The sequence below is a fragment of the Thermobia domestica genome, chromosome 6 (genome assembly GCF_964235325.1).
Source record: "Thermobia domestica chromosome 6, izTheDome1.hap1.1, whole genome shotgun sequence".
NCBI lineage: Eukaryota > Metazoa > Arthropoda > Insecta > Zygentoma > Lepismatidae > Thermobia > Thermobia domestica.
In genome coordinates, this window is record NC_137459.1 from 117044689 (window position 1) to 117188106 (window position 143418).

At 35.1% G+C, this 143418-nt stretch overlaps 1 protein-coding gene across 7 annotated transcripts; it reads left to right on the forward strand.

The window, feature by feature from the left end:
* The first annotated feature begins 21523 nt into the window (after positions 1-21523).
* On the forward strand, positions 21524-75063 carry LOC145688164 (ATP synthase subunit gamma, mitochondrial-like). Of its 7 annotated transcripts, none has more exons than XM_081761997.1 (6): positions 21524-21599; positions 32464-32632; positions 45843-46039; positions 51656-51799; positions 59993-60213; positions 74461-75058. In XM_081761997.1, exons 2-6 carry the CDS (start codon positions 32483-32485, stop codon positions 74565-74567), a joined length of 819 nt encoding a protein of 272 aa, XP_081618123.1. In that variant the 5' UTR covers positions 21524-21599; positions 32464-32482; the 3' UTR covers positions 74568-75058. The 7 variants fall into 7 exon arrangements, with proteins under 7 accessions (XP_081618123.1, XP_081618128.1, XP_081618121.1 ...); XM_081762002.1 differs by lacking the exon at positions 21524-21599 and adding an exon at positions 21606-21869 and having other exon boundaries at positions 60035-60213; positions 74461-75063; XM_081761995.1 differs by lacking the exon at positions 21524-21599 and adding an exon at positions 21606-21869.
* The last annotated feature ends 68355 nt before the right edge of the window (positions 75064-143418 follow it).

Below are 143418 nucleotides of genomic sequence, written 5' to 3' on the forward strand. Positions count from 1 at the left end.
TGCGGAGATTAAAAAAATAAAAATGGAAATAGATGTTGATGCTTTAATAAATTGTGTTTTTGATCAAGTTCCATTGTGGAACCAAACTCATCAAGATTACCACAACCCACACGTCGTGAACAAATTATGGGCAGATTCTAAGCAAGGAATTTGGAGTAGAAGGTATGTATATTTTTCTTTGTTTTGTCTTGAAAAGTCGGAAAATATATTCACGAATCGCAACTTTTTACTCAATTTGGTTTTCCTTTTTGTTCCTCAAATAATGGTTTTAGGAATACATGTAATTATTGACAAATATGTTTGAAATTATATATATAAGTTTCTTTACAAATAAGTTTCTTTACTCATGGAGAAAATATTCTTGGAAATTAGGTTGATTCTGTAACCTCTAATTTATTTTAAAGTGAAAATAGTAGCGATTACACGGAAGCATAGTAATAACGGCACACAAACGAAATTAATAGATATTATTATTATTTAAGCTCTCAAGACTACAAGGTACGAATTTTCAATCAAAAATATTTCAAATTGAAGCTTTGAAAGAAACATTACAACTTGATTCGCATTCGCAATCACTAGGTGTCAAGGGAATACGGCTGTTTCGGTGTGGGATGTTTTGGTGTAGGACGTTTTGCTGCAGAGCGTTTCGGTGTACGGATGTCTCAGTGTAAGGACGTAAACTGTGAGGCTGGTTCGGTGTAGAAGTTCCAATGTTTACACCGAAACGTCCACTTTTCAAAATGAGAATTATTCATTAGGAAGAAGTAAATTCAGGAAGTAGAAAATATAAATTAATAAATAAAATAAAAATTAAATGCTGCTGTAATTTCCAGGGGTTACTTATTTATAGTGTGTCCCCTCGCTTCACTCTATGTCAGAACTTCTTATATCCTCAAATCTTATAATTATGAATTGATTGGGAAAACGTTTTACGGTAATGATACATAGTGAAAAGTGTCTGATGCATAAACATTGTGTACACCACAGACACCTTAATATGACAATAATTGTGCACAAATCGCAAATTCTGCACAACCTTTGAAAGGATATTTTCAAACACATGTGGTTTTTCTTCCAAATAGCCGCTTTTGTATCATGCATACCCAATAAAATTAGCAAATCTAGGAGAAGAAAACTGATTATGAGTCAGTGATGGAATCTTAATTATATTATTACGGAGATGTAAATTCATGTTATATTTGTAGAGAAGGACAGTGTCAGAAAAATGTCTCAAGAAATTTTTTAACGGCCTAAAGAACACAACAAGAGGCAGAATCCTACTAGTTGTTCCTGCAGAAATGATTTCTATTATGAGTTACTCTTTTGTTCTTAAAATAGGTTCAAAGTTGAATTGTGACCACTCCATGAAGCTATTAACAAAATGGACTTTGCATTAGACGCTTGAAGAAAAATCTCTTGGAACTTTGATCGCACAAGTCTTGATGTTAATTTTTCCTGATTTGATGCTTTCACAAGGATATTTTCAAATTTAAAGAGGTTGTGTTGGACTATAAGACCAAATGTCCCATTGTTTTCCTACAAAACAATTAACGATGGTGATAACAATACACTATTTGCAGAAATTAAAGGCTGTATGATGTAGCTACGGGTCATAGAATTTACTGACTGTGCCACACTTTCTACTGTTTGTGTCCCTGTAAACACTAGAGTACGTCTGGTCTGCATTTCCAAATTAAACCGTATTGATCAGAATTAAAAATATTTTGTTTTCCAATAACATGTGTTGCTTTACATTCGCGACAAATGCATTGGCACTGGCTTCTAACTTTTTTTGGCTATAGATTTAATCAAACGTCCTGTTAGAATAAGTACAAAAAGAGGTTTCAAATCAGTCTTTACATTCTCTCAGTAGCCCCTGCCAATTATAATTGTTCTTGGCTAACTGCAGAACATTTCAAACCAGAAGACTATTTGTAATTGTAATCATCATATTGGGTCCGCCAATTTGAATTTGTAATTTTAATGTCAGGTCCTGAATCACCTGTCCTAACCCCCCCCCTTTCTTGGCAGCAAGCTGGCCGTATCATTTAATCTTCTATTTTAATGATTATTTTCTGTTTATGCTTGGAGTCCACCTCAGTAGTGATATTCCAATATCAGACCTAATGTTAAATCATAGCATAAGAAGGGGAGAGACCAGACAATAGGGTAGACAGTATTCGTTATATAGAAGAATAACAGAGTGGTGATGCTGTTAGGGGAAGTGTACAATAACATCCGGTAATATAATGTAAGTTGAGGTGAAAAACAACTCCAGCTGGACTAAATTCAATTGAATGGTTGAATTGAAGAGGAGATGAGGGAGGTGGGGTATTGAAAATTGACAATAACATGAGAGAGAAAGAACAGGTGATGTGGTAAGAGAGAGAGAGAGAGAGGTAGAGAGAGAGAACCTTCATACTTTGTGTGAATGGTAATTGCTGTCTAGTGATGCAAGATGTTTTGGCTCTAAGAGAGTTCCAATTATATTGTTATTTTTCAAGCCATAGAAAGATGTAATGATGCAAGAAAAGAGAGCTCGTGTTTACAAGACCCAAGAGAATATATATATATATATGTGTGTGTGTGTGTGTGTGTGTTGAAAAATCATGAGAAAAAAACAGACAACCGCTGCATCCTGTTTACATGAATGAGAAGGCAAATGTGAATGAACTATTATGTGTATCCGTTCAAAGAATGAGAATCCCTCTATTATGTTGAAAAGCCCTATTGATTCTGTATATATATATATATATATATATATATATATATATATATATATATATATATATATATATATATAATATATGTGTGTGTGTGTGTGTGTGTGTGTGTTGAAAAATCATGAGAAAAAAACAGACTACCCGTGTTTACGTGAATGAGAAGGCAAATGTGAATGAATGCATGCTATATTTTTTTCTACTTTTAGAAGAGGTAATTCTTTTTTTCTTTTCTGCTTTCTTAATATGTTGTTGTTATTTTAAAAGTTTGGTAAGTTGACCATGAGAACCGATTTGTTGTATCAGCTGTGGATCACCCCGCCCACAGTGCTTTAACTTGAAAAAAAAAGTACGAGGGAAGAAGATTGATGGAACCTCCGTGTTTAAAAACGCGATGTAGATTATATATGTATCTTATTATCTGATTAGGTGTGTGTGTGTGTGTGTTGCGTAGTTGGTGATTGTTCTGTGAATAAATTTATTTCTTCTACAATTAAAAGGTAAGAATTCTTATACGTTTTATTGATATGATTTGTGAACATAACGAGGGGAGGCGTTTTCCCTTAACATACTTTTCTTGTATTAGCGCAAATGGAATTTGATTGAGTGAGAGACCGAGCTTGTTTTATGCGTCTATGCTAATCAGGACTGATCATTTGAAAGTAACAACATGAAATATACATTTTCTTTAAAATTCGCTAGGTACCAACGGATAGAAGTATTTCAGTTTAACGTCCCACGCTTTTGCCCGGTAGTCTAAGGAAGACTGATGATTAAGACAAGTGGATGATGATGGAATAATCGGCGCAATGAAAAAGTGGGAGAAAACGAAATCTTGAGTTTTACGTCCCACGATTATGTTGGCTAGGGTAAAGGAGAGACGTTGCTCTCATGAAATGGTGGAATGAAGAAAGTGGGAGGAAACGTGATAACACTGAGGAAGCTCACGTACATATTGATTGGTGGGGGGCTGGGATCGAACCCGGGACCCCAAACAGTAAAACTACAATGAAATCTTGAGTTTTACGTCCCACGATTATGTTGGTTAGGGTAAAGGAGAGACGTTGCTCTCATGAAATGGTGGAATGAAGAAAGTGGGAGGAAACGTGATAACACTGAGGAAGCTTACGCACATGTTGATTGGTGGGGGGGGCGGGATCGAATCCGGGACCTGAAACAGTAAAACGACAATTAAATCTTGAGTTTTACGTCCCACGATTATGCTGGCTAGGCTAAATGAGAGACGTTGCTCTCATGAAATGAAGAAAAGGGAGAACACCACAATGTTTTGTTTATTACAATTTATAAAATAATTCAAACATACGATTTGTCATGAAATATTTGGTTGAGGTGTAGGAATAGAAATGAACGGTTTACCACTGAGCCTGCCTGCCTTATCAATAATTTATTGATGTTCCATGTGTATGTATGTATATTTGTATGTGTGAGAGAGGGGTGGGAAAAAAGCGTGAATGTGCATACTTGCTATCCATGCTTGAAGCGATCTTTAATGGACGCTGAATGGGATGGAATTTAAGACAATCCAAAGGACTTGAGAACAGTGGCGAATACGAAATATGATTATACGGGTGGATTATTGAGAATAAATTGAGATTGTAAGTGAATATGTAAATGCTTTTGAGTGATTATTTTTTTTAGCAATTTAGCGTTATTTTAAAGATATGTGTACCATTTGAAGGGGTAAAAATTAGGTTTTGAGTATGAGATATGCTTATGTAAAGCTATTGGAAAGCACATGCAAATTATATAAATTTTAAAATGTTCATACATACCTAACACAAAACGCCGTCCTCTTCCATGTTTGAAGCACATACGAAAACTGTATACGAACAACTAAAATATGGCGGAAAAAACACGGGAAATGACAAAATTTTTTTGTCGGTAAACGTATGAGGCATTGCCGTTTCTACAAATAACAGTAGACCGAAAAGTTTTGATGTTAAGCACAGAAAACATGCACAGTACTGAAAATCATGGTTATATAGGTGACGCTGATGAAAAAGACTAAGATTTTTTCCGTATAATAACTTTAAATATTCATAAATCGCAAACTATTGATTGTAGAACAAAACGGACTACAGAAATGGATTTGACAGGTCAAAATCTATATAGAAAGACACCCTGCACGATAAACTTGAACATTTTTTATTTTGTTCGAATTCTTACAAGGGAAGGGCGGAGTGACATTACGTTTTACGGTAAACTACTGGTCGTAGAAACAAAAGAAAAGTATTTTCTTGAAGAATAGGACCTAAGGAACACTACAATATCTGTTAGAACAATGTAACATTAAAATAATTTTAAATGGGCGTAACTCCTAAACTATTGATCGTAGGACAAAATGGACTACAGAAATGGATTTGTCAGGTCAAATGCTATATAGTAAGACACCTTACGTGATAAACTTGAACAATTTTTTGGGGGGCTAACAGTGGCGGCTCGCTATGTAAGGGTTGTCCCATTACATTTTTTGCTTTTTACGCCAAACTATTGGTCGTAGAAACAAAAGAAAGGTATTTTCTTGAAGGATAGGACCTAAGGAACAATATGATATCAGTTAAAACAATATAACTTGAAAATAATTTTAAATGATCATATCTCGTAAACTATTGATCGTAGGACAAAATGGACTACAGAAATCGATTTATCAGGTCAAAATTTATATAGAAAGACACCCTACATGATAAACTTGAACAATTTTATTTTTTCGAATTTATACAAGAATTGATCAAAAAGTACATTTTTTATTTTTGGCTTTTTACGGCAAACTATTAATCGTAGAAAGTAAAGAAAGGTATTTTCTTGAAAGTTAGGACCTACCGAACTCTACTATTTAAGTTAGGACATTGTAAATTGAAAATAAAAATTTAATGAATTTGCATAAACAATATGGCGTCGATTTTTTTGAAACTTTGGAAATGTGCTTATTACAGTATATATTTTTATATCAATAGATAAAATAAATGATATTACTAAAATAAATACCATTTTCGCGCCTTTTTACCGCTACCGGTGCGCGCCGCGTGGTTTTTGCGCCCGGAAAAAGGTTTTTGCGACAGGGGATGCGTAAAATATTGCCACCCGGAAACTCCGCGGGGTACTACCGGACAAACAACACTCGGTAACTTGGTATGGTACATGTACACACACACACACTCTTATACACACTAATGTCAATGTTATGTGTACAGATGGCGTTGTTTAAAAAAACAAACATGGCGGATGGATTTTAATGTGTTTTCATTGCATTAATGATATGCGGTATATGTAATAAGGTTTATAATATAATATTAATTGGAATGTTTAAAGTTGAAATATTTACAATTAAACTAGTAAAAGTTATTTTTAAAATATTGTATTATCTTATTATAAAACACCAATAATTGGAAATTTGAACAAGTTAACACGCAGATTTCCGAACGTTTCCGAAGTTTTACGAACATTGCCGAACAAACATAAGCGTTTATACACAATTCCTATACATGTTGGTAATTGTACCACACGAATGGTTCCGAAAATTACCGAACTTAACCGAACTTCCCGAAGTTTTACAAACTTTACCAAAGTTTTAATAACTTAACCGAACATAAGCATGAGAATGTATTAACTATTTTTGTACACGTTTATTAAAGGTAACTTCCAAAAAACTTGTAACTTAGAAAGATATATTTGAAAAGTTTATTAGTAGATATATGTGTAGTTGGGAATAATTGTAATTTTATAACGAAATTAATTATAATATCAACACAGAGTATAACACTACTACCTGTATAGGATGTAACACGGTTTGTGGCGTGAAATATAATCTCGTACCCAAATGCATTTAGTTTTGTAATCTCATACCCAAAACCATTAATTTTATAGTCTCGTACGCAGGTGGTTTAACATATTTTATATTAGTAACAGTAATATTACATAACGTGATGTAATTTGTAATTGTGGTATTATTTTTTATTAATTTGCTTGCGGTGCAAACTCCTTATTTATTTAACCTTTTGTAATAAATTACACGAACATTTCGTGTGAGCATACCAAAGATGATCCGAAAATATTAATTATTTATATTCTCCTAATAAATTACTCGCAAGAGCAAATTTCATTTGTGAACTTGTGTTACCGGTTTAAAAATTCCTTTCTTAGTAATGCTAGGAATTTCTTTTGTTTATTTTTCTGTGCATTGTGACCAGTATAGTATATATAACGCATGAATGAAGAAACGTTATCAAATGTTTGCTGGTAACCATACCTTCAACACGATATTTACTTACTGAATAAATTTATAGAAACATATATTTAAAGAAATACTAAAATATTATATTCAGAGAAGAGTATTAATATTAACTGTATTGTTACAGTTGTTGAAATTGAAAACAAGATAAGAAGAAAACAAAAGAAGTAAGGAAGGAAGGAAGGAAGGAATCCTGATTTAAACCAAGTTTAGGATACATACATAGCAGATTTACTTAGATCATTGTAAGTATATTTATATATATTATACATATTTGAATGATAATGATTTTATACTTTGATTAAATATAGGTATATAAAGTATTATTTTTAAATTGTAAACTGATAAATATTTACAATAATATCCCATTTTAAAACAAACGAAATTTGTTTTACCAATGCATAAAACATGTTTTAATAGAATCACACTTTATTTTAACAATAAAGTTTTTGCAGAATTTAAATATGATCACACTCTATTTTAACAACGAAGTTCTTGCAGAATTTAAATATGAACACACTGTATTTTAACAACGAAGTTCTTGCAGAATTTAAATATGATCACACTGTATTTTAACAACGAAGTTCTTGCAGAATTTAAATATGATCACACTGTGAGTGTTCTATTAACAGAAAAATAAGTAGCGCTGCGTAGAAGTAAAGTAAATAATAATGTTAACTATATAACACTGTATTTTTATATATTGTTGTATTTATTTTATTGTAAACTAATTTTTGTTTTTATTTTACAGATGGAATTTCTTGGTGCATCTATGGTTGAAGATTTCAATGAAGTTGATGAAATTTACTTGGCGGCAGTGATTGAAGGACTCAATACAAAGGAACGCGTGTTGGAGACCTGGTGGAAAATTATGGACAAACAACGCCAGGGATTCCGTGGCAGTGAAAGGTATGGTACCTTGCTATCTGCTCTTTTTAATTTTTATTATGATAATCAAGCACTTATATTGCAATACACGATGTCTAGTGCTGACATCATTGACTTGTTCACACACGGATTTTTCCGTGAACAAGTCATGTACCAGTGGGCCCATGACAAACTCGTACATTTTAATTATTTTAATTGCGCACAAGGTGATAGGATAAATGCAGCAGAGGTAGCCGAATTTTGTAATTATGGATCGCGTTTTATTTTGGTTCATAATAATGCGATGCCATCTGTTGAAAATTCCGTGACCTCGGTCCACCAAGAAAATGTAACCTTGGAAAACATACTTCAAGAAGAAGATTTCAATTTAATTGATGAAATTATTAATGAACAAATAGAAAATGAAGCAACAGATGGTACACAAACAATTCAAAATTCCGCAGTTTTAGTAAATTCCGATGAGTATGGATCATCTGATTATGTGGAGGCTTTATTAAACGAGTTATGTGAAAATGGACAAAATCCTGTGGATGTTGTAAATAATGAAGTACATGTATCAAGTGTACAATGTTCACGGAATACTCGTGGTTACGGAAAGGGGTCTCCACAGCCTAGTACCTCCGGTTACGTTCCGCCAAGTGAACGTAGCGGACATACAGATGTTCAAAATACAGGGGAAGGTAATTTCGAAGTAGTACACGAAAGCAGAAAAAGTTTCACTAAGTTTAACTTGGTGGGACATGAAATTGTGGTAAGGCCAATGTGAAATGAAGAAATTAGAAATCCTGCGGCCTATATTGAAAATATAATGAACTTCGCATTGGATAATGTACTAAACAATGCGAGACCTAACGATTTTGTTGGAATGTACATTGATTCCTCCAATAGTAAGGATAAGAAAGCAGTGTATGTTCCATGGGGACGCCGCAAAGATATTTCTGCTAAGTCCGTTTTAGCTTCCATTACTAGAGTGTTAAATAGTAATGAAGACTTCCTTTTAGGTAATAATATCCTATTTCGTTTCCATATAGTAAATTCGATGTATGGTGCTGGAAGAACACGTGATAATAATTCAACACTAAACAAATATTTATCGTTAAATGAATTTTTAGTACAACATTTGGTTGAGCTCCCGGGAACCGATAATGAGAAACTTTGTTTGCCTAAAAGTATTGCATGGGGTATAGCAAAGCATACTGATTCACAACGAAATTTGAGTCATTTAACAGATCCAACTAAAGATACATTAAAAGGTAGAGCTATTGCTCTCTGTACACGTGCAGGTGTTAGCTTTAAAGGAAAAAATGGAATGGATTTTAATGATGTTGAACTATTTCAGAAACATTTAAGTCCAAATTACCAAATTATTATTTATGAAAAAGTGCCCCAAAACATACGTGAATTTAGAGTACGTTTTCCGGAAACAGAAGTACAAAGACCAGAGTTGCAGGATGCAAAACCGATCTATATTTATTACGATCAAAGGGGAAGTATTGGGCATTTCCGTCCTATTCGTACAATAACATCATTTTTAAGAAAGAGAAAGTATTGCTTACATTGTTTAAATGGATTTAATGGTGACAATCGATTTCATAAGTGTGAGTTAATGTGTTCATCTTGTGAACATATGCACAAACTAGATGTTACAATGTGTAAAATGAAATGCAATACATGCAATAGATATTTTACTAGGGGTGGTTGTTTTGACAATCACTTAAAAGGTAATAAAATTGGCAAGAATGTTTGTGAATATGTTAAAGTTTGCATCAACTGTAATGCACTCTATGATTTAAGAACACGAAAATCCGATCATACATGTGGTGAATACTTTTGCAGTACGTGTCTTGAACATGTACAGGAAGGTCACTCATGTTATGTGAAGAAAGTAAAACCTACTCATATCAAGAGGTTTCTTTACATTGTCTTTGACGTAGAAACCATGCTTAAACAGGAAAATGAGCGTGGGAGAGGGAACACGTTGTTTGCTTGGTGTGCGTTAGACACGTATGCCACAAATGTATAAACAAAGGCATTGATGAAGCCTGTAGTACATGTGGTGGAGAAAACGGTAACCGCTCGTTTTCTTTTAAAACCATTGACGAATTTATTACACATATTTTATTACATAGACCCATATTTAGTAAAGTATGTGTCATAAGTCACAATGGAAGTCGTTTTGATAACATTTTCTGTTTGAGATCTCTCATTGAGTCCCAGCATATTCTTCCAAAAACTTTAATTCAGGGTCAAAAGATTTTTATTATTTCTATTCATAATAAAATAATTTTTAGAGATAGTTTTTTGTTTGTTGGTGTAAAATTATCAAAATTACCTAAAACGTTAGGCCTTTCAGAAAATTTAAAGAAGGGAGATTTCCCATAACTGTTTAATACAGTAGAGAACCAAAATTATGTAGGACCATATCCGGGAATAGAGTACTATGATCCTGAATCGCGATCTGCTGAAGAAAGAAAGCGGTTGGAGGGTTGGCACCAAGAACGGGTGCAATTGGGAGAGCAATTTAATTTGCAAAAGGAAATGCTGGAGTATTGTGAAAATGATGTGAGAATTCTCACAGAAGCTGTTATTAAATTTAGTAATATTATAGAAGAGAAAACGGGTGGATTACAAATGTTTTCTAGTATCGTCTACGATTGCAAGTTTAGCCATGCAAACATATCGTACATCATATCTTCCAGAAGAAAGTATTTCTGTTATACCACCTTTGGGGTACCATTATAAAACGAAAACCACTGAAAAAGCAATGAAATGGCTAAAGTATATGGAACACCAATTGGGTATAGAAGTCCAACATGCTGGACGAAACGGAGAACAATCTCTTGGAAGGTATAATGTTGACGGATACAATGCAGAGCTCAATGCTGTCTTTGAATTTATGGGCTGTTACTGGCATGGCTGTAAAATGTGTTTCCCGAATAACCGTAACGCCATAATAGATAACGCGCATGGTCCGTACAACACATTTGAAAAAAGGTATGAACACACGGAAATCCGTCGAAAATATTTCACAGAAATTCTCAAAATGAATTTGTATGAGATATGGGAGTGCTCTTGGGATTATAAAGTACGCACAGATGTAAACTTGCAAAAGTTCCTTAAAGAACATTGCAGTACTACCGCAGACTTTCTTATTCCTAAGAGTTGCTACAACGGCGGACGAGCAGAAGTTTTCCGTTCATATGTGAATTCTGCGGACGATGAAGAAATAAAATATTTTGATATTACATCGTTATACCCCTACGTAATGGCAAGGAAACCTCTTCCGGTGGGGGCGCTTAAGGTACATAAGGGGCAGGTCTTCCCAGATGTGGGAAAAATTCATGAAATTGTAAAATGTACTGTATAGGCTCCTAAACAACTCTTTTTTCCCATCTTACCGTATGTAGCGCAAAGCCGATTAATATTTGGACTTTGTAGGCTATGTATGGAAGGATAAACTATTGATAATTGTACACATAGTGATACTGAACGTGCATTAACTGGAACTTTTTGTACACCAGAGCTTCACCGTGCTCTTGAAAACGGTTATAAAATCGTCAAAATTTATGATATATGGGAATTTGAACTCATGGGTTCTGAAGATCGGAATTCACCTAGTTTATTCCGGGACTATGTGAATACGGTTCTTCAGATGAAGCAGGAAGCATCAGGCTATCCTGCTTGGTGTAAAACTGAAGAAAACAAAGATAAATATATTGACGATTACTATGCTCACGAAGGCATAAAATTAAATAAAGATAATATTAGGTCGAACCCTGGACTTAGACAATGCGCAAAGTTGTACCTCAATTCCTTATACGGAAAATGGGGTCAACGTACAGATATGACACAGTGTGTAATTATTGATAGTGGGGCAGAGTTTCGTAGGTACCTTGCGACACCGAGATATGAGGTTCATAGTGTTATTCCAGTTGGTGATGAACATCTTATTCTAACATATAAAGACTTGGAGACTGAAAATGTACCTCTGGAATTTTCCAATGTCGTGCTTGCTGGTTTTATTACTTCATGGGCCAGGCTACAATTATTTGACTTACTTGTGACTGTAGGACCTGAAGACGTAATTTATTGTGACACAGACAGTATTATGTTTACGTGTAAAAAGATAGGGAATCTCCGTTGAAGCTTGGAAGCTATTTGGGTGATCTCACTGATGAAATTGAAGAAGGGTGGGAGTTTGTAACGTTTATAGGCTTAGGGCCAAAAAATTATAGTATGCGGCTTAAAAATGCCGCAGGAGAATTTCGGAATATTTTCAAAATTCGGGGAATTACACTAAATGATAGGACCTCTCAAAGAATAAACTGAGAGTTTCTATGGATTAGTGACAGGAAATATTAATTGTACAACTATAGAGAATCCAAATAGCATTGTGCGGAAACAGGGCTTCACTATCTTTTCACGTAAAGAGACAAAAACACAACAAGAGGTAAACAAAAAACGTAAACGTATTGACGATATACAAAGTAACGAACCAGTACCAAAGACAAGAAGTTTACCTCATGGATACGTACAATAATAATTTTAGATTGGCTTATAAGTGATTGATTTTATTTATTTATTTATTTTTAACAGAACATTAGTAGAGTATCACTATTTATTTATTTATTTCATCGTTTGCTGTGCAAACTCATAAATTGTAGACCAAAGTATACTCATAACAACAGCTAAGCTGTGATTCTAGTCATTTCAAGTTTTAATATTTATTTTTTAACTTATTCTTAATTTATTTTTAATTTATTTTGTTAATTGTGTGAGTGAATGTGTAAATGATTGTATATAAAGTAAAGTATCCTTTGTATGCATTCAGTTTAATACAAGATGTTAAAGTTTCAACATCCATCAACCATTTTAATTGCAGGTCCTTCACGTGCAGGCAAAACATGTTTTGTAAATCGATTATTAAATGAACGTGATCAAATGTTTACTATGAAATTTAATGAAATTGTATGGTGTTACGGTGCAGTCATACCAAATTTAGATGCAAGTTCAGAAATTCGTTTTATAGAAGGTATTCCAGATATGAATAATTTTGAAATACAAGAAAAATCACTATTAATATTAGATGACTTAATGTCTGACACAAATGGTGATGTTGCAAACTTATTTACAAAATATGCACATCATAAAAAATTAACAGTAATATTTATTGTTCAAAATTTATTTCCAAAAGGAAAACATGCTCGTGATATAAGTTTAAATGCACATTATATTATAGTATTTAAAAATCCTCGTGATAAATTACAAATACAATATTTAGCAAGGCAAATTATGCCATGATATAGTAAACAAGTTGTGAATGTGTTCGAAGATGTAACACGTGAACCTCACACTTATTTGTTATTTGACTTAACTCAAAAAAACAAATGATGCATTACGATTACGTACAAATATTTTTCCTAATGAAACATTGCTTGTATATGCAAATGTAAAAGACAGTAATTCATTCGTTTACGTTTAGTTTAGTTCAAGATGTTGAAGGTGAAACAACACATTGATACTCTCCGTGCTTTGTGCAAATGCAAAAGCGCAAAGCGAAAACAAATTATACGACATGCATCTGGTGATTTAATACGTACTATTTCACAAGTTGCTAAAAACACAATAAAAGCAAATATTCCATTGAATTCGCGTCAGAAGCAACGTTTACGTAGACATAAAAAGATCTTGCGTGCTTTATCTGCACAACGTACAGCACTTAATAAGAAAAAGAAAATTTTATTACAAAAAGGTGGTGCGTTTTTTCCATTAATCTTAGGACCATTAGTTGGTGCAGTAGCAAGTAGTTTGTTTGGAAGATAAGTATGTCAGAATTTCGTAAAATGATATTAGTTCCTGAAAATGCAATGCAGCAAATGCATGCAAATATGAAATCAATAGATTCACATCAATCACGTTTAGATGAAGAAATGAATAATATTTTACAACGTCGTAACCTTAGTATTGATGAAAAATGGAAATTGTATCAGCAGGCATTACAACAGTATTTAAATTATACTTCATCTGTTTCACAAAATCCTATCACATTACCTATTATTGAAAAAGATGTTGGTGAAACATCATCAGTTGAAGAAAAAAATTATTCTATTTTACCCATTGTATCGGACATTTTACATTCAGTACCGAAAACACAACGAAGGAAAACAGATCTATTATTAAAACAGTTAACAAGTTCTGATAAAATTCATTGGGATCAAACGGGAACAGTACGTATTCAAGGAAAAATAATACCAGGATCTAATATTATCGATTTAGTAAGTCATGTTGTTCGTACACGTAAATATTCTAGAAATCCCATACGTATTCATGAATTTAAAAGTTTATTAGATGATATTAATGTGCCACGGGAATTTATTTCCACACCTATAGTTAAATCACATACCAAAGTTAAAAAATTAAAAAGTCCATCAATCGTAGCAAATATATATAAAAATTGGAAAGATTATAAAATGTAAAATATGGTAAAATTGTCAAAATTATATTATGATTATACGAATCCTGCTTCCTTATCAAGAATTAAAACACTACAAAGAAAAACAAATTTATCGAAAAAGAAAATTAAAGATTGGTTAGCATCTCAAGATGCGTATACATTACATGCACCAGCACGTAAAGCGTTTGAACGTGAACAATATTATGTTAGTGCACCAAATGAAACATTACAAATGGATTTAGCAGATATGCAAAATATTGCAAAGTATAACAAAAATTATAAGTATATATTATGTTGTATAGATATTTTTTCTCGGTACGCGTATTGTGTTCCCTTAAAAACAAAAACAGGTCCTGAAATGGCAAAAGCAATCAGAAAAATTTTTAAAAATTTTAAACTTCCTGTGTTTAATGTACAAACTGATTTACGTACAGAATTTTATAATCGTTATGTAAAACGAATATTTAAATATGAAATTAATCATTATAGTGTACATTCAGAAATTAAATGTGCATTAGCAGAACGATTTATAAGAACACTAAAAGAAAAATTGTATCGTTATTTTACTGCTAAGAATACATATCGTTATATAGATGTGTTAGAGCAAATTGTAAAAAATTATAATCATACGTATCATAGTAGTATTAAAATGGCACCTGCAGATGTAATTCATTCTAATGTTGATCAAGTTTGGAATACATTGTACGCTGATAAAATGAATAAAAAGAAAATAACATGTAAATTTCACCCGGGTGATTATGTACGTGTTAGTAAATATAAACATAAGTTAGAAAAGGGATATTTACCAAAATGGTCTCAAGAAATTTTTATCGTTGATAAATGTATTCCGACAAATCCTATTACATATAAATTAAAAGATTGGAATGATGAAGAAATTAAAGGTATATTTTATACACAAGAATTACAAAAAATAAATGTGAATTCAAACAAGACATATTTAATCGAAAAAGTATTAAAACGAAAGAAAGGTATGATGTATGTAAAATGGTTAGGATATCCGTCAAGTATGAATTCATGTATTAAGACAATTTCTGTTCAGTCTTCAAAATGAGTTCAATGATAAAACATGATTTCTATGTTACACTTCCTTCAAATGCTAGTACTGAAATTTTTAGTAATAATACAACTTCTTCATTTATAGTAAAGCTAGCACAACCTATTCACTTAAGTGAGGGAGAATGGTATGTTGCATTAACACACCTTAATGTACTTTTTAGTTTTTATAATGTTCGTCAAAGTGAAAAAATTGAAATAGAAGCCGTCATTAATGATGAACTTGAAATTGCAAACATTAATATTACACCAGGATACTATACTTCTATTACATCCATTTTAGATATGATTCCTGAACACTTGCGCTTGTTAAAATATTATAAAAATAAAAATCAAGTTGGAATTAAACATTCTTTAAAATTAAAAGATTTTTTGTCATTCGAATGACACAGGGATTACAACATTTACTTGGATATATAAATGAAAATACAACCGTGTTTACAGATATTGTTTTTCTAAAACCTGCTAATGTAGAAGTACCACAAATAACACGTGCAAACTTTTTATGCAATTTAGATTACAATATACCAAACATTCTTAATGTTTGTGTTGATATTGTAATGCAACAAGAAGATATTGGACCATTACTTCGTAAAGTTAGTGCATATAATATTGAGCATGGAAATGTAAAATGTTTTCTATTTCACACACCACAATACGCTAAAGTTGTAAAATCTTATTTTAACACAATTGAAGTAAACTTAAAAGATGAGCACGGTTTAAAATTGCCATTTGAATTTGGAACTTCAAACTTGACACTTCACTTTAAACGAAAATGATTTCTGAAAGTATAGATGATAGTTTTTACATTACACTTGTATCAAACGCTAGTACTGATGTATATCCTACAAATAGTCCAACACACTTTATAAATCAACTAAAAAATAATATTCAATTATCAGAAACCGATTGGTATGTAGGATTAAGTGAATTGCATGTTCCTTTAACATGCTATAATGTTAACGATGGGAAAAATGTCATATGGTATAAAATAAAAAATGAAGAAGCACAAAAAGTAAAATCGTCAGTGGATATTACCACTCCGCACATCACATCGTTGATGAATTAAATAAAATAACAAAAGACATAAAATTTTCTGTATCAAATATTGTACAAGTAGATTGTACTAATCGTGTTGAAGGAGCATTATTATCACCAACATTAGCATTACAATTAGGACTTCGTAAACATAAAGATCTTGTTATCTATAGACGTGGAATTAAACAATCGTATATTGATATTGGTTACCTACATAAAATATTTATTTACACTGATATCATACAATATCAGTTTTTAGGTGATACAAAAGCTCCTTTATTACGTATTGCAACAATATCAGATGTTAAATATGGTAAAGTGGAAACAATAACATTTCAAGATATTCATTATCTACCACTTGCAAAGTTTTCATTTAACAGTATTGAAATACTATTAAAAGATCATGCAGGACGAAATTTGCCATTTCGTTCTGGGACACTAAGTGTTACACTTCATTTTAAGCGCTCTCCTAATAAAAATTAATTAATTAATTAATTTTATTCAGAATGAAATTTAGAAGACATTACGGACATGGTATCCCATACTTTTCAGGACCTGTATATCAACGGGGACATGGTATAGGTAGTTTCTTCCAAGGATTATTTCGTTTTGCATTACCATTTCTTAAACAGGGTGCAAAAACTTTAGGTCGACAGGCATTACAAACGGGAATACAAGTAGCGGGTGATGTATTAGAAGATAAACCATTTAAAGAATCTGTTCGTGCACGTGTAAAAGAAGCTGGTGAAACATTAAAGACAAAAGCTGTTAACAAAGTTGGTCAGTTATTAACTGGAAGTGGTAAGAGACGGCCACGCAAGCGTAAAGCTCCGGTAATCGTTCGTTTTGGGCCTCCAACTAAACGTAAGCGTACTAACAAAAGCAAAAGAAAAAGAAAAATAAGTCGTGTTACAGATATATTTTCATAATGTCACTACTTAATTCAAGCAGTGTTGAATGCTGTACCAACGATTTCGATTTATTTAGTACTCCAATGACGCAAACTGCAATTGAATCTTGCTTTAATGCTGAATACCGTCCAATATCAACATTAAGTTCTGATGGACCTATTGAATTTTTTATTCCCGGTGAAACAGGAGAATTTATTCATATTGCATATCTTTATCAGCGTACGTTGTAAAATTACAAAACCTGATGACACAACATTAGCTGACACCGATGTTGTAGCACCAACAAATAATTTCCTACATTCATTATTTAGTCAAATTGACATTTCATTAAATGATAAATTAATTACTTCTTCATCAGGATTTTATCCTTATCGTGCATACCTTGAAACATTATTAAATTATTCCCGTGATGCTTCTGATACACATTTGAAATTAGGTATGTGGTATAAAGATACCGCTAAACAATTTGATACCATTGGTAATGCTAATGTAGGTTTTCAACAACGTGCTAATTATATTAAAAATAGTAAATCGTTTGAAATGTATGGGCGTCTGTATACAGATATTGCTGGATTACCAAGAGCACTTGTAAATAAAGTAGGTCTTCGTATAAAATTACATCGCAGTAAGGATGCTTTTTGTTTATTATCTCCTGCAAATACTTCTTATAAAGTAAAACTTGAAGATGTTACTCTGCATATACGTCGCATTGATGTTGCACCTCATTTGGCAATGGAAATCAATACTAATATGAATCATGAAACAACAAAATATCCCCTTACAAGAGTTCAAACAAGATCGTATACTATTCCTGCAAACGTTAATTCATACAATCTTGATAATATTTTTCTGGGTAACGTACCTAAAGTGTTGTTATCGGTTTTGTTTCCAATTCGGCATTTAATGGAAAATCTGAACTAAATCCATTTCATTTCAACACTTTAACGTTAAGAAACTGCAACTACAGGTTGGATCGAAATCTTTTCCTCCCAGCCCTCTCACCCCGGATTTTAAAAACAATTTGTACCTTCTAAATTACCATTCTCTGTTTTCCGGTACTGGTTTATATTATAAAGATGATGCACATACTATTACTCCTGAAGAATATCAACACGGCTATACTCTTTATGCATTTATTCTATCACCTATAGCAACATTAGATGATTGTACGTAGGACCTTGTGCGTGATGCACCTGTAAATGTTAAGGGTTCCTTTTCTGAAAATTTAACTGAACCTATAACATGTATTGTATACGCCCAGTTTGATTCTTTAATTCAAATTGATAAAGATAGAAATATATATACTGATAATACTTTTTAAAAGTATCATTTTAATAAAAGAAGTATAGGAGGTCACTTCTAAGCATATGAATTACATGTTCCCTTCTGGTACAAAGTGTGTTAAACATTGTATATTGTAATACTTTTTGCTTGATTATTCAAAGAGTTCCAAGGTATCATACTATGAAGTTTCTCAAAAGTATATTTTATGCGTTAGCACCATTTATCGTTATTGGAAAGGTTATTGGAAAGGTTATGAAAAAATCTCTCAATAATATTATGGGCATGTTATTACGTTTTATGAGAATATTCCGTATTCCCCACTAGGTCTTCCAACATATACGCGTATAAAGTGATGTAAAGTGAAGTGAAGTGATGTGAATTTAAAAACAAAAGTTATGTACACAGATGATTTAATAAAGGTGTTACTTCGTGATAAACTTACTGGTGCAAATGTGCATGACATTTATCCTATTGATAGAATACCAAAAACTGTACAACCACCGGCTGGACTTATTATAAATTTAAGCAATTCATCTTCAGGTGGCACGCATTGGGTGTGTGTATTCATTGATGAAAATCAAAGAGGGTACTATTTCGATAGCCTAGCTTTACCATTTCCAAAAGAAATAAAAACTTTTTTAAATAAAAATTGTAAAATATATTTTACAAATAGTTCCGCATATCAAGATGATAATTCAATCTTGTGTGGGCAATTTGTGTTGTACTTTCTGCATCATATTGTACGAAAGAAAAGCTTTCAAGAATATTTAAATTTATTCAGAAAAAATAATCTTAAACAAAATGATAAAATTGTATTCAATCATACCAACCAATATAATGAAAAAGAAAAACAAGTAGAATAGCTTAATAAAATTTTTATTTACAATTTAAAATCTTGTATTTTTATTTACAAGAACATATCATTTCCTTTTTACAACTTTGCAAATGCATTAGCTAATGTTATGGTACGTTGAAGCTTCCACCAATAACATAATTGTTGTGCATTACGAAATGCACATCCTAATTTTTTTGTCAAGTTTAATATTTTGTTCATGAAAAGTACAATAATCATTAAATACGTTTGCATGCAATGTGTTTAACGGTGGACACTGTTTACTTTCCAAGTCAATAACATTAGCTAGTGCAAAAATATTTTTAATCCAAAGTGTTTTTTCTGCACCTTTACAATAAAAGGTTGCATCTTGTTTACAAAGTTGATATATAAGGTTACGTATATGTGATACAGTATAACAGCATTTATCATTCCAAGTTAATCCGTGTAAGTTTAATGTTAACCATTCAATTTGTTTTTGACAACCTAACGGAAGTACATTGTATTCTACTGGCGATTTTATTAAACAATGCAAATTTACTGTATCATCACACGCAGTTAAACAAAATTCACGTATAATAAATTCATGATTTGAAATCTTAAAACCTTGTATGTCAATAATGTATTCATTAACACATGGTGAAATTTTATGACGTCACATGGTGAATGACGTCACGTGTCCAGACACGCGGGTGTTTTCCGGTCGCGCACGCCTCCGCGCATCTTCCCGCGCCCACACCGCGCCGCGTTTCCGCCACCGGTTTAAAAAGTCTTTTCTTTTTTCTTTATAACAATCCATTATTGTTCATCACCTAAATTATTATTCTTTTGCATAAACATCCCAACTGGAAAACCATCGTATACATATTATCTTCCCACGCTATCAACATCTGGTACTATTCTTTCTTTCTTGTTTACAATTCGTCTTTCGCAACAAACCTTTTCCCACACCCACCAATTATTCTTTTTAAAAACATACACTTGCATAGCGTTGTATGCTTGATTTCTTTTTATCCTCTATTAACCTTTTGTTTTGTTTTGTATTTCTTTAAACATATAGCTGTATAACGTTGTATGCTTCATTTCTCTTTTATCCTTCTCAACAATTATTCTTTTTAAAAAACATACAGCTGCATAGCGCTGTATATACAATTTCTCTTTTATCCTCTATTAACCTTTTGTTTTGTTTTGTATTTCTTTAAACATACAGCTGCATAGCGTTTTATGCTTCATTTCTCTTTTATCCTTTTGTTTACATGCCGTCAAAGAATTCTATACACATTCTCATCACCCCACCTCCAAACCATGTTTTTTCTATCGTCTCATATTGTATCCCCTTCCCCTACTACCACCATTCTCTTTTGTTCTCTTTTGTGTACGTTCTATTGTCTGGTCCCTCCCCTTCTTATGCTATGATTTAACATTAGGTCTGATTTTTGCATATACCTACTCACCTCTAACGTTCAAAGGGTGGTTTTACCCTTAAACCCGAACCATTGCCAAAAAAAGTGACGATTTTTTTTGATATTGTACAAATATGCAAAGTTTCATTCAAATCAGTAAATTACACTTCCGTAAGTCTCCTTGTTAGTGCTGTTCAAATGGAACAAATAAGTTAATTGGCGGATATGAAGTCAGAACAAAGAAAAAATACGCCGATATTACGAAGAGACTGAGCAACGTTTGTGAAAATTACAAATTTGATGATGTAACTACAGTCTTAAAAGGAATTGAGTACAATTTTAGATTCTGAGTTGAGTGATTAAAAGTAATTTTAATCTTTTCAACAAAATTCCTTTGAGGTATTATTCAGTTTGTACATATATTATTACAGTCTCAGGAACTTTGTGCATTATATTTATTTCTATTTAGAAATGATGCTGAATACTTTGCAGTAAATTTAATTTTGGGATTAGGTTTGATTATTATTCTATAAAACTCGCCTATGGACACCTCTGAATAGAAATTATTGTTACGAATGAATTGGTGTTGTATTATCATCCTGTCTCAATAACAATGATTTTCTAGCGACTTTATGAGCTAATTTAGCGACATTTTACCAGTAAGTGTTAGCAACAGTGAGTGTGGGGATATTTTAAGATTAGGTTCTTTTATCAGCGAGAACCTGGCAACACTACGTAAAAGGAAGGTAAATCATGGCGAAAAGTTTGAAATATGTTTAACAATGTTTTCATTTTCGTTTCTTTGTCTGTCTTGATTTCATAATATAAAAGCAATAAGTATATATATTGTTATTTTGTATCTATTCTGGGAAGAAAAATACATATTTATTTATGTCATGTAGATTTACGAACCCCCAATAACTGTGTTATGATGGAATTAGTGGATACCATTGTAATAGGACTGCGGACAGCAGAAACGAACATTAAAACTGTAGGGTACTTACACGTAAATAAATGTATGTACTTTACTTCCGTGTCATAAAGGAATAAAGATACGTTTTTTTTTGTTTTTTTTTTTTTTTTGATGCTACAAAACAGTACTAACAATATATACGAACTTGTGAACATAAAATCATTAAATGTAAATTAGTGCGTCATCTGTTACACAATATTTGTATACTTCATCTGTTGGTGAGATCTTTGTCGACACAGGTCTAGTCTGTGAAAGAACTAAAGGTATAGAGAAACAAAGTTGTACAAATTCTGAATACTTAAGCTTAAGATTTATAATTTATGGGTAAAATATATTCACACGTCTTAAAGAACAGATGCAGGTGAACGTGTAAATGAAGTAACAATGCAAGGGAAATGTTTCAGAATGCTGGCTCGCACGCATACAGGCAGGCGGGTTAGTAACTAGGTTGGGAGTATGTTTAGTACAAAGGGTCCAGAAGCACGTAAAAACACAAAATTTACAGTAGTAATGAATGATGCAAGTACTTAGACGTAATATAACGTAATCAAATCTAACCTAAATTAACCTGAACCAACCTAAACTAACCTAACATTAGTAGAAATAAGCGAAATTGTATCATTATTTGGAAAATAATGCGGGACCCTTACACTAATGTAACATAAACTAAACTAAACTAACCTAACCTACACTAAACTAAGCGAATGTGAACAGAAATTACCAAAATTGTAAGATTTTTTAGAGAAAAGACCTGGACCCCTTCTTTTAAACATAGGCCCTAGGTTGTATTCTTTTCTTATCAAAGCTCAAGGGTGAACTTTACAATGTTCACCCTTGAGGTTTGATACCTACAATGTTCACCTACTTCAGTATCATTACGCAGACACAAGAAATTACACTATTAACTTTAACGTAATGTGTCCATACTTCATTAACCGTAAGTTAACCCAATCGTATCTTATTTATTCATACCCTACTCTGTTGTACTATACCCTTTTGAAGCGATTCATTTAGCAATGCGCAGCTGGAGCGTGTATTGTAAAGTTTACCCAAGCTGGATATACTTAATTCACATAGTAATGCTGTGCGAGTGAAGGTGGGTTAGTAGCCAGATTGATTTCTTACAACTTGATGGGGATGCGTGCTAGTGTTCTAAATCCCTGGCTAGTAAAAGCGCAACTACCACGTAGTCCCCATAAGGTAAGCACTTCACACATATACAGACTTTCCAAAATATTTTAAATTTAAATGACTTCAAATAGAGCATTCATCTGGACCTTGGCAATGTATCTCTTTTGCATAATTAGCTGCCTACTCTCAGACCTCTACAATTTCCAAATTAAACTAACTATTTGTTGTATTCATACGTAATGAAATGGAAATATGCTAATGAATTACCGGTATTTAAATTATTACGAGATGAATTTTGGAAAGGTTATGGAAAAAAAAATACTTCAAAATATGAGCAGAAATTTCACCAGCGTATAAAATATGCTCAGGTTAGTTTCTGTTTACCATGAAATAAATAATCGCGGCTGAGCTTGGAATTTAACCTTGGATATTTCCGATGTACACGAGAAAGGGATTTCTCCGTACAGAGAGAATATGTGGACCACTTTATGCAATTAATTTACATCATTTTTCTCCTAGTAATACCGTAATACACATTAGAATTTAATTTTATTTGTGCACGCCCAAATTATTGGATACAAATTGATGATAAGCCTCCAAATTGATACACTATTAAAACTATTATTGATGATAATAGCACACACGGACCTACGCTAGATTTTCATATAGACAAGAACTGTATTTATTCCAGATCAGGGCATGGCGAAGGTAGAGGGAGTGTCCGTAGCGAGCAGGCGTGTTGGCGAAGTTGAATATGCGTGTAAACGGATATTTTTTTAGAAATTAGAGTCTTTACTCATATTAGTAGTTACGAAAGTTAGTTTGTGAAACGTAGTCGTTTGAGCAGAGCCAAGAAGTAAATCTTGTTAGTGTTTATTACAACTTTAGTTACTCGAATGCATGGAAGTAAATTTTGCATAATATAAAATAGCGCGAAGAAAATCATTTATGATTAGATTTCATTTTCATTTCAGTTATAAATGAAGTTATAAATTTATCTTACCGTATTTATGCAGTATTAAGGAAAAATGATTACTCACTTTGCACGATACTCGTAAAAGGTTTTGTGTTGAGTTGCCAACACTAATTTCAGTAACACGCTTGATATAAATCTTAATGCTTCGAAGCTATGCGAGAAGTAATTACAAAATGTGTACGCATATTGTAATGCTATTTGCAATTATGATCTATAAGTCACCATGGAAAACCGAAAGAAAAAAATATAATTCGCATAACGTGTGATACGACTTAAAAAAAAAAAAAAAAAAAAAAAAAACTGCAGTGCTGCTTTTTGCTAGTGTCTAAACTTCTTTGGAGTGCTATCACTTCTTTCTGTTCCGCTAGCCATAACATCAGAAGATATATCTAACGATTTCAGTCGAACTCATCCGTTGATCGGAATCAAATTTTGTATAGTGTAGACCTTAACCTGTTATATGAGTGTGTGAAATATTGTTTTGTGCAGGATTTGGGTTCCCGAGTTCGGGCGGCCAAATTTTATGTTATGCATTAGAATCCAAAAACCCATACATCTAACTCGTCCGATTGGAATCAAGCTTGGCACAGTGGTAGAACTCCACCTATTATAAAAGAGTGAAGTACTATGTTGTGCAGTCTTACGATTCCCGAGCTATTGTCTGTCAAATTTTGCGTCATATTGTGATTTAGGATTAGGAATTAGATTTCTAGTCTTTCTGCATATGTGGTCATGTAAGTCGCCATGTATGAAGGATGACGTCCCTCGCAATCATACTACCCGCGGAAATTGGGAGGAAGGAAGGGGCCGTCCTGGGACCATTTAATTAGGTACCATCTCGGCATATGCCTGATAGGTAAACCTCATCCAGGATGGCTAGCCTGTGAAAGCTTCTACACTTTTTCGACCGAGTGTCCCCTCTTAGAATCGAACGTGGAACCGGTCACATCAAACGCAAGAGCGTTAGCGACTACGCTACGCGGGTAATTTTTCCTCATATTTTCGAAAGCAGGAACTCATATATATGCAAATGATCTGATCGGGATCAAATTTAGCATTGTGGTAGACATTGACTTGTTATATAGCATATGAAATGTGTTGTGCAGGCTTATGGTTCCGAATTATGGGTGGTCGAGTCTTGTATCATATTTTTGAAAGCAAAAGCTTATCCAATCGGGATCATACTTGGTATGGTGGTACACCTTGACTTGCAATATAAGCATCTGATATATCACGTTCAGACGGCTTTTTGTTCCCGAGTTATGCACAATCGAATTTCTCAATCGTTGGACAAAATAGAAACATAATAAACACAGTTTAAATAGCAATTAAAAGTCAGTCCTGTCCTGGAAAAATAGAAGCCTAATGAAGATCGATTTTTTACGACTATGTGTATTTCACTTGTAACACTAAGTATTTTTCTGACGGAGCACAAACGCATGGTCCGTTTTGTCCAAAGGCCATGGCGGAACTGACCGGATTGAACTTTGGGCAATCACTCATTTGATAGGCAAGGTATCACAGTATACACTCATGCATCTGACCGACTCATCTTCGCGCGCTCGCTCTTCACCAATAGCAAAATTAATCCGGTTTTTTTCTAACCGCATTTCATATATGTATAAGTGGTACAAAACCAGAGTGAACTCAAATGATTCGTATCTTTGTTTACTTTTTTTTTTGTATTGATATGCAAATTAAATTAAGTCACTGTATTTCTGACTCAGTGAACTAACTTGGACTAAAGTAGATCTTCTGTACTTTGTAGTCTTTTAAAATTGTCCATTTATTTTAATAATGTGTATAACTCTGTACAGTGATTTAACTTGTGCAGTTTTATATCTTTTTGCCCTTCCGAAGTGACTCCTAAAATATTCACAAGTGAGTAAGATCACTGCAGCGTATTTCTATCAGGTGTCCTCCGAAGATGAGTCGGTAAATTCGTTTCTTTGTAATCCAGAGATCTCAGGTTTGAGTCCATGTGGAAGCCAATTTCTCTCTGCTGCAAACCAAGTAATTGTTAAATTCCCACTTTAAGCTGTACGTCCTGTCCTTCAGAATCCCGCTGTTGTGTAATCACGTTAATGCCAAACGTATTTTTATCCATACGTCAAAAAAAGTTTAAACCAAAAAAAAACCTTAATTTTAACATTGTTTTTGCTATGCCTGGTAAAGGGTCGACTTCAAGAGGGTCTACAATGGAAAAGACAGCATCTCAAAAGCGGCACACTCGTATATGTGCTCGGAGACACTCTCGAAGCACAATTAATACGGTGCATTGCGAGCTCTGATAGCTGGATGTTCCCAAAATCTTGGCAATTTTCTCCATTCTGTTTGCTTTTCGAAGATCATATAAGATTCGTGTATTTGACAACAGGAAGTTACATGTGTCCGATGGGTTACAGCATTTCGAGTTTGATCGATTCTCATGTAGGGTACAAGAAAAGAGAGCTTCAATGGGGCTTTTCTAGAAGATCGCCATCATCAGCTTCGAAGTTCCATATCATTCTCTGTGGGAATCATTTTCGACTAATGGGGCGGGTTTCACTCTACAAAATAACAATGCTTTCTGAGAGTGAATATCTGGCTGGGCATCTAGTTGGAGGATGAACTGGCCTCTTATGGGAGAAATTGGGTTTTCTATAAGGCGAGTAATTCCCTATCGCAAACATCCACCACGAAATTTTCAGTCCTTCAAAATCAGTGGCGGCTCGTTTTACTTACACTTAGGAGGGCTGCATAAAATAAAAAAAAACACCTTATTTAAAAATTAATTCCATACGATGGTCATTCCTTATAGTAAACTTTTCGATAATTCTATCATTGAAGTTAGGGATCTTTTCAAACATTTCTTTTTCTATTGATAGCATTGCAAGTGCCGTTAACCATTCTTCTTTCATTGTATTTCTTAGAAAAGTTTTCACTCTTTTAAGGGTAGAAGAGCATCATTCAGGTTCACTTCTAGTTAGGGGCAGCGTTATGAATATTTTCAAAAGTTTTAGCTCTTCAGAAAAAGTGGAAGCAAGACTGTTGCTTATAATTAGTGTTTCTTCCAGACATGTTTTTAGGGTGGCACTGCCCCCTGGAGCTCTGAGAGTGCCCCCCCCCCCCGGAGGAGACCAAAATATTACGTCTATAAGATAATAATAAATAGAATAGTACCAGCAGTGTCCCCCGGAATACGAAGTGTGCCCCCACGGAACATAGTTTCTGAAAGAAACACTGCTGATAATATACTGAAGGAAATTCACAACACCACCAAGTTTCCTGATCTCTTCTCTTGCACAAACTACACTAAGTTCAGTTCACAGAGTTTGAAATGAAATGAAATGAAATCTTTGAGTTTTACGTCCCGCGGTTATGCCGGTTAGGCTAAAGGAGACGGTGATGATGAGTAATGAATGAAATGGTGGAATGAAGAAAGTGGGATGAAACGGGAGAACCCCGAGAAAACCCACGCACACGGTGTTTGTCCACCACAAAGTTCACTTGGCGGAGGCTGGGATCGAACCCGGGACCCCTAGCACTTCACAGAGTTTATCAAAAGCAGGAAAGAGCTCTGTACATTTATTGAAGATTTTTTTTCGGAAAACGAAACTCTAAATTGAACGAAATTAGATTTCTGCAGAAGTGAAGATATAGATTAATGGTCTGTATAGTGGAAGCGCAGGTTTACTTGGTTTAAAATAACGTCACATTTCTTTGGGTGCGTCTGCTCTTGACTGTATATTTGAAACAATTATCTTTTGTTTTTGATTTTACGTTTCGGTATCAACTAGTCCTATTGATTCCCTGATTTTATTAATTTCAGTAGTGAAGGCAGATAAGTATGACTGAACTTTTGCTGCATCTATATGATGACTATGTGATGGTTATATAGAATATCTAGATGTTGCGTAACTAAGAAAAAAATCTTCATTCAATAAGCGTTAGGGTATATCTCTCTCACTACAAGGCAGACGCTTCATTTATTGTTGTAGTGCTTGAGGTCTCGGATTCTGAGAAAATTTGGAAACATTCTTTTAGTTCTTCCTGCTTTTTATATACCACATTAACAGTCCTAGATTTAAAATTTCATCTGGGTATCCGCTTTGTAAAACAAGAATCTAAAACTGCTGTTCTGTTATGAGAGCGAGAAGAAAACCGGGATAGCAGAACGATTAGAAAAAAGTATTCTGGCTTTAGTGTTTTGTCTGGTAGCTCTCTCCATTACAAAATTTAATTGATGATCAAAACAGTGCACAAAATAAGCATTAGGATACACCTCTTTCACTGTTGCTTCGACTTCATTTATAGCCCCACTCACTACAGGTGCGCCATCATGGCTTTGGCTAATAACAAGGCCACTTATAAGAACGAAACACACCACTCTAAAAGAACTTTAAAAATAAAAATATATAATTCTATAGTTTCATATCTCATAGATTTTTTTCACTTGTATTTTGGAAACACTGATACAGAAGATAAAAATCACACGTAACACCAGATTACTCGCACAACACCATGCAAATACTGAAAGAATTAAAGAATTAAATATAATCGCATTTTCAAAGAATTAAATATAATCGAATATTGCACATAATAAATCAGCTGCCTACTAGAAACATCCCGCCAGCAGACAAACAAACAAACCCCAAACAACATAAGTATACTCAACGTTGCTAACCAAAGAAGCTAAAGTCAGAAACTAAAGTTTTTGGATGGAATTCGCCAGAGGATATTTCCCTGGAGTTGGCAAGCCTGAATATACGTACTCATCGTTGATCAGAGCAGACGAACACAAAATGAGAAGGGCGCGCTTGCGCAAACTGTTAAGCACTCGAAAGGACTGCATGTAAAGCAGTCCACACGTTACCAGTAAAGACATGCTAAAAAGAGGAGGAAGTGGAATCATAGCATCGTAAGAAAGGCCAAGCGAGATTGTACTGGCAGTCCCAGGGAGTGAAGCGGAACAACAAATTTGCTTCTAAGAGGTGAAAAATTGAACAACAAAACGCGCGTAAAAAGTGCAATATATAAAGATTGATTATTAAGTCACGAATCGGAAGTATGGAATTACGTTGGGGGGGCTGCAGTCCTGCAGCCTTCCCCCACGGGCCGCCACTGTTCAAAATGCTATTTAGGAATGGGACAGTTTGCTTCAGGAGATAATCGGTATTTTAGTATTTCCACGTTCAAGAATATCTTAGAGTTTATGGATCTAAATCATCTTGTCTCTTCTTGTGTCGGAAGCTGTATTTATTTTCTACTATTCTAAGCGAACAGATTTGTTTTTTCCATTGTGATTTATTTAACGACACACTTCTCCGATAGTAACATTCGTCATTTTTCTTTTCGTGTAAAGTAAAATGTTATCAATATATGCTTTCTTTGTTATTATGCGTTTATAATGCACTATTATGTTACGTGTAAGATCAGTTAAAAGTGTCTAGAGTATGTAAGACTTTTTTGAGCACTATATTAAAATTTAGAGAACAAAGGGACTTAGAGCATAAGAAGTAATAGGGAATACTGATGTGTGTTCTAGGCTTGTTGTTTTAACTTGGATATATCACATGATTGCCGTATGATGTTACTTGTTTGCCATGTATTTCTCAGCTAAAAATAGTATGTACAAAATTCATAGCACTCTATTTCATTCTGCTTTTTATGATCTATGCTGCTTTATAGTTTTAAGAATATGAAATCGTTGAGTTTTACGTCCCATGGTTATGCCGGTTAGGCTAAAGGAGACGGTGAGATGAGTAATGAATGAAATGGTGGAATGAAGAAAGTGGGAGGAAACGGGAGAACCCCGAGGAAACCCACGAACACGGTGTTTGTCCACCACAAAGTATAGTCTTAAGAGTAGGGTAAAAAAGAAAGAAAAGAGAACGAAATGACTCACCTTTACTTGGATTGGCTCCTAACTTGTTTCCTATGTGGTAAAACAACATATCATTGGCAGTTAAATTCAAAAGGAGAAAGCATGACCATTAATTCAATTTGCATCGGAGACAGAATTCATGTGATGTATTGAATCTCGTGTGTCATATTGCTACTTCCCTTTTAGATAGCTTCTGCAGCCACTGTTCACAGCAAGTTAACTATGTATAAAATATTTAACGTCCTTTTGTTTGCAGTTATAATTCTTCGTAAGTCTCGTTGTTAGTAATTTCTAGCTATTCATTCTAGTTATTAGAACATTTTTGATACATTCGGTGTAATATACTATCTCTGAATGTCATTTCCCGCACTTTCTTCAACCCCTTCATACCTGATTTTATTTTAATTGTTAAATGGAATATTTCTGTATTTCGGAAAATCAAAGAGGAAATCGTCAGATGACAAGTTTATCCAATTCATTATCCATCCATCTATCCAGTCCAGTATCCATCTAAGGTACTAAATATTCTCAACTAAAAGATTCCATTATTAAAAAAAAAAAAAAAAAAAAAAAAAAAGGAAGAAAACGATAAAGTAAATGTAAAATATATTTGGTCTAGGAATTAATTCGTGCGGGTGGACAAGAGATGGCGCAACGAACGGAGCGTCCCACAGTTCCGTGTATCCACACATGTGTTGCAAACCCCTGTCATCGCGTATCGTTCGTAGTATAGGGCAGTGGATTAAAGCGTCAACAACACCAGTTTGTAGTTAAGTGAACATGGCGCAATTTGTGCCTGATAAAGTGTTTTTGCGGGGTGTCCTGCTGCATTACTTTAACATGCAGAAAAGTGCGACTGAAAGTCATTGTATTTTGGTGGAAGTGTATGGTGACCATGCTCTAGCTGAGCGAACGTGTCAGAAGTGGTTTGCACGGTTTAGAAGTGGTGATTTCGGCTTGGCAGACCAAGAGCGAGCTGGACAGCCAAAAAATTTCAAGACGAAGAATTGACAGCATTGCTCGAGCAGGATTCGTGTCAAACGCAGGAACAACTTGCAGCAGCATTAGGCGTTGATCAAACAACAGTCTCCAAACGCTTGAAAGCCATGGGAATGATTCAAAAGATGTCACATTGGGTTCCACATGAATTGAAAGACAGAGACGTTGAAAGACGAAAAACCATTTGCGAATTGCTGCTTCAACGACAGAGCAGAAAGGGGTTTCTGCATCGAATTATTATGGGTGATGAGAAGTGGATCCATTACGAGAACCATAAACGAAAAAAGGCCTGGGTGAAACCAGGTGAACCAGGTCCATCACAACCAAAACGAGATATTCACTGTGCAAAGGTTATGCTGTGCATATGGTGGGATATGAAAGGTGTGGTGTACTATGAGCTGCTGCAACCGGGTGAAACTATGAATGGAGAACGTTATCGACGACAATTAATGCGTTTGAAGCAAGCTCTGGCCAGAACACGACCAGAATGGGAGAACAGACATGATAAACTTATTGTTCAACATGATAACGCTCGCCCACATGTCGCAAAACCGGTCAAAACCTATTTAGAAAATGTCGGATGGGAAGTTTTACCCCACCCGCCGTATTCACCAGACGTTGCTCCTTCGGACTACTACTTGTTCGATTGCATGAACAACGATTTGATTGGACAGCGCTTTACTTCTTCAGAAGATATCGAAACATGGGTCTCTGACTGGATCGCTTCCAAGGATGAGGACTTCTTTCGCCACGGAATCCGTACATTGCCTGACAGATGGGCGAAAGTGGTGGCTAGCGATGGACAATATTTTTCTTAAGGTATTTATGTATTTTGTGTTTGTACTACAGCTTCAATGTGTGCGTACCAACCGCACGAATTAATTCCTAGACCAAATACATTGTGTATTATTTCAAAATTATGAAACGGGCGGAGCTGAATTTAAATTACGTATACTTGGTCTATTCCGTGAAGGTAGTTTTATTTCAATAAGCTTGTCTAACGGAACTTGGTTCATCATGAATATGCGGGGAAAAAAAATTCTTTAATTTACAGAGTATCTTATTAATTTGTCTTTCTTTTTAAGCGTCACACACTGAGAATGAACTGCTTTAAGGTTGAAATCACAGGTTAGATTACTTATTATTTATTTATTTATTGTGTGTGCATTAAAATGACATCAATATAGCTTATAAAACAAATTGTGAATAGACAACCAAATCATTAGTAAATACCCGTAAGAAACACACGTTCATTTTTTAAATCTTACCTCGTTGTTCTCTGAATCCAGAATTTGTGTGTGTTGTCTTCTGCTATATTTCGTAAGAAAGCTTTCCCTTTCCCTGGGCAGCGCTGGTTACAAATTAACATACTCCTATTTACTTATCGACCGTACGAAACACACAGTAATATTTCAAATCACTCAACTGATGAGTTGCTTGAAGTATACTCCTATTTTTTATATACTAGTATTACATCTCCCCTTTTTCTTTTGTAATAGACCTACAACGTAAAAAGAAGCAGGAGAATGTAAATTTGGACTTTCTGAAAACGGAACACTTTTACCCCAATATATTGCAGAAAATAGTAATACTAATACATTTTGTTCTAGGGAACAAAGAGGTAAGATTTCAAATTAAATTATCATTAACTTTTCTTATTTCTAGAAGTCAGCAATAGTAGAACATGGCTACATTAAAGTCCATCTCATTGCGCCTAAAATCGGTCAAAAATATACAGAAGATTACGAAGTCCATGAAAATGGTGTCAGCTGCAAAATACTCCCACGCTCAGAAGGAACTAAGAATGGTTCGTCTATATGGAGAAGCAGCACAGGTTTGTACTTGTAATGACTATACATAACTTCAGTTTACATTGCTATAGTGAGGTTTCATGACCGCTTACTCCCTGAAATATCTGTAGCTGGTTTTAAGTACTCCAAGTTACGTGTAATTTACACTATTTTGGTTAAAATCAATTAGTTTCTTAACATCTTGGTAGTTATCATGGATTTGGCATGTATGGGCCAAAGTTCATCTCTGATTGATCTATAGCGGGGAACGTTACTTCTAAGGACACGGGATAAGTTGTCCGATCTTGAAATACCAAAAGCTGATCACCACATTATATCGGGAATGTTTTGAGGCCCGCCTGAGGAAACCGGCTCGGGATCCTAATCCACCGCCTGTTATGGGGTAACGTGTGTAATCCCGACTACACAGAGTAGAACACCGAAAGAGTAGAAGAGGTGGAGGGATAATTTAAAATTCCAAACACTGAAGTGGTAGAGTGATTGAATACTCCTTATATAAGTACGGAACTATGCTAGTAATTAGCTGTGAGGCAAACCAATTGCCTATGTAAAAGCATAAAAATTGGTGTACGTGTTGATATTTATACTAGGTGTCAAAGATTCATAGGTCATCATAAATGCTGTCAATTCGCAGCAGATATATACCTGAGAATATTTAGGAAAACGACGTTTATCTATTAACTGAATTTTTTTACTCAGTAACTCGAACAGTGATTTTCAATATAATAATAATATAAAATATTTAACAAAATAATAAAATAATAGACAAAGGAAGAATAAAATTACAACGTGTTTAATGGAATTAACATATTTTTAGTTTTGTACTGGTTCCAGTTAGGCCGACTTCGTTCTAGTTCTCTCGTACTGATCAATGCTAGTGGACAAGATGTTATTGACATAGCTTAGAAGTATTTTATAATTTATACAGATCTTTATCGATTAATCAAATTGTCTTAAGAATTCAAGCGTTTATCAACCGATTTAAATTGTATTAAGTTTCCGTTGATTTGTAGAGAATATATATTTTGTTAACAATTATAGTCTTGAGTTTACATGATGATTTGGAACTTCCGATAATTTTATTAAAATTTCGAGGGTTGATATGCTTTTAATCTAATTTAAAGAATAATAGTTCAGTTAAATAATAATTTGTAATAGATAATAAACAATGGATCCACCAAACTATAAGGAATTTCATAAAAGTGTTCTTAAAATGAAACTTATTCATACATCAGTTAAGTTGGTTTAGAGTTAATTAGGTTCTATAAACTTGAAAATATCTAAAATACTTCTTTAAAAGGAACTAGCATATATTACCGCTTCGATGAGTTGAAATAACTTATTTAAATACACATCTTTGTATCTCATGTATTCTATTGCCATTAATTTTTTAGTGGTGACATTATTTTTAAACCTTACTAAATGATATCTCAAGATATATTAGGACACAACACTCTTTAGTCTGTATATGAAGATGAAGAGAGATATTATTCCCGTAGTGTACTTGAAATGAACACTTCATTATTATCTATGTTTTCCATTCTCATCAAATTAAGCAATTATGTATGCTTATTTATTACATGTTAACATAAGTTTGAAAATTAACGTCAAAGATATTGGTTCAATATTCTTCTTTATAATATTTCTTCTTCAGTATAATTTTGTCAGTCGTTAGTAGAATTCTTTTGTTTATCTATTTCGTTTCGAAAAACTTTTTCAATTCTATGTTTATATCGTAAGATGCTTCCCATACGGCTCACCACCATCTTTCAGATTTCATTTAATGGTACGGTTCAGATGTAGTTTAGCGTAGTTTAATGTATTTCTTTATAGTTGAGTTTTACCTAGAAATCAACTTTTAAATATATAACTAAGTTATTCGCTTATATACCTGTATCGTTTCCGAAAAACTTTTTTTACTTTTTTATATTTATGTCTTATGATACGAAGCATGTAGCTTATCACCAAGTTCCGAAGATCATATAGTACGATGTTGTAGATTGATAATACGAGGGCTATCCAGAAAGTAGATTACGTTTTGGAATAAAAAATCAACAAAGTATAGGAAACAAATTTTATTATATACAGATGAAAGCCACACACAAATACTACTTTTCGACATAGTCACCATTCAAATTAAGGCATTTATCGTAGCGATGTACGAGCTTGGAAATTCCTTCGTCGAAAAATTCGGCCGCCTGCGACTTCAACCACTTCGTTACCTCTTCTTGCAGCTGTTCGTCGTCATCAAAACGCTGCATAGCCAGCCACTTCTTCATTGCTGGGAATAGGTGGAAGTCGCTCGGTGCCAGGTCGGGACTGTACGGCGGATGAGGAAACAACTCCCACTGAAAAGATTCAAGAACTTCACGCGTGATATTTGCCGTGTGGGCCCGGGCGTTGTCGTGAATCAACAAGATCTTAGAGCTCAACATTCCTCTGCGCTTGTTTTGAATTTCTCTTCTGAGGTTTTGCAGAGTTTGGCAATACCTTTGAGCGTTTATTGTAGTGCCTCTTTCCAGGAAGTCCACCAAAATCACACCTTTTCTGTCCCAAAAAACAGTCGCCATCATCTTCCTTGCCGACATTGTTTGCATGCATTTCTTGGGTTTTTGGGGAGAACCTGTGTGCCCCCACTGCATTGATTGCAATTTCGTTTCACAGTTCACGTGTTTCACCCATGTTTCGTCACCAGTAACGATGCGATCGAGTAAAGAGTCACCATCCTTATTGTAGGCGTCCAAAAAGTGCAACGCTGCAGCCATTCGCTGATTTTTGTGGTCCTCTGTCAAGATTTTTGGAATCCATCTTGCACAAAACTTGTGGTAACCAAGCTTTTCGCTGATGATTTCGTGCAACAAACTTCGCGAAATTTGTGGAAAACTCAAAGAAAGTTCCGTTATTGTGAACTTTCGATTTTCACGGACTTTAACATCGACTTTTTCGACAAGTTCGGCAGTCACTTTGCTGGGTCTCCCACTTCGATCTTCGTCGTGAACATTGGTTCGGCCATTTTTAAATCTTATGACCCACTGTCGCACTCCACCTTCAGTGATAATGTTGTCCCCATACACTTCACACAGCTGCCGATAGATTTCTATCGGTTTACAGTTTTTTGCTGTCAGAAACCTTATTACTGCACGCACCTCGCAGCTCGCGGGATTTTCAATTAACGCAGACATTTCAAACCGTCACAGTATCTTAACGGAGCACAGCACGAACCTCTCACTAGCACGGCTAGATGCCGACTGAGCTGCGCAACGCTCTGACCCCAAGATGGCCGCGCTAGCCCCGCCCCTAGCGGACACAGACGAAAACGTAATCTACTTTCTGGATAGCCCTCGTAACTTACATTTTATGCTGAAGTATGATGTCGCCCTTCACCATTCCCCCAAGTTGTATGGCTGAATTTGGATCTTTGCTGCATCACAAGTATCAGTGTTCATCTTAGTGACCCCGAAAATAATGGATTCAACACTGATATTGCTCATTTTCGATCATTTTAATGTATGTCACCCCTCCTCATTCCCCAAGTGTCGGGGCTGAAAATGGATTTAAACCAGGGTTGTTTTGTTTAAAACAAATGATTAAAACTTGTTTTAAACAATTGATTTTCTTTAAAACAAATTTTATATACTTTTTAAACATTTTGTTTTAAACACGTGTATTTTTTTAAGGCTTGTTTAAAACATACGTTTATTTTTATTTTATTTAATTTTTGTAAACAAATCTGCCAGAGAAAGAAAATTACCAAAAAGCGATCCCTTTCAGAAGGCTATTTTCTTCCCGTACAGTGTTGCCACTCTTGGTACAATTACCAAATTCAGCCCTTTTTGTCATTCCTTGGCCCGTTGGTACTATGCTGGCATTTCAGCCCCTTTTGTGAAAAAAGTTGGTACAATTCTATCCAATTCAGCACCATTTAACAGATACTTGTCACATTTTCAAAAGTGTCAGTAAGACTTTTCCTACATCTCATGATTGATTGATTTGTTCCTCGTTTTATATATTTTTTTAATGTATAGCCATAATACCGTTTTGGTTTATTGATCACTTCGAAATAGAGGCGCGTTTGATTTCCTTACAACTGTTTTCACTTTTAATTTGTGGCCTCTGTTATACTTCCTACGTGCGAGAAAAGTTTCATCTACTTCCATAATTGTTTGGGGTCTTCCTATTTGGAAGTAATTTTTAAAAAGAGCAATTTCTTTATTTGGACTCTTGGAAAAAGGAGGCGGAGTGTCCTAGAACTTTACTTCTTTTAGTTTCGTGTTATAGAGCCATGTGTTACACTATGATAAAATAATGAATTCAGCCCTTTTTGTTTTAAGTTGGTACTATTTTTCAGCCCATTCCAGAGCTAGGACTGTGGCAGCACTGTTCCCGTGTGAATGTTTTAATTACTCGTGGTTACGGCAGGTTATTTTATATACCTTGGGTCGATGTGGTGGTTCACAATTTATTTCGTCTCTTTTTTTCCTTTGTTTCTTTATCGTCTATTGTATTGTTTAAACGCTTATCAGTTAACTTGCGAGAAAGTGTTGTAGTCGAAGGTTGGACTACTTGTAGAAATAATATTAAACAATAAATAAATATATATATATATATATATATATATATATCATTGAAACACGTTTTTGTGTTGTATTTAGAAAACAAAGGACTTTTTACTCTTGTGGTCCTGAAATTAAAATATCGCAGGCATTCTTTAATACATACAGTACATGTTGGTTCTCAGTCTTCGTACAACTTGGAATCGTTTAACATGAGTTTTACACGAAGAAAAAAGGACATAATTTCAAGTAAACCGAAGAAACTAATTTTATACGTTTCGAACAAACTTGGGTTGCAGGATAAATTTGGCTCCAACTTAGGTTTTCTTAAAAAAAATATTTTTAGATATGGGTCGTTCAGAGCACAAGGATCCAAGTCCATTTTCAAAAAGGTTCATTTTTGCTCAGCAAACGTAGTATCTTCTTAGCGAAGAGTTCGAAATAAATGAACCAAAAACCGCGTAAATAGGTGTAGTGTGGGCTAGAGTTTCATAGGACAACCGCTAGACAAGGACGTTTCTAGAACGGAGAAACAGGAGGGCTAATTTCCCCCTCGCTGCTCATAAATTTAAGATATTGTGTACGCTACAGCCTAATAAAGATTAACAAGTCAAGCTCCAAATGTCATAGTCAATGATGCATAATTACATTAAATAAATGCAGGATGTGTCAAAAAGAATACACCGACGGAAAACATCATATATTCGCAACCACGAATCCGAAAAGAAAGAAAGAATAAACTACGTGACAAGGTGCAATCTAGAGTTTTATAAGATTACCGCTAGAGAGGGGCATCCGTTTAGAGGTCATCCGCCCTTCTAACGCCTACCCTGAATTTCAAATTTTGGGACAGTAATGCAGATTTAGAAACCTTTTCCTGAGCAAAGTCCAACAGAAAAAAATTGAAGTCCTTACACCGAATAAATACGGAGTTTGATCAGTTAAAATCCATTTCCATTGGCTGCAAGGAGCTATAGACTTATATTGCTCTTGTGTATTTTTTTCTCTTTCTTTTTGACCCAAGGATTCCAAAGGTGGCTCTAACTTCGGGCCTGCTTAAAATTCTGAAAATGGTGCCTAAGCAATTTCCAATTTCGATCATCTATATTTCTTCCGCATTTATTTGGTGTAAGGACTTCAAACTTGTTCTGTTGGACTTTCCTTATCAAAAGTTTCTAAATCTGCCTTACTGGCCCCAAAATCGGAAATTCAGAGTGGGGGTGGGCGCGGCTGCCCTCCTGCCCGCACTGACGCCCCTGTCTAACGGCTGTCTTATGAAACTAGCCCACGCCCTTTCACATGGTTTTAGTTTCATTTATTTCGTACTCTTGACTGCGAAGATATTACGTTTTGAAATAGCATTCATTTGCTGAGCAAAACTGAACATTATTGAAAATGGACTTGGATCCATTGTGCTCTGAATGTCCCAAATAATGTTTTTCTTCAGTACAATAATTGGTTAAACAACAACCAATACACAGGCTTGCAGAAAATATTCTGAAGTTAGCACAACATGAAATGTGCTTGAAACATCACTTTTCGAAAATTTGTTATAAAATAATTTTGTTGCATCAGTATTCCAAAATAGCAATCAAATTTCTGCAACTAAAATTTCACCCACCTTCAGGTGATCAATTGAGTAAAAATTATGTACATGTGTGTACAATTCCAATAACAATACAATTATTTGAGCCAAATACCGTAAAAATGTCATATTAAATCCAATGGTCATTCGAAAGTCATTTCGCAAACCACTGGTGTTACACAAATTAAATTAGGTATTAAAAAAAAAAAAAAAAAAAGCGTTAGCAGTGACAGCTTACGGAAATACAAAGTTAGCATTTTGAATCCGATACGGACACTCAAAAGTCATTTCCAAATCTGCTGGTGCTACAAAAACGAAATTTGATATATTAAGGTGTATTATCACCAATGTACTACGAAAATATTTAATCTTTTTTCGAAAATCATCTTGAACAACAAGTGGCCAATAAAAATTCATTAAAAAAACTATATAAAAGTAATTTTTAGTCAAACGATTTTATTTCTGTTATCAATGTTGCACTAATCAGTATGTATAGGATGAATCTGTCATACTGGTTGCAAGTAGAGAGTAAAAAGTCTGTAACAAATGAGTTATTACAAGATTTTGAAATATGTTTTAAACTATTCAAAATGCTTAAAACATGTTTTTTTTTTCGTTCGTGTTCTAAAACATGTTTAAAACATTTTGAACATATTTTTCGTGTTTTAAACACATGTTTTGTTCTTTTTTAAAAAAAACAAAAAAAAAACTGTTTTTTCCAACCCTGATTTAAACAGCATCAAAAGTGTCACTGTTTAGTTCGGCGACTGCAAGAACTATAGATTCAACTAATATCGGTCATTTTTGACCATTTGTATGTATACATATATATATTTCTCCCTCCCTCATATTGCGGGTCATGGCATCGAAAGTGTCACCGTACACCTTAGCGACGCCCAAAAATTTGGATTCACCACTAATATATGTCATTTTCGATGATTTTTAAATATCTCTTCCTCCCCCTCCCCCAAGTGGCGGGGCTGATTTTGGCTTTAAACCGGATCGGAAATGTCACTGTTCATCTGAATGACCCCAAAAACTGTGGGTTAGACAATAATATTGGTCATTTTTGATCATTGTTATATATAGCTCCCCCTCCTCCGTTCTGCGGCACACGGTATCAGAATTGTCACTGTTAATCTCGGCTACTCCTAAAACTGTGGATTCGACACTAATATTAGTCATTTTCGATGATTTTTAAATGTTTATCCCCCTCCTCTACATTGTACCCTCCCCTCCTCAACTATCAGGGCTGAACTTGGATTGAAACAGCATAGGAAGTGTCACTGTTTCTCTCATCGACTCCGAAAACTATTCATTCAACACTAATATGGGTTATTTTTGAACATTTGGAATTTCCCTCCCCCTCCCCTACGTTGCATCGTCAATGTGAGTAGCCTAAAGTAATCCCTGCCCCTAAACTCACGTATGTAGAAAATTTGATTGAGATCGATCGGGTGGTTCAAGAGTGATGAAGTCACAAAGACAGTCATTTTTATTTTATTATTTTTTTACATATATCTCTCCCCTCCCCTACGTTGGCTTGTCAAACTGAAACGATAAAAAACACCTGAGGCCTGACCCTCATATATGTTGAAAGTTTGATCGAGATTGGTCGGTTTTATTAGTTTTTATTTATACGTCCCCTCCCCTCCCACTTCCTTAGGATCTACCGTTAAAGTGAAATTACATTTGTTTCCAGGCCCGAACCTCATGTATCTTGAAAATTTGATTGAGATCGGTCGGACAGTTCAAGAGTTATTAACTTACAAAAATAGTCACTTTCAGTCTTATATAAATAAATTTTTATGTATATCCCCCTCCTTCTCCCATACGTTGCTCTGTCAAATTAAAATCATAAAAACGATTCCGGGCCTGAACCTCATGTAGAAAATTTGATCAAGATCGATCTAGTGGTTCAGGTGTTATTAAGTTTTATTTATTATTTTTTATCCCCCTCCTTCAACGCTCAGATCTACCATCAAAGTGAATAGCCTAAAACCAGCCCACCCTCGAAATTCATCCACGTTACAAATTTGATCGAGATCGGTTTGGCGGTTCAGGAGATTTAGAGTCACAAACATAGTGATTTTCAATTTTTTATATATAGACTAGCTGAACCTGCGCTGTTTACACAGCACACCGTTCTAATATGAATGTGAATCTCTTTCCAGCTTCTCACTATATCTGTGAAAGTTCCTTTACTAACACAAGTAAAGGACAGGAAGACTCTCAAAGAGGGTGAATTGCTATAGACAAACATATAAATGTAGTATTTTAATATATAGAATGTTGGGGGAGTAAGTGATAGACAGTACCAAATGCAAATATTTTTCTTCTTATAATTTCATATCCGAGTACGCCTCATTGTGAGTCCACAAGCCTTCGAAGTTGCCAGCTTGCAATAGGTTTTGTCATTCAGATTAAAACAAGGCGCCTGAAATGTCCATCAATCCTCTGTATGTAGCTTTTGTACTGGTTGCCTTTCACAAGAGTATCAACGTGCTAGTAGCAATATTAAACTAATAGGGTCAAAACGACGCCTAAATATGGAATAGGAAAAAAAAAAAAAAAAAACAACAACAAAGAAGTCTGAAAGTTTGAGTTAGAACTGGCAAATCTACACAAAATTTGGAATCGACCAGCGAAAACGGCACGTTTCTTGCACTTCTGGGTCGAAAGGATTGTCCAGAAACATATAAACCTAGCATTTTAATATACTGTACTAGCTGAACCTGCGCTCTACACAGCGCATCATTCGCATATGAGCATATATCTCCTTCTCATTCCTCACAACATCTGTACATGTCCCTTTACAGACACAAGTGAAAGACGTCTTGAGAAAAAAATCGGCAAGGAATATCACAAAGGGGAGATTTTTTTGATTATTTTTTCTCAATATCTTTCACCGTTTGCAAAATTTAAGCCTACTTCCTGTTGGAGTTTCTAAGTCATGTATGACCAGTGTTTTCTTTCTTCTTGCATGAAGTATGTAATAAGCAAATACGTTACATACATAATTAATTATAATGTCAGTTATATATGGTGTTCATTGGGCAAAACACTCCAAAAATAAAGATTCATCTTAGACTGGAGAAATGGTTATCCTTCCTATTTCAGTATTATTTGGCCATGGATCAAACGCCTGAGAGGATTGCAACCCCCATTATACTATTATGTGGTGTTGGAATGTATAATGCGTAAGATATGATGCTTTAGGGTTTTTTTTTTTTTTTTTAATTTCAACACTTCGAGTGTACTCGTAAAAATGTAATAAAGAAATAATGGCCATGTTTTTTAAATATTCAATTAGAAGTGGACAATCTATGCAAAATTTGCAATCGATCAGTGAAAACGTGATCTTTCTAAAGCCTGTAGTTTCCGAGATCTCATTGTCAAAAGGATTGGCCACAAACATAAACATCCACAAACATATTGTTTAAAAGGACTCCAAAGATGGCAGCACAATTTATTTGCATTGATTTTGGAGAAGGCTTATTAAAATACAAAGGCTTTGAACATTAGCTTTAAAACATAAACTTTATAGAAAAAGATGCATTTAAATAATAATTTATTTAAAGTACACCTACTTCAAAATATTGTCTTTGTTAAACGTGAAATCACAAATAACCGTAGGTTTGAAATCCAAAGTTAGAGGTTGGAAATCAGGCGCTTTTGTAGCTTTTGTAGCATTTTAATAGATAGATAATTATTTGAAAAGTGCTAATGAAAAGCAAGGAGCAAAATATTTTACTATAAGGAATAATAACACAGTAAAGATTAAGTTTTTCTTAAATTTAATCGTTCAGGATTTATTATAAATGTCAACGTTTAAATTAAGTTTCAAATAAATGAACTAAAACTTTGAAGAATAGCATTAATAATTTCAGGTATCAAGTATTTATGAGGAGTGACTGAAAGATTTTGAACCTTCAGGGAACTGCAACAGGTACATATGTGATAATGCCTTCATTTGTGGAACATAATTCTCTTGTATAACACACTTGCTCCAGCAGTGCTGAAGTGCCCTTATCCCAGTAAAAATAAATCTTGAGGTTGTGACCATAAGGACTCCATGGCTGTAACATCAGTATCACTTGCGAAACGTCGTCGAACTAGAGTCTTTGTTAGATTCAGGTACAAATGGAAACCTGAGGGAACAAATATGGTGGATGAGGAACAAATTCAAATCTTTATTGATGAATAGTTGCCATGGTAACTTGTGAGGTGTGTCCTGCAGCATTGTCATGGTGGTAGAAAATTCCTGTGATCAGCATTTGTGGCCTTTTTTCTAAGATTTGAGCTCTAATTTTTTCCACAAGGTCAGCATAATATTGTCCTGTAATGGTGTGACTCCTTTCAAGATAATCAATCAATCAGTTCGACACCTCTGGAATCTCCCTCCTCCCCCCAAAAGAAAAGAAAAACGTACGCCATTTCCTTGCCAGCGGATAGGGTGACCTTTGTTTTCTTTGGGTTGGGGGATGAAGGATGCTTCCACTGCTTGGATTGTTGTTTGTTTTCGAGTTGATATTGATGAACCTTACTAGCATTCGTCCCTAGTGATGAATGTCGTCAGAAAACTGTTCACATCATATGTTCATTCACGTGGTATGTCGAATGCACTTTTCTTCAAAAGATGTGGAACCCTATCGAGTTGAAACTTTAGATAAACCAAGTTCGTTTTCTAGAATGTGATGGGTGTCCTGCTTTTCTGCTATCTGACAAGTTGACAATCGCTAATCTTGCAAGATCACATCAAGTAAGAGGGCAATGTTTTCCTTGATGGTAGAACTTGGTGCTCTCCGTGAACGGTTTATTTTTAACACGCTTCCTGCCATGTTTGAATTATTTAACTTATCTTTTGATGATGACATGTGAAGGAACTGATAGTACACGTTAGTTATGAGGTTTAAACCGACGTAACCTCCAGAAAATGAGAGTTATAACACTGTTTTTCGATTTTTTGTTAAAAATTGACTAAAAGATAGAAAGATAATTCTATTTTAACAGTAATATTTGATTCTTCTACACATCGTATGTCTAGTTTACATAACATTCAAACACTAGAAAAATTGTAGAGGTTTTCAGGTTTTTGAATTTTAAAGAATATATAATAATAATAATAATAATAAAAAAAAAACTTCTGGTTGATAAATATCCAAAACTAACGTTTGTGTGTCGCAGCATAGCTTTATTTTGTTAAAGAATACTTGAAAATACATATTTATGCATGACAAGTTAATAATAATAACGTATATGAATGAATTTTTATGTGAATAAAAGCTGAAACTTACAATGCACAATAATGTGTTCGAATGCAGTAAGAATTTTTCTTTCAAAAACAAATATTTTTTTTCTAAAACATCTACTAAAATCATTACGTTTGACTAGTATCAGTATTCTTTTCAATAATCAAAACACTAATTTAAATATAAAATATATGAATACCTTCTGGGAGAGAGAGTGTAATTACTTTTTGAAACATACCTCACAGAAATCATCTGTTTGAAACGCATGATATAATATAAAATCATTATACGAAAATACAAAATTACTACAAAAACTGTTATAAAAATAATGAAAAGTAATAAATGAATAACCTAATACAATGTATTTATGACAATTGCAAAATGTGTATGTGCCTAAAAACTACACATGGGCTGTGTTTCCTTTTCACTAATCCTATGATGCATGGGTATGATAATTTCGAAGCACTTAGACACACACACCAATATTACATGCTACATTTCCATCCTGTCATCTTTCGTTTTTTTTTCTTTCTTTTTTTTCTGATTGTTTGTCCCGCTTAGTGCAAACATGGCACTTTCTGTAAGCATTCGTGTTTGTTTTGAAAAGACTGTATATGGGAAATTCCTTCCATACAGCCGGCCATTGAAGGAGGTTGAAGTAGCTGTTTGTTTTGTATGATCAGACATTTCATAATATAACAAACACAACAGTTAGCTACATAGACATGCAGACAGACGTCTATCATGCATTGACGGAGAGCACAGAGACAAATGAAGACAGTGGTAGAGAAAGCGAATAACATAAACCCAGTTCGTGAAACAGCGTGCCAAACAGACGGATATAGAGACCCAGACACTTACAGATGAAGTAAATAAATTTATATGAAAAGAAAGAGATGCAAAGGGACACGAATTGGTGAAAAATGAAGAAACACAAACCAAAAATACCTTTTCTTTGAGATTCGATAAATTATTCTTCAAAATTCATATCTCCTGGTTTAAATTTCAACCCGAAATCTTATGAAAGAAAACTTAGTATTTCCTCTTCGTCTATAATCTCATTCTTAATTATTTGCGTCCGTAAATAGCTACATGAAGTTGCATGCGTATGAGTAACACGTAAAAAGAAAACAAAAATGTTGATAACAGAATAGGTGCACATATCACTTCAGAGGGTCATTTTGTTCTCGCAACTACACACTTACGACTCAGTATTAACAACTGCTATTTTAAAAAAATAAATTTTGAATCTTTATCGTTAATATGGTAGGTACGGTTGTCATGTATGGTTCTTGGCGGTGTATTTAAATTTTAAATCCCAATTAGTGTTAAGATGCCGTCATGTCAGTTGCGTTGCCGCGCCCGGCTATCCAGACCTTTGACAACCGTAGCAAATGTTTTAAAGCCTTGATCATATCCTGGTGGATATAAGATGCTGACATTCTTTTCAACTGCAGGTACTTTTTGACAGCTCTGTATCCGTGTTTCGTTATTCAAATCATATCGGAAATCCGTATATAAATCTCAATACCGAAAATCGCGTAGCACATAAAATAATGCATTTGGTAAACTACTGATAAGAGTTCATATCACTTCACTATTTGGAATGAAAAAAATTCTTTTGATGACTTCTATGAATCACAGCATTCATCTTCATTCAATAATTTTCTGTGCCAATTGGTACATGTGTGTGTTAAAATAACAAAAATATATATATATATTTGAAGCTTGTTATGTAGTATTTTACAAAAATCAGCTAAAATTTTAATTATACGTGTTTGATCGAGCTTGTAATAAATAATAACTTGTGATATTATAAGAGGAAATTTTGATTCTTTTGTAGCTCTTCTATGAGAAGGTTGAAGTTGATGATCCAGAAGATGTATCCAAAAAATTGGTGATCGCTCTGACCTCAGACAGAGGATTGTCTGGAGCTGTTCATGCGCAGGTTGCTAAAAAAATTAAGCAGGATGTCGAAATAGATGATGTAAATACAAAGATTGTGTGTGTGGGTGACAAAGGAAGGAACCTCCTTCAGAAGTATGTTAATAACACTGATCAACAAGAAATTGTTTATCTTAATGTTTTTACATTTACCGAATTATTTTGACGTGCTAATTACGAATCTGGTATTAGTTTTCCTCAAATGTCGATTGTTTGGAAGGAATTTTACAAAATCGTCTTTGTTTAAGAACGCCATTTTAGAGGAAGAATTTCAGCCTTTACTTCGGCTGTCCATAGATGGCAACACAGAACAAACTCTTGTGGATTAATTAGCAAGTTTCGTTTCGTAACATATGTGTTCTATGATTACAAATTTTGAATACAGCATTTGTTTTGAATGAAAATAACTGTCGAAAAATAGAATTTCTTATTTTCCCCCTTACTTTTACAAAAATATTAACTTTTAGTTAAGTAATGTCAGTAAATTTCTATATGCCTCCACTTGGATAACCAGCTGCATACAGTATTGAGTAACTATATTATATCAGTGGTATTTGATTTAATTTCACTAGGTGCTGTGTGGAAGATAAAATGTCTACAAGTAGGCGTTGTAAAATGTCAGCAGACTCATTTTGTTATGTTTGTGGACAACTTAAACATAATATTGTGCTTGGAACAAAGTTCTGTGTTGCATATGAAGCTTACTTTCGAGTGCCCGTAGGTGATCAAGACAAACATTGAGCCCCGCATGAGTGTTGCGGTAGTTGCCGCTCTACATTAGAAGGTTGGTTACGGGGAACCAGAAAGTATATGCCATTTGCTATTCCTCGAATTTGGAGAGAGCCTACTAATCACCATAATGACTGCTACTTCTGTTCAGTTGACGTGACACACTATAAAAACAGAAAGAATAGGAGAAAAATAGAATACCCCAGTTTACCTTCATTCATTGCTCCAGTTCCACACATTGACGAACTTCCTGTACCCAAACCACCAGAGATATTATCGGAAGGAGAGCCAGAGGAATCTTCCGATCTTGATATTAGTTTTTCGCATGAAACCAGGAAAAAGGAACCACATTTTCTTAATCAGCAAGAACTTGATTGCTTGATAAGAGATTTAGATCTTCCCAAATCAACTTCTTGCTTCACGTTTAAATGAGTGGAATTTTCTCCTTCAACATGTAAAATATCAAAATATAGGAAAAGGCGGGGTGGAAAAAAATCATGATTTTTTTCAAAAAAATCATTTTTGTTGATTTTTTTGATTTAAATCAAATATTTTTCTTCGTATAATACGAGTCGTGGACTGAAGAAAAAACATTAGGAATTAGTATTAAATGTTAATTATGTCATTTAAGTGAAAGTATTGGGTTTTAATTTTGAATTAATTCCCAATTGTTCACCTATTTCAATCCCAAACAATGTTTCTTAAGCATTAAGGAAAAAGTACAGCAATGTATATCAACATGACACTTTTCTTTTCACGAAAGTTACTGATATTTGGCAGGGGCATATTTTTAAACAATTGGAACTAGCTAGCGGCACGAAATACATATAAAGTACATTTCGCCTAAAATTAACTAACTAACTCTATGGCCTATGGAACACGGAGGTCCAATGCCATGTTCACAAAAGCTCTCCTGGTTTCTATCCTTAGTCAACTGAATCCAATTTCTATTTTGTATTCTTATTTCTGCGAGATCCATCTTAATATTGTCCTCCCATCTGCGCCTAGGCCTTCCTAATGGTTGTTTTCCGATTGGACTTCCAGTTAAAACTTTGAAAGCGTTCCTACTTTCTTCCATTCTCGCTACATGTCCTGTCCACCTGAGCCTCCAAGATTTAATGACCCTAACAATGTTTGGTGAACGGTATAAATTATGCAGTTCCTCATCATGAAGTTTTCGCCATTCCACATTTCCGTTCCTTTTGACTCCGAATATTCGTTTCAGGATTGTATTCTCAAATACTTTCAGTCTGCGTTCTTCCCTCAGTGTAAGCGACCATGTTTCACAACCATACAGCAGAACAGGCATAATTATCGTTTTATATATTTTAAAGCTTCAAATTCCTCGACAGAATTCGCGACGATAAGAGATTTTTGAACTGAATAATAACACGAATTCTCTGCTTTTAGTCGATATTTAATTTCTCCGTGAATATCGTTTTCTGATCCTATATATTAGCCGATGGCAGAACTTTCTTTGTCTTTATGCGATGAGCTTATGTAAGTCACAAATTTTCTGCAGGAATTCCAAAATAAAATAAATCCGGAGGTTTTGTGTTTAGGAAATCACTATTAGCCATAATAACTCTCTCATCACTGCTAGACTATTAACTAGGTCCTTTAAACTATTCTTTTAAGCTGAGGAATAGGAAAAAGGTTTGAAGATACTAAATCTGGTGATGAAATATTTCATTTCTTCGAGTTTGTTGTTATACTTGTAGCCTTTCTGTTGTCTTGGTGCATCATAACGATTTCAGATAGCTTTCCACGCGTAATATCACACTCTGATCCTCGTAGGACCTTTTGCTTCAGAGTCCATCACAAGAGTGCCCTCATAGTTCCGTACAACACTGGTGATCACCTTACCTCGAACAGCCCCACATGAAGTATTTTGGGAGTAGGGATGAGGTATTACCACTGCCTTGAAACCAGTGTTCTCTCCCGTTCAGCGCGGTGAATGAAAATTATATCCTAAGAAACGAATCTTATTATACCAGCTTGTATTTTCTTTATGAAGGTGAATGATGTGTTCACAAGCGAACACTCACACACGTTTTTCTAGAAAATTTTTCTCCGGAGGCGAATTAGAATGTATTGGGGGTGCAGTGAGACACTATTTGCTTAAAGGCGCATTGCATACAAAAATGACGTGTAATTGCAATTTGATGTATCTTAGTTCTCGCGGAGGGCATGCCGGCTATATTCAGCATCCCGAACTTAGGGAATTCCTCTATTTTCCTCATGCTCAATACTTCGTCAAAGTATGTTGTAACCTCTTAAACGGAATATAAATAGTCTCTATAATACATCAAAGGGCTACTCTTCGATTCTCCAATCCATGTCATGAATGACATCAATGTTTCCTGGGTCAGCATTGTTGAAGATACACCGCTGTAAAGTTCATCTTCAATGAACGTCTCATACTTTCGCAAATCTAGAACAGGAGCATCAGAAGGTGCAAAGTTTCTCAAGACTGCCACATATCACGATGGATTCTTTAGGGGCCATTCTATTCTTGTAAAGGTAGTCGATAAGTGCTCGGTTTCTTGCCGACTGTTCCTTGGTCATGTGTATTCACAGGACCGTTCTGTCGATTTGCAGGCCCTGGCGCAAAAGTAAATTGTGGGGGCAATGATGTAGTTTAGAATTTCATATCGATCATGAATCATTTTGTGCTAACTTTGACTATCCGTATCAATGATAGCTGATATTCAACTAAATACTTACAACAAGGGGACAGTAATAATAATAATAATAATAATAATAATAATAATAATAATAATAATATAGTAAAATTTTGCAAGTATAATAATAATAATAATAACATTCACTACATAATAATACAATACAGTGCTTGGTATTTGTCAAACAACATTTGCTACCCTCCATATGGCGTCAAATCTATATTAATTAAAACAAAACGCATTGTCAGTTATCCCCTATAATATATTTATAATGCAAAAAATAAAAAGACATTTGTAAAAACAAGCTTTCCTTAAAAAGTAAAACAAGTCGTAATAAAAAGTAAAAAAAAAATATTTTTGTCAAAAAAAAATTACTTATAAAAAAAATTTATGCAGGACTAAAAAGAATGGGATGGGGAGTGCTCTCATGTTTTTAAAAATGTCATTTTACTTTATTCTTTACTTTTTTGTCAATTAAATATATTTTCTTTTATTGTAGAATTTTGTTTGTTTCTTTTCTTTCATGCTTGCTTAGCCTAGGCTCTATCTGAAGAAAATATTTAAAAATTATACTTTTTTGTGCTTTAAAATGAAGGATTGGGACTAAAAGTAGAAAAGCATTGCGTGTTCTAAGTGGTTCGCTATAATGAATTATAATCAGTTGCGCCCAATGCTTTTATAGTCTTAAACCCATTTCTTCACTTTACCCACAAAAAATGCATTTTTTATGAAAGCATTATTTTTTTATTTTTATGTTATAATTTCACATTCAATATTTCACAATGATAGATTAGTCAGGAATATGCGCCACTGAATTCTTTGACATGAGTTTACGTGGTACAGGCAAGTACTATTGAAAATGTTTGTTTCCGATAAATTTAATTTGAAAAAATTTGCAATTCGCAATATCCATTTTTTCTCTTTCGAATAATGAGCATGCTTACCAAAGAGAAGTTTAATATCCCTATTTGTTGATAAGAAATACGATATTACGTGCTGTCTCGAAGGAAACTTAGGCCTGAATATCCTAACCTCTTTTACAAAAGCTATTAAAAATAAGTCCCTTGGATGTGAGGGAATATTTACAGTAAATATCCAATAAATTAAACGTCTTGTTTTCGTTGCACCTTAAATATCCAGCTATGTTGCTCATTACATTAAAATATGTAAATTGACTATTATTATTAATTGAACTAAATAAAATTTGAAACAACTTCCATATCTCCACAAATATTGTGTTGTTGGTGACAAGTCACTTGATTGAAATTGAGTTTCCATGCACTACAGTCCTCAAATAACCGTTTCTTCATTAGCCACTTTTAATACTGTCTTTTTCTTCCCTTCTTCGTTTTCCTTAAACCATGCTCTCTACCACGTCCCTTAGATTACTATTGCTTCTTAAACTGCCTAACGATTTTCCTTCTTAATTATATACCATATCCTTGTCTCTCCTTCTATTCCTAATATTTCCTTGTCGGTTTTTTCTGTCCTTCTGCATTTCTGTTTCGAGTCCTCTAGTTGGTTTTCCACAGTTTCCATGTTTCTACTTCTTATAGTACAGTACTCTATAGGAAACATTTTTTGAACTTTTTTTCGCAACTTTTGATTCAGCGACTTACAAAATACGCTTTTCTTCATAGGGGCTTTTTTCAGCATTTCTATCTATTCTTATATTTCCCGTTTACACTTTATACCTGCTAACAATGGTATTTAGTACCATAGATAGTCATCTTTCGTATTTTCTGTACTTGAACTAATGGAAAACTTTCCACTTTGCATCACTGGTCTTTACATTGTAATTTTCGTAGAATATCCGAAATCTCAAATGCTTTACATTCAAACAGTTCCCCATCGAAATAGTTTTTGTCAGTATGTGATTTTTGATATATTTTCTCACAGCGTCGCATGTGACGCTACCTTTTTCCTGCCGTTATTTGCAGAATCGCACTGGTGTCTCAAGATACGCTAATCAATAGCAAGAGATATATTCAAAATAGTATACACAATAGGAATAAAAGAGAGAACGACTGGAATAAACTCATTTTCACATTTTAGATTAAAATACCCATTCATTGATCCTCAAAATATGAGAACTTACGATTGACATCCTGGTAGTAGTTTTCACTACAATTTATTTATTGTAGTTTGAAGGGAGTTCGTTGCTGACTATATTTCTTCGAAGTTTTTAAAAATCAATTTCAAGAACATTCTCAATATCAAGCAAATATAATATATTGTGTATAGTAATATTAAAATTGTCCTTCCATTCACATGCATTTAAGAGAAGTTTTATTTTCAGCATTTTCGCCGAAAACTTTATGCTTGTGTGTACAGAAGTGGGTCGCCGTCCACCCATTTTCAAAGATGCTTCAAGAATTGCCAACGAAATACTTGACTGTGGATACGACTTCAGTTCTGGCAAAATAGTTTATAACCGATTTAAGTAAGTGCTTCACCAACAATTTTCTTTTTTACTTACTAATTTGAAACAGCTTAGAGATTGATGTGCATCTAAGACAGGGAAAGAGAAATTTATGTGTTAAGATTTGAATTACAGCTTATGCGGGATTACAAAAGCCTGATAGATTAAAATCAGTATTTCAGTAGCTAGTCGCTAGATATTTATTACTCAAAATTCATAAAAGTGTTTTGTTTATTTGAAACCAATATTCGCTTTTAATATATACTAAAAAAAGGAAAGAATCTTTTCCTTTGATATGCCTCGACTTTGATCTGTAGGATATTTTTTATTATAAAGAGATGCAATCCTTGATTCAGGGCGCTTCTCGACTTTGCCTTACCAGAAACATTCTGTAAGTCCTAGCAATACATAGTAGGGTGTCTATTATCAAAAGCTGTACAACGAAATAGCACTAGGTGTTAAAAGTTGTGTATTGACTAGTACAACATTCGTGACTTTTTTCATAATTTTTGTACTTCATCTTCATTCCCCGCAAAGGCCTTAAAATTTTGCAATTTTTATGAAAATTTGATTTTTTTTTTTGAAGATATTGAATTTCTTTTAAAGCTGCCCAATGAAATCGACTAGATTGACTACACCATTCATGACTTTTAAAATTAATTTACATCTTCGTTCCCCGCAAGGGCCTGAAATTTTGCAGTTTCTATGGGAAATTTCGAAATTTCACTTATAATATTAAAAAGATTTTAAAATCCGCCAAATCACTTCACACCAGCTTAAAAAAGAGTTATGTTCACTACCATAACACTTATGGTTTTAAAATAATTTTCCTGCTTTATCTTAAAACCTGCAGGGTCCTTAAAATTTTGGAATTTATACGGTAAATCTCAAATTCATTGAAGACACTGCCAATTTCCAAGAACTGTCAAATAATATCCTACTAGATGTCAAGCCTTGTGCGTGACTAGTATGATTTTTTAAAATATTTTTCCTTCGTTGTTACTTCCAGCAAGTTTTAAAATGCAGTTTCCCAGTATCTAAAAATACATTGAGGATAATATTAAGATACATTAAGTAAATTTAACAATTTTGCATTGAAATTATTTTTGATATGCAGCTCTTTGCTGGTTCTCAGAACCACTCAGAACTCACCACGAGAAGGCGATTGCATGTAGAGTTCCGTCCATCCTCCCAATCCCATCCACCCTACCTTTGGAAATTATCTGTTTAACTCGTTGGTTTGTATTAAGATTTTGTTTCGAATATGAGAATAATTGACCCATCCAAATGTCTTGCTCTGAGACTGCTCCAAATGTCTAAATCCATCTCGAGCTAAGACCACACACTTCAGACGAAGCTTCGGTAACAGTTTTAACGCACCTCTCGATTGCTTGGGTATGACATGGCAAGTTGAAAACTGACGGAAGGACAAATTAATTTTCTGTTACACATTTCTGTAGATCCTCCTCCGACAAATGGCTGGTCAGAAGTGGATCGGTTACTTCGCATTCCTGTCAGTTGATTAGGTCAGTGTAATCCTGGATACTAAATCGTGTTGCTGGAATACTGAACTTCCGTACAGAACGTGTTTCGTTTGAGCTTTTTGACCGTGCGTCAAGGATTCTACGCATAGCTAGTTCTCGAATATGCTTTCGATCATCGGCAAGCATAGATACCAATAGATTCTCTGGATGCGCGAAGTAACTATTGCGCTGAATTATCCTATCTACAATGAGCTTCAGTTCATTGTTTAAGTACCGTGAAAAGGCAATAGTACGATATAAATTCACAGGAGCATCCTTGAAAGTAGAGTTACATTTGATGTAAAACCACATCGGAGTATACAATTTCATTATGAATGAAACCAGCGCCTTCAAGTTCTCAAGATGGGTCAGTAGTGCTTATGTACACTAAAAGTACTCTGTTGGCAGTAGTGATCCATCTTGTATGGGATAATTTTCCAGGACTTCTTGATGCAACATTCGGTGAACACTCACCAGCAGAGGTTGCCTTGCAAATATTCCACATATATATCTTTGGTTTGTGCTAAGGTCTCTGATGTATTTTTGTTTCATGACCGGGAAACTTCTTTCGGTCGCTTGAAAATTAACGATTAGTAAATCCTCACAATCGGCTATAGTTCTTGAGAATTTTTGAGGACCCATTGTTGCGCCATCTAAATGCTGTATACTATGCCTTAGAACAGTGGTTCTCAAACTTTCCGATAACGTGGACCCCCTATTCATTCGATCTGCGGACCACCCTTGCAGTGCTATCTGAAATTTCACACAGTATTATTAAAAATATGCTAATTAAAATTACCACTGACAACAAAAATAATGCAATAAGTAATTTATTCTAAAGATACATGATTGTTTCCTAGTGAACGAAATTTCAATGGAAAATACAATAATTTTCAATACTGAAAACCATTTTAGTTTTTTAAAGGAAATCCACTTGATAAACAATGTTCTCAAATGTGGGGTCACTAATGTAAGGAATGAAATTCTTTGTGTTTTTCCATAATTGCATTGAAATCTGAAATAAATTTTGTCACCATCAATCTTAGGTCCAATTCCACATTAAGACGATTTCGCTTTAAGGTTTTAATACTACAAAGAGCAGAAAAGGTCTGCTCACATAAATAAGTGGTAGGAAAAGGCATCAAATTTTGCAAAGCCTTTTTAGACAACTCTTCATACTCACAGCGCACACGCAACCAAAAGCTACAAAGTTCATTTTCTTTGAAAACTTTTTTCCATGAAGTGTCGCAGGATAGTTTCAATAGTTGTTCTTCTTCTGTGTTAGAGAGATTCATATCTTGTATGTCATCGATTTCTACATTACTGAAAGGATTTTCTATCCAACCATTATAGGTTGTGAAGCAGGCAAATATTCTCGAAAGCTTGCAGCTAATGCTTTCAAATGTCCTACAAGTGTTTTGTGCACTTCACCAGAGAGTTTTTCACCTGAAGAATCAGTGAAGTCCTTGAGCACTGGAAATGTTGAATATTTATTGTTTTGTACCCGTACTGCCCACAGTTGCAGTTTCTTAATTGTAGTTTCAACTTTACTCTCAACCTGGAAGATATTAACATTTCTTCATTGCAGGCCTAAGTTAAGTTCGTTGAGAAAGGAGAAAATATCCACCAAATAGGCCACTTTATACAACCAATCAAAATCACACAATTTCACGCTTGAAAAAGAATGTTGCTTGTCTAAAAGAAACAAACGCACTTCTTCATGCAGCTCAAGGAAACGACGTAAAACTTTGCCTTTTGACAACCAACGCACTTCAGTATGTAAGAAAAGCTGTGTGTGTTCGCTGCCAATTTCTTCACATAAAACTGTGAAAAGACTGGAATTTAGAGAACGTGATTTAATGAAATTAACAAGTTTTGTAACTTCATCCAGAACACATTTCAAATCCTCAGACATGTTTCTCGTGCATATGAAGCAATGAGTCCACTTTACTTCTGGTGCTAAAGGTTTCACTCGAGCCATTAGCCCTGTCTTCAAACCTGTAAAAGCACGTGCTCCATCCGTAATGACACATTTATCCCACCTAATATCGTTGTTTATCATGAACTCATTAAGTGCACAAAACACATGTTCTGCCGTTGTTCGAAGGATCTCTGTACAGAACAAAAGCTCCTCACAAATTGTCTCTTTACACTCAAAACGGATGGAAACCAACATATTTGCTTTTCCATCTATATCTGTACTTTCATCAAGATGTAAGGAATAAAATGAGCTACCTTTAATTTTTGAAATTAATTGTTCTTTCACATTGAAAGACATATTGTCAATTCTTCTTTTAACTGTATCGTTGGAAAAGGGAATTGAGTTTATTTCCTTAGCAGCTACATCACTTACCATAATTTCACACATAACTTTCGCAGCTGGTAGGGTTAAATTTTCCGCAATTGTGTGGGTTTTTCCAGAGTTAGGAATGACACGTGATATGGCGCTAAAGTAGCTTTCGCGTTAGTATTACCAACCACTGCAGTCTCTTTGTTGCTTAAGAATACAGCATGTCCCAAGTTTTATTGTTTTTCTTTATTTTTAATTGATCACTCATGGAAAATTAAAGAAGCAAAATTTTTTTGTTTCAACAAAAATAAGACCACAGTGCAATATTGTTGTTTCAGAGTTGTTCTTAGAGTTGTTCCAGTTGTTGCTGGAAAGGAAGCGGTTAAAAATCAATGTTGTTTGTGTATGTCACTGATATTTTTTTATCTTTTCACAAATTGATTGAATCAAAGTAACGTTCTTATTTCTCTGTTGCGATCTATCTTCCAAGACAATTTTACATTAACAGTACGCAATTTGAGTCACTCGCAGTGGTGGATCTACGAACATATTTTGGGAGTGGCTACTCATCTTTTTTAGAAATCCCAGAATTGGGGGAGGCTTGGTGTTTATAAGCATAGGAATGACTTTTTTAAAATTTTTTTTAAGAAAAAAATCTAGAATTGGTGATAGTGGTGGGAGCTTTCCGCCACTTGAAGATGAAATCCCTGAAATTCCGAGGCGTCATGCAGGTAATGTATAATTGCTTTTGCAAAAGTGCCCTAACAAAGAAGGGATTTTTCTCACTTGAAGTACTTTTATATAACGGTTGGTCGGCTTCAGGGCAGATATTTAGTGAAGTGGAAAAACATTTAAATTTACAAACGTAGCTATAATTTCAAATTGTTTTCTTTTTAATAACTAAAAAATACTTTCTGTATAACAGCTATGAGTTCCATTATATTACAACACATTTCAATTTTTAGGCGTGCGTACCCCCCTGGCTAGGTTCCGCGGACCCCACATTGAGAACTACTGCCTTGGAATGTACCATAAAAACTGCAAAATTTAAGGCCCTTGCGGGGAATAAAGATGTAAATTATTATTAAAATAACGAATGCTGTAGTCAATCTAGTCATGCAATTTTTGTCACATAGTTCGATGTCATTGGGAAGCTTTAGAAAAATTCAATATTAAAAAAAAAAAATCAAATTTTCTTAAAAATTGAAAACATTTAAGGCTCTTGCGGGGAATGAGAATGAAGTACAAAAATTGAAAAAAAAAAATCACGAATGTTATACTAGTCAATACATAACTTTTGACACCTGGTGCTTTTTAATTAAAACACAAGCTGCAGCAGATGAAGATTGTATTGTAAGATTTACTCCTTGCTATAGAGCTGGGTACTGAGGGTATTTGAAATAAGTCTGAGTTACTGAAGAGAGAATGCCTAATTTATAATTTTCGCACAATATCCGTAGTAATTAATTAATGAAATAGATTGTTAACACTTAATATTTAACAAAGATTTACTTTTAATATATTTTGATTCAAAAATGCCGAACAATTTTAACAAGGCATACATTCATATGTTCATACAGGATTATTCATAATTACCAGCGGGGTTCTGAACATCAATATTGAAACAATCACGACAGACACAGCTTATTTGTTCATATAGGAAGTTGCAGAATCTTTCGAAGAATCTGACACACTTTACTAGTGTTCAATATGAGCACACCGGTCACTGGACAGACGTCAGTCCTGTATTGGACTTTTTGCTACACACGTTCCAAGGTTTGATGGTCGATATTAACAAATGCTTTACTGATTCTGGGCCACAAGTTTGGTAATTCATGTCATGTAGGGAATATTTACTAGGAATGGGCAAAACCAATTTTTACAAAAGCCGGAAATCGGTTTTTAGAAAAACCGCAAACCAATATTTCGGTTTCATTCATAGCCGATTCAGTTTTCACCGATAACATTTTCCGTTTTCTAAAAAAGAGTTTTGGGTTTTTACTGAAACCAGTGTTCTTTTCGCCAGAGCCTATATCTGTTCTCGTACTACTCATTTTCAAACAAGTTAACAAAGAAGCAAAATGGTTTTGATAGAAAATCGAACTGGTTTTAAAACCGAAATCTATTTGATAGAAAACTAAACCGTAGACCGAACCAGTTTTAAAATCGAAACCGGAAGAAAACATGTTAAAAGATATTGTTACATTTTCAGGATGTAAAAATGGGAGATGAAAAAAATCTCCATGTTATTTATTTATTTATTTATTATTTTTTTTTTTTTTTTTTTTTTGTTTTTTAGGTAAAATCCCATGTTTTAGGGAATTGGAATAAAAACTTTAAATTCGGTATACTTATACGTTTTTTGTTAAAACTTTCGATGTGTTTTGATACTTCAAATGGAAATATAACCTCAAAGCTTGGTATATTCGTAGAGTTTTTGGAAGTAATAAACAAGAAAAATTCAAAAATTAAAATGTTCTGCTTTTAGAGGGTTCCGCGTTTCTAATTCAATCCAATGTATTTTAAATGGGACTTCTTCCAAACCCCAAAATTTTAGGTACTTCCAGCAGCTGCAGGAGTTTGAAATTTTGTGAAGTTTTAGGGTTTGTGGTGTAGCCAACAAGAAAAGGCCGAAATGTTCGGTTTTTGGTATATAATGTAACAGTATATATGTGTATAACGAATCTTTTTGACATGATAGCGTTCGCAGTTTTGATCGTACCAAGATGACACATTAAATGGCATGTGCATTTACCTGGTAGAGTACATGGTTTTATTTGTTTGTCAGCTACAATCGCCATCTTGGTTCAAAATGTTAGTGTTTGTAAATAAAAAAGGATCCGTAACTTCTTTAGTATAAATGCTGCAAGAAAAATGAGAAGTGTTTCTTAATCCTCGTAAGGATATCTACAACTTTTGTGTTGATAACTTCTTTTCGATACGCCATCTTGTTTCAAAATGGTGGCCGTTTTAAAATTTGAAACATTCGTAAGTTCCTTGCTATTGATCATAGAGAAAAAATGAAAAGTGTTTTAATCGTGGAAATATTAGCTGAAAATGTATTTATTTATTTATGCTTATTTTTGGACATTGCCGGCGTCTATGGTCTTAAAGTCGACACGTATGACGGTTGACTTCCTCGGCGAGCACACTATCAAGGGAAGGAAAAGGAATGAGGAAGGAAGGAATCGACCTGGGACCTGTATGTTAGATATTATACTGACATTTGCTTGGTGTGAATGAGGAAAACTTAGGAAAAAGTCCACTCAGTAGTGCTGACCTGGAAAAGCTATTATACATTTCGACCGAGTGTCCCAAAGGAAGTTAAAAAAGAACTCGTTGCGAGGAGCCCCCAGCTAGCCGAAGGATAGTGTACAAATAAAGCTAATAAATCGAAACAAATGTTAAAAAAAAAATGTAAGGGTTTAGGAGAAATTATTTACTTACAATGTGTCGAGCTCCTTCGTGGATAAGCGGTTAGCGTACTCGTTTTTGGCGTGAGAGACCTGGGTTCGATTCCCTGCGGGAGCTCGTGTGGTTCGGGTTCCACTTTAATCAGTAGGTCCGTCTCATTTAGCACCGCTGCTGAAAGGGACGTTAAACTCAAAATCAACTCAATTACTTACAATGTTATCATTTCTTATAGGTTTGGATTTCGGTTTCCTTACCATGATAGGTAGTTTACGGTAGCTGTGAAGTAACAGTGCTGTGTGAAACAATAGCTTATGCTAATAGAGTCTGATGAGTTTATTTATTCAATCATGTGTATATTTGCCGCATTTATTTGATTATAAGTCGAAGTCGTAAAAGAAAATGAGAAAATAAAAGAAAAAAAGAAAAGAAAAGAAAAGAAAACTGAAATTTATTAGTGAAACATACTTAGTATGAGGAATAAATTTTCTTGCTAAATGCTAATGAACTCTGTTAAATTAGTATGCTTTTATGTGAGAAACTATTTTTCTTTCTTTGAATTTTTAAAATATCTTCTAAATTCAAACATGAGCAATATAAAATTTGCATATCTTTCTTCATAAAAATAAAAATCCACTGACTTGTTAACACTGAGTCTGGCAGGTACTTACGTGTGGTGGAGTCTGACAATATTTTTCGTAACTTTTCCCTATTGTGTTATTAGTGTCATCTAGTACCGGCCTTGTTAATGATTCCGATTCTAAGCCGAGGGTCATTTCTTTAAACAAGAAAGAAAAATAGCAAATCGAGTGAATACGGTATGTATTTCTTAATGTGGACATCTTATCATATCTTTTAAAAGTTGTGTAACTAGATACGATTTTCAGCCACTTTTTAAGACTTAATATAAATAATTCGTATAAATATTTAGTTACTCCTTCCTCTTTAAAAGGATGGTACTTACTCATATATCAATATTTTCAATTTCAGATCCATTGTTTCGTATGTAACAACCGAAATTTCAATTTTTAGCTTAAACGCAATTACAGTCGCCCCAAAATTACGTCTCTATGATTCTGTGGACGCTGAAGTCATTCAATCCTATATAGAGTTCTCACTTGCTGCCTTGATTTTCTACTGCATGAACGAGGCAACCGTTACTGAACATTCAGCGCGTATGGCAGCTATGGATAATGCCAGCAGAAACGCAAGTAAGTTATAAATACTAATTTCACTCAAAGAATATAAATATTGAAACTAAAAGTCAACTATTTTCTTTTAAAAAAAACAGTTGGTAATTTCAACACCTTCCCTTGTTGTCTTTTATATAACTATTAATAAGAATGTTAGGATTATTTAGGTCTAATAAATAATGGTCTAATAAGTAAGAATGGACAGCTCGTACCTTAATGCAGGAAATGTGCAGAAAATAGTTAAGCTTCAATATAGTGAACCTTGTACTATTTTGATAGTTAAGTTTTTTTCTGTTATTCAATCTTCATCAATATTATCAAAATCATAACAGCAAATAATGTGGCATAGTTGTGTGTAGCTCAGTTAGTGGTAGAAGTAACAACTTGAACTGTTAATTCTTTTTAAGCTATTTAAAATAGTTTTCCCAGTCTTCGTCCAAACTTCCTTTAAGTTATATGTATTAAGGTCTGGATTTTTAATGTGTATATAAAATCTGTATATATACATTAAAAATCCAGGTCTTAACAGACGTGAAGAAAATTTAAAGATTGAGATACTGTTATAAATAGGGAAATGTTCTTTTAATATTTTGCCGTCTTACTAGTGGCTAGCGTGTGACTTTGGTGCACGGGATCTCAAGTTTGAGTTCGGTTACGGACCTTTAAGAAATTGAACACATTACAGTAGTTTGGATTCCACCTTTAAGTGTAAGTCCATGTCTCATATAGCTTCGGCACTAAAAGGGACGTTAAACTGCAATTTAACCAAACAATTACCTTAAGTCCATTTAAAAATTATAATTTTAAAGATTCCGAATTATATGAGTGAAATTATCCCTCGCCCTCAAATTTGAAGGTTTCCGCGTGCATATGAAGTATACGTATAATTTCTTACCAATACGTATAGATAATTATCAGAATAATTGAAAGTTAAAGTTTGCAACGTGTAAGATGTGTGAAATGGTAACAGTGAACATAAATGTGTAATGTTTGGCCGTTGTTAGTGTATATTACGTGCCAAGTCTGTAGTATGTTAGGCAAGGTAGAAACAGACGTGTGTTGAAGCGGGCAGAGTGGTAACGTATAATCGGAAACCTTTCCAAGTTTCAGCCAGTTGAGAATGCTCCACGAGCATTGCCAAAACGAACTTAAAAAGAATGAAGAGATGGAGTGTGAACGGGGGCAGTATCTGGGGAACGGTGGCCATTTGGCCAGTGGCCACTGGTTACTATTTGGCACCAAAATGTTCATCATTCTATTAGGTATTGGTCAACACCAATATCATCTCTCTATGACTTACGTTTCCTGAGATATGGATTCTTAAATCTCCCGAAATCGGAACTATGTTTTGACCAGTATCTCGGGAACGGTAAGTCATAGAGAGATGATATTTGTGTTGATCAATACCTAAGAGGATAGAAAACATTTGGTACCAATATTAACTAGTAGCCACCGGGTACTATTTGGTTTAAAAAAAAAAAAAGTTTCCCATCTTAGGCATTGATCAACGTCAATATCATCTCTCTATAACGTATGGTTCCCGAGATATGGCTCCTTAAATCTCCTGAAATTTGACTTTTTTTTGGCCAATATCTCGGAAACGATAAGAGTGACGCGAAAAATTCTATCGTCTTCTCAGAGAGTTTTTGATGCTGTGTCGAATGGAGGGCTCAAAATTGAAAAATTCGCAAATAACAGATAGACATAGAGAATTCAGTTCGTTTTTAAGTTCGCTGAAAATAGGTCAAATTGTTGGTAGGCAGTTAGTTGCCTCAAAGATATCTAAGGTGGCTAGTGTGTTTCGTGTCTCCAGGCACACCCTCCAACATGGTCTTATAGCCTACAAAACTCATGACAGAACAACATCGGTGAAGAATAAAAGTTCACGGAAGAGAAGTTTCAGTAACAAGAATCACTATAGATCATAGAGTGAATGTAGTAAATTGACTGTGGAACTCGATCAGCCTCTTACGACAATCCCTGACCAACATGGTATTTACGGTAGTGTTGCAATTTACAAACTGAAACCCCCAGCAAAACTTTAGCGCGACAAAAATTGTTCCGAGAACGTTCAAAGTGGACCGTTGATGATTGGCTCGTATAAGTCCATTCTCATCTTCCAAAAATAGGCTGTGTTTACGAATGGCGAACGCCCAAAGAAACTCAGTTGTCTCCCCTTATCATAAAGCATTTTGGCGGCTCTCTAATGTTTTGGGCTACATTTCCCTGGTATATAAGAGTTATGTGATTATGCTTATAGGGTGCATTACTGCCAGTGATCATGTGCACACTTTAGGTGACTTCGTACGTCTTATGGTCCAGATGCTTCTGGCCAATGTCCCAATTTTCCAAGATGACAGTACAGAGCTGCTGAGATGTTTTGTAAACATCGGCATGAACACGTACAACACATCACTTGGCCCGCCCAATTCCCAGACCTCAATATTATTGAACACCTGTAGCCAGTTCTGTAGCTCAGTCCAGAGCAGGCCCCATCTATTTTTACTGACTGAACTGAATGCTTCACTTCATGATTAATGGCACAATATTTGTACATGCATTTATACATGTTTACATGCATAACACTAATTATACTATAGCAATAGAATAATAAGCGCTATATAAATAGTAACTACCGACTGTAGTAAAACCAGAAAAAGCTACTGTAGTAGACACTGTCTCAAATTTTGATGAACACTGAAGTTTATTGTACAGTAGGGTGGGCCGAAATTTTTTTTTTTCAGATATTCAGGATTGAGTAGTTATCAAAAGTTGTGCATTGGTACGAAATGAAGCCATGTCAAATATGTTGATTTTAGAACAATATTTAACCGGGCCCCCGTGGCCCTAAAGTGCCTAATTTTTCGTTCCAATAAAATGATATTAGGTAATAAGAATATTTTACCAGACAATACTATTGATACATAAAACATGAAATACATGGTTTTAATATACGAAAATAACTATTGAGACCTTAACTAACTTTCATAACTACCATATTAACACACGAAAAACCTTCGTATTGAGCCCAGCTCAGAACTCTCAAACTTTAAGAGAATATCACTTTTTCGCATCTGGATGCAAAATGCACATCACTGACTTTCCGAAGGCGGCCCTTACATTGCTGAATTCAAATAAACTAGATACGATATGGCTGCGAGCCTCTCTTCCTGTATTGTCTTGCCTTCGAATTAAGGATATGATTTTGAATTACAATTCAAAATGCAAAACCTTCATTAACCCCATTAAGAAACAAGATACCTCCATTAAGAGCCAAATTAAAGAAATTTAAGAACGGTGCTCAGAAGTTATTTCATATTTTCTCTTGCAAATGCTGCGATAGATTAACCTGTAAGTGTGATAAATCAAATTAAATACCGCCGTGGGAGCTCATATTAGATCAGAGAAATCAGAGACAAATGACGAGTTGCAATGTAGATAAGCCAGAAACCCATAGGCTCAAAAGAAAGCATGACACACAGGCCAATTATAATGATCCGGTATCAAATACAAGAGGGTTACAATCGTTAGCCTCAATCCCGCACTTGGAACATACATTAAATGCTTCCACCCCGAATTCAGACGATCAAGAGTTCGCATGGAGCTATCGTTTAGAGAATAAAATCTAAAGGAAACCTAAATAAACAATAGTGAGCCCTAAACAAATGAGTACCGCAAAAGATTTAACAGGTGTCTCGAATAGGTCGGCTGCTGAAATTGTATCCGCTGTTTTAGAAGATATGAATTTACTGAATAAAACTAACCAAGACAAGGTAGTAGATAAAAATAAAATCCGTAGGAAACTAGCAAAAAAAGAAAAAGAAAGAGAGAAAAAAAAAAGAAACCGTCTACAGTGTAAAGCTACTAATTTTAAGGGTCTATTTTGATGGCCGAAAATACCAAACTATAGTTCTAATTGACAATTGCAGTAGGCAAAGCACTGAAGAATATGCGGATTATATCGATTTGACCAATTGGTCAGAGCAATAGTAACGAAACCTCCAATTTCGGCCAACGTATCAACAGAAGAACTAACCGAAATGATTGTGGAAAGAGAAGGTTTCACAGTTTGTCACGTTCCCCTTCCACACACAGGCTTTGGAGAGGTATGTAAAGGTAGTAACAGAATCTTCTTCAGAAGTATGCGGGAGTGTTGCACGAGACGGTTATATTCGCGCAAAACTGGAAGCACGAAAGTATCTACCAAGCTTCGAACATAAATCTCAATATTTTGTTCCAAGATTCAACTAAGGAGCTTTAATTAAGAGGAGGGTGGTGGGAGGAACTCAATGTGTAGCCACCTCCACGTGGTCAGTTCTGGGCTGGGTTGGTGTTTATTGGTCAATTTTTCAATCTTACCTTATGTACTGTATTTGTGTCCGTACTATTATATCTACTAAACACCAATCAGACGAAGAGCTGCACATCAGTTCAGAACATTTAAAATCCTGGGGTCAAGTTAAAGTATTAGGAATCTTAACCAATTTTCTATACATACTTAAAATAATGGTATATATTTTTTTAAAAAAACAAAGCAATACTTTTCGGACCTGCAGGGCCTGGTGAAATATTTTCATCTGCCTCTGTTTTGGGGAAGAAACATAACATTATACAACTTTTGCACGGTACTCAAACTTAATTATCTGTAAACAAATATTTCAATAATATTTTCACTACTCACAACCATATTTTTTCAGCATTAACGTTCTTTCGGGCTCCCAGGGCCCGGTTAAATATCTTTTTATACGGCTCTGTTTTGGCAAGGAAACATGACGTTATAAATTTTGCACGGTACTCAAACTTAATTTTCAAAAAAAAAAAAAAAAAAAAAAAAAAAAAAAAAATCTATATTATTTTCACTATTCACAACTATCTTTTTTTTTTTAAAATAAACGTTCTTTAGCGCCCCCGGGGCCCGGTTAAATAACTTTTATTCCGGCTCTGTTTCTGTAAAGAAACATAACATTATACAACTTTTGCACGGTACTGAAACTTAACTTTCTAAAAATATATTTTAATAATATTATCATTGGTCGCTACTTTTTTTTTTTTTTTTTCAAAATTAGCGTTCTTTGGGGCCCCCGAGTCCCGATTAAATATCTTTTTATCCGGCTCTATTTTGGTGAAGAAACATAACATAATATTATACAACTTTTGCACGGTACTGAAATTTAACTTTCTAAAAATATATTTTAATAATATTATCATTGGTCGCTACTTTTTTTTTTTTTTTCAAAATTAGCGTTCTTTGGGGCCCCCGAGTCCCGATTAAATATCTTTTTATCCGGCTCTATTTTGGTGAAGAAACATAACATAATATTATACAACTTTTGCACGGTACTGAAATTTAACTTTCTAAAAATATATTTTAATAATATTTTCATCGGTCGCTACTTTTTTTTTTTCAAAATTAACGTTCTTTGGGGCCCCCGGGGCCCGGTTAAATATCTTTTAATCCGGCTCTGTTTTGGTGAGGAAACATAATATAACATTTTACAACTTTTGCACGGTACTCAATCTTAATTTTCTAAAAAAAAAAATTTCAGCCGTTTTCGGCCCACCCTATTGTACAGTATAACACAGATCGAATACTATTATCAATAGAATAATAAATGCGTCTAATATAGTACTGTCCACGAGATGAGACGAGAAGAGACCTCACCTTGTAAAATGTGTTTTCTCGGGTACTCCCGTTTCCTTTTACATTCTCATTCCACTAATACTTCCATCATCATTCACTTACCTTAGTCACTCGTCTTTCGTAGCCTAAATGCACTAACATTTACTCGATCGAGTTTCTATGTGCGAATCTATTGAAACTTAACGAACTCGAGCAGTTTCTGAAGCAGTTGATCACGAGTGATCAAAGTGGAAAAAAGGTAATGGTCGAAGTGAGAAGCTCCACAGTCTGTGGCAAAGCCCACACTGACACCCAGGAAGGTTATGGTGTGGGTTTGGTGAGATTGAAAGAGTACCGTACCGTACTGCTGCTCCCGGGCACAACAGTAGACTTGTACCTGTACTGTCGGTAACGCGAGAGCACCTAACAATTCAAAAGAAACAGCCGGAATTGTTTAATAGAAAGGGTATGGTATACCACGCTGACAACAGCAGGCCGCATGCATCTTTAACGATTCGTCAGAAATAGAGAGAACTTGGCTGGGAAGTTTTAATGCACCATCGCATGGCTCAGAGCTCGGGCACAGTTAGACTGTCATTTGTTTTGGTCTCTGCAAAACTCCGTGAAGTTCCAAAAAGAGACCTATGAAAACCAGGTGTCTCAGTTTTTTGACCAGGAACCACAGAAATTCTGTAGCGACAATATTATGGTGTTGACGTTAAAATGACAGAAGGATATCGAACAAAATGATGCATTCATAATGTCAATTTCAAATCATAAAAAGTATATTCTCAATTTTGACCTTCAGAGTCCCAATACTTGTTAGACAACCTGATGGAAACTATGTGTCAATCGTCTATCAATATATTGTTTCATCAGACGTGACATCTAGATGGAAATTCTCATATCGAAATGTTACATGAAAAGTTTGGAGTTTTGTAAGCCAGGAGTATCCAAGAGGGGGTAATAAATGCATTATTGAATGTTAGTGTCTATTCCTTCATCTTGCTTATGTGAGACATTATGCTTGTATTGGCTCACGCGGAAACAAAACAAATATATGACTAGGAATTTGTGAACTATGAATATATGACTAGGACACCGAGAATAAAATGTAAATCAAAGCATTCAGGTTTGAAAGCTTGACAAAGAAGAAAGTTCGTCCTTCTTATTAAGTGGTGTGAAAATGAGCCTAAAAGTAAACCGATCAGATACGCTAATTAATATGTTACGTGGAAATCATATATATTGTACATTTTATGAGAATTTTTTAAAATGCAGGATGCACACTGACCTTTAAAATCAGGGAAATGCTTCAAAATATACCGAAAGTCAGGGGAAAATGCTTTATTTCACAGAAGAGTGAGGGAATTTCTTTCCAGGTACCCACTGAAGATATGACGAACAATGAAGGCAGATTCAATATGATAACGGTAAGGAAATGGCTCAGAAAAGAACATTATTAGAAATAAAGAAGCTTCGATAGGTGTTAAATCTTTAAACTTTGAAATTACATCGAAAATTCAAATGTTATAGAAGGAAAAAATAAGTTAGGTTTGTCGATTATAGATAATCAAAGGAATAGGCCAAATTATGATATATATGGTAATATATGTGGTAATTTACTAGTGTTTCGTTGTATTCCAAATAGAGGAAGTTCGACTCATAATAAATATTCACAGTAAGAATGTAAGCTTATAACCAGAGCCCGGATCTTGTTGACAAGTCAACTTTTTTCTGTTACGCATTGTACAAGGCAAGTTCAAATAAAAACATTATCCATCGACTCTTAGTTTTAAAAATATATTTTTTTAGGGTCAACTTTTGGTCACTTTTTGCCGTTTTGAAGTTTTAGGTCAATTTTTAATATTTTAAGGTAACTTTTAGGTCACTTATGGTCTTTTTATTCTTTTTCTTCTACATAAGGAAATCTTAAAATAAAAACTGTTTACGGATTTACAAACACGAAATTAAATGATCTTTTTTACTGCTTCCTGACTACTCGGGTGGAAAAACTGCATTCCTAACAAGTTAATGTAGCTGGTTGACGAGGGCTGGTGGTTCGTAAGTGACCAAAACAGATGGTTGTAGGTTGTTTACCACAAAGCATATGACTACGTGAATAACTAAAATAGATTAGAAGACGTACAAAGATTTTAAACAGGGTTTTTATCTATTATCCTGGTGTATACAATCTACACTTGCGAACTTTTATTCTTTAAGTGTGCTTCCTAGTTGATCTTTTTTCCTGCTTCCTGATTATTCGGGTGGAAAAACTGCATTCCTAACAAGTTAATGTAGCTGGTTGACGAGGGCTGGTGGTTCGTAAGTGACCAAAACAGATGGTTGTAGGTTGTTTACCACAAAGGATATGACTACGTGAATAACTAAAATAGATTAGAAGACGTACAAAGATTTTAAACAGGGTTTTTAGAGTGAATTGATGCTTTCAGTATGTAGAATGCCGAGGCCTAAACCATCTACAACTTCTCATTTAAGACAGATTGTTTCTGAATTTCGTGTGGATGTTTTTAGTACTGACGGTACAATATTACTTTGCAAAATATGTGAAGTAAAAATGGCAGCAGAGAAAATATACACTGTGCAAAAGCATATCGGAAGCGAAAAACATTTACGCGCAGTTGAAAACAAATATAGAACCAAGTGTTCACAGTTGTTACTTGTGGAGAGTGCTTCGAATAGTAAAGGCAAATCCTCAGTTTTCAAAAGAGTTGTATGAAGTTTTTGTGTCTTCAAAATTCCTCTTTGGAAACTCAGTAATGTGAAATTGCGGGATTTCCTGGAGCGTCATACAGGTCGTTCCATTCCAGACGAAACAAATCTTAGGAAAAATTACATTCCAAAGTGTAACGAGGACACAATAAGAAAAATAAGAGAGGAACTTTGGACTCAGAAAATTTTTGTTTGTATAGACAGACTAGTGATGTGAAGGAACGCTATATAGTCAATATTATTGTTGGGGCAGTGAAAGCCGACGAACCTAACAAAATATTTTTGCTAACTGGTGAAGTGTTGGAATCTGTCAACCATTTTACAATATGTAGACTTTTCGATAAATCGATATCCCTACTTTGGCCTGAAGGTGTCCAGCATGACCATGTTGTTTTTGTATCAGATGTTGCTCCGTGTATAATTAAGGCTGCTAATTCAATAAAATCGTAACATTGTTTACAGTTATCTATTGCAATGCTGAATAAAGTATGAGCTAAATTTTCTGACGATTGCAAAGTTCCTGAGTTATCACAGCTTATAAAATGTTTATATGTTGTTTAACTGGATATAGGCCTATATATATCTGTAATTCAAATATGAAATGCTTAGATATTTACTAAATTGGTGAAAGTTTAGTTTTAATATTATTGTTTTTTTAAACCAAAGACACAAATGATCAATTGACTGCAACTAACTGAAACAAAACTTTAGAAAATGAGTGTAAATGGTAATTAAAATCCAATAGATATTAAAAAAAATGTCAGTGTTTTAATGAAATAATCGTTTAAAAAACTGCAAGTTTTAAGGTCAATTTTTGTAAATTTTAGGGTCATTTTACAGGAATTTTAGTGTCATTTTAGGTCATTTTTTAGAAAATTTTTGGTCAACAAAATCCGGGCCCTGCTTATAACTGTATTTAAAAAAAAATAAGAGTGTTGAACAGTTATGGGAATGATGAAGGCCGCTTAAAAGAATAAAAATGAAAAAGAAAAAAAAATTCCTAAACCCAGGGGTGTAGCCAAGGGGGGCCCATCGGGGCCAGGCCCCCCAAATGATTTCCTGCCCCCCCCCCCCCCCGCAGATGACCAGCTTTTAAAACATCATAGTAAAATTATCTCGCTTCATTCATTTAAAAGTAACAAAGTTTATTGACAATTAATAATTTACGGTAAAATAATATGGAGAAATATTCTTTTTCCATACCGATCGAAAAATAATATGGTATCTCTTCCTTATACCGATCGAAAAATAGGATACTTTTTTGTGACAGCAGATTACACGATTTACTGTGATTTATATTTGACAGTTAGAAGACAAACGTTTTAAGAAGGTACTACAAATACAGCCATAAAACAAAGGTACTAAACTGACACAAGTGCTTTAACAAGTGTTTTAAAAGACAGAGGATGGAAAATTTGGTGAGAAACAATATTTTCATTCAATTTGGATTTCATTTGCTCTGTCTTTTATTTTTACTCAGTGTAATAATATATATATATATATATATATATATATATATATATATATATATATATATATACATATATATTTTTTAGTCACGAATAATAAATAAATATTTTTGTTAGGAAACCGTAAAGAAATTAAGTGAATTTCAAAGAAAATCAATCTTGTGTAGATAGGTTCTGTATACAAGGTCTTAAATTTAAATATAAAGGTAATCAAGAAAAGTTTTGTTGCTTTTTCACCCACTACCTTCGAACATCGATATGTCACCTAACCTGAAAGATCAAAAATAGTCCCCACCAGCATCGACGACCTTCTGAAAACGTTCTGGAAGGCTATGGAATCCATCGCGGTAGAACTTGGTGGGCCCAGGAATGGCTCCGAAACAGTAAATAAACACAGGCAACTGCCGCGCTGCCTTTTGCCCCGGAGTGAAAACATGTGAGATTCATCGACCCAAATTGTAGTGCTTCACAAGTTGATGGATGTGCTGCCGAATGGTTTTTCCACAGACTGAATTGTAGTCCCAGTTCCTCTTTGTACATGTGATGGTCTTCTGGCACGTGGTGTTTTCGGGTGTTTCGTCATCGTCCTTAAACTTGTTAAACCATCGCTGCACTGTCTGCGTCGTCACGACACCCTCACCAAAGGCCTGGCATATCTTCTGTCCCGCTACAGCGGCGTTTGAGCTTCATTTGAACTCGTTCAGCATACATGCTGTTATGACGTTCTGTGGATGTCCCATGTTCCCTCTGTCTTTACGCAAGTTCACGGTGTATCTGAAATGCCACAACTAGGTAGTATGTTGGATATACCCACACCAATAACTGACGTTTGCCTTATCTCCACTCGCATTCAACTCACGGTGTGAGGTTCAATTGAACACAGACCTCCACGAAAAGGGACAGAACTTTCTTGGTTACCTTTATAGTTATGCACAAAAGTATAGCGTTTGGTCCCGGGCAGTAGTTCTTGATTAAGCATAATAAAAAGTATCTTGAATATAATTTATGGAGAATAATAATAATAATAATAATAATAATAATAATAATAATAATAATAATAATAATAATAATAATAATAATAATAATAATAATACGAAGAAGAAGAAGAAGAAGCTGAAATAGTGTTTTTAGTTTTCCAGAAGGAAACCAAAATATTTCTTTTTTTTCAGGCCTCAAAAACACTAGCAGCAACACATTTTTTTTGGGTTTGTACATTGTAGCTGCCCCCCCCTCAAAACGACGGGCCCCTCCTACACAAACCTGCTGGCTACACCCCTGCCTAAACCTAACCATTTACAATGTCGCGTGTCAGGAAAAGTTAACTTATTTACTGGGGATGATTCCTACCGGGACCAAGTACCTAGATAAAACCTATATATCGTCTGAAAGCTCTTGCCATGAGAAGTACGAAACCGTTTTCAAATCACGGGCAAACCCACAACCTCACCCTACAAGGGGCCAGTTTGTTGGTGTTTGTGACCCTATGTGTGGCATATTCGACATAAGTAAAAATGAATGTTACGATGTATCTCGCGTAAGTGCCTGAGTCCATCAGGTTCCTTATTAACCCTTTCGGGATTTTATGGTACAATTTGTACCATACGAGTTTTTCATGGTACATTGCGTTATAACTCTTCTATTTGAGCTTTTTCTTCCGGATTTTTTGTTTTTCAAGTCCAGAGGCATTGTAAAAGACATTACGTATGGTTTCGCACCTTCCTGCGTCCAGACATAGGAGATGATGACGTCATAAGTCTAAAATATATTTTTTCATTTATTAAGCCTATGTTCAATATTTTTTGGCGCGCTTATTTTTGCACGTAGAAGATTGAAATTTTGCACAAACATTCAGTCCATCAAGTAGTATTTACCAGATTTTTTTTTCAGATTTGTGAGTTAAAACAAGGGGGGAACCAGAGGGTCAAATGGTTGAAAAAAGGGGATATTCTTACCCCCAAAATCCCTTTCTTCGGGATTTTCCCGCCTTATATACATGATGGAGTCACGTGAGTCATACCATCTGAAAGGCAATTTTATTCTGAAGAGAATGATGTGCAAAACATGACCCTAGGGTAATTAGGGATGTCTCAGGGATTTTTTAAAAAATCCCTCTGTATACGGGAATATGGTACATTGTTGGTATATATATATTTTTGGCGGGCTTACTTTTGTACCTAGAAGATTGAAATTGTGCACAAACATTCAGCCTACCTAGTAGTATTTATCAGATTTTTTTCAGATCTCTGCGTTAAAACAGGGGGGTCCAGAGGGGCTAAAAGTTGAAAAACGGCATATTTAGACCAAAAAAATCCCTTTTTTCCGGGATTTTCCTGCCTTATATACATGATGGAGACATGTGAATGGTACCGCCTCAAAGAAAGTTCTATTCTGAAGAGAATGATGGGCGAAACATGACCCTAGGGTAATTCGGGATGTCTCATAGAATTTTTTTCCCTGTGATCATAGTGTTTTGTGGTAATTTGGGGCATTGTGGGAATTTTTGATAAAATTTTTCAAGCCCTTAGTATTCAAGATAGAAACTTGAAATTTGGCACACACATTAAGTATACCAAGTACTATTTATCAGATTTTTTTTTAGATGGCTACGTTCACACAGCGCAGCTCCAGGGGGGGGGGCAAAGTGCAAGAAAACATTTTCCCTCCGAAATTTTCCCTTTGACATCATTTTTCCCGCTCCTGGTATATGGTATCAGCATGCAAGTGGTACCATTTGAAAGCCAGCTCTATTCTGAAGAGAATGAAGTATGAACCATGATCCTAGAATAACTAGTGACGATGCAGTAGCTGCTTGACTGAAAGTCTAGAAAATAGCCCAAAAAGCTGGAATCTGGAAAGGGTTAAATCATTGCTGGAACGGAACTCTGGCAAGCGTTTGATAATATCGGTTTGCACCCAGATATACCCATTTGGTCAGTGTTGCCAACGAATTGTAAAGACAATGTGGCAAATGATTTCCCTACCACTGGACGTATTTCCATGTAACGTGGCATAAACATCATTCGTCACTAGAGAAAACTGCTGTAGACGTATTCCTCTCTGAAGGACGCAATTTGTCAGTGTTGCCAAACAATTGTAAAAATGAGGTGTAAAATAGGTTCCGTACGATAAGACGTTTATACACCAAGCTTGGCAGAAATATCACACGATACTATAGCAAAAATACGTTGAGTATGATTATCTCCCAACCATACTAGCTTGTCAGTGTTTGCAACCAAGTGTAAACATTACAACGTTGCAAATGGCGTGAGTGCCATGGAACGAATATAAAACAAATGTGACATAAGCAGCATTGGACAATGGAATACATAGTGTGTGTGTCCCCGTCTCCCAAGCACCCCGGTTTAGCACTGTTGCCAACTAATGCGAACATTCAAGATTTTTGCATGAAGTCTACAGCATTAGCGGACATAATTAGACTGTGGCCCATGCTAGGTTTTCCATTGTCCAATGTTGCTTATGTCATGTTTGTTATATATTGGTTCAATTGCAAGCATCTCACTTGCAACATCGTGATGTTCACATTTGGTTGGCAACACTGACAACCTAGAATGGTTGGGAAATGGTCACACACAATGTCTTTTTGCTATAGTGTCGTGTGATGTTTTTGCCAAGCTTGGTGTATAAACTTATCATCGTACGAACCTGTTTTACACCTTCTCATTTTTACAATTGGTTGGAAACACTGACAAACTGGCGTCCTTCAGAGAGGAATACGTCCACAGTATATTTTCTCTACTGACGAATGATGTTTATGCCACGTTACATGGATATACATTCAGTGGTAGAGAAACCATTTGCCACATTGTATTTACAATTCATTGGCAACACTGGCCAAATGTGTATGTCTGGGTGCAAAGTGATATTACCAAACCCTTGCCCGAGTAACGTTCTAGCAACGAGCCAAAAAGGAACATAATGGGCTCAGATGCTTACGTGTTATGGGTCGCAACATTCATTTTTACTTCTGTCGAATGTCATATATAGGGTCACAAACACCAACAAACTGACCCCTTATAGGGTAAGGTTGTGGATTTGCCCGTAATTTGAAAACGGTTTCGTATTTCTCATGGCAAGAGCTTTCAGACGATATATAGGTTTTATATTTGGTCCCGATATGGAATTATCCCTAGTTAGTTACGGAACTTGAGAGAAATCAATACTAGAATGCAATGTAAACTATATTATGTTAAAGAGGAAATAAGGAGTGTCAAATACAATAGAAGCTTGAAAATGTCTATAGGAGTATTCGTAATGAATTCTGCTAGTTCTATATTTGATTTATTTTGCTGAATGTTATGCATGACAAATCTCTGGTATAGTAAAAGAACGTCAGTGATGGAAGGCTGAAAATGAAACCGACATTTCGTTAGATAGCTCGCTATTGTTCCCTTTACACTGAATTTTAACATATTTTCTTTGCAGGTGAAATGATGGAAAAGCTCTCACTGATTTTAAATCGAACCAGACAGAATGCAGTCACTCGTGAATTGATTGAAATTATTTCAGGAGCAGCAGCACTGGAACAGTGAAAGTGCGCTAGAAGTGTTCTAATGTGGATATTGTGGAACATCGGCTTACGTACGATAAAATAATTGTGTATGCAAGAAAGATATGCTGTCTTCTTACAAGATAGACCTTTAAAAATATATGTTTCTTAGTTAAGTTATACTTTTTCTTTTCTTTTGTTTTTGTGAGGCCGCGGTGGCTCAGTGGTAGAGCGTTCACCTCTCACCAAGTGAACTTTGTGATTGATAATCACCGTGTCTGTGGGTTTTCTCGGGGTCCTCCCGTTTCCTCCCACTTTCTTCGTCTCCTTTAGTCTAGCCTACGTAACCATGGGACGTAAAACTTAAATATTTCATTTCATTTTTTTTTTTTGGAAGTTTGTTTCCCACTACATAGCATATTTATTATTCATGTTTAATAATGTTTTCTTATCATTAAGAAAAGTAAAGGATATATGTAAAGTTTGTTTATACCAAAGAATAGATAAAGAATTGCGTTTTTCGAAAACTGTTTATGTTTCATTTATACAATTGCCTAACTCATTATTTACTTGTAAATATATTTTTTAATAACAAGTGCCAAAAGCTATTTTCTGAAACATTGACTCAATAGCTAGAAATGTTATTATTATCTTTTTGATGTTTCCCTTTAGTGTCTAGGTTGCAATAGCGGTTCGTGGTCTGTAGAAGCACCGGTTGCAATATTGCAATATCAAAGATGTGTAGGTACGCGCAAGTGTTCCTTTCCTCTAGTATTCTTGAGCCTTATCCAAAACATATTCAGGAAATATGAAGAGGAAAGTCCTTTTAAGCTCTATTTGTATATTTATTGATTAAAGTGTATTCTCTAATTTTGGTTTAATATAAGCTATTTCCTTTTTTTTTTTTTTTTTTTTTTTTCCAAACAACCACTATCAAAGTACGTTTATACACTATATACAAAACTTCTTCACTCATGTCATTGAACAAGAGATAAATCGAATATATAGCATGTGCTGTAAGCCAATGAATGATATCGTTAACCCGAAAAGAAGAAAAAAGCAAGAAAATTTCATATATTCATGCATGCAGTTAAACAAAACTATATAATTAAGTAAACTATGCATTATTTTAAAATGGAAGATCTTTCTTCGTTCTTTTCGAGCTTCAAATTTTTCTATGACTTCATTGAAATCTGAAATACAGCTCGCCAAGTTTTTTTTTTTTTTTTTTGAATAGAAAGCATCGCTACCGCAAATATTTTCTCCTTATTTTCTTTAGGGTACAGAAACGCCTCTCTCCTCCGACAATATGCATTTTGGTAGCATTTCTTTGTATGAATATAAGGAACAAAGAGTCCATTTTCAGTAACCACGTATTTTTGTCTGCTGTTCTACTATAAAGAAGCATGAAATCTAAGATTTTTTCCTTCGAAAATAAAAAAAAACAAATATTAGTTTAACATTCCAGCAATTTAGGCTAAAGAAGACAGATGAGTATTGAAAGTGAATGATTTGCGATTAATTTTTTATGCTCTCTGCCGGAAATCGAACACGGGATCATGTGCACGAAAGACACAGAGCTAGGAATTAGACCAGTGGTAAGACATTTTCTGCTTCGAGACTCGATCGCCCCCCTTCCTCCCAGATTAGGATATTTTTTATTTAAAATTAAAACCTATAACAAAAACTTCCAGCTTTGTATTATAAATGTAATAGAAGAATTTTAGGAATGATCCAATAAATGGATCAAAAGATTGTGATCTTGGCCAATAATTAGATGTTGGGCCAGGAGCCACAAAATTTTTGAACGGCCTTTAGATAAATCGAGTTTCTCTATATTTTTTGGAATAAGCACATCAAACTGATTTAAGTAGTACTTTTGATTTGGATACACTGTATGCAGCTCTCCAGATATAAGACGTACAAGAAAACGTTTGGTTGAATGAAATATATTGGATTTTTTGGATCACGGGCCACAAAAATTTTAAATGGCCCCTAAATCGAGATTTTGTATTTTTTACGGAATAGGGATATCATACTGAGTTAAGTGGTAGTTTTGGTTTTGCTGCACTATATGTAGTTCTCCAAATATAAGGCGTACAAGAAAATACTTGATTGAATAAAATATATTGGATTTTTTGGATCAGGGGCCACAAAATTTTTGAATGGCCCCTAAATCAAGATTTCGTATTTTTTTATGGAATAAGCACACCATACTGAGTTAAGTGGTAGTTCTGCTTTGGCTTATCGAGATATAAGGCGTACGAGATGATTTGTAATTGAATGAAATATATTGGAATTTTTGGATCAGGGGCCACAAAAATTTTAAATGGCCACTAAATCGAGATTTCATATTTTTTACGGAATAAGAACATCATACTGAGTTAAGTGGTAGGTTTGGTTTGGATACACTATATGTAGTTCCAGATATAAGACCTACAAGAAAATTTGTCTGAAATATATTGGATCTTTTGATCCAATAAAACCTATTGATTTCGAACGACCGCCCTCCCCAAAACATTCAACCTGGATCCGCCCCTGCTACCAGCAGACGCGTATTTGTTCTTTGCGAGTTTCTGTTTTGTGAATAACTACTTTCTTCCAAGCATCTACCCTATACCTCACCCACTCTATCAATTGAGTCTAGCGCTTCCAGGCGGAGGAATTCGTAACTATTACACAAGCTGACTATATGCCAGTGGCAGCAAAAGGTTCAACTGGAAGGGGGCAATACGGGAGGATAGCAGCGACGCAGGAATAAATCCACTTCCTCATGTTAAGAGATAGGAGCTCGCTGCCATATGCTCCGTTACTGCTTCCAGTGGCAACGCTCATTTCAACTGGAAATGTAAATCACTCTCTTTCAGTTTTTTTTTATTGAATCTTTTTAGAAATGCATCAATACTGTTTTGTGCTCAAGAGCAAAGGTTTATTTTTTTACTGATACACTACTTTAATACCTAAAAATATCTTTAGTATTTAAAAAAATCCGTTTGCACAACCATGCAACATATAGTACCAGCCGCCGCTGCTAGGTTGTATGAGACATAAACCTCCGCACTACATGAACTTCCACCAGGAAGATCAAACAGGTATCACTGTCTTCTTAATCATGGTTTCTTTCTTGTTCAGTTTCTTGCTTTACAATTTCCAAGCTGCGCAATGTCTTAAGACTTATTAGTAAACTAGCTTCTTTCAACTCACTTCGGTGGAAACAGCTAACTGAAAATTTCAAAAATCTAAAACTTAAGTTTAAAATTAATGAGAGAACAAATAAATAAAGTATAAGAAAATAAAGAAAAATTAGTAAATAAGGCAAATCATAATAATTGTAAATAATAGAGACAGTATTCAAAAATGAAAAATTTTAACTGAGGGGTGGCGTAATAGTTATTTCTTAACAACGTTGTAATAAGTTCTATGAAAATTAAAATAAGTGTACATGCTCAGTGCCTAACCGCAACAATTAAGAGTTAGTTCCTTTGCATTGCAATGGACACTTTGATAATTAATTATCTCAACTTGTGGATAGTGAATGAAATTATGAAAACACCTCTGGACCCAAGTGCTGACTGTGTTCAATAATTCGTTTCAAACAGTTAAGTCATTTTGTCGTGAAAAGGTGACATACGATGTCGATTTAATTTTTAACTAGCAGGCTCAATATTGGACTTAAGAAGTTGGACAAGTGATATATTGAGCATTGGACTTTATGGTTCAGAGACTTGGACATTACGGAAGTTAGATGAAAAATATTTAGAGCTTCGAAATGTGGTGTTGGAGGAAGATGGAGAAGATAAAATGGACAGAGAGAGCAACAAACGAAGATGCTTTAAACGGATAGGAGAGGACTTCTAGCCACCATTCTTCGTAGAAAGGTCAATTTAATGGGACATCTTGCGAAGAAATTGTCTTCTTCACACCGCCATAGAAGGAAGGATGGAAGGAAAGCGAGGAATAGGAAGGAGAACACAGCTGATCGATGATTTGAAAGCTAGGAGAAAATATTGGGAGTTAAAAGAGGAAGCTGAAGATCTAGAAACATTTCCAGGCCCAAATCTAAAATTGAAAAAAAAAAAAATCCTCATTAGTCCCAGGACCTGCCGGAAGGCAGCATACTTAATAATAATGTATATCACCCTGGCCAAATGACTTATCTCATATGCATCCTTAGCTCGGAATACAGCTTCCACACCTCGTGGAAGTGATGCAGTAAAGTCGTGGTATTGTCGAGGAAGATATTTAACCATGTCTGATGAAGTACTGCATTCTGATAAATTCCTGGTCAACCGGTCAAGAAGGTGTAGCTGGGTTTCGTATTCGTCCCACAGGTTTTCAATCGAGATCATGTCCGGGCTTCTTTCAGGTCAATCCAGATGTCCAAACAGCCCACTGTTGTCCGTAAACCACCGTTGAATAGCCTTGGACCAATGTGGCATCCCGTTGTCATTCTGGTAGATTCAGTAGTGCTATCCAGCCGGTTCGCTAGAACAGGTTGTTAAAATATTTCGAGTTCGCAGAACAGTGTTATACCCACAACCAGGAGTAAAAGTGAGGGGGAACATGGGGATACCATCCCCCACCTCCAAAAAATATGTACGACATCCCCACACTTTCTAAAAAAAATACAATGGTCAAAGATAGGCAGGGGGACGGCGTGACGTCATGCCGCTATCTTCCGTACCCCTATCTTTTCATATTCAATTTTACCCCTGCCCACAACCAGACATAAACACACACACACATGTATGACCTAGCCAAGAGTTAAAGAAAGAATCCAAACAAATTTGTAACAACACCTTTGTACTTTACTCTCTCGCTTCTAGTGTTAGGAAAACAAGCAATTTTGAATTTTTTCAATTCAATGGACAGACAGAAATTTGAATATGAATTCCAGGATTTTGCCCGGAATACTTGGGTCTGTGAGTGTAATGAATGTAATACGTATCTAATGCCTATTACTTGTGCCATCTCTTTGTTTTTTTAATAACTCCGTTGTCTTCATTAGTTCTGGAGATATTTGCTTTCGGAGCAATGTGTAGGATCAACGAAATAAAGTTGTCTTTTCATCGATATCTGGATCGATTGCTTGTCATAACCCATACTATCATTCCTCAAAATGTGTCACTTTCCTTATTGGACACCCTATATATATACACACACACACACATTATATATATATATATATATATATATATATATATATATATATATATATATATATATATATATATATAACTGGTTGTTAAAAATTAGAATAACACCACTGGGTAGATCCCATCACCATCCAGAAACCAGTCTTCCATTAAGGGCTTTACAACACCTCCAGATACTCTTCATCAGTTCTGTGATGTCTTAGGGTAACTGATGAGTCCACACCATTCCATCCAAATGCTTTCCAGACAAGCAAACGCCACCAGCTTGCACAACAGGATGAATGTAATCTGAGTGAAGAGCTTCGTGCTCTTCCCATCGCACTCCTCGTGTCCCATCGGTTGTAAACCGCGTAAATCCGTAATCATCGCTCCACACCACCTGTTCCCACCACAGTCTTTCGCCCAAACGTGGCGTCGCTCTTTATTTGTCGTGGTCAAATACAGTTTGCGCGTGGGGCGGCAACTTACAAGTCCCATAGCTTTTAGTTCCCGTCACACCTTGCGTTCGCAAATTGCTGTACTTCGGTTGTCATTAGATGCCTTTGTGATCTGGAACGTTGTCATTCGTCTGCTTTCACGATTTGCCTTCACCGGTCTCTTGAGATTATGGTGATCACGATCCGACTGAACTTTGGGTCGATGGCCACAAGATGTTGAAGCACTTCGTTTTCCCTCCATCATGTAGGCTTTATTTACAGTCTTGAGACATTTCTTGTTGATTTGTTTAACTTGGGAGGTACTGTATGTCCGACACTTTACTTGCACATTGTTTCATAGCGACAATATGGACTTTTTTGAAGTCATCTATTGATTTCGTGGATGCCATCCTGTCACGGCTCAATGTTGTTCAATTTTACTCAACACAGAGTGTATGCACCGAGTGGAGTCAGCACGATACCACTTGCGCCATCTATCGCTACGCACACAGCTGGCCGAATGACTTGCCTTGAACACGTTCATTGCACCCGTGTGCTATGAGCAGTCATTCGGCCAGGGTGTTTATATATAGTATATACATACAAGGTGAATATTTTTCTTTTCTTTTCTCTTTTTTTTCTTTTAGCTCCAGATTCCAAAATATCTGATGAAGTAAGCATCGGACATAAAATCTTCGAAATAAAAGGTTATTATTTTGGAGGGAATTCATCTATGATAAAATTGTCTCCCTCATTGCTTGCCGGGACGGCATGGGGGCAACTTTGAAAACTTAGATGTGAACTCACCATTTTAATTTAATGGAATTTTTTCATGTATTCTACGGGAGAAAATAGGTAAATTTTATTCGAAACATATTTTTCCGATTTGTGATAGATGTCGCTGTAATCAGGAAAAACTAGTTTTACTAAGGTTTCTTCACCTTGGAACAGGCATGTTTCATTCCAGAATAAATCTGTGATAAACAATATTAATTTTAAACGTTTTCCCGGCTCGTGATAGATGGCACGGAAGATTACATTTGGAGTGAATTCATATAATTCAAATGTGACAGTGTGATTAGGTGCAGCATGCGGTGATAATCGTAGTTGGCTACCAAGCATTTCATCGGCTGCATCTCTCCGTGGTCCACGACTACAATCCCTTAGAGGCTATCTGATATCTTTTATGTTCGATACTCTCTTCTTTAACTGAGAAATATGTTAGTATAATTATTAAACCAAAAATTCGTTCATTAGTCGTTTCATTCGTTTATTCTGTGTTATCTTTGAAGTGTATTTTATTTCACACTAGCTGTAAACACCCGTCGTTGTCGGACCTTAATTCAGAACATCGATTGAAAGAGAGGATAAGTCCTTACTCCATTCCCGGTATTTAATCCCTATTGGTATATAAGCCCGCACAACCATGAGGTAATGGGGGTTGCATACACGCACGATATCAGAAACTGCGAGAAACGTGCATACGTTTTTGCATATATTTTCACCTCTCCCAAATGTGTGTTCCCCGAGCCGGAAAAAAAAAATACTCGTGAAGTTCTCTAGGCCACTCCTTTCTATGCGAGAAGCTGACGACAGACTGATACACAACACATATTATATTAGTATAAATTTTCAATACTACTAACACCACGTTCAACTGGATAATTTTTACTACGTTCTTTTAATTTCTTCATTTGTTTTGAAATACATTCGTGTTTTTTTTTTGTAACTAGTTTGCCTGGTTTCATGACTACGGACCGATGCAGTCGATAAAATGGTTAGTAGCCAATTACGATCAGCACCGCAGACTGCATCTAATTGACTGCCACATTTGAATTATCTGAATTTACCCGTATTGTAGAGCCATCTTTTACGCCACTTTTCATAAGTCAAGAAAACATTTAAGACAAAAGATTATATTGTTTATCGTAGAATTGTTCTTGAATTAAACGTGGGAGCTTTCAATTGAAGAAATAATAAAAATTAGCTTTCACTAATTACAGCGCCATCTATCACGAATCGAAAAAATGTTTGAGTATTTTTTTTCTCGTAGAATCCGAATCAGCAACAAAAAATGGGAGTGTCTATGTAAGTTTTAAAAGTTGCCTCCACTCCACCCCGAGGGACGACGAATTTTATCCCTCCAAAATAACTTTATTTCGAATTTTTTTTTCATTCGATGATTATTTCACTAGATATTTTGCAATCTCAAGTTATAATACTTAGCCCGTATATATACAGAGGTTGTTCAGCCTACGTTTGGCCGATTTCGTTCCTTCCCCCTCCCGGGCAGAATGGACTCACCCGCCCTGGGTCGTGGCGTCCTGCAGTGTTGTGCAGTGGCTTCCTGGGAACGGAGTTGCTTTTCCGCGCGGACTACAATAACGCACAAAACAGAACCATTGTTGTGAGTATTGTGTTTTGGGAAGCCGGTTTTGGGAAGGCTTTGTTGCGGCTCTTTATGATGCTCACTTTAGTGTTTCTGTCATTAGAAAACAGTGTAAGAAGAGTGGTTGCAACATCAGTTCAAGTGGAATAAAAAATGTTATAGAAAAGTACAACGGCAACGAAGCTCCACCATTTGGATCACCAACGAAGTTGCCTAGGAAGCGGGAATGCACCAAGGCCACCTCCACCATGCAGAGGAAACTTCGCAAAATGGGAATGCAAGAAAATCTGCCAATAAAAAGATGTATGGCTAATCGTCTTGACGTGTCTTTGGGGACTGAGCCGGACGTTACACCATCAATTCAAGTTGGAAAAAGTCATGAAAGCTCGCAGCCATCTTCTCACGGATGCCCACCAAAAGAAACGAAAGTGTAACGCCCGGAAGCTGTACAAACGGCATGTGGCAAAACATAGGTAGATGTACTACTATGAGCAAAATAAATGACGCGTCTCTTTATTTTGAAGTTTTTTGAAAATATCTCCGTTTTTATTATATGTTCGAAATTTCGGAAGGTTTCCCCAGCAGGACAGGTTAATAACAAACCCGTTTTTAATATTTATGTTAGATATTAGCTTAAAATAAATAAATTAGAAGCAAAAAACATTAAATCGACAGAAATCATGAGAATTACCAACTCTGCTAAAGTGGGAAATTTTCAAGAACGCGAGGGAATTCTGCAGTTCAACACGAAGCAGTGACATCTATGTCATTGAGAGAAATGTGGATTAAATTACAAACTAAACTTTTAACGAATATTTCTAATATGTCTTATTACATGCATTATCTGCAAACTCCAAATATATGAATATATGCTAAGTATTAACCTAAAGATAGAGCAAATAGTGGAAATTATCTATGGAAAAGGACGAATTGGTAGCACGATCGTAATAAAATATCGTCTTTACCGGAACAGGTTCAGTTCACGTAAGAAAACAAATAGCTCAGTTAGTTAAAGCAACGAATCTGTATGCCGAAGGTAGTGGGTTCGAACCTCGTGGGAGTGCCGTTGTCATTTTTATCACTATGGTTATTTTATTTATTTTTTATGTGGGAAAGAATCAAATTGTAACATATGTGTAAAACTCATGACGATACCAAAAAAAGAAAAAATGCCGTTGTCGCACTTGCATTAGCATCCCTAATTTTGTTTGCAAACAGTTTCGTAATTATTTCCCTTGTGCTCACTGCTCACCATATGCTCGCTGGCGCATAATGAATGTTTCCCAGTAAATGTTAATTCTAATTTGGAGAATTCTATAAAGTTTCACAATATTTCTCACTAGATAGTCTTCTATCTACTTGTTTGGATATTTTGATAACAGATGTCCCTATTAAACGTTTAATTTTCCCTAGATGTTTAATTACGGAAAAGTTTTACAATGTATTTGTATTGAATTGAAATTGTTTTGAATTTACTACATAATGTAAGTAGCCCGGAGGAGGAGAACTCAAGTAATTGATATTCTACGTAAAAGCAATCTATTGTAGAATCATGATGCTTCTTACCTTCAGCACATAATCTTTACGTTAGAGAGTCAGAGAAAAATCCTGGTTTTTCCTCCCCTATGACCACCCATCTTAAACCTCTCTACATACCATTGTTCGTGTCAGAAAATTTTGGTGCTCCAAAAACATTCAAATAATAATAATAATAATAATCCTGAATATGCCATCCTTACATAATGTAAGGATATCTTAGTTTCTTAGTTTAAATCTTGAATATCTTAGTTTAAAATGCTTTCTTTAGTAATTATTTGAGCAACCATGTAGGAGGGGGTACGACGTTTTATTTTGCCCCTCTAATTTCAGTACCCTTCCAACAGAAAGTCATTTCTGATAAGCAGGGCAGACAAAATGAATAAGAAATATATTTACAGCATCCTCTCCCCTTTCATGATTGGAATACCACGTAATATTTTTTATTCTACCAAAGATGGCCCTGTGCGGTTAGGGTAGGTAACTAAAGAAATACCTAATATATAGCGTCCCTTGATTCTAATATTACCACTTCTTTATTTGTACGAGGGAGCCCCTACACAATCAAGGGTGACAAAAAGAATAGGAAAAGTGTCTATTGATTCCAGTGGCGGATCCAGCACGAACTCCTGGGGGAGGGGAGAGGAAGTGAAACATTCTTTTGATGATGTGAAGCTGTCACAAATTACCACTTAACTAAACTAAACAATAGTGGGGTGAACCGGAACCCAGTCAGTTTAAATTGATGTAAAAGTTTAATTTTTGGCTTCATATTAAACTTTTGGTTTCAAATGAGAATTTCAGTCCAAGTGGTCAATGATCAAGTCTCGTGGGGCTTTCAGTGTAGGCTAATACGGCCCCGTTATGAGAAAAGGCAAAAATATTAACATGTTTATAACTTTCGAATTTTTCGTCTATTTTAAAGAAATATTTTGCTTCGTATTAAAGTGCTGGTTCCAAATGACAATTTCAGTCCGAGTGGACAATGATCAAATCTCTGGGGGGAAGGGTCTTCAGTATAGGGGCCTACGGCTTCCTTATGGGAAAAGGCAAAAATATAAAAATGCTTATAACTTCCGAATTTTTCGTCTATTTTAAAGAAATTATTGGCTTCATATTAAAGTCTTGGCTTCAAATGACAATTTCAGTCCGTCTGGACAATGATCAAATCTCGGAGGGCTCTTCGGTGTAGGGGTTTCGGTTTCTTTATGGGACAAGATTCACGTAGTTGATATTGCAAAATTGTTTTGTATACATGAGTGAAAACTTGCACCATTTGGTTAATTTTACCTCTTATATTTTGCAGATTCAAATTCCAAGCAATAGTTACTTTGCAGAGCTAAAAGAAGACACTTACTAGTTTCATTAAAATGAAATGTCTTTTATGAGAAGTTGTCATGGAGCAGACGAACGAACAGGCACCCAAACGTTGGTTGAGTCGTACGGTTGAGACTCGTTAAGCTCACTTCAATTATTATTATTATTATTATTATTATTATTATTATTATTATTATTATTATTATTATTATTATTATTAATAATAATAATAATAATAATAATAATAATAAAGCATTCACCTTTGGTGCAGGGGGTCCGTGGCTCGATTCCACTTCGCGCCAAGTGAAATTTGAGGTGGACAAATACCGTGTGCATGGGTATGTGCTTTCTTGAGATTTTCCATTTTCCTCCCACTTTCTTCATTTCACCATTTCATTCATGATCATTCTCCCTTAGCGTAGGTGCATAATCGTCCAACAAACTAGATATTGTAATTTCAATAATAATAATAATAAAAATTAATTCAACTGAAAGGACTGTAATTTTTGTTGACAGCAATTATCATAAATATGCAACCATTATAAAAACAATGTTTTGAATAGAAAGACAATCCTTTCCAAGTGTTAACGAATGCGCACGAGATAAGCCTTGTCTCGAGAAAGAGACGAGACGCGCTTTGTGACATCCAAGATAAGACGAGGCAAATGTTTTGGACACGAGATAGCTTGTAAAATGTCTCGTCTTGTCTGGAATGTCTCGAAAACAAAAGTCTAAGTTTTAAAATTATTTTTCAAGATCTATTCTCTCAGAAGTATTTCTCTGCCTTAAAATTAATAACGGCATTTGTCATTTAAAAAAGATAAACAATGCCTAAAGTTAATAGTTAACTTTTCGAAAAGAAGCTTCATTAAGGGTGAACCTGAAAAATGTCCACAAACTTCGGGAGATGATTCGTGGCATCAAAAGGAGACAAATAGTCCTCTTGCAGTTTTCGAATTCAGCTTCGTTGTCGAGATACAGGGTTGCCAACTGGTCGTGTTTGAGAAACTCACTGGGAATAAATTCAACTCCAAGAATATACTACCACTTTCCAGGTCAATTGACTTATACCATGTTGTAAGGTTAAATATTTATTTATGAAGTGTGTACAAAATTCGCCAGAGTATTTTCTGAGAAAATCGTCGAGAAAATGTCACCTCCAAGAAAAAAATACCCCTCGTAAATTTTTCTAAGAGAAATATCTGATACTGCAATATAGGGTTGTTAATTAAATATTGATTAATGAAAAATAAACAAAATTGTTAAAAATATTTTTGAGAAAATAGCTTTTTTCGATTTTCGGCTGTTGGTAAACCACACTTATTTTAGGTGGTAGGAAAAAATTGGAAAATCTCCTGTAGGAATACTATGTAAACCTATCATTGTTTATGAAATATGAAAAAAATCAAATGGGTAATTTTTGAGAAAGTCGTTCAGAAATAACACGTCAGGAGTAACCTACCTCTTGTGAATTGTTTCGAACAATGAGTTAAGATATACTTTTGGTTATTAATGAAATATTTATTTGCGAAATTTGAACAAAATCGCCTGTCGTTCGAGAAAATTGTCCGGGAAATAACCTTGACCCTCAAAATAAACTATCCGTTGTAATTGTTTTTCTTAGAAATGACTTATACTAAAATATATGGTTGTTAATGAAATACTTATTTATGAATTATCAATAAAATTGTCCGAGTAATTTTTGAGAAAATCGAGAGGGAAAAATAACTCCCCGAATAAACTATCTCTTGAGGATTCTTTCAGGGTAAGCAAGTTATTCCATACTACTAGGTTTTTAATGAAACATTTATTTCTGAGTACGAACAAAATTTCTTGACTCATTTTTGAGAAAACCGTGGAGGAAAAACACCCCCAAGAGTAAACTGCCCCTCACATATTTTTTCAGGACAAACGAGTTTTGCCATATTGTTCGGTTATTAACGAAATATTTATTTTTGAAATATGAATAAACTCTTTTGAGTCGTTTTTGAGAAAATCGCCCAGACAACACTCAACCAAGAATAAACTACCCCTCGCATTTTTTAAGGACAAACGAGTTATTCCATATTGATAAGTTATTAATGAAATCTTTATTTATGAAACATGAACGAAAACACTTGAGTCCATTTTGAGATCATCACTGAGAAAAAACTCACCCCCTTAGTATAAACTACCCCTTGTAGATTTTTCTCAGATAAATGCCTTATACCCAAAATAGGGTTGCTAATTAAATATTGATTTATATAAAAGGAAAGAAAACAAGATCGTTAGAGCCAGTTATGAGAAATTATCTTTTTTCTATTTTCATCATACAGAAAACTACCCTTGTTTTGGGAGTAGGAGGGAAATAAAAAAAACTATAGGAAATACTATGAAAATCTTAAAATAAAATTTGGTGCAGATAAGTTGAACGGTATGGCCTCTAGGCGAGTGCAGAGAAAAGTGTAGTGAACGGACGGACGAACAGATGGACATGTATCGAAAAATAACTTTTTTGGTGTTAGGGGCTATAATACGTGTAAATTAGTTGAAATCTCAAATTTGATATTTTTTTTGGAACACAATACTTTCTTCTCTCATTTGTCACTTCAAAGTAAAAGGAACTCAGAACTACAGATAAGAGACACCTACTTTTACACATAGACATTTATTGATTTAAAACTGTTTTTAGTTTGTATCATTTCACTTCCAATTCAAAGGTTTTACAATGATTAACGGCATACCAATGACGAGACGGAAGTTTTAAGGAAATAAATGCATTCAGAAATCTAGACTGCATTACGCCTATCAGCCTGTTTTTACTTCTGCAATTGTTGACAGCTGTAATTTCGTCCAAACGCTACATGAAATAATTTTTGGTTGACTTCATTGTGTTACTATTTTAGTATTGTTCTCTTCAGACTTGGTTGAAGTTTTGTCTTAACGGTTATACATTTTTTTCTTATTTCATCGTTACACATAAGAACAAAATGTTGTGGTGACTGGATAGATTCGAACCTACAAACATTGAGTTTTTATTTTTCCAACACTTTACCAATGCACCAACCTTTGTCTTTACGTTAACGCACGGTTACAGGGTTTATTACGATTTAAATAAAATGGATGGCTGTTAGAGTTTCCTGCTCACATATTTCGATAAAAAATTTTCATTGCTTCGTAGATACGTCGAGCAATGTTTAGATACACATTTTAGGAGAGTACATTTTGGTGTATATAATAATTTCATGCCAGATAAAACCTGGATAAGTTTTGATAACATGTTTCATATGTAGTTCTCAATAATAGGCTTGTTGTTTGGGATGACGTTCCAAGGTTCAGCATTGCCTAGCAGTTTTTGCTATTAATATCCCTTCTAGCAATATTGGCAGTGGACAAAAGTTAGCCCGTGTTGAAGCTTTTTGCTCCTAATTTAGTTATTTTACTTTATTATTTAACGAATATGTTGAAAATTGTCAGCAGACATGTATGCAGTAATTTATTTCGGGAGGGGTCCGACTTCAATATTAGGATAAATTATAATAAAATTTTAAAAGATAATCCCCAAAATTACGCTAAATTTACAGAAAAGTTGGGATTTCAGAGGGGGTCCGGACCCCTGGACCCACCCCTAAATGCGTCCTTGTTTGTCAGTAACGTTTCCTCATTTTGAAACCATCAAAAACTTCGGATAGACTATATAAAGGAAAACGAGTTATTTTCGATGAAATATCACTTCAAGGAGACGCGTGAGTTTTATTGCACATGGTGGTATCCCACGTTCACAAGGGCAAGAATTCCTTTCCTCTGATTCTCTGCCATTGTGCTCTATCGAAAGGTTAGGTTTGTAAAATATTACTCCTACGAACAAGCATGACTGGCAGATAGGAATACTGAACAGAACTCCACACAAATGCATGCTGAACTTACGTTTATAGCTACCCTTTGGTGATTGGCCGTCAAGGTCAACCGAGTGGTAATTCAGGTCCGTCTCTGTTCTTAAGCCATGCTCGTATTACTTCGAACAGTTTTGATAATGAAAAGCATGCCTCTTAATATAACAGACTTCTTCGCGTAAGAAATCGAAACTCAGTTGGTCAGAGCAACTAGTCTGTACGAATTAGGTTGTTAGTTAGTTAGGAGCCCAGTACGAGTAAGGGTTTTTATTACTATTGTTTTTATTTTTTTATGTGAGGAAAAATCAAATTGTGACATTGCAATATCAAATGTATTTGATTAGGTAGCTTTGTCTTAGCTAAACTTTAAACATCAGTAACCGTCGAAATTATTTCACTAACCGATCACTTACTGAACATTTCAAACACGTCAAACCAGTGGCATAACATGAAGGTTAACCTCTCCTCCGCAGTCCTTAGTTATGCGTCCGTACTTTCAGGGGTGACCCAAGGGCCGGGCGACTGCCCGGAGCGCCAGAGAAAGAGGAGCGCCAAAACAAGCCTCAAAAAGTAAATTTTATAATGTGTTTTCTGCTGACGTTTTTGGTTTAGATTCTTGTAAAGTAGTGGCAATTACCTGATTTTTTTCCATTTCACTATGGAAGAAGAGAGTTTCATAGTACTAATTGGGCTGTATCGAAAAATGGAGAGATGACATGTAGAATAAAGAGTGCCGGGAATTAAGTATTGTTAGTTTGTTTGCTTCAGTTTAGCGTTCCACGGTTATGCCTTAATGGCCAAGGGAGATGTGGATACTAATAATAGTGGAATCCGAACCACTTTTATCGTTCAACAGTAATCCACCGTGAATTGGATCCGGTACCACAGAAGGCAGGCGTGTTAGCCACAAGACCAAGCGAGGGCGGGGAGTTCGTATTGTTTATAGCGGGCCATATTCTTTGTGAAGTTTTCCTAGATAATGAAAGTCTTTTTGAAAAATGGGTTTAAAACAGGGGCGACATTTAGGCAGGGCAGGGAAAGGCATTTGCCCCCCTGAGTTTGAGATGTATATAGATTTTATCATTAGAATAGTAGTAAATCAGTGAAAAACGCGAAATTTTACTTATATCAAGAGGTCTTGCCCCCCCCCCCCAAAGCAAAATTTGAAATTACGCTCCTGGTTTAAAATATTAAAAACACTATGATAAAATGTAAAATATAGGCTAGTACTAGGGGGAGGGCGCCAAAAAGTCACTTTCCCCGTGTGAAAATTTGGCCTGCTCCGCCCCTGCGTACTTTTTGTATATTTTTTGGCCTTGTTGCAGCTTGTGCGGTCTCCACGCCACAGGGCGCTATTTACGCCTACGCTTCGAACGTAATTCAATAACTGCTTAAGAAATTCTACCATCAGCGTGCTAACGGGAATATATTTTTCTAATAGCCCCATAGAAATTTCACTCAGAACGTCAGATGCAATTTTGCAGAGTGGGCTCTGGCTAAGTAGAAGGAAGATCTGTTTCCTAAGTAAGTTCCTTTCAGAAAGTTTGCTATTTCTTTAACGGTGATGTAAATAAACATACTCATCGTTATTAGCTCGACATCAAACCATCCTGGACAAATCCCTCTAGAATAATGATCGGCAAAAGTTATTCTGCCTAATTTTATAAGCGACTCAAGGGTGAAACACTTGTTAACGAAAGCAATGCTGTGTATATACTGCCTTGTTTCTGACAAAATATAAAGTGTTTTGTAATCTTTAGACACTTTTCCTATTCTTTTTGTCATCCTTGGTTGTGTAGGGCAGCCTCGAACAAATAAAGAAGAGGTAATATTACAGTTAAGGGACGCTATAAATATATTACGTATTTCTTTTGTTACCTAACCATAACGGCCTAGGGTCGTCTTCAGTAGAATGAAAAATGTTACGTGATATTCCATTCACGAAGGAGGAAAGGATGCTCTAAATATATTTCTTATTCATTTTGTCTGCCCTGCTTCTCAGAAATTATATACTTTCTGTTGGAGGGTGCTGAAAAGAGAGGGGGGAAATAAAACGTCGTGCCCCCTCATACATTTTAAATTGTGTGACGTGGTTGCTCAAATTATTACTAAAGAAAGCACTTTAAACTAATATGTCTAAAGTTACTACATTATGTAAGGGTGGCATATTCAGGAATAATAATAATAATAATAATAATAATAATAATAATAATAATAATAATAATAATAATAATAATAATAATAATAATAATAAATATGAATGTCTTTGGAGAGCCGAAATTATGTGACACGAATCATTATAGGTAGAGCTTTAAGATGAGTGGTCATAGGGGGAGAAAACAGGATTTTTCTCTCTCTGACTCTCTAACGTTAAGATTATGTGCTGAAGGTAAGAAGCATCATCATTCTACAATAGGTTGCTTTTACGTAGAATATCAATTACTTGAGTTCTCCTCCTTCGGGCAACTTTCCTTATGTAGTAAATTCAAAACAATTTCAATTTAAGACAAATATTTATAGGGAAAATTAAACATTTAATAGGGAAATCTGTTATCAAAATATCCAAACACGTAGATAGAAGACTATGTAGTGAGAAACATTGTGAAACTATAAAATTCTCCAAATTAGAATTAACATTTACTGGAAAACATTCGTTATGCATCAATGAGCACAGGGGAAATAATTACGAAACTGTTTGCAAACAAAAATTAGAGACACTAATGCAAATGAGACGACATTTTCGCTTTTTTTGGTATCGTTATGAGTTTTACACATATGTTACAATTTGATTCTTTCCCAAATAAAATATATATAAAATAACCTTAGTGATAAAAATGACAACAGCACTTCAACGAGGTTCGAACCCACTACCTTCGGCATACAGACTCGTTGTTTTAACTAACTGAGCTATTTGCTTTCTTGTGTAAACTAAACCTGTTCTACAGTAAAGCCGATTTTTCATTACGATTGAGTTAACAATTCGTCTTTTTTCATAGATAATTTCCACTATTTGCTCTATCTATACGTTAATACTTAGCATAGATTCATATATTTGGAGTTCGCTGATAATGCATATAATAAGACATATTAGAAATATTTCGTTAAAATTTTCGTTTGTAGATCTAATCCACGCTTCTCTCAATGACATAGATGTCACTGCTTCGTGTTAAACTGCAGAATTCCCTCGCGTTCTTGAAGATTTCCCACTTTAGCAGAGTTGGTAATTCTCGAGATTTCTGTCGATTTAATGTTTTTTTGCTTCTAATTTATTTATTTTAAGCTAATATCTAACACAAATATTAAAAACGGGTTTGTTATTAACCTGTCCTGCTGGGGAAACCTTCCGAAATTTCGAACATATAAAGAAAACGGAGATATTTTCAAAAAAACTTCAAAATAAAGAGACGCGTCATTTATTTTGCTCATAGTAGTACGTCGTAACGCTCGATGAAGCATCGATTTACCTTTCCGACTGCAGTAAACCGATAGCCATCATGTACCGAGAAAAAGGCGCCAAGAACTTCAGAACGTGGGTCCGTGTCTGTAAAGAATCCTTCCCAAAACTGTTCATGGTCGTTACTGGCTACTGTTACCGAGGTAAACTGAAGATTCGTAGGGTGACGAAGAACTGCAAAATAAATTCGCAGTATTTTCAGGAGCAGATTACGCGGCCAATCTACGAGCATGAGATCACAACAATGTACGGAAATTACACCAATCTGGTGCGCATTCACATGGACAAGGCCTCATCACATACCTCACGGTAGTCCCTCGCATTCTACAGGGAGATGGCGCCATAGATATTTTATGGAAGCGAGGGGACGACGTCCCCATTCACTTTTATCTCTGGTGTTATTCCAAAACATACATTTTTCAGGAGAGAGCTTTGCAGTTCAATATCTCATTAAAATTCCATACTTATTTTATGGTTTCAACCGAAAACACTATTGCAAAGTTTTTTTTCTAACGCTGATAGCAATTAACGTTCTCTTGATGCGATTTACATGAGATATTGATGCTGAAAGTTTTTTTTCCTGGAAAATTTTAATTTTGAAGTTACACCACTAGGCATAACAGTGGTCCACGTAGCCTTATTGTAACGTGCTAGCGGGACTCTGATACAGAGGTTGTTCAGTCTGTAATTTGGCCAATTTGAACTTACTAAAAATTTAGAAGAATCCATGGCGCCAGGTCCATAAGTGCTCGATGTGTTTCCCTTGGTTCCTAACAATAGCCCGACAGCGTAATTTCCACTGTAATAGGCTTCTCTGAAGAACTGGAAGGGAAATCTTGTCCCATCCCCTTTGCACAGCTTTCCAAAGTCCTTCCACAGTCGTCACACCCCGTTTTCCCAAAGTCTGCTTCAGCAATCCAAATCCACAATAGTCCATAGATTTCACCTCATTGAAAGGTATCACCTGTATACCACTTGCCTCTTCCATCTCCCTGTAGAATGCGAGGGAAGACCCTGAGGTATGTGATGAGGCCTTGTCCATGTGAATGCGCACCAGATTGGCGTAATTTCCGTACATTGTTGGAATCTCATGCTCGTAGATCGGCCGCGTAATCTGCTCCTGAAAATACTGCGAATTTATTTTGCAGTTCTTCGTCACCCTACGAATCTTCAGTTTACCTCGGTAACAGTAGCCAGTAACGACCATGAACCCTTTTGGGAAGGATTCTTTACAGACATGGAAAGTTCTGAAGTTCTTGGCGCCTTTTTGTCGGTACATGATGGCTCTCGGTTTACTGCAGTCGGAAAGGTAAATCGATGCTTCATCGAGCGTTACGACGTACATCTACCTATGTTTTGCCACATGCCGTTTGTACAGCTTCCGGGCGTTACACTTTCGTTCCTTTTGGTGGGCATCCGTGAGAAGATGGCTGCGAGCTTTCATGACTTTTTCCAACTTGAGTTGATGGTGTAACGTCCGGCTCAGTCCCCAAAGACACGTCAAGACGACTAGCCATACATCTTTTTATTGGCGGATTTTCTTGCATTCCCATTTTGCGAAGTTTCCTCTGCATGGTGGAGGTGGCCTTGGTGCATTCCCGCTTCCTAGGCAACTTCGTTGGTGATCCAAATGGTGGAGCTTCGTTGCCGTTGTACTTTTCTATAACATTTTTCTTGCAACCATTCTTCTTACACTGTTTTCTAATGACAGAAACACTAAATTGTGCGTCATAAAGAGCCGCAACATAGCCTTCCCAAAACCGGCTTAGTTTGGGCGGCATTTGGTCACAGAGAGGAAACCCATACACTTGGAAACAAATTTAACATAATACTCACAACATTGGTCCTGTTTTGGGAATTATTGTTGTCCGCGCGGAATAGCAACTCCGTTCCCAGGAAGCCACTGCACAACACTGCAGGACGCCACGACCCAGGGCGGGTGAGTCCATTCTGCCCGGGAGGGGGAAGGAACGAAATCGGCCAAACGTAGGCTGAACAACCTCTGTATATATACGGGCTAAGTATTATAACTTGAGACTGCAAAATATCTAGTGAAATAATCATCGAATGAAAAAAAATTCGAAATAAAGTTATTATTTTGAAGGGATAAAATTCGTCGCCCCTCGGGGTGGAGTGGAGGCAACTTTTAAAACTTACATAGAGACTCCCATTTTTTGTTGCTGATTCGGATTCTACGAGAAAAAAAATACTCAAACATTTTTTCGATTCGTGATAGATGGCGTTGTAATTAGTGAAAACTAATTTCACTAATGTTTCTTCAATTGAAAGCTCCCACGTTTCATTCAAGAACAATTCTACGATAAACAATATAATCTTTTGTCTTAAATGTTTTCTTGACTTATGGAAAGTGGCGTAAAAGATGGCTCTACAATACGCGTAAATTCAGATAATTCAAATGTGGCAGTCAATTAGATGCAGTCTGCGGTGCTGATCGTAATTGGCTACTAACCATTTTATCGACTGCATCGGTCCGTAGTCATGAAACAAGGCAAACTAGTTAAAAAAACACGAATGTACTTCAAAACAAAGGAAGAAATTAAAAGAACGTAGTAAAAATTATCCAGTTGAACGTGGTGTTAGTAGTGTTGAAAATTTATACTAATATAATATGTGTTGTATATCAGTCTGTCGTCAGTTCCTCGCATAGAAAGGAGTGGCCTAGAGAACTTCACGAGATCTATTCCTGTGCGAAGCTTTTTTTTTTTCGGCTCGGGGAACACACATTTGGGAGAGGTGAAAATATATGCAAAAACGTATGCACGTTTCTCGCAGTTTCTGATATCGCGCGTGTATGCAACCCTCATTACCTCATGGTTGTGCGGGGTTATATAACAATAGGGATTAAATACAGGTGTAACCGGCAAAACGTACCTCCGCAAATAAATACCCCCCGGTATAATATGCCTAGGCAAAAGGTACCTCCCAATAAAAGACGGTCTCTTTTGATAAACAATATAATACTCATCCAAGGAATTCATATCTCCTATTCATATCAAAACAAAAACACATTGTCGGTACATCAAAGGTGGCTTATTGTTAATATACTACATAATACTCTACAGGGGGGTAATTATTGCCTAGGCAATTTATACCCCCCTCCCATATTTGATTAAATACACATTGTCGGCACATCAAATGTGGCTTATTGTTAACACACTACATAATACTCAACAGGGGGGTAATTATTGCCTAGGCAATTTATACCCCCCTCCCATATTTCATTAAATACACATTGTCGGCACATCAAAGGTGGCTTATTGTTAACACACTACATAATACTCGCCAGGTGGGTAATTATTGCCTAGGCAATTTTTACCCCCTCCCATATTTCATTAAATACACATTGTCGGCACATCAAATGTGGCTTATTGTTAACACACTACATAATACTCAACAGGGGGGTAATTATTGCCTAGGCAATTTATACCTCCCTCCCATATTTCATTAAATCCTAGTTGTCAGTACATCAAAGATATCTTATTAATAACACATTATACATGTCGTGTAACTCACATTTTTTTGCACAGTTACCACATTGCCAATAGTAGCTAAGTGAAGTAAAAGGTATAAACAATGAATTGATAACTCCATTAATGTATTAGGTGCCATGTTTAGTGTATGAGAATGAATAATAACGAGGATAAACGTAGTATTTTGAAGTATGGGTGTAAAGTGTACTTGACTGGAATATAAATGTAACAAATGAATGAAAAGTTAAACAATATGAATCAATGTGATCTAGAAAGAAGTTTTGAAAAAACGTCACAGGAAGTATCTACTGTCTTTGGAACAATGCTGATATATGTGGTTCCGATGTTTCTAACTTCAGCTACTTTTAATACTATTATAGGTTTCCTAGTAGTATTTGGTTGGTTTGGAGACATGCTTGTAAATTGGTATTTATTGACTTTAGGCATCTAAAGCTCAGGAAGGTGTCACAGGGATTTTTTACCCCTCGAAACCTTTACCTCCTGGATAGTTTTAAACCCTTAAAAGCTTTACCCCCCTGTCAGTTTCTGATAATTTCAAAGGAAAAGTCAAAAGTTACATTAAAAATTCATATCATTGAAAGTGATCTCCCAGTGTATGCACTCACTTTGGTCAACATGGCCTTAAATCCGAATATTTGGTAGGGGGTAAAAATTTCCTAGAAAATTATTACCTCCTTGTCGGCTATTGGTTACTTCAAAGACAAGCTCAAATGTTACATTATAAATTGAAACCACTTCGTAATATCTCTTAACAGACACAATCACTTTGGGCAAGATGGCTTTAAATCCGAAGATTTGATAGGGGGTAAAAATTTCCTAGGAAATTATTACCCCCGTGTCGGTTATTGGTTACTTCAAAGACAAGCTCAAATGTTACATTATAAATTGATACCACTCCGTCATATCTCTTAACAGATACAGTCATTTTGGTCAAGATGGCTTTAAATCCGAAGATTTGGTAGGGGGGTAAAAATTTCCTAGGAAATTATTACCTCCCTGTGGGCTATTGGTTACTTCAAAGACAAGCTCAAATGTTACATTATAAATTTATACCACTCCGTAATATCTCTTAACAGACACAGTCAATTTGGGCAACATCGCTTTAAATCCGAATATTTGGTAGGGGGTAAAAATTTCCTAGGAAATTATTACCCCTCCCTGTCGGTTATTGGTTACTTCAAAGACAAGCTCAAATGTTACATTATAAATTGAAACCACTCCGTAATATCTCTTAACAGACACAGTCACTTTGGTCAAGAAGGCTTTAAATCCGAAGATTTGGTAGGGAAGTAAAAATTTCCTAGGAAATTATTACCTCCCTGTCGGCTATTGGTTACTTCAAAGACAAGCTCAAATGTTACATTATAAATTTATACCACTCCGTAATATCTCTTAACAGACACAGTCAATTTGGGCAACATCGCTTTAAATCCGAATATGTGGTAGGGGGTAAAAATTTCCTAGGAAATTATTATCCCCCCTGTCGGTTATTGGTTACTTCAAAGACAAGCTCAAATGTTACATTATAAATTTGAAACCACTGCGTAATATCTCTTAACAGCACAGTCACTTTGGTCAAGATGGCTTTAAATCCGAAGATTTGGTAGGGGGTAAAAATTTCCTAGGAAATTGTTACCTCCCTGTCGGCTGTTGGTTACTTCAAAGACAAGCTCAAATGTTACATTATAAATTGATACCACTCCGTCATATCTCTTAACAGATACAGTCACTTTGGTCAAAATGGCTTTAAATCCGAAGATTTGGTAGGGAGGTAAAAATTTTCTAGGAAATTATTACCCCCCTGTCGGTTATTGATTACTTCAAAGAGAAACTCAAATGTTACATGAAACTCAAAACTCAAATGGGCAGCATCGTTTTAAATCCGAATATTTGGTAGGGGGTAAAAATTTCCTAGAAAATTATTACCTCCCTGTCGGCTGTTGGTTACTTCAAAGACAAGCTCAAATGTTACATTATAAATTGATACCACTCCGTCATATCTCTTAACAGATACAGTCACTTTGGTCAAGATGGCTTTAAATCCGAAGATTTGGTAGGGGGGTAAAAATTTCCTAGGAAATTATTACCCCCCTGTCGGTTATTGATTACTTCAAAGAGAAACTCAAATGTTACATTATCAATTGATATCACTCCATAGTATCTCTTAAGAGAGACAGTCACTTTGGGCAAGATGGCTTTAAATCTGAAGATTTGTTAAGGAGGTAATAATTTCCTAGGAAAATTTTACTTCTCTGTCGGTTATTGGTTACTTCAAAGACACGCTCAAATGTTACATTATAAATTGCTATCATTCCATGTTATCTTTTAACGAAAGGACTCACTTTGGTCAAGATGACTTAATATCTGAAGATTTGATAGGAGGGTAATAATTTCCTGAGAAATTTATACCCTTTGTTGGTTTTTGATTACATCAAGACCAATTGAAATGTTACATTATAAATTTGTATTATTTCGTGTTATGTCTTAACACACTTTGGCCAAGATTGCTTTGTATCCGAAAATTTGAGAAGGGGTAATATTTTCATAAGGAATTTATACCCCCTTATCCGTTCTTGGTTATATCAAAGACAAAATATAAGGTTACTTTATAAATTGGTTTTATACCCTGGTGTCTCTTAACAGACGCACTGACTGTCGGTAAGATGTTTTTATATCAGAAATTTTATAGGGAGTGATGTTTCCCTAGGGAATTTATACTCTTGTATTGGTTCTGTGATATTTCAAGAATAAGGTCAAATTTGTACATTATAAATTGATGTTATATCGTTTTATGTCTCAACATACGCACTCACTTGGGGGACAATAAAGGATGGTTTTATTTTCGGAAAGTTCATAGGGAGATGATATATAAAGAAAGCTAAACTTATTTTTATTTTTAATGAGATGTTGAAATACCAAATTAGATGACTGGAGTTTAATAGAGTCCGAAAATTTACACGTTTTTATAAGATAATTTTCACCCGTATCCTTCGCTTCCACTTCGAAATTCCAAAAATTGTTTCTTTTTGGCATCTTACGTCTCAGATCCTATGTACTGACTAAGCTTTGAGTTTCCAATTGGTAGGACTTGAGAATCTCCTTTTTACAAGCCTTGTACGTTGTTCTGGTGGCTAGCTCGCGCTAGCTAGCTACGCCATTTTGAACGGTGTTGACAACTTTATCAATGTTTATTATATCTCCGGTACGGTTTGAGATATCGATGTGCTGTGAACGGTAAAATAATTTGTACGTTCATTGCAAACCATACATGTAACTAGATATAATATTTACCTAAGATTTTTTTTTTTAAATTCAAAATACTTTCAAAAATTCAAAATTTTCAACCCCTGTAACTTGGTTTCTATTCATTCGTAAAACGTCATACCATGACCATGGTATTCAGCGCTAAAGTTCTTTCGATGTACACTATCCTGTGCATCTCTGTTGTGCTGTGTCTGCGTTAGAGGCTTCCAAACTTCGGATGTTTGTGATACCATAATATCTTTAGCTTGGAACATTGATTAATAAAAGTGGTATTTTAAGTTTACATTTGACATGTTGGTTTGAAATTTGTAATAAACTGATGTAGTGTCATTTGAAAAAATATAAACTTGTATTTGGCTGGAAACACTGTTGTGAATTTTTGTCTAAACCCGTTATACGAGGAATGATCATGATAATTTGTCTACCATGTGTATATAAGGAGAGAGAGAGAGGAATAAATTGCAATAACGTTGTTTTTAGTTGAAAGATGTGTTTTATGTTTTCAATCATTTATGTTATAAATTGTGTAATAACAGTTATCAAGATTATAAGACAACTAATATCTAATATTTTACACTACAAACTACGTAATATTTTGGAATCAAATTCTGCTTTCTCAGTTGCAAATAACATACTTTAAAATTAGATTTACATACTTTTGCTTCAAAAGATTGTTTATTATCAATATATTTTTCTTCCCACGTGTTCCACACTGTCAAAAGAGTCAAATCGAGTTTCAAAATCAATACATTCCTTTCGACGCTACTGAATCCTTAAATCTCGACTACTAGTGAAACAAGTCAAGAGCTGCTTTCAGGAACGAAACTATGAAATATTTTCTAACAGTGCAGTGTTTCCAGGGGAAAGTTTCTTCCTCCTTTTATACTAGGACGCTAAAATATAAGATTTGAATTGTTCCTCTTGAAGAGCACCTTATACAAATTTCATTGAAATAATCAGAAAACAATTAATAGAAATTAACACTTTGACACTGCAACCATCTTAAGACACCTGGGGGGCGCGGTGGCTGAGTGGTAGAGCGTTCACCTCCGGTGCTTGGAGTCACTGGTTCGATCCCAGCTCGCGTCGTGTGGAATTTCTGGTAGACAAACACCGTGCTCGTGGGTTTTCTCGGGATTCTCTCGTTTCCTCCCATTTTCTTCATCCCACCATTTCTCATAATCACTGTCTAATTTAACCTAACTGGCATAAGCGTGCGACGTAAAACAAAATATTTCATTTCATATTTTTTTTAATACGCCCTCGTCGGACAGCAAATCACGTGCAAAACTGGAAAAGCATTTATTTCCTAAGAAAACATTACCAACTATCAAATTTTGGGTTATGAAGCCAAATTTTCGGACATAAAGCAATCTTGCCCAGAGTGATTCCGTCTGTTACGAAATAACACGGAGTAGCATCAATTTACAATATAACAATTGATGTTTCTTTGTAGTAACCAAGAACCGACAGTCGGTATAAATATCTTAGGAAAATATTACCCCGTAGGAAATAATTACCCCCATACCACATCTTCGGATTTAAAGCCCTATTCCCCAAAGTGACTCTGTCTCTTAAGAGATACTACAGAGTGGTATCAGTTTATAATGTAACATTTCAGTTTGTCTTTGAAGTAACTAGAAACCGACAGGGGGGTAATAATTTCCTAGGAAATTTTTACTCCCCTACCAAATCTTCGGATTTAAAGCAATCTTGCAGAGAGACTGTGTCCGTTAAGATATACTATGGAGTGATATCAATTGATAATGTAACATTTGAGTTTGTCTTTGAAGTAACCAATAGCCGACAGGGAGGTAATAATTTCCTAATGAATAAGCTTGCCGCTAACGAAGAGCAACGCGTTCGTTATTCCCGCCTTTTAGCAATAAGCCACCATTGATGTGCCGACAATGTGTATTTAATGAAATATGGTATGGAGGTATAAATTGCCCAGGCAATAATTACCCCCTGTTCAGTATTATGAACTATGTTGTTATTAAGCTACGTTTGATGTACCGACAACTAGTATCTAATGAAATATGGGAGGGGGTATAAATTGCCTAGGCAATAATTACCCCCTGTTTAGTATTATGCAGTGTGTTATTATTAAGCTACCTTTGATGTACCGACAACTAGTATTTAATGAAATATGAGAGGGGGGCATAAATTGCCTAGGCAATAATTACTCCCTGTTGAGTATTATGCAGTGTGTTATTATTAAGCTACATTTGATGTACCGACAATGTCTATTTAATGAAATATGGTAGGGAGGTATAAATTGCCTAGGCAATAATTACCCCCCTGTAGAGTATTATGTAGTGTGTTAACAATAAGCCACCTTTGATGTGCCGACAATGTGTATTTAATGAAATATGGGAGGGGGGTATAAATTGCCTAGGCAATAATTACCCCCCTGTAGAGTATTATGTAGCGTGTTAACAATAAGCCACCTTTGATGTGCGACAATGTGTATTTAATGAAATATGGGAGGGGGGTATAAATTGCCTAGGCAATAATTACCCCCCTGTTGAGTATTATGCAGTGTGTTAACAATAAGCCACATTTGATGTGCCGACAATGTGTATTTAATGAAATATGGGAGGGGGTATAAATTGTCTAGGCAATAATTACCCTCCTGTTGAGTATTATGTAGTGTGTTAACAATAAGCCACATTTGATGTGCCAACAATGTGTATTTAATGAAATATGGGAGGGGGTATAAATTGCCTAGGCAATAATTACCCCCGTGTTGAGTATTATGTAGTGTGTTAACCATAAACCCCATTTGGTGTGCCGACAATGTGTATTTAATGAAATATGGGAGGGGGCATAAATTGCCTAGGCAATAATTACCCCCCTGTAGAGTATTATGTAGTGTGTTAACAATAAGCCACCTTTGATGTGCCGACAATATGTATTTAATGAAATATGGGAGGGGGTATAAATTGCCTAGGCAATAATTACCCCCTGTAGAGTATTATGTAGTGTGTTAACAATAAGCCACCTTTGATGTGCCGACAATGTGTATTTAATGAAATATGGGAGGGGGTATAAATTGCCTAGGCAATAATTACCCCCCTGTTGAGTATTATGTAGTGTGTTAACAATAAGCCACCTTTGATGTGCCGACAATGTGTATTTAATGAAATATGGGAGGGGGGGTATAAATTGCCTAGGCTATAATTACCCCCTGTTGAGTATTATGTAGTGTGTTAACAATAAGCCACATTTGATGTGCCGACAATGTGTATTTAATGAAATATGGTAGGGGGCATAAATTGCCTAGGCAATAATTACCCCCTGTAGAGTATTATGTAGTGTGATAACAATAAGCCACATTTGATGTGCCGACAATGTGTATGTAATGAAATATGGGAGGGGTGTATAAATTGCCAAGGCAATAATTACCCCCTGTTGAGTATTATGTAGTGTGTTAACAATAAGCCACATTTGATGTGCCGACAATGTGTATTTAATGAAATATGGGAGGGGGGTAAAAATTGCCTAGGCAATAATTACCCTCCTGTAGAGTATTATGTAGTGTGTTAACAATAAGCCACCTTTGATGTGCCGACAATATGTATTTAATGAAATATGGGAGGGGGGGTATAAATTGCCTAGGCAATAATTACCCCCCTGTCGAGTATTATGTAGTGTGTTAACAATAAGCCATCTTTGATGTGCCGACAATGTGTATTTAATGAAATATGGGAGGGGGGTATAAATTGCCTAGGCAATAATTACCCCCCTGTAGAGTATTATGTAGTATATTAACAATAAGCCACCTTTGATGTACCGACAATGTGTTTTTGTTTTGATATGAATGGGAGATATGAATTTCTTGGATGAGTATTATATTGTTTATCAAAAGAGACCGTCTTTTATTGGGAGGTACTTTTTGCCTAGGCATATTATACCGGGGGGTATTTATTAGCGGAGGTACGTTTTGCCGGTTACACCGGGAATGGAATAAGGAATTTTGCTCTCTTCCAATCGATGTTCTGAATTAAGGTCCGGCAACGACGGGTGTTTACAGCTAGTGTGAAATAATATACACTTCAAAAATAATACAGAATAAACGAATGAAACGACTAATGAACGAATTTTTTGTTTAACAATTATACTAAAGTAGTAGAAAATGGATCGATCTGGAACAGACCTGGGCCAGTATTAAAACAAGCCACACCCCCTTAACGCTGATTGGCTGGCGCCGGTCACGTGACCACGCCCTTTCACGCTGACTGGCTGGCGCCGGTTACGTGACCCAAACAAGCCACGCCCCGTCACGCTGATTGGCTGGCGCCGGTCACGTGACCCCAACAAGCCACGCCCTCTTCACGCTGATTGGCTGGCGCCGGTCACGTGACCATAACAAGCCACGCCCACTTGGCACCACCCACGTGTGGGAAATCGAACACCTTGAACCGTCCACGCACGGTCTTTTACGATCTCCATTTTAGAGGGTGTACTCGTTCCCTTTTATGCTCACTTTTTCAACCCCTATTTTAACATAGCAGAAATTACATAAGATTACGAACACATAGCAGAGACTACGAAGGCATAGCAGAGCAGATAATACATAAGACTGCGTAACATAGCAGGGATTTACTCTTCCAACCCCTATTTTAACATAGCAGAGAATACATAGCAGTTGGCCGATTTTAGCATAACATAGCAGGGATGTATTCGCTTCCACCCCTAATTGAACATAGCATAGATTTGGACTCGTTGTCTTTTATGAGCTTATTTTCCAACCTCTATTTTAACATAGCGAAGACTGTAAGGTGTGTACTCGTTTCCAACATAGCAGAAATTACATAAGACTATGTAACATAGCAGGGGTATGCTCGTTCCAAACCGTCCACCTCTAATTGAACATAACAGAGATTATTTTCTTTTACGGGAGTAGCAACCCCCAACCCTCCTCCTTTCTCATCCAGGGCTTGGGACCGGCATTGGCGGAGTTTAAAAAAATAACACCACCATCATCATACTCTCATCAATGAATAAAGCATAATATCATTAGCATCAATAGTGGTAAGTGAGAATTTGTTTAAGAAATCGCGTAGTGAATAACCAGATGCACGACATGCTAGATATAAAAAACAGTAATGACCACAAAATTGAGATAAATCACCTTGAATACGTCTATTATTCCATGTATAATACAGACAGTTTCGTTTTAAAAACCTTATATGATGTATATAGGGAGGTATACCATAGCTTTCGAAATACTCTCCCACACACATATTAGATATATAAACAGCAACCCAATGTTCACCAGGCTTATCACTAGAATCAGTGTTTATAATTATGGCGGCTGGAAATGTATGAATAAACAGAGGTAACTCATTTGCAGCATACACACCAATAAAATGATCTTTTGGCAGATTTTGTTGTAGTGCCTCATTAAGTTCAATTGTATTTAACATTTTTTTAAAATTAATTAATATATATTTTTCTTTGGAAATCAATTTCTAATTCTGAAGAGAATTCACCGTAAATAATTGCTGTTACAGGAGATGGCAATGCTTCTTTAAACTGAACCTCTAAACGTACACTTCCTTGCCGTTGTGGACTAGTATGAAATGCAGCACTAGCGCTAGAATCGGGAGTTAAACACCAGTAGAGTATATCCATTAGGATATTCGGCAAGTGAAATATCATTACCTTGATTACAATAATAAATACCTGAACCTGTAAATAACGTAGAATATGCTTGTATATATAGCTTATTATCAAAATCAGGATGTAATGGTTTTGATGGCACATGCGTTCCATCATCATACAATGTAAAAAACGACATACTAAAATGTTGAAAATTGAACGGATTTGTTTGATAAGTACCATTGGAAGCAGCATTAGTAACAAAACCAATAATAATACGTTTAGGCACTATGCCTGAAAACAGATCTGTAAGTGTACTATCCATAATTCCTTGTATCAGAGTTTCTGTCTTCACCTGCACTTTTGTTAGAGGATATTTTATTCTAAATTTAGGATTTTGTAATACTTTATTTTGTGCTATTTTAACTGCTGGTGATAAATCAATCTTTTTCACAAGCAATGTTGCATCTGTAATTACAACTTTTCCATCAGCATCTGCGTCACTCATTAGACAAAATGTAGGTTTAGCTGGAATTAGTTTAATACGCAGTTGTACACCATTCAGTAAAAATTTCTCCTGATTAAATATATCAGCATGAATATAACCCAATAATTCAAATGACTGACTTAAAGTAGTGAGAAGAAAACGTTGTTTAAATCCTAAATTACCATCGGCCACACTGTCCATATGCCCTGCAGTATCTTTAAATCACATTGATGTTTGAAGATGCGTTGATTTAGCATTAGCATTATAATTTAGTAGTTTTTCAATATGATCGATATGGATATGTATGTGAAGAGTAGAAAATAAGTTGATTATTCAAATATAATTGCACTTCACTGAACATTGCATTGAGAAAATCATTTACAGGACCAATTTTCTTATCGGCAGAAGTTAAATTAGAATCATCTTATTTAGTAATTTTACCTTTAATATATAACATTGTGTGCGGTAAGTCCATATAGTCATCCCCATGACCGGGGACAACAAATTCTATTGGTGCATTATCAGATATTGAAGCCACAGGCTTATATGGAACTATTATATTACTTATAATACTGGTTTGAGTGGGCAAACCAGCAAATAAATCTAATTCTGATTTCATACACTCACACTGCATTTTTTCTCTTTTTTTACTATTAATATTCACACATGGTAAAATTTACAATACCGTATTACGTCTACGAATATGTAATTTTACACATACACTGCCATATTGGAAAGGAAGTGGATTACCTGTACTATCTCTTAAATCAATAATAATTTGATCAAATTGTTTACGTTGCACGGTGACATAATGAGGATTGTGAAAAATATGTACATTATGAATACCATGCTCTGTAATATTTGTATTTATAATACGTAAAATGGAGCTATGGTGTCACCTACCATTTGTGGTTCTACAATATCACTAAATATACATAAGTGTAGGTAGCGCTTTTTGTAAATCATGTGGATAATGAGCATGATGCACAACTGCAATATCTTCCTGTTATATATGATCAAACCCTAGTATTCTGGCTAGTTCAGGAGATAGGCGTACTTCTATATGCTTCTCTTGATCTTTTATTACTCTATTAACCTCAATTCGTTTTACTGATGCTTTAACTTTTAATTGAAAATTTAATATATCACTTTTATGATTAATTTGAGATAGAATATCATCAACATGATAATAGTGGCCTGGTAAGATTTTAGTTCCAGCTTTTTGTATTTATGATACGGTAATAAATATTATTTGTATATTTGGAAACATTCTGAAATGAACTTGTACTTCAACAACAGCTGTTTCCTACACTCCCTTCTCCAGTACAATAGGATGATATAATTTAGTAGTATAACAAGCTACAGTATTTTGAGGAAAATATTCCATAAAACTATTGCTAGGAAGTGTGAGATAAAAACTATCACTTTGCTCCATAATCAATCAATAAAAAATATCTTTGTATTTTTTATCCGCTTCACGCCACTAAAATGAACTTTCTTTCTTTTTCTTCCAGATCCTACCAACACCTGATTTAATTTATTTTGAGCTTTATTTTTTAAATTTGTTTTAGCTTCTTGCCACCGATCGTGTAAAGATTCTTCAATAGGTCTATTATTATCTAGTACATCTCCTGCTACATTAATTCCTGTACGCATCAACTCTTTACCAGCAGTTTTTGCACCTTGTTTTAATAAAGGAAATACAGTGCGGAATAAACCTCCTAGAACACTACCAATACCATAACCTTCTTGATATGCTGTACTTTTATAGACATTGTAACCACCACGTGGTTGATTTGTGTAGTAACAAAAATAGGGGTTATTCATATTTCTTTCTATATACTCAAAAATATCAATAGATTACAATAGAATATTAGTATTATTGCTTATAAGTACGCCATTTACGTTTACGTGGTGGAGAACCATCCTCTTCGTTCTCATCATCCTCTTCGTCCTCTGTGAGTTTTCTAATATATTCTATTCGTTGAGGATTACCGATGTACTCTTTGGGTATATTGGCTTTAGCTAATAATGTAGCAAAAGGTTTCCAACCGGCAACTGAAATATTTTTCTTACGACATCTAACAAAATCGGATACCAAATCCACTATATTTGCACTTGGAATTATTTTATTATTAATATTCACATTTCCATTATCATCCCATTGAATATTAGGACTTTGTTTCAATTTACGTAATAAAGGTCTTGCTTTACGTTTACAAATTTCTCGGAGAGTAGATATTATTTCATCCTCCTTCTCCTCCTCGTCTTCTTCTTCCTCCTCCTCTTTATCCACAGTATTAGCAGTAGCTGTCGTTGTTGTAACTGCTGCCGGTTTTTGAATTATATTTACATATTTTTGTAAGACTCTATATCGTACCCATTTTTCTTCTGCATTTATACTTTTATTATTTAAAATTTCTTCCATTTCATCATCAAGATTAGATATCGTTTGATAATGATGTAATTTTTCCGGTGAGATTAAAATAAGTTTTTGTGCGTTTTGCATAATTACTTAATTAAACTTGATAATATACCTCCTAAAATAGGAGCAAGCAATGCAGTAAGAAAACCACCTTTTTGTATAATTATTCGTTTTTTCTTTTGTTTTAATGACGGTTTTTTTTCACCAAATATCTCAGTTCCGTTTTATATTTTTAGCTTATTTATCTCTGCTTTATTTAATGGAACATTTCCCTGTAATACGTTATAGGAACATTCACAAATAGAGCGAATTAAATCAGGATCTGCATTTTGTAAAATTGCCTTACGTGCTTTCGGTTTTGACTTTGCTAAAATTTTAACACATGTGCATTTTCCTTACTAATAATTTTTTACAACTAAAATAGCACAAATAGTTGTTAGAATATAAACCATATTGCAATTATTTTTTTACAGGCACATAAACATAATTAAAAGAATCTGTTGGAAACATATTTATTCGAACTCGCTGGTCATCAGGAGTATTTTGTTTTAAATCAAAAAATAAATAACCATGTGCAATTCGAGTTGCATCTGGATGTGCTTCTTGAATAAATTTTGTATTATCTGGATACAATTGTCGTGCGAGATAATTAATTTGAGCTTGGTCTCTAGGATTTTTAAAACAAACAATATAATGACAATTTAACGAAATATCCCGCATTCCTTTTTGTTGATGAAAAATATTCTGTTATAAATATTACACTTAAATTTCTATGATGACTACCCTAGTAAAAATATCTACAATCCGATGGTCACACTCACGCATTAAATCATCAATAATTACAAGATGTGGACCTTCGTGTGCTTGAAATTGATTATTTTGAGGTAAACCTTCTTAAAAACGTGCAGCCTGAAAGAGTATCATACAACGGCTGCCATTCACCATAACACCATACAATATTTCTAAATAATTTACTATAATGTTCAAGAAATATTTTAACAAAATATGATTTTCCACAGCCTGTAGGACCTGCTACCATACATGTAAAAGGAATTTTCCACTCATTTTTTTCTCTCTCTATTACAGATATATCACATATTTTAAATAACGCTTTTAAATATTTTGCTTTATTTTGTCCTTTACCTAAAAAACAGCGTTTGTAGAAGAACAAATTTGATTTAATATATCTTGTGATGATGATGATGACAATTTAACTAAGCAACGAAAATTTACAGTGTTGTTAGAATTTAAAATATAAAATTTACAAGAAATACTTGTGACGACATGCTTCACCTATAAATTCTTCACTTTTCTTTTTTACAATAGAGTATGTTTTAAATCAATCCAAGAATTTTCACTTTTTGGAAAATCTAATTATTTCACATAGGCTTTATTATTTTTCTTCCGCAAAACTTTTTCAATCAAATAGGTATGAAGATATTTGGTTTTCATTAATTCCTGTTCATAAAAACGTCCCTTTATAGGTTGTTGCTTGCTATCTTTTAAGTGGTAGGTCGGTGGATTTGTCAGGAATACTTTAGCTATTTGAAAGATTTCAGTCGTCCAATTACGAGTAAATCATCTTTGAAATTGCTTCTTCGCCTTACTTATTCTAACATAATCATTCACTTTAAACTTTGGTTTTCCTTTAAAGGAAGCAAATTTTTTACAATACACGGTTGATAATAAAACCTGTTCATGTTTTTTGGTTACATCTGCAGGTCTAATTTTGATAGTGCTATGTTTAGTATGATTATATTGTTTTAGTAATTCTGGTAATATATCAACCCATTTATAATTACCTTGTAAAGTAAAGCGTTTCCACATTAAATTACGCAATGTTTTGTTAAATCTTTCGACAATACTAGCTTTTATTTCAGTATATGTAGAATAATGCTTAATATTATATTTTTTCATTAATTGAGTAAAGTATGTGTTGTAGAATTCTTTGCCTCTATCCGTCTGAAGATAATTAGGACTTATCTGATTTTGTTTAAAATCGACTCAAAAGCTTTGGCTACATGTTCACCAGTTTTTTGTTTCACAGGCATCGCCCATGCTTTTTTACTAAATGTATCTATGACAGTTAATAAATATTTATAATTTTTATTAATTTTTGCTGGACCTTTTAATTTCCCAGTATTCATTTCTACAAGATCTGCTTGCCATAAATCGTGAATACCTTTGGTAATAGGAATTCTATCATGGTGTTTTCTAGCAGATTTATGTAATTCATTTACAATATTTCTTCTTTCATCCTGATAAGACATCACTTCTATGTATTTCTCCTTAAATATTATTTACATATTTTACATTGATTATCTTTTTCCATAATCTTATAATGACCCCATGGTAAAGTATGAACATTACAATCTAATATATAACGTTTATCATCATGAGGGTCTAACGCTATTTTTTCACTTGATTCGTCGTGATATTATTCTGTTTCGATTGAAGAGCGTATTGTGTTTTTTGTATAACTTGTTTATAGAATAAACAAGATTTGTAATTTTCAAAAGTAATTTGATTTTCGACAACATTTTTCTTGATCCCTTTACACGTTTTATGTTCTTCCTGTTTATCTACTTTCATGGCATAATTTTTAGCACGTAAACAAATTACTTCACTGACTGGCATACCTTTCATTTCATCTTTCATTTTACCTAAAACTTGCTTATTTTTTGTGCTATATAAAGCATGATTTTCCGCATAATTAGAACTATCAAAATACTCATTTATGTCTTTTATATCTTTATAGATATCGTCGGTTTTAATGTAGTAAATGAAAGAGTCATTATCCATGTAAGTAGTACTAATCTTATCTCCATATCGAGGTTTCATTACATTATAATGGAATTCATACATTGCTAATTTTGATAATTCTAAAACTGTAGCTCTACATAGATCGGTTTATTTAGAGTTACAGATTTTTTAGCATATGGAATAATGCAAGATTGTCTCCTAATTTTACCCAATTTTGAAACTGATCTTGCGCTACTAATATTTTACACTTTTTTCATTATTAATTAATTTTATATCAATGCCATTTCGTACATTCTCCATTGTCTTTCCGTATACAGAATTATTTAATAACTTATAGAAATCTTTTTCAAATTCAATTGTAGAATTTGCACGACGCTTAGTATTTTCTTCTATATACGAAGCAAGCCATTTAGATTGACGAAACCATAATATTTTATGTACTTTTACCAATATTAAACCTTGTTTTAGATAAAATTGTAATACTCTATAATGCAAGATATAATTCGATTTCGATTAAAGTGTTAATAGTAGTTTTGAGTATTTACCATTGGGTGGAATTTCATTGGTGGGAGCAACGGAAAATCAGAATGGTATTCATGTAAATAATTTGGATACTCTAAGTCCACTTCTAGAAAAAAAGCATTCACTATCAGTGGACCAATTAATAATTTTATTCTTGTCTTGCCAATCGTCAATTTTGTCCTCCCACCGAAAACCACCATATGGTAAATAACCAATCATTGATAGTCCGTACAGATTGTTCATGCCAATATACAGTAAATAGGATTTTTCTTTTTCCGCATCAAAATCATGTACGTAAGGATTATTAGCTTTGGCATACCTTAATACAGCTTGTGTGATGCATCCACGAATCGATTTTTCTACAAACATATACATATTAATATCTGATAAGAGTTCAAGTTCAACTTTTGTTTTATATAACATGGCTTGCCATGCCAAAGCAGGTGCAGTAAAACAATTAATTGGATGAATACTAAAAGCATTTAAACACGTCTTTCGAAAATTTATGAATACCTCTGCTGTGAGAAGTACATCACATTTTAAATACAGATCATGGTAGTCCCCTAAGATCATGGTTAACCTCTCCTCCGCAGTCCTTAGTTATGCGTCCGTACTTTCAGGGGTGACCCAAGGGCCGGGCGACTGCCCGGAGCGCCAGAGAAAGAGGAGCGCCAAAACAAGCCTCAAAAAGTAAATTTTATAATGTGTTTTCTGCTGACGTTTTTGGTTTAGATTCTTGTAAAGTAGTGGCAATTACCTGATTTTTTTCCATTTCACTATGGAAGAAGAGAGTTTCATAGTACTAATTGGGCTGTATCGAAAAATGGAGAGATGACATGTAGAATAAAGAGTGCCGGGAATTAAGTATTGTTAGTTTGTTTGCTTCAGTTTAGCGTTCCACGGTTATGCCTTAATGGCCAAGGGAGATGTGGATACTAATAATAGTGGAATCCGAACCACTTTTATCGTTCAACAGTAATCCACCGTGAATTGGATCCGGTACCACAGAAGGCAGGCGTGTTAGCCACAAGACCAAGCGAGGGCGGGGAGTTCGTATTGTTTATAGCGGGCCATATTCTTTGTGAAGTTTTCCTAGATAATGAAAGTCTTTTTGAAAAATGGGTTTAAAACAGGGGCGACATTTAGGCAGGGCAGGGAAAGGCATTTGCCCCCCTGAGTTTGAGATGTATATAGATTTTATCATTAGAATAGTAGTAAATCAGTGAAAAACGCGAAATTTTACTTATATCAAGAGGTCTTGCCCCCCCCCCCCCCAAAGCAAAATTTGAAATTACGCTCCTGGTTTAAAATATTAAAAACACTATGATAAAATGTAAAATATAGGCTAGTACTAGGGGGAGGGCGCCAAAAAGTCACTTTCCCCGTGTGAAAATTTGGCCTGCTCCGCCCCTGCGTACTTTTTGTATATTTTTTGGCCTTGTTGCAGCTTGTGCGGTCTCCACGCCACAGGGCGCTATTTACGCCTACGCTTCGAACGTAATTCAATAACTGCTTAAGAAATTCTACCATCAGCGTGCTAACGGGAATATATTTTTCTAATAGCCCCATAGAAATTTCACTCAGAACGTCAGATGCAATTTTGCAGAGTGGGCTCTGGCTAAGTAGAAGGAAGATCTGTTTCCTAAGTAAGTTCCTTTCAGAAAGTTTGCTATTTCTTTAACGGTGATGTAAATAAACATACTCATCGTTATTAGCTCGACATCAAACCATCCTGGACAAATCCCTCTAGAATAATGATCGGCAAAAGTTATTCTGCCTAATTTTATAAGCGACTCAAGGGTGAAACACTTGTTAACGAAAGCAATGCTGTGTATATACTGCCTTGTTTCTGACAAAATATAAAGTGTTTTGTAATCTTTAGACACTTTTCCTATTCTTTTTGTCATCCTTGGTTGTGTAGGGCAGCCTCGAACAAATAAAGAAGAGGTAATATTACAGTTAAGGGACGCTATAAATATATTACGTATTTCTTTTGTTACCTAACCATAACGGCCTAGGGTCGTCTTCAGTAGAATGAAAAATGTTACGTGATATTCCATTCACGAAGGAGGAAAGGATGCTCTAAATATATTTCTTATTCATTTTGTCTGCCCTGCTTCTCAGAAATTATATACTTTCTGTTGGAGGGTGCTGAAAAGAGAGGGGGGAAATAAAACGTCGTGCCCCCTCATACATTTTAAATTGTGTGACGTGGTTGCTCAAATTATTACTAAAGAAAGCACTTTAAACTAATATGTCTAAAGTTACTACATTATGTAAGGGTGGCATATTCAGGAATAATAATAATAATAATAATAATAATAATAATAATAATAATAATAATAATAATAATAATAATAATAATAATAATAATAAATATGAATGTCTTTGGAGAGCCGAAATTATGTGACACGAATCATTATAGGTAGAGCTTTAAGATGAGTGGTCATAGGGGGAGAAAACAGGATTTTTCTCTCTCTGACTCTCTAACGTTAAGATTATGTGCTGAAGGTAAGAAGCATCATCATTCTACAATAGGTTGCTTTTACGTAGAATATCAATTACTTGAGTTCTCCTCCTTCGGGCAACTTTCCTTATGTAGTAAATTCAAAACAATTTCAATTTAAGACAAATATTTATAGGGAAAATTAAACATTTAATAGGGAAATCTGTTATCAAAATATCCAAACACGTAGATAGAAGACTATGTAGTGAGAAACATTGTGAAACTATAAAATTCTCCAAATTAGAATTAACATTTACTGGAAAACATTCGTTATGCATCAATGAGCACAGGGGAAATAATTACGAAACTGTTTGCAAACAAAAATTAGAGACACTAATGCAAATGAGACGACATTTTCGCTTTTTTTGGTATCGTTATGAGTTTTACACATATGTTACAATTTGATTCTTTCCCAAATAAAATATATATAAAATAACCTTAGTGATAAAAATGACAACAGCACTTCAACGAGGTTCGAACCCACTACCTTCGGCATACAGACTCGTTGTTTTAACTAACTGAGCTATTTGCTTTCTTGTGTAAACTAAACCTGTTCTACAGTAAAGCCGATTTTTCATTACGATTGAGTTAACAATTCGTCTTTTTTCATAGATAATTTCCACTATTTGCTCTATCTATACGTTAATACTTAGCATAGATTCATATATTTGGAGTTCGCTGATAATGCATATAATAAGACATATTAGAAATATTTCGTTAAAATTTTCGTTTGTAGATCTAATCCACGCTTCTCTCAATGACATAGATGTCACTGCTTCGTGTTAAACTGCAGAATTCCCTCGCGTTCTTGAAGATTTCCCACTTTAGCAGAGTTGGTAATTCTCGAGATTTCTGTCGATTTAATGTTTTTTTGCTTCTAATTTATTTATTTTAAGCTAATATCTAACACAAATATTAAAAACGGGTTTGTTATTAACCTGTCCTGCTGGGGAAACCTTCCGAAATTTCGAACATATAAAGAAAACGGAGATATTTTCAAAAAAACTTCAAAATAAAGAGACGCGTCATTTATTTTGCTCATAGTAGTACGTCGTAACGCTCGATGAAGCATCGATTTACCTTTCCGACTGCAGTAAACCGATAGCCATCATGTACCGAGAAAAAGGCGCCAAGAACTTCAGAACGTGGGTCCGTGTCTGTAAAGAATCCTTCCCAAAACTGTTCATGGTCGTTACTGGCTACTGTTACCGAGGTAAACTGAAGATTCGTAGGGTGACGAAGAACTGCAAAATAAATTCGCAGTATTTTCAGGAGCAGATTACGCGGCCAATCTACGAGCATGAGATCACAACAATGTACGGAAATTACACCAATCTGGTGCGCATTCACATGGACAAGGCCTCATCACATACCTCACGGTAGTCCCTCGCATTCTACAGGGAGATGGCGCCATAGATATTTTATGGAAGCGAGGGGACGACGTCCCCATTCACTTTTATCTCTGGTGTTATTCCAAAACATACATTTTTCAGGAGAGAGCTTTGCAGTTCAATATCTCATTAAAATTCCATACTTATTTTATGGTTTCAACCGAAAACACTATTGCAAAGTTTTTTTTCTAACGCTGATAGCAATTAACGTTCTCTTGATGCGATTTACATGAGATATTGATGCTGAAAGTTTTTTTTCCTGGAAAATTTTAATTTTGAAGTTACACCACTAGGCATAACAGTGGTCCACGTAGCCTTATTGTAACGTGCTAGCGGGACTCTGATACAGAGGTTGTTCAGTCTGTAATTTGGCCAATTTGAACTTACTAAAAATTTAGAAGAATCCATGGCGCCAGGTCCATAAGTGCTCGATGTGTTTCCCTTGGTTCCTAACAATAGCCCGACAGCGTAATTTCCACTGTAATAGGCTTCTCTGAAGAACTGGAAGGGAAATCTTGTCCCATCCCCTTTGCACAGCTTTCCAAAGTCCTTCCACAGTCGTCACACCCCGTTTTCCCAAAGTCTGCTTCAGCAATCCAAATCCACAATAGTCCATAGATTTCACCTCATTGAAAGGTATCACCTGTATACCACTTGCCTCTTCCATCTCCCTGTAGAATGCGAGGGAAGACCCTGAGGTATGTGATGAGGCCTTGTCCATGTGAATGCGCACCAGATTGGCGTAATTTCCGTACATTGTTGGAATCTCATGCTCGTAGATCGGCCGCGTAATCTGCTCCTGAAAATACTGCGAATTTATTTTGCAGTTCTTCGTCACCCTACGAATCTTCAGTTTACCTCGGTAACAGTAGCCAGTAACGACCATGAACCCTTTTGGGAAGGATTCTTTACAGACATGGAAAGTTCTGAAGTTCTTGGCGCCTTTTTGTCGGTACATGATGGCTCTCGGTTTACTGCAGTCGGAAAGGTAAATCGATGCTTCATCGAGCGTTACGACGTACATCTACCTATGTTTTGCCACATGCCGTTTGTACAGCTTCCGGGCGTTACACTTTCGTTCCTTTTGGTGGGCATCCGTGAGAAGATGGCTGCGAGCTTTCATGACTTTTTCCAACTTGAGTTGATGGTGTAACGTCCGGCTCAGTCCCCAAAGACACGTCAAGACGACTAGCCATACATCTTTTTATTGGCGGATTTTCTTGCATTCCCATTTTGCGAAGTTTCCTCTGCATGGTGGAGGTGGCCTTGGTGCATTCCCGCTTCCTAGGCAACTTCGTTGGTGATCCAAATGGTGGAGCTTCGTTGCCGTTGTACTTTTCTATAACATTTTTCTTGCAACCATTCTTCTTACACTGTTTTCTAATGACAGAAACACTAAATTGTGCGTCATAAAGAGCCGCAACATAGCCTTCCCAAAACCGGCTTAGTTTGGGCGGCATTTGGTCACAGAGAGGAAACCCATACACTTGGAAACAAATTTAACATAATACTCACAACATTGGTCCTGTTTTGGGAATTATTGTTGTCCGCGCGGAATAGCAACTCCGTTCCCAGGAAGCCACTGCACAACACTGCAGGACGCCACGACCCAGGGCGGGTGAGTCCATTCTGCCCGGGAGGGGGAAGGAACGAAATCGGCCAAACGTAGGCTGAACAACCTCTGTATATATACGGGCTAAGTATTATAACTTGAGACTGCAAAATATCTAGTGAAATAATCATCGAATGAAAAAAAATTCGAAATAAAGTTATTATTTTGAAGGGATAAAATTCGTCGCCCCTCGGGGTGGAGTGGAGGCAACTTTTAAAACTTACATAGAGACTCCCATTTTTTGTTGCTGATTCGGATTCTACGAGAAAAAAAATACTCAAACATTTTTTCGATTCGTGATAGATGGCGTTGTAATTAGTGAAAACTAATTTCACTAATGTTTCTTCAATTGAAAGCTCCCACGTTTCATTCAAGAACAATTCTACGATAAACAATATAATCTTTTGTCTTAAATGTTTTCTTGACTTATGGAAAGTGGCGTAAAAGATGGCTCTACAATACGCGTAAATTCAGATAATTCAAATGTGGCAGTCAATTAGATGCAGTCTGCGGTGCTGATCGTAATTGGCTACTAACCATTTTATCGACTGCATCGGTCCGTAGTCATGAAACAAGGCAAACTAGTTAAAAAAACACGAATGTACTTCAAAACAAAGGAAGAAATTAAAAGAACGTAGTAAAAATTATCCAGTTGAACGTGGTGTTAGTAGTGTTGAAAATTTATACTAATATAATATGTGTTGTATATCAGTCTGTCGTCAGTTCCTCGCATAGAAAGGAGTGGCCTAGAGAACTTCACGAGATCTATTCCTGTGCGAAGCTTTTTTTTTTTCGGCTCGGGGAACACACATTTGGGAGAGGTGAAAATATATGCAAAAACGTATGCACGTTTCTCGCAGTTTCTGATATCGCGCGTGTATGCAACCCTCATTACCTCATGGTTGTGCGGGGTTATATAACAATAGGGATTAAATACAGGTGTAACCGGCAAAACGTACCTCCGCAAATAAATACCCCCCGGTATAATATGCCTAGGCAAAAGGTACCTCCCAATAAAAGACGGTCTCTTTTGATAAACAATATAATACTCATCCAAGGAATTCATATCTCCTATTCATATCAAAACAAAAACACATTGTCGGTACATCAAAGGTGGCTTATTGTTAATATACTACATAATACTCTACAGGGGGGTAATTATTGCCTAGGCAATTTATACCCCCCTCCCATATTTGATTAAATACACATTGTCGGCACATCAAATGTGGCTTATTGTTAACACACTACATAATACTCAACAGGGGGGTAATTATTGCCTAGGCAATTTATACCCCCCTCCCATATTTCATTAAATACACATTGTCGGCACATCAAAGGTGGCTTATTGTTAACACACTACATAATACTCGCCAGGTGGGTAATTATTGCCTAGGCAATTTTTACCCCCTCCCATATTTCATTAAATACACATTGTCGGCACATCAAATGTGGCTTATTGTTAACACACTACATAATACTCAACAGGGGGGTAATTATTGCCTAGGCAATTTATACCTCCCTCCCATATTTCATTAAATCCTAGTTGTCAGTACATCAAAGATATCTTATTAATAACACATTATACATGTCGTGTAACTCACATTTTTTTGCACAGTTACCACATTGCCAATAGTAGCTAAGTGAAGTAAAAGGTATAAACAATGAATTGATAACTCCATTAATGTATTAGGTGCCATGTTTAGTGTATGAGAATGAATAATAACGAGGATAAACGTAGTATTTTGAAGTATGGGTGTAAAGTGTACTTGACTGGAATATAAATGTAACAAATGAATGAAAAGTTAAACAATATGAATCAATGTGATCTAGAAAGAAGTTTTGAAAAAACGTCACAGGAAGTATCTACTGTCTTTGGAACAATGCTGATATATGTGGTTCCGATGTTTCTAACTTCAGCTACTTTTAATACTATTATAGGTTTCCTAGTAGTATTTGGTTGGTTTGGAGACATGCTTGTAAATTGGTATTTATTGACTTTAGGCATCTAAAGCTCAGGAAGGTGTCACAGGGATTTTTTACCCCTCGAAACCTTTACCTCCTGGATAGTTTTAAACCCTTAAAAGCTTTACCCCCCTGTCAGTTTCTGATAATTTCAAAGGAAAAGTCAAAAGTTACATTAAAAATTCATATCATTGAAAGTGATCTCCCAGTGTATGCACTCACTTTGGTCAACATGGCCTTAAATCCGAATATTTGGTAGGGGGTAAAAATTTCCTAGAAAATTATTACCTCCTTGTCGGCTATTGGTTACTTCAAAGACAAGCTCAAATGTTACATTATAAATTGAAACCACTTCGTAATATCTCTTAACAGACACAATCACTTTGGGCAAGATGGCTTTAAATCCGAAGATTTGATAGGGGGTAAAAATTTCCTAGGAAATTATTACCCCCGTGTCGGTTATTGGTTACTTCAAAGACAAGCTCAAATGTTACATTATAAATTGATACCACTCCGTCATATCTCTTAACAGATACAGTCATTTTGGTCAAGATGGCTTTAAATCCGAAGATTTGGTAGGGGGGTAAAAATTTCCTAGGAAATTATTACCTCCCTGTGGGCTATTGGTTACTTCAAAGACAAGCTCAAATGTTACATTATAAATTTATACCACTCCGTAATATCTCTTAACAGACACAGTCAATTTGGGCAACATCGCTTTAAATCCGAATATTTGGTAGGGGGTAAAAATTTCCTAGGAAATTATTACCCCTCCCTGTCGGTTATTGGTTACTTCAAAGACAAGCTCAAATGTTACATTATAAATTGAAACCACTCCGTAATATCTCTTAACAGACACAGTCACTTTGGTCAAGAAGGCTTTAAATCCGAAGATTTGGTAGGGAAGTAAAAATTTCCTAGGAAATTATTACCTCCCTGTCGGCTATTGGTTACTTCAAAGACAAGCTCAAATGTTACATTATAAATTTATACCACTCCGTAATATCTCTTAACAGACACAGTCAATTTGGGCAACATCGCTTTAAATCCGAATATGTGGTAGGGGGTAAAAATTTCCTAGGAAATTATTATCCCCCCTGTCGGTTATTGGTTACTTCAAAGACAAGCTCAAATGTTACATTATAAATTTGAAACCACTGCGTAATATCTCTTAACAGCACAGTCACTTTGGTCAAGATGGCTTTAAATCCGAAGATTTGGTAGGGGGTAAAAATTTCCTAGGAAATTGTTACCTCCCTGTCGGCTGTTGGTTACTTCAAAGACAAGCTCAAATGTTACATTATAAATTGATACCACTCCGTCATATCTCTTAACAGATACAGTCACTTTGGTCAAAATGGCTTTAAATCCGAAGATTTGGTAGGGAGGTAAAAATTTTCTAGGAAATTATTACCCCCCTGTCGGTTATTGATTACTTCAAAGAGAAACTCAAATGTTACATGAAACTCAAAACTCAAATGGGCAGCATCGTTTTAAATCCGAATATTTGGTAGGGGGTAAAAATTTCCTAGAAAATTATTACCTCCCTGTCGGCTGTTGGTTACTTCAAAGACAAGCTCAAATGTTACATTATAAATTGATACCACTCCGTCATATCTCTTAACAGATACAGTCACTTTGGTCAAGATGGCTTTAAATCCGAAGATTTGGTAGGGGGGTAAAAATTTCCTAGGAAATTATTACCCCCCTGTCGGTTATTGATTACTTCAAAGAGAAACTCAAATGTTACATTATCAATTGATATCACTCCATAGTATCTCTTAAGAGAGACAGTCACTTTGGGCAAGATGGCTTTAAATCTGAAGATTTGTTAAGGAGGTAATAATTTCCTAGGAAAATTTTACTTCTCTGTCGGTTATTGGTTACTTCAAAGACACGCTCAAATGTTACATTATAAATTGCTATCATTCCATGTTATCTTTTAACGAAAGGACTCACTTTGGTCAAGATGACTTAATATCTGAAGATTTGATAGGAGGGTAATAATTTCCTGAGAAATTTATACCCTTTGTTGGTTTTTGATTACATCAAGACCAATTGAAATGTTACATTATAAATTTGTATTATTTCGTGTTATGTCTTAACACACTTTGGCCAAGATTGCTTTGTATCCGAAAATTTGAGAAGGGGTAATATTTTCATAAGGAATTTATACCCCCTTATCCGTTCTTGGTTATATCAAAGACAAAATATAAGGTTACTTTATAAATTGGTTTTATACCCTGGTGTCTCTTAACAGACGCACTGACTGTCGGTAAGATGTTTTTATATCAGAAATTTTATAGGGAGTGATGTTTCCCTAGGGAATTTATACTCTTGTATTGGTTCTGTGATATTTCAAGAATAAGGTCAAATTTGTACATTATAAATTGATGTTATATCGTTTTATGTCTCAACATACGCACTCACTTGGGGGACAATAAAGGATGGTTTTATTTTCGGAAAGTTCATAGGGAGATGATATATAAAGAAAGCTAAACTTATTTTTATTTTTAATGAGATGTTGAAATACCAAATTAGATGACTGGAGTTTAATAGAGTCCGAAAATTTACACGTTTTTATAAGATAATTTTCACCCGTATCCTTCGCTTCCACTTCGAAATTCCAAAAATTGTTTCTTTTTGGCATCTTACGTCTCAGATCCTATGTACTGACTAAGCTTTGAGTTTCCAATTGGTAGGACTTGAGAATCTCCTTTTTACAAGCCTTGTACGTTGTTCTGGTGGCTAGCTCGCGCTAGCTAGCTACGCCATTTTGAACGGTGTTGACAACTTTATCAATGTTTATTATATCTCCGGTACGGTTTGAGATATCGATGTGCTGTGAACGGTAAAATAATTTGTACGTTCATTGCAAACCATACATGTAACTAGATATAATATTTACCTAAGATTTTTTTTTTTAAATTCAAAATACTTTCAAAAATTCAAAATTTTCAACCCCTGTAACTTGGTTTCTATTCATTCGTAAAACGTCATACCATGACCATGGTATTCAGCGCTAAAGTTCTTTCGATGTACACTATCCTGTGCATCTCTGTTGTGCTGTGTCTGCGTTAGAGGCTTCCAAACTTCGGATGTTTGTGATACCATAATATCTTTAGCTTGGAACATTGATTAATAAAAGTGGTATTTTAAGTTTACATTTGACATGTTGGTTTGAAATTTGTAATAAACTGATGTAGTGTCATTTGAAAAAATATAAACTTGTATTTGGCTGGAAACACTGTTGTGAATTTTTGTCTAAACCCGTTATACGAGGAATGATCATGATAATTTGTCTACCATGTGTATATAAGGAGAGAGAGAGAGGAATAAATTGCAATAACGTTGTTTTTAGTTGAAAGATGTGTTTTATGTTTTCAATCATTTATGTTATAAATTGTGTAATAACAGTTATCAAGATTATAAGACAACTAATATCTAATATTTTACACTACAAACTACGTAATATTTTGGAATCAAATTCTGCTTTCTCAGTTGCAAATAACATACTTTAAAATTAGATTTACATACTTTTGCTTCAAAAGATTGTTTATTATCAATATATTTTTCTTCCCACGTGTTCCACACTGTCAAAAGAGTCAAATCGAGTTTCAAAATCAATACATTCCTTTCGACGCTACTGAATCCTTAAATCTCGACTACTAGTGAAACAAGTCAAGAGCTGCTTTCAGGAACGAAACTATGAAATATTTTCTAACAGTGCAGTGTTTCCAGGGGAAAGTTTCTTCCTCCTTTTATACTAGGACGCTAAAATATAAGATTTGAATTGTTCCTCTTGAAGAGCACCTTATACAAATTTCATTGAAATAATCAGAAAACAATTAATAGAAATTAACACTTTGACACTGCAACCATCTTAAGACACCTGGGGGGCGCGGTGGCTGAGTGGTAGAGCGTTCACCTCCGGTGCTTGGAGTCACTGGTTCGATCCCAGCTCGCGTCGTGTGGAATTTCTGGTAGACAAACACCGTGCTCGTGGGTTTTCTCGGGATTCTCTCGTTTCCTCCCATTTTCTTCATCCCACCATTTCTCATAATCACTGTCTAATTTAACCTAACTGGCATAAGCGTGCGACGTAAAACAAAATATTTCATTTCATATTTTTTTTAATACGCCCTCGTCGGACAGCAAATCACGTGCAAAACTGGAAAAGCATTTATTTCCTAAGAAAACATTACCAACTATCAAATTTTGGGTTATGAAGCCAAATTTTCGGACATAAAGCAATCTTGCCCAGAGTGATTCCGTCTGTTACGAAATAACACGGAGTAGCATCAATTTACAATATAACAATTGATGTTTCTTTGTAGTAACCAAGAACCGACAGTCGGTATAAATATCTTAGGAAAATATTACCCCGTAGGAAATAATTACCCCCATACCACATCTTCGGATTTAAAGCCCTATTCCCCAAAGTGACTCTGTCTCTTAAGAGATACTACAGAGTGGTATCAGTTTATAATGTAACATTTCAGTTTGTCTTTGAAGTAACTAGAAACCGACAGGGGGGTAATAATTTCCTAGGAAATTTTTACTCCCCTACCAAATCTTCGGATTTAAAGCAATCTTGCAGAGAGACTGTGTCCGTTAAGATATACTATGGAGTGATATCAATTGATAATGTAACATTTGAGTTTGTCTTTGAAGTAACCAATAGCCGACAGGGAGGTAATAATTTCCTAATGAATAAGCTTGCCGCTAACGAAGAGCAACGCGTTCGTTATTCCCGCCTTTTAGCAATAAGCCACCATTGATGTGCCGACAATGTGTATTTAATGAAATATGGTATGGAGGTATAAATTGCCCAGGCAATAATTACCCCCTGTTCAGTATTATGAACTATGTTGTTATTAAGCTACGTTTGATGTACCGACAACTAGTATCTAATGAAATATGGGAGGGGGTATAAATTGCCTAGGCAATAATTACCCCCTGTTTAGTATTATGCAGTGTGTTATTATTAAGCTACCTTTGATGTACCGACAACTAGTATTTAATGAAATATGAGAGGGGGGCATAAATTGCCTAGGCAATAATTACTCCCTGTTGAGTATTATGCAGTGTGTTATTATTAAGCTACATTTGATGTACCGACAATGTCTATTTAATGAAATATGGTAGGGAGGTATAAATTGCCTAGGCAATAATTACCCCCCTGTAGAGTATTATGTAGTGTGTTAACAATAAGCCACCTTTGATGTGCCGACAATGTGTATTTAATGAAATATGGGAGGGGGGTATAAATTGCCTAGGCAATAATTACCCCCCTGTAGAGTATTATGTAGCGTGTTAACAATAAGCCACCTTTGATGTGCGACAATGTGTATTTAATGAAATATGGGAGGGGGGTATAAATTGCCTAGGCAATAATTACCCCCCTGTTGAGTATTATGCAGTGTGTTAACAATAAGCCACATTTGATGTGCCGACAATGTGTATTTAATGAAATATGGGAGGGGGTATAAATTGTCTAGGCAATAATTACCCTCCTGTTGAGTATTATGTAGTGTGTTAACAATAAGCCACATTTGATGTGCCAACAATGTGTATTTAATGAAATATGGGAGGGGGTATAAATTGCCTAGGCAATAATTACCCCCGTGTTGAGTATTATGTAGTGTGTTAACCATAAACCCCATTTGGTGTGCCGACAATGTGTATTTAATGAAATATGGGAGGGGGCATAAATTGCCTAGGCAATAATTACCCCCCTGTAGAGTATTATGTAGTGTGTTAACAATAAGCCACCTTTGATGTGCCGACAATATGTATTTAATGAAATATGGGAGGGGGTATAAATTGCCTAGGCAATAATTACCCCCTGTAGAGTATTATGTAGTGTGTTAACAATAAGCCACCTTTGATGTGCCGACAATGTGTATTTAATGAAATATGGGAGGGGGTATAAATTGCCTAGGCAATAATTACCCCCCTGTTGAGTATTATGTAGTGTGTTAACAATAAGCCACCTTTGATGTGCCGACAATGTGTATTTAATGAAATATGGGAGGGGGGGTATAAATTGCCTAGGCTATAATTACCCCCTGTTGAGTATTATGTAGTGTGTTAACAATAAGCCACATTTGATGTGCCGACAATGTGTATTTAATGAAATATGGTAGGGGGCATAAATTGCCTAGGCAATAATTACCCCCTGTAGAGTATTATGTAGTGTGATAACAATAAGCCACATTTGATGTGCCGACAATGTGTATGTAATGAAATATGGGAGGGGTGTATAAATTGCCAAGGCAATAATTACCCCCTGTTGAGTATTATGTAGTGTGTTAACAATAAGCCACATTTGATGTGCCGACAATGTGTATTTAATGAAATATGGGAGGGGGGTAAAAATTGCCTAGGCAATAATTACCCTCCTGTAGAGTATTATGTAGTGTGTTAACAATAAGCCACCTTTGATGTGCCGACAATATGTATTTAATGAAATATGGGAGGGGGGGTATAAATTGCCTAGGCAATAATTACCCCCCTGTCGAGTATTATGTAGTGTGTTAACAATAAGCCATCTTTGATGTGCCGACAATGTGTATTTAATGAAATATGGGAGGGGGGTATAAATTGCCTAGGCAATAATTACCCCCCTGTAGAGTATTATGTAGTATATTAACAATAAGCCACCTTTGATGTACCGACAATGTGTTTTTGTTTTGATATGAATGGGAGATATGAATTTCTTGGATGAGTATTATATTGTTTATCAAAAGAGACCGTCTTTTATTGGGAGGTACTTTTTGCCTAGGCATATTATACCGGGGGGTATTTATTAGCGGAGGTACGTTTTGCCGGTTACACCGGGAATGGAATAAGGAATTTTGCTCTCTTCCAATCGATGTTCTGAATTAAGGTCCGGCAACGACGGGTGTTTACAGCTAGTGTGAAATAATATACACTTCAAAAATAATACAGAATAAACGAATGAAACGACTAATGAACGAATTTTTTGTTTAACAATTATACTAAAGTAGTAGAAAATGGATCGATCTGGAACAGACCTGGGCCAGTATTAAAACAAGCCACACCCCCTTAACGCTGATTGGCTGGCGCCGGTCACGTGACCACGCCCTTTCACGCTGACTGGCTGGCGCCGGTTACGTGACCCAAACAAGCCACGCCCCGTCACGCTGATTGGCTGGCGCCGGTCACGTGACCCCAACAAGCCACGCCCTCTTCACGCTGATTGGCTGGCGCCGGTCACGTGACCATAACAAGCCACGCCCACTTGGCACCACCCACGTGTGGGAAATCGAACACCTTGAACCGTCCACGCACGGTCTTTTACGATCTCCATTTTAGAGGGTGTACTCGTTCCCTTTTATGCTCACTTTTTCAACCCCTATTTTAACATAGCAGAAATTACATAAGATTACGAACACATAGCAGAGACTACGAAGGCATAGCAGAGCAGATAATACATAAGACTGCGTAACATAGCAGGGATTTACTCTTCCAACCCCTATTTTAACATAGCAGAGAATACATAGCAGTTGGCCGATTTTAGCATAACATAGCAGGGATGTATTCGCTTCCACCCCTAATTGAACATAGCATAGATTTGGACTCGTTGTCTTTTATGAGCTTATTTTCCAACCTCTATTTTAACATAGCGAAGACTGTAAGGTGTGTACTCGTTTCCAACATAGCAGAAATTACATAAGACTATGTAACATAGCAGGGGTATGCTCGTTCCAAACCGTCCACCTCTAATTGAACATAACAGAGATTATTTTCTTTTACGGGAGTAGCAACCCCCAACCCTCCTCCTTTCTCATCCAGGGCTTGGGACCGGCATTGGCGGAGTTTAAAAAAATAACACCACCATCATCATACTCTCATCAATGAATAAAGCATAATATCATTAGCATCAATAGTGGTAAGTGAGAATTTGTTTAAGAAATCGCGTAGTGAATAACCAGATGCACGACATGCTAGATATAAAAAACAGTAATGACCACAAAATTGAGATAAATCACCTTGAATACGTCTATTATTCCATGTATAATACAGACAGTTTCGTTTTAAAAACCTTATATGATGTATATAGGGAGGTATACCATAGCTTTCGAAATACTCTCCCACACACATATTAGATATATAAACAGCAACCCAATGTTCACCAGGCTTATCACTAGAATCAGTGTTTATAATTATGGCGGCTGGAAATGTATGAATAAACAGAGGTAACTCATTTGCAGCATACACACCAATAAAATGATCTTTTGGCAGATTTTGTTGTAGTGCCTCATTAAGTTCAATTGTATTTAACATTTTTTTAAAATTAATTAATATATATTTTTCTTTGGAAATCAATTTCTAATTCTGAAGAGAATTCACCGTAAATAATTGCTGTTACAGGAGATGGCAATGCTTCTTTAAACTGAACCTCTAAACGTACACTTCCTTGCCGTTGTGGACTAGTATGAAATGCAGCACTAGCGCTAGAATCGGGAGTTAAACACCAGTAGAGTATATCCATTAGGATATTCGGCAAGTGAAATATCATTACCTTGATTACAATAATAAATACCTGAACCTGTAAATAACGTAGAATATGCTTGTATATATAGCTTATTATCAAAATCAGGATGTAATGGTTTTGATGGCACATGCGTTCCATCATCATACAATGTAAAAAACGACATACTAAAATGTTGAAAATTGAACGGATTTGTTTGATAAGTACCATTGGAAGCAGCATTAGTAACAAAACCAATAATAATACGTTTAGGCACTATGCCTGAAAACAGATCTGTAAGTGTACTATCCATAATTCCTTGTATCAGAGTTTCTGTCTTCACCTGCACTTTTGTTAGAGGATATTTTATTCTAAATTTAGGATTTTGTAATACTTTATTTTGTGCTATTTTAACTGCTGGTGATAAATCAATCTTTTTCACAAGCAATGTTGCATCTGTAATTACAACTTTTCCATCAGCATCTGCGTCACTCATTAGACAAAATGTAGGTTTAGCTGGAATTAGTTTAATACGCAGTTGTACACCATTCAGTAAAAATTTCTCCTGATTAAATATATCAGCATGAATATAACCCAATAATTCAAATGACTGACTTAAAGTAGTGAGAAGAAAACGTTGTTTAAATCCTAAATTACCATCGGCCACACTGTCCATATGCCCTGCAGTATCTTTAAATCACATTGATGTTTGAAGATGCGTTGATTTAGCATTAGCATTATAATTTAGTAGTTTTTCAATATGATCGATATGGATATGTATGTGAAGAGTAGAAAATAAGTTGATTATTCAAATATAATTGCACTTCACTGAACATTGCATTGAGAAAATCATTTACAGGACCAATTTTCTTATCGGCAGAAGTTAAATTAGAATCATCTTATTTAGTAATTTTACCTTTAATATATAACATTGTGTGCGGTAAGTCCATATAGTCATCCCCATGACCGGGGACAACAAATTCTATTGGTGCATTATCAGATATTGAAGCCACAGGCTTATATGGAACTATTATATTACTTATAATACTGGTTTGAGTGGGCAAACCAGCAAATAAATCTAATTCTGATTTCATACACTCACACTGCATTTTTTCTCTTTTTTTACTATTAATATTCACACATGGTAAAATTTACAATACCGTATTACGTCTACGAATATGTAATTTTACACATACACTGCCATATTGGAAAGGAAGTGGATTACCTGTACTATCTCTTAAATCAATAATAATTTGATCAAATTGTTTACGTTGCACGGTGACATAATGAGGATTGTGAAAAATATGTACATTATGAATACCATGCTCTGTAATATTTGTATTTATAATACGTAAAATGGAGCTATGGTGTCACCTACCATTTGTGGTTCTACAATATCACTAAATATACATAAGTGTAGGTAGCGCTTTTTGTAAATCATGTGGATAATGAGCATGATGCACAACTGCAATATCTTCCTGTTATATATGATCAAACCCTAGTATTCTGGCTAGTTCAGGAGATAGGCGTACTTCTATATGCTTCTCTTGATCTTTTATTACTCTATTAACCTCAATTCGTTTTACTGATGCTTTAACTTTTAATTGAAAATTTAATATATCACTTTTATGATTAATTTGAGATAGAATATCATCAACATGATAATAGTGGCCTGGTAAGATTTTAGTTCCAGCTTTTTGTATTTATGATACGGTAATAAATATTATTTGTATATTTGGAAACATTCTGAAATGAACTTGTACTTCAACAACAGCTGTTTCCTACACTCCCTTCTCCAGTACAATAGGATGATATAATTTAGTAGTATAACAAGCTACAGTATTTTGAGGAAAATATTCCATAAAACTATTGCTAGGAAGTGTGAGATAAAAACTATCACTTTGCTCCATAATCAATCAATAAAAAATATCTTTGTATTTTTTATCCGCTTCACGCCACTAAAATGAACTTTCTTTCTTTTTCTTCCAGATCCTACCAACACCTGATTTAATTTATTTTGAGCTTTATTTTTTAAATTTGTTTTAGCTTCTTGCCACCGATCGTGTAAAGATTCTTCAATAGGTCTATTATTATCTAGTACATCTCCTGCTACATTAATTCCTGTACGCATCAACTCTTTACCAGCAGTTTTTGCACCTTGTTTTAATAAAGGAAATACAGTGCGGAATAAACCTCCTAGAACACTACCAATACCATAACCTTCTTGATATGCTGTACTTTTATAGACATTGTAACCACCACGTGGTTGATTTGTGTAGTAACAAAAATAGGGGTTATTCATATTTCTTTCTATATACTCAAAAATATCAATAGATTACAATAGAATATTAGTATTATTGCTTATAAGTACGCCATTTACGTTTACGTGGTGGAGAACCATCCTCTTCGTTCTCATCATCCTCTTCGTCCTCTGTGAGTTTTCTAATATATTCTATTCGTTGAGGATTACCGATGTACTCTTTGGGTATATTGGCTTTAGCTAATAATGTAGCAAAAGGTTTCCAACCGGCAACTGAAATATTTTTCTTACGACATCTAACAAAATCGGATACCAAATCCACTATATTTGCACTTGGAATTATTTTATTATTAATATTCACATTTCCATTATCATCCCATTGAATATTAGGACTTTGTTTCAATTTACGTAATAAAGGTCTTGCTTTACGTTTACAAATTTCTCGGAGAGTAGATATTATTTCATCCTCCTTCTCCTCCTCGTCTTCTTCTTCCTCCTCCTCTTTATCCACAGTATTAGCAGTAGCTGTCGTTGTTGTAACTGCTGCCGGTTTTTGAATTATATTTACATATTTTTGTAAGACTCTATATCGTACCCATTTTTCTTCTGCATTTATACTTTTATTATTTAAAATTTCTTCCATTTCATCATCAAGATTAGATATCGTTTGATAATGATGTAATTTTTCCGGTGAGATTAAAATAAGTTTTTGTGCGTTTTGCATAATTACTTAATTAAACTTGATAATATACCTCCTAAAATAGGAGCAAGCAATGCAGTAAGAAAACCACCTTTTTGTATAATTATTCGTTTTTTCTTTTGTTTTAATGACGGTTTTTTTTCACCAAATATCTCAGTTCCGTTTTATATTTTTAGCTTATTTATCTCTGCTTTATTTAATGGAACATTTCCCTGTAATACGTTATAGGAACATTCACAAATAGAGCGAATTAAATCAGGATCTGCATTTTGTAAAATTGCCTTACGTGCTTTCGGTTTTGACTTTGCTAAAATTTTAACACATGTGCATTTTCCTTACTAATAATTTTTTACAACTAAAATAGCACAAATAGTTGTTAGAATATAAACCATATTGCAATTATTTTTTTACAGGCACATAAACATAATTAAAAGAATCTGTTGGAAACATATTTATTCGAACTCGCTGGTCATCAGGAGTATTTTGTTTTAAATCAAAAAATAAATAACCATGTGCAATTCGAGTTGCATCTGGATGTGCTTCTTGAATAAATTTTGTATTATCTGGATACAATTGTCGTGCGAGATAATTAATTTGAGCTTGGTCTCTAGGATTTTTAAAACAAACAATATAATGACAATTTAACGAAATATCCCGCATTCCTTTTTGTTGATGAAAAATATTCTGTTATAAATATTACACTTAAATTTCTATGATGACTACCCTAGTAAAAATATCTACAATCCGATGGTCACACTCACGCATTAAATCATCAATAATTACAAGATGTGGACCTTCGTGTGCTTGAAATTGATTATTTTGAGGTAAACCTTCTTAAAAACGTGCAGCCTGAAAGAGTATCATACAACGGCTGCCATTCACCATAACACCATACAATATTTCTAAATAATTTACTATAATGTTCAAGAAATATTTTAACAAAATATGATTTTCCACAGCCTGTAGGACCTGCTACCATACATGTAAAAGGAATTTTCCACTCATTTTTTTCTCTCTCTATTACAGATATATCACATATTTTAAATAACGCTTTTAAATATTTTGCTTTATTTTGTCCTTTACCTAAAAAACAGCGTTTGTAGAAGAACAAATTTGATTTAATATATCTTGTGATGATGATGATGACAATTTAACTAAGCAACGAAAATTTACAGTGTTGTTAGAATTTAAAATATAAAATTTACAAGAAATACTTGTGACGACATGCTTCACCTATAAATTCTTCACTTTTCTTTTTTACAATAGAGTATGTTTTAAATCAATCCAAGAATTTTCACTTTTTGGAAAATCTAATTATTTCACATAGGCTTTATTATTTTTCTTCCGCAAAACTTTTTCAATCAAATAGGTATGAAGATATTTGGTTTTCATTAATTCCTGTTCATAAAAACGTCCCTTTATAGGTTGTTGCTTGCTATCTTTTAAGTGGTAGGTCGGTGGATTTGTCAGGAATACTTTAGCTATTTGAAAGATTTCAGTCGTCCAATTACGAGTAAATCATCTTTGAAATTGCTTCTTCGCCTTACTTATTCTAACATAATCATTCACTTTAAACTTTGGTTTTCCTTTAAAGGAAGCAAATTTTTTACAATACACGGTTGATAATAAAACCTGTTCATGTTTTTTGGTTACATCTGCAGGTCTAATTTTGATAGTGCTATGTTTAGTATGATTATATTGTTTTAGTAATTCTGGTAATATATCAACCCATTTATAATTACCTTGTAAAGTAAAGCGTTTCCACATTAAATTACGCAATGTTTTGTTAAATCTTTCGACAATACTAGCTTTTATTTCAGTATATGTAGAATAATGCTTAATATTATATTTTTTCATTAATTGAGTAAAGTATGTGTTGTAGAATTCTTTGCCTCTATCCGTCTGAAGATAATTAGGACTTATCTGATTTTGTTTAAAATCGACTCAAAAGCTTTGGCTACATGTTCACCAGTTTTTTGTTTCACAGGCATCGCCCATGCTTTTTTACTAAATGTATCTATGACAGTTAATAAATATTTATAATTTTTATTAATTTTTGCTGGACCTTTTAATTTCCCAGTATTCATTTCTACAAGATCTGCTTGCCATAAATCGTGAATACCTTTGGTAATAGGAATTCTATCATGGTGTTTTCTAGCAGATTTATGTAATTCATTTACAATATTTCTTCTTTCATCCTGATAAGACATCACTTCTATGTATTTCTCCTTAAATATTATTTACATATTTTACATTGATTATCTTTTTCCATAATCTTATAATGACCCCATGGTAAAGTATGAACATTACAATCTAATATATAACGTTTATCATCATGAGGGTCTAACGCTATTTTTTCACTTGATTCGTCGTGATATTATTCTGTTTCGATTGAAGAGCGTATTGTGTTTTTTGTATAACTTGTTTATAGAATAAACAAGATTTGTAATTTTCAAAAGTAATTTGATTTTCGACAACATTTTTCTTGATCCCTTTACACGTTTTATGTTCTTCCTGTTTATCTACTTTCATGGCATAATTTTTAGCACGTAAACAAATTACTTCACTGACTGGCATACCTTTCATTTCATCTTTCATTTTACCTAAAACTTGCTTATTTTTTGTGCTATATAAAGCATGATTTTCCGCATAATTAGAACTATCAAAATACTCATTTATGTCTTTTATATCTTTATAGATATCGTCGGTTTTAATGTAGTAAATGAAAGAGTCATTATCCATGTAAGTAGTACTAATCTTATCTCCATATCGAGGTTTCATTACATTATAATGGAATTCATACATTGCTAATTTTGATAATTCTAAAACTGTAGCTCTACATAGATCGGTTTATTTAGAGTTACAGATTTTTTAGCATATGGAATAATGCAAGATTGTCTCCTAATTTTACCCAATTTTGAAACTGATCTTGCGCTACTAATATTTTACACTTTTTTCATTATTAATTAATTTTATATCAATGCCATTTCGTACATTCTCCATTGTCTTTCCGTATACAGAATTATTTAATAACTTATAGAAATCTTTTTCAAATTCAATTGTAGAATTTGCACGACGCTTAGTATTTTCTTCTATATACGAAGCAAGCCATTTAGATTGACGAAACCATAATATTTTATGTACTTTTACCAATATTAAACCTTGTTTTAGATAAAATTGTAATACTCTATAATGCAAGATATAATTCGATTTCGATTAAAGTGTTAATAGTAGTTTTGAGTATTTACCATTGGGTGGAATTTCATTGGTGGGAGCAACGGAAAATCAGAATGGTATTCATGTAAATAATTTGGATACTCTAAGTCCACTTCTAGAAAAAAAGCATTCACTATCAGTGGACCAATTAATAATTTTATTCTTGTCTTGCCAATCGTCAATTTTGTCCTCCCACCGAAAACCACCATATGGTAAATAACCAATCATTGATAGTCCGTACAGATTGTTCATGCCAATATACAGTAAATAGGATTTTTCTTTTTCCGCATCAAAATCATGTACGTAAGGATTATTAGCTTTGGCATACCTTAATACAGCTTGTGTGATGCATCCACGAATCGATTTTTCTACAAACATATACATATTAATATCTGATAAGAGTTCAAGTTCAACTTTTGTTTTATATAACATGGCTTGCCATGCCAAAGCAGGTGCAGTAAAACAATTAATTGGATGAATACTAAAAGCATTTAAACACGTCTTTCGAAAATTTATGAATACCTCTGCTGTGAGAAGTACATCACATTTTAAATACAGATCATGGTAGTCCCCTAAATGTTGACAATTAAACGTATGCCAAATCTGTTGTGCATATTGATAGTCGGTCTCGGAAATTTGTGTTCCATTCAATTTGCTATTAAACGCCTCTTTTACAGGTAATTCAGTTTCTTTAAATGTATCTAAATTTGTTATGTGTTCATAAGGATAAATTCCCTTACGGAGAATTAAAGGAAACTTATCGTGTGAAAAATTTTGCTTTGTATATACGAATTGCTCAGGTTTTAATTTTGACACCAAATTTTCGAGACTGTACGGAAGAAATTTATATAAGTCCAGAAAACGTAACTCAATAGGTCTACCGTTAAAATTAAAATGTTTGGAAAATGTGATGTACTTCTCAGTGCTTTCAGCAATTACAGATATATTGCCAGGTGTGCAACCTAGTTCTTTCACGAATAAATGTGCATCATATGCAGATAAATTATGAAAGAATACAGGGATAAAATTACTCTGACATTTAATTTGCAAATTACAATTATTGCACACCGTGGCAATATATTTTCCAGTTAAATGATTATGATGCTTAATTTTTCTATTGTTACTCATATATTTACTATCACAAACAGAGCAATCAGATAGATTATACTCCTGTAACTGAGAACTATTTAATGGTATTATTGGTTTTTGTTGATCTAATATATTTATTATTTTTTTAATTCCTTCTCCATAGCAGACAAAATTAATCGATACATTTTCACCATGATAAATAACTAGGTCTTATTTTATATATTTGTTACTCCAACACACAATATAACTAAAACTGCATGGTATATGTTCCTGAATTTGTTTTGTATTGGATCCAATTTGTTTATTTATAGGTTTTAATAAACTTTCGAAATCTGCAACTATTATGACATCATTTTCTAACAATAATTTTAGTTTACGAAATTTTAAAACATCTCCTTGTTTCGGCATGTTAATTTTGGTTGGAGTGTGTTCTTTACATAATTTCTCATGTTCAACTAATTTTGATTTGTTATAAAAGATACTAAACATCGTCTACAAATAAATGCTTGATGAGTACCTAATTGATGTCTAACTAAACCATTTAAATTTGTAATTAAACAATAATGAGAGTTTAAATACAATAAATCAATATAATGACTATTGAAATTTTCTTCACAATACAATAAATCAATATGTTTATTTGCGGATGTGTTTTCGCTTATGCGTAACGGAAAATTTGTTTCATTATCATAATCAATGCCATATATATTAATAGAAATGTGTTCCTTAATAAATACGGAATTATACATATGTTCAAATTTGCTTATGTGTGCTACTTAAACGGGGAATTTTATATTCGTTTTTTCAAATAACGGTAATAAAGTATTAATATATTGTATGTAATTATTTACACGATGTGGATTATTGTTTACAGGATGCAGTGCAGCTAGAATGCAATACATAAAACATCTATTATCGTTATTTTGAATATTTATAACACATTTTTTAGATAAAATCCATTGAGGCAATTTTATATAAGATGATGCGGTCAGTGGATCATATTTACTGATTTTAATTTCTAAGAGATGGTTAGGTTGAGAACATAGAGACCACCCTGATTTCTTAATTGCTGTTTTCTTGTTCAACTAAAATTTTAGTAATTAGTGTTTCAATTATAGCATTCACATCTGTACTCGGTAAAATGATTTCGTTACCACTATTTACAAAGAATCTACATGTTTCTAAATCTACTGGTTTTACAAAAGTTGTAGCCAAAGAAAAATTTACTTTAAAAGATGTATTATCTTGTTCCTGTTTTAATATATATAAACAGTCTTTTCTTTTATTATTTAAAAAGCAACCACTATCCTCATTTAAAACACTATCACATTTTTAAATGATTTTTCAAATTATTGTTAAATAGAGTATCAGTTGGTAAATTGATAGTATTCGGCTTCACCTTTTCCGTTACCATGACTATAATACGTTCAAAAGTGTGTTTTTATAATATAAACTCAACGTTACTATAATACGTTCAGAAGTGAGTTTTTATAATATGATATTATCGTTATAAGATGTCTTACCTATAGACAACTAAGAAAAGCACACTGATACACAGAAAAAAATCAACTTTTAAACAGAGCTTCACCGATAAGAAGTCTACTCTTTAAACACCAACAAGCAACTGATTAAGAAAGAACTTCTCGGTCAGTCTTTTATACCTTTGTAATTGCATTGCGCAATATTGCGCAATAGGGATGATGTCATCGAGTCACGGTCGGGGTTTAAATGACAAGACAGATCGCGAGCGATCAACACAAACCTTTGTGATTGCATTGCGTAATATTGCGCAATAGGGATGATGTCAACGTCGGGGGTTTTCCTTTGAATGAAAATAGAAAACAACTAGCAGCATTGCGTTTCCAATTCCTAATTCATACCGCGAGCGATCAAATTATGTAAACATTTTTCATCGAAAATAAAAAGAAGAAAATACAGCAGGCTGTCGTCACTAGCACATCCGGATGAATGACGTAATGAGAATTATCCACATATGGCGGAAGTTATTATGTAACTGATAACAAACCACGGAAGTCTGCATTCCTTTGCAATCTTTAAATATTGTCTCCCCGTAAAAGAAAATAATCTCTGCTATGTCCAAATACGGGTTGAAAAAGTTATCATAAAAGGGAACGAGTCCACCTTCCAAAATGTACTTGTGCTAGCATGAAAAAAATAAAAAAAATAAAAAACATCTTCTGGTCGATATTACTATTGGCCTTATCAGCTGTGACGTACCAGACGTCAGTACGGCTGTTTTTTGTGATCCTATCCTCTTCCTGGCTGAAGAAGCTGATAGCTTGTGTGTTTGTTCTAGCAGACCGAACACCCCCTGTAGACCGTGGGTGGACAGTTTGGAACGAGTACACCCCTGCTTATGTTATGATAAAATATGGGGTTGAAAATAAGTCATACTCTTTTATTAGTTCTGCTGTTTAAATAGGGGTGGAAACGTAGTCTTATGTAATCTATGCTATGTTCAATTAGGGGTGGAAACGAATACACCCCCTTTGCTATGTTACATAGGTATTCATTGTCTGCTATTTTGAAAAAATGCTGATAAAAGGGAATGACTCTTATGTAATTTCTGCTATGTTAAAATAGGGGTTGGAAAATAAGCCATACTCTTGTATTAGCTCTGCTATGTTACATAGTCTTATGTAATATATGCTATGTTAAATAGACCGTTGGAAGATGTGTTATCGATCTGCTATGTTAAAATACGGGTTGAAAAAGAGAACGAATACATTCCTGCTATGTTACGTAGTCTCTGCTATGGGGTTGAAAAAGTGATCATAAATGAGAAGGAATCTTATGTATTATCTGCTATGTTCAATTAGGGCTGGAAAAAGTGGTCATCAAAGAGAATGAATACACCCTCTGTGCTACTGCTATGTCCACCCCTAAAATGGAGGTCGTAAAAGACCTTAAAATAGGGGGTGGAAACGAATACATCCCTGCTATGTTAAATAGGTATTCATTGTAGCTATGTTTAGGGGTTGAAAAACCCCTGCTATGTTAAAATAGGGGTTGGAAAATAAGTCATACTCTTTTACTAGTTCTGCTATGTTACATAGTCTTATGTAATATGTGCTATGTTAAATAGGTGGTTGGAGAATGTGTTATCGATCTGCTATGTTAAAAGTGCTCATAAAAGGGAACGAGTACACTCCCTAAAATGGAGGTCGTAAAAGACCGTGGGTGGACGGTTCAAGGTGTTCGATTCCCTACGTGGGCGTGGCCAAGGGGGCGTGGCCAGGGGTCACGTGACCGGCGTCAGCAAAGGAAACGACTACACCCCTGCTATGTTACGTAGTCTTATGTATCATCTGCTATGGTAAAATAGGGGTTGGAAAATATGCCATACTCTTTTACTAGTTCTGCTATGTTTAAATGGGGGTTGAAAAAGTGATCATAAAATGGAATGAATATTATGTATTCTCTGCTATGTTAAAATAGGGATTGAAAAAGTGATCATAAATTGGAATGAATATTATGTATTCTCTGCTATGTTAAAATAGGGATTGAAAAAGTGATCACAAATGGGAACGAGTTGAGTTGATTTTGAGTTTATCGTCCCGTTCAGCAGCGAGGCTATATGAGACGTGGACCTACTGATTAACGTGGAATCCGAACCACATGAGCTCCCGCCGGGAATCGAACCCGGGTCTCCCGCGCCAAAGGCGCGTACGCTAACCGCTTAGACAAATGGGAACGAATGCATCCCTGCTATGTTACGTAGTCTTATGTATTATCTGCTCTGCTATGTGTTCGTAGTCTCCATGTATTCTCTGCTATGGTAAAATAAGGGTTGGAACTGCTATGTGTTCGTAATCTTATGTAATTTCTGCTATGTTAAAATAGGGGTTGAAAAAGTGAGCATAAAAGTGAACGAGTACACCCCCTAAAATGGAGGTCGTAAAAGACCGTGGGTGGACGGTTCAAGGTGTTCGATTTCCCACACGTGGGCGGGGCCAAGTGGGCGTGGCCAGGCGGCGTGGCTTGTTGGGGTCACGTGACCGGCGCCAGCCAATCAGCGTTAAGGGGGCATGGCTTGTTTGGGTCACGTGACCTGCGCCAGCCAATCAGCGTGAAGGGGGCGTGGCTTGTTTTAATATTGGCCCAGGTCTGTTCCAGATCGATCCATTTTCTACTACTTACTAACATATTTCTCAGTTAAAGAAGAGAGTATCGAATATAAAAGATATCAGATAGCCTCTAAGGGATCGTAGTCGTGGACCACGGGGAGATGCAGCCGATGAAATGGTCGGCGTGCTTCAAAGAAATAAATAATGCATGATAATAATAAATTCTGTATGTTTAATATAGATATAAGTTTTGCGGTTTATTGTTGCAGTGAGTGAAAATATGTTATTATTTTTTTATGTATAGAGCTTCATTTAGACCTACCATCTTGAGAGCACGATATAAAACCAGTGGTGGATCTAAGCTGCGGCAGAACGAGGTCCTTGCCCCCTTTTCAAGTTTTAATGAGATACTTGAAATCACTAAATTTATAATTCCGAAAAGGAATAGATAAGTTATTTAAATCAAAGGAGTATTTTAACAACACTTTAATAAATCCAAGACCGTCTAGGCTAGATCTAAGGAGCCTGCCACCTCCACCCCTTCGAGAAATAATCTTATTGGAAAATTAATTTCATAAATGCCAATAAACAGTTTATTACATATTCTACATTGAAAAATTAATTTAGCTATAACCTTGTTTCTGCTTGGCCTCAAGTTTTACTTTCTAGATCAGTCACTTCATTCCAGCCGGCACACATAGTGATGAACACGTCGAAAATTGCCCATCGACGTCGAAATGTTTTGGTCGAAACCATGTCATGAACGTTGTATTCTGATGGTGGAAATGACGAGCTAATGTCGCGTTTTAACACGTAGATCCAACCTAATTCGAGCCGTTGAATCGACGTGTTAAACCGCGACATAAGCCCGTCATTTTCACCATCGGAATTTTTGTTGAAATGACGTGATCTGTACGTGTTTTCGACTTTGTCATTTTTACGTCGGCAATTTCGACGTCAAACAACTTAACGACCGACGTCATTTTGACCGTAGTGACCGAATTTCCATAAAGCCTTCCCATTCAGTCAACTTCTGAAAATTATCATAAATATAGCTTGCTATAAAAATGACAAACGATAAGGCGAAAGTTCCCGTAGTCGGGTAATAGATTTCCCATCCTACCTTCTAATGACTACGAGATGAGTTGCTAAAAATGTCAAAGGAGAATTTTCTTGTTAGAATGACGAGGCTAACAATTTCTTAGATTTGAATAGTTTGCTCTGGAACTGTTATCCATCAGCTCTATTTATCTTTCTTTTTTTATTTTGTATCGTTTCAGAGGGCTCCTGTACTGTCGAAAGAACGGAAAAGAGGCTTATGGGATGGTGGAAATTTACAAATATCCCTACAAAGGGTTAAACTTGGAGAAATGTCATTAAGGCGTGGAGCGACGCAGTCCAAAATACCCCGGAGAACTTTGAGAAGATACTATGCTCAAGGAAAAGGAGAAAATTGTGCCTTAGGACGTAAGGCTACATTATCCTTTGATCAGGAGAGAGAACTGTGTTCCCGGATAGAGACTGGCTGAAATTTGTTATCCACTAACATCAAAAGCTATCTGTCTATGCGTGTACAAGCTTTATTTGCAAAACAATATTCCAGATTAGTTTTCTGCTGCTAACAAATCGGCTGGTCGAAAATGGATGCGCAGCTTTCTCAATCGTAACCCTGATATCAGTATCAGGAAAGCTCAAAACTTAAATCCAGGTCGTGCCCAGAAGCTGAATAAAAGTATGACCATTTTAGAAAGTTGAATGAAATTATGCTTCAGTTGGATATTATGGGGAAACCTGAACGAATCAATAATATGGACGAGAAAGGCTGTCGCCTAACATTACGTAAATCCCCATCAGTTTTCGCTAAGAAAGGAGCAAAATGAGTTAACACAGTAGCTCCTGAGCACGCTGAAAGTGTGACTATCGTAGCATGTGGTAATGCAACTGGGGCTGTCATTCCTCCAATGATTTTGTATAAAGGACAGAGGATGAAGCCAGAGTTCGTTGATGGGCTACTACCTTCCTCTGTAAGTCAGATGACTCCAAAAGGATCAATGACCACGAATGCTGTCGTGAATTGGATTCACCATTTCGCGCGGCACGAGACAACTGGTCCATGCTTACTCATTTTCGGTGGGGCAAAATGCCATTTGGATTACGAAATTGTCGACGTAGCCTCTCAGCATGATGTCACTCTTTACTGTCTTCTAGCTAATACTTCGCACCAATTACAGCCATTTGATAAATCACTTTTCAGACCTTTTGAAGTGTATTGGGATCAAGAAGTCATTAGATATTGGGAGAACTATGCAGATAGGAATATTACGAAACAAGGCTTCGGAGGAATCTTCAGTAAAGTGTGGGACAAAGCTGCTACTCTAGCAAATGTAAAATCAGGATTTGCTGCAACAAGAATCTTCCCATTTGATGAGAGCATTATTCCAGACGTAGCATTTGCACCTAGCACAGTTACAGAGAAACCTGTATCAGAGACTACATGTGAAATTGTCACCGATCATCCACCTTCTGAGCAGGATGTTGCGAATATATCTGTGTCCAACGCACATTCCTTTATCCGAATTTTAGAAACAGAAGAAGATAACCTGAACATAGACTTTGTCTCAAGTGAGAATTCTGATGATGGTGATGAAGGAAGTCCATCATTCACCGATCTTCTTCCCGCTTCAAAGAAAAAGGCGGTTCGTTGTATCAGAAAACCTTCAGTCAATTCAAAGGCCATTATTTTACGAAAAGAGCTGTTTCTTAAGGAAGCTAGGAATTCCAATGCTCAGAATAAGGAGATTAAAAGAAGTACAAAGGAATTGTCATCACGTTCAAAAGGGTCAAATTTCCAGGAGCATGCTTCAAATAGTCCTGATGAACCGACGCCGGGTTGTTCGAAGTCTTCTGAATCTTGGTATTGTCACGTTTGTGAGGAACACAGGGTAGTAGACATGCATCTTACATTGTGTTGCAGATACGTTCATGAAGAGTGTGTTGGACTCACCTCTCAAGATCGTGGACCATTTCTTTGTCCTTCATATGATATGAGAATTTGTTGCTAGTGATACGTGAATTCTTTGCTAGTGTTACACTACCTGATAACAAATACGTTCATGAAGAGTGTGTTGAACCTAGCACTCAAGATTGTGGGCATTTCTTTGTCTCATATGATATGTGAATTCGTTGCTAGTGATCCGTGAATTATTTGGTAGTTTCACACTTCGTGACTACAAATATTGACAACCTAAATATTGGTAAAGCAAATGAAAAGCGAAAAGCGTCAAAGTTAATTTCAATAGGTTTGTTTTCAATAGGCTCAAGATGTTTTGTAGCTTGTTAAGACATTATTTCAAATAGCTCTTTCCAAAAACTATTTTTGAAGTTTTTTTTTCGCATTTTCAGTTCTTGATATCCACTAGGGTTCGAGACACCTTATGGTACTCATATTTTTCATATCATACTCCCCTCGTTTCTTAACATGGTAAAATCCACTTCTTTCCGTATCAAGGATTGATATTCTAATATTAACTTATATTAATGTAGTGTTCTCAATATCTCAATTTTGCCTCTTTTGGATTTTGTAGTTTTCCCTCTGTACCCTTTTATTTCTAGTTAATATTGCTCTCACTTCGCTCTTTTTTCAATTTCTGATAGCTTTTTCATTTAACAGAGTTTTAAAATAAACTTATGTATCAATACAATATATTCTTGTTTGTTTTGTACTGGGCCATATTGGGAATAATCTGTGGGCTATATTGGGAATACCGGGTTCACAAATTGGCCCACTTGCAACATTTTAGTTTTCTAAGTGTTACTGTTTTATACGCTATTTCTGAGAAACAAACTATTTTGTTTAATTTAGGCAAATAGTCACCCAATTTGATAAATCACTCTACTAGGACGAAGAAGTGAGTTTTCTTATGGAAAACCATAAACGAAGTTAAAGTGGGCCATACTCGGCCCCCTGCCATATAATGGAAATCTAACTTTTTAACGAAGTTACCCCATTTCTCTTTTCAACAGAAGTTAATTTTCTTTAACCTAACAAGGGAGGGTTATGAAGTGGCTTGGCTGGTATCCAAACGAGACAATTGTGTTTGAATTTGATATGTTATAACTAGACGAATACCAAAGTTATACGTGCCACCGGGCGGGATATCGTGAGTTACAACATATTTTGTAATGTAAAAGCTACAAAGCTGACAGAATAGTTCGAACCGAGTCATTTGTTCGGAAACTCTTGAGTAGATGGAAAGCTCGGCGAACACATATCCCATTATTTCCAAAGGCACACTTTTTGTGGTAAAAACGTTTGCCCCAGTGTCCCCCACAGCGTCCTAGGCGGGGTCCATCTCAAAAGTTTCAAATAGGAAGGGATGTTAAGCAGCAAATCGTTTGAAAGCTGTTGTTAAATGAAAGAAAATAGAACAAGTCTTGACTCTCTACGACAACCCAGTGCAAAATGGTTACTGGTCAAAATGTAAACAGAAACTTAATTGAAAAGTCCATGGCCACCCCTTTAAATTGGAAACGGTGAGTCAAATGTGAAAACAGTTTAGAACGTGTGGCATTATTTTCAAAGAACAACGATTTAAATTAAAACGTCCTGTCCCAGGGCCTCTACAGGGTCCCAGGTGGGGTCCAACTCAAAAATTTCGAATGGCAACGGGATTAAGTAGCACATCGTTTGCAAGCTGTTACTAAATGAAAGAAGATGGAGCAAGTCTCGACTTTTTACGATAATCCTGTGCAAAACGGCGGAGGGTTAAAGTGTAAACACAAACATAATTGAAAAGTCTATGGCCACCTTGAATCCAAGATGGCCGCTTAAAACCTATGTCATTCGTAAC

Excerpts from the sequence above, each read along its gene's own strand:
- LOC145688164 (XM_081761997.1), top strand. The coding sequence starts at position 32,483 with ATGGCTACATTAAAGTCCATCTCATTGCGCCTAAAATCGGTCAAAAAT. Across the intron at positions 46,040-51,655 it reads GGAAGGAACCTCCTTCAGAA|CATTTTCGCCGAAAACTTTA; the intron begins GTATGTTAATAA and ends TTTTATTTTCAG. Across the intron at positions 51,800-59,992 it reads ATAGTTTATAACCGATTTAA|ATCCATTGTTTCGTATGTAA; the intron begins GTAAGTGCTTCA and ends TTTCAATTTCAG.